The sequence below is a fragment of the Lissotriton vulgaris genome, chromosome 6 (assembly GCF_964263255.1).
Source record: "Lissotriton vulgaris chromosome 6, aLisVul1.2, whole genome shotgun sequence".
In the NCBI taxonomy this organism is placed as follows: Eukaryota; Metazoa; Chordata; class Amphibia; order Caudata; family Salamandridae; genus Lissotriton; species Lissotriton vulgaris.
The window spans coordinates 299,521,817-299,665,995 of NC_141694.1; positions in this window are offsets into that span (position 1 = coordinate 299,521,817).

Here is a 144,179-nt window from a genome sequence, read left to right on the forward strand (position 1 = left end):
GCGGCGACAACGGCAATCTACGCCCCAGAACCACGTCAAGTTTCAACCTCTGGAGAGGGGGAAGAAGATTGTGCTCATAGCGGGCAGCTGGATCTAGCGATATAAAAATCCCCAAATATTTGAAGCCGGATTGGGAAACCTGACTGGGAAATCTACTTGGCAAGGGCGGGAGGCCGCCCGAAATGACATAAACACAAGACTTAGACCAATTTTTGACCAGACCAGAATTCTTGCCGAACGAAGTGAGAACGTCAAACAAGACGTTAAGGGATTTACGACGGGAGGTAAGATACAAGAGAATATCGTCAGCATACAGCGAGATTCGGGCTCAAAAACGGGAGCCCACTGAATGCCCTTTATCGACGGCTCCCATCGGAGCCAGGCTGCAAGGGGCTCTAAAGCAAGAGCAAAGAGCAGGGGGGACAACGGGCACCCTTGCCTCGTACCCCTCCCAAGAGTGAAGGACTTGGACACTCGGCCGTTGACGACCACCGTAGCCAGCGGTTCCCTATATAAAAGCTTCACCCACCCGATAAATTCCGAACCGAAGCCAAATTTCGCGAGGGCGGCCCAGAGATAAGGCCATTCTATCGTATCAAAGGCCATCGTGGCGTCCAAAGAAGCCAAGATGGCCGGCTCCAGAAGAGACCCCGCCCTAGCGAGAACACCATGTAAGCGCTGCAAGTTGAAACCGGATGGATCAGGTCACAAATCACTGTAAGCAGACGATTGGCGAGAACTTTGGCTATGACTTTAGGCTCAGCGTTCAGCAGGGAGATGGGCCTATACAATGCGCAGCGATCCCGAGGCTTGCCCTCCTTGGGAATTACCAGGATGGTTGCCAAATGCTGATCACAAGGGAGGGTGCCAAGGTCACGTGACTCTATGAACATATCGCGAAGATATGGTGCGACTTTATCGGGGCGCAATTTGTACAGCTCAATAGGAAAGCCGTTCGGGCCCATAGCCTTGCCCGAACGGACAGAATGAATTGCGATCGCAATCTCATCTGCAGACAACGGAGCCTCCTCAAAAGTAAATATTGCTTTCTGTTGGAGAACAAGATTATCATTACTTGTCTTACTCCAATGTAAAATCACTAACAACACTGCAAAGGAGAGTGAAGTAATGCTTTTGGAAATAGGTTCATGAACCACTGCTATTGCAGACTTTTTCATAGGAAAGAAAGGATTATGTAAATCAAAATGATGTCTACAAAATAATCATATATACGTTTTGGTACCTGTCATAGACTGGACGGCAGGCCTATCCATAAGAACTGAGTCAACATCTGACAATATGGCTTTTAATGCATGGTTCATGGCTTGAGAGAAGAAGCCTTGTAATAGGATAAATACAATTATCCAGAACTACTAACAATGGCTAAAGCAAACATAATACCTCATATGAACTCCCAGACAGGAGCTCCATCAAGAACATTAATCATACTTTTCTAGAACTTTCTGCCCAAAGACAGAATATTGAATACGGCCAGCTCAAACCGGAAAACCACTGTTAGAACTGGGGGTCTCTAGTTGGCAGAGGTAAGTACCTTTGACCAAATAGGGAGCCCTACTTCTAGTCAGGGTAGAGAGATGCACACTGTAGATAACCCCTGATCACCCCTAGGTAGCTTGGCACGAGCAGACAGGTCTATCCCCAAGGCAATGTGTAAGGTAGTTGCACTTAACACACACAATTTTCAGTTTAAGAAATTTTTATTTTGTTAAAAGAAAGTACAAAGCAAAGAAAACATAATAATACAGTAGAACCAAGTGATACAATGTGATGCAAAGAAAAAGCTATAAAATAATGGTTCCTTTGTAAAAGGAAGAAAATGAAAAGATAGGGAGAGAGAAGAGAGAAAGTGAGAGAAGAAAAGAGAGAAAAGGAAAGGAGAAGGGAGAAAGAAAGAAGAAGGAGGAAAGAGAAATAGTGGATAAACAGGCCCAGCAATCAGAGAGAAGGGGGTGATGAAAGATAGTTGGAGAAGGGGAGCCAAAGAAGATCAGATTTAATTTTAGAGGAAACAGAAGAGGAGGAAGCAATAGAAATCCTATGTTCATCACATACAAAGTTCCACCAAGTATGAACAGATAATTTGGAATTATCCTTCCAACAAGATAAAATTACTTTAAACGCAATAGCAATAAAAAGATCCAGTAATCTAACACTAGAAGGAGCAATATCAATATCAACTGAAGCAGAACACACAATAACTTCAGAATACACCACAAACTGACACCACACAGGAACGTATATCAAAATATATAACTTTATCTTCAGTTTAGGCAAAGCAAACCAATGGTAAAAATACAGCTACAAGATCATTTGACTCTTCTTGAGGTTTGCGCTATTCCAGGAAGGTATTGGGGAATCACAGCCTCCCCCATGTCTTTAAAAAGCAAAGGAAAAGGGATGTAGAGGTTGTAATCTTTGAACGCAGCAAGAATGCTGTATCTCTAGCGCTGTTCTGCTGAAGCGCCGGCACCGTGTTTACACAAGGCAGCCTTCCTGGTGAGGAAGACCCTCTCGCAGTCCCTGCAGGCCCCGTTAGCTCTTAGCCCGCTCTCAACATTCAACGAGCGGCTGGAAGCCTGATTACCTCAAGGCGGGTGCGGCTGGTAACGAGTGATGCATGCGGCTCCCTCGGCAAAGACAGGGCGTTCTCCGCACTTGGACGCAGCTCCTCTTCCTGGTCAGATTACCTTCAGTTGTGAGGGAGGGGGAGCGCTACCTCGAGTCAGCTCCAGGCGCCTTCACACATTGATTCCTCACGGTGCCCAATCTGTGCGCGGCTCCACAGGCGAGCCCCTCGTGACGTCAAAGCGGCCCAATCACCACGCAGCTTTCCAGGACGAGCCTCCCGCAGCCCGCCAATGACAGCACGGCACCTCGGGAAAGCTTCTCTCCAGCAACCAATGAGAGCACGGCCCCTTTGATTCTTTGGCCACAGCTCCGTGTCGGGGACGGTGTTTCTCTGATAATTTCAAGCCTAAGCAGCGGCGGTGATTAGCGGCAAGGGCTGATTTGGGATGCAAGTGGTCGGCAGGTTACCCACGAGGCCACACGATCTTGGGGGCGATCTCTCACACAAGGCGGCACCACTATCCTCCGGTCACCCTCGAATATGTGCCGATGAGCACATCGATTTAGACACCCGGCCAGCAGTTAGAATCACGCACTGAGGGCAAAACACAGCACGATCTTCACAGCGTCTTAGAAATGCCTGGGAACCTTTTAACCCTGGGTTCCAGGACAGGAGGCCAGCTCTTCTCAGGCCCTTGGAGATTCTTGCAGACACAGCACACAGCAAAGTCTTGAGGTCAAGCAGGCAGGGGTCACAGCACACAGCAAAGTCCCCTTCTTCTCTCCTTCAGTTGAACAGCAAAACAGGTCAGCCCCAGAGCACACAGCAAGGCAAGGGCAGTCTTCCTTAGTTTCCACAGCAGTTCTTCTTCTGGCAGAGGTTCCTCTTGATTATAGAATCTGAAAATCTGTTGTCAGGGGTCCTTCTCTTATACCCCTAAAAGTCTTTGAAGTCTTTGTGCAAGTGGGCCCTGAGCCCGGTCTAAACCAGTTCTGGGTGTTGCTGGAGTACTTTGTTTTCCTGGCTTCTTCCTCCTTTTCAGAGTGAGGGGCAGAGGCATCAGCCGCCCAGCAGGAGGTGGAGCCAGCATTATGGCAGGCAGGCATACCCCTATTCAATCCCAGGTGCTATCCCCTCCCACCACTCTAGTTGCAGATGCAGTCATTCAGTCTAAGGCTGACTCAGACAACCTCCTGGGGGCTCCCCAGCTCCTGTCACCCTCAAACCAGACAGTCAATCCACAAGCAGGTCCAGGCACACAGAAAGGTCAGACAAGAGAACAGCCACTTTCTAAAAGTACTGTTCTCAAACACAGAATTTAAAAACAACCTTTCCTAAAAGATGTGTTATTAAATTCTGAGTTCAGGGATATCAATCACTTATGCCCTATCTTGTTCCTATGGGAAGATAGGCTGGTAGCCATTGGGACCAGCCTCCCCCATGTTAGTTGATGGAGAAAGATAACCTTGCAGCAGTGATCACACAAAATGGCTGCTGTTCACTACCAGAGCATGTTACCTGCACTAGTACATGCTCTACCTTTCATATACACTGCACCCTGCACAAGGGGGTACCTTGAGCCTTCCATAGGGGTGACCAATATGCACAAAAAGGGAAGGGTTAGGCCAAGCCAGTGGGGACACTGACAAGGCGGACATGGCAGTTCACTGACTGCACACAGGCTCTGCGGTGGCAGGCCTGAGACACCATTTTAGGGCTACTCATGTGGGTGGCACAATCAGCGCTGCAGGCCCACTAGTAGCATCTGTCATCACCAGCCCTGGCACACCCAGTGCACTTTACTAGGGACTTCGTGGTGATACAAATATGCCAATAAGGTACATCCAATCAATATGATAATTTCCATAGGGAGCACTTACACTCTGGCACTGATCAGCAGTGGCGGAGTGTCCAAAGCATCTAAACCAGCAAAAACAAAATCCAGCACAGCATCAAAAAATACAGGAGGCAGAGGCCAAAAGATGGGGAAAAACCACGCCAATGGTGTCAGGTCTAACAACCACTTACCGTTGCCTGCCAGGCTGGGACAGAAAGCCACTTGCCTGCTGCTTGCCACGCTGGAATGTCCAACTGCCACACATCTCGTGCTCTCCTGCCGCACATACCGCTGCGGAAGCTCAAAACCAGAAAAACACTAGCCTGTTGCCTGCTACGCTGGGACAGAAAGCCCCTTGCTACGCTTGGACGTCTAACTGCCACACTTCTCGTGCTCTCCTGCTGCACATGCCTTTGAGTGACGAGTGGAGGGGGACTCCAACTACCGGAAACCTTAGCTGTGTGCACACCCTGATGGTCCCCTGATGTGCCAGGAGGTGCTCAAAGCACTGTAAGGGCTCCCGCAGAGTGGGACGCACGCGGGCGTGCCAAGGGCCGTGCTCGGGCAAAGCCCAAAGGCTGGCCCGTCTGTGCCCGTCAGCGACCGGAAGAGGCTGGACTGGGCCACCCCTCTGAGATTCATCTTACTATCAGATCGTGCAGTTAACTTTACTGCCAGTGCCGCAGGACTATACATCATTTTTGAGAAGGCATGGAAGCCTTCGCCAAATGGATGAAAAACAGCTGCCTACACTTAAACACCAACAAAAAGGAAGTACTCGTTATGGACACAAACCCCGATGCTTGGAACAACACCTGGTGGCCCCCTGCCCGCGGAAGCCTGCCCACCCCCACGGACCACTCACGCAACCTGGGAATCATCCTGGACTCAGATCTCAAACTGGATCACCAGATCAACTCCATCTTGTCCTCCTGCTTCCACACCATCAGCCTCCTATGTAAGACCTTCAAATGGAGCCCCCTCGAGCACAGAAAGAACGTACCTCATGCCCTGGTCACCAACAGACTCGACTACGGCAATGCACTCTATGCCAGAATAAACAAAATCCTTACCTGCAAGCTACAGAACATCCAAAACGCCGCCGCAAGACTGGTCTTCAACCTGCCAAGACACTGCCACATCTCCTATCACCTGCTCACACTCCACTGGCTCCCCATCAAAGACAGAGTCACCTTCAAGATTCTCAACCACGTCACAAGACCCTCCACGACTCCGGACCAGGATACCTAAACAGCCGACTCATATTCCACGCACCCCAAAGGACCCCACGATCAGCCCAGCTCTCCTACACTGCAGTCCCCTGTATCAGAAAGACCAAATCGGGTGGCCGCTCCTTCTCCTTCCTCGCGGCCAGAGCCTGGAGTGACCTTCCGCTCCACCTCAGGCAGACAACATAGCTCCCCATCTTCACAAGAAGCCTCAAAACCTAGCTCTTCAACAGACTCCCTCCTTGATGGACTGGAACCTGCGAACTCCCCCAGTACCTTGAGACCCTTACGGATGAGTTGTCATGCTTAACAAACATAATTTATGGTGGCTGCTATGGAGTTACACGCCTGAAAATGTGGCCCCTCAGGCACACATGATGTGGCATCTACATCTTCCTCACTATCTTGGGAGTGTGTAGAATGCAAACATGACACTTTTACATTGGGCTGTCAATGAGCCTCCCATACCTGACATGGATATTTGTTAATTATATTTGCAGGGGGTGGCGTAGATGTTTTTTTCACTAGGCTTCAGCCCCTCCTACAGCAAGCATAATTTAGAGGAAGTCTTAGCCACTAAACACAGGTGAGTATCACAGCCCATGTTAGACAACAGGTTGTCCAGTCACAGGAGAGGCTCTGTTGAAAAGGGGAGAAACTTTCCAGGGTGCCCTGCTCAAAAATATTTCTTGCTTAGGGTTCAGGATGCGCCTGGATCCCTGAGCTGTAGTCCATCCGCTAAGCTACCTGGAGATTTGTCGTAGGGGCTAGCCCCAGAGCCATAGGGGATAATTGCTGCAGTGAACCTAAATGTTTTTTAAGTATTTTCCCTTGCTCATCTGATCAGCACACCAGGATAGGAAAAAGCTCACTAGAAGACAGGGCAGCCAGAGGAATATGCACTTCTCCATTTTCCTTCCTTCCTGCTCCTGGAAGCCTCACGCTACACCCTGTCACATATATTACCAGAAGAGGAACCATTTTCAGCATAGAGATTAGTACAGAAACTTAATTCTGCTTATTCATATTAAAATTGCATCTGTCATTTGTGTGTTGCAAGTTGAAGTATTATTTATTTTGCACTTTTTTCAATTAGGTTGTTGCAAACACGCATAGGGCCAGATTACGATCTTGGTTGGCTCACTGCCTGCCACTGCTTTATCAGTCGGAAAAATGTTGTGAAGCCGTCGGCATTCCAACTGCTGTATCACAAGTTCATCACGAGGTTGGTGGTGTGCTGGTAGCGGTCTTGTGACAGTGGCATGCTTTGGCTCAATGAGTGAGTCTGACGGCAATGCCACCACACTACAGTGCCATCATCATGTGGGGTGCACTGTTGCCATGCACAATGTTGTGCATGGCACACAGTGCGTGCACAAAAGTGCAGGTATAGGAGGGCACAACATGTGCACCCAGCCACTGGGCTGAATTACCCTGGGGCCCTGTTTGCGGCCCCTTACTATCCTTTCAGCCGACCTTTTCATGGCAGGGTCCGTGCCATGAAAAGTTTGGTGGAAAGCAAGGTTGTAATCCCCATGCTTGCCCTGCCTCCAAACACCGTCGCTTTAACACTGCAGAACCCAAGATCCTGGCGGTGGTGGTGGTCTGACGGCAGTCTCACCACTTGCATCCTAGTTTCAGCAGTCGGGCCATCAGGTATGCGGCAATTGAACTACCAGGTTGTGATTGCAGTCCCAGGACCACAAACGTCATAAACAGTGCCATAGCCTCTTACAGATAGACAATCTCCAGGCCATATGTCTAATAATGAAGGAGTGTTCTGTGGCTGCATCAAGCACTGACATAGCATCCAAGGGTGAGGAAGATGGCTGACATAATTTCGATGCATACAATATTGAAATACTAAAATATTGACTTCCTATACTTAACTGATAAAAACACAAATGTCAAGAACAAGTATTGTGTTGAAAATATCAATTTTCAATTATATTGAAAATAAAATTATCAGATGCAAAAATATTGTTACCTTCAAATAAAAAATATGATGTCAAAAATATTGAAGAACACAATATTTAAGACAATAATTTCACCAAAATAAATAAATAATCACTAATATATAAAAAGACACATTTAACATAAAATAATTACTTTTTGTTTTATACACAAATAATTAGAGCAGTACTACGCCCAAACAAATACAGGCATAAACTAGAAACCTTTAAACTACAAACTAAATGGGGCAATTCTAAGTTAAGGTGTGGGTGCCCCTGGGGGAACCCACTGCCCCGGAGACCGCCACTTTCCTGGGGCTTCATAATTTATGCCCAGGGGCATGCGGCCCATGCCGCCCCGGGGACTACCACCTCCCCGGGGCTTTAATTAAATAGGAGCAGGGGGGCCTCACAGTCCCCCAAGGCCTGGGACTGCCACCTCCCTGGGGCATTGTTAAAATTGGGTGGGGGGCCTTTTAGGCTCCACCATGCCCAGTAATAATTAGTGTAGGGGGCTTGAGTCCCCTGTACTGCTCCAAGGACCACCACCCCCCCGGGGCACAAAATATTCAAATGCAGGGGTCCGAGACGGCCCCCCGGCCGTGAGGACCACCACCTCTCAGGGGTTTTACAAATGATGGGAGGGGGCAGTGCGGCCCCCCTACAGGAGCCCTTAATTGCCCTGGGGACACCACCCTCAGAGCCGGATTCTACAATGTCCCGGGGGGCCCACCCCGGGACATTGTTGTTTGATATGGCAGGACAGGAGCATGGATCCTGCCCTGTCATAGCAAACTCTGATTTGGTGTTAGGGCACGAGAGCAGGAAACCTGCTTTCGCTTCCAAAAACCAAAGTAGATTGCTTTTGCGCAAGGGAAGCTGCATGTCAGCAGCTCCCATTGTGCAAATGCAATGCCAGCTCTCGGAGGAGGCTGGGAGCTGGCTGGGACCGTGCGGTCATTGGGGCTCCCCTCGCAATCCCTAACGGTGAGGCTAGGCCCTGGGGGATGGGGTCACTGGGGCCAGAAGAGTCCCGGGAGGGGGCCATGCGGTCCCCTCCCCCGTTAAAAAAAAATTGGAAGAAAAAAAACAGAAGGGCCGGCCCAGGGGGGTGGGGTGCCCGGGGCAAAAATTGGCCTGAGGAAGGGGCCACGTGGCATCCCACCCCTACAAATAATATAAAAAAGAAGACTGGCCAGACCCTGGGGCATGGAGTCCATGGGGCCTAATTGGCCTCTGGAGGGAAGCCACGCAGCCCCCTCCACAAAATTAAAAAAAAAACAACAAGGCTGCCAGGCCCTGGGGGATGGGGTCCCCGGGTCCAAAAACAGCCCAGGGAAGGGGGGGCCACACGGCCCCCCTCCCATAAAAAAATACAATTTTCAAAAAGAAAAAAGAAACTGGCAACTCGCCGTAGGCCCTGCCCCATCCCTGTATGACTCTGCTAACGCACCCCCTGGCGCATTCTGAGTTGGAGAATTAGGTCCCCCTTGAATACTGGGGGCCGGTACCTCCTGTAAGCTCCACACAGCTAGATTGCAGAGAGGTGGTCCAAGGCCGCACCCCTTTTACGCCACTCTGCAAATGCGCCTCTTGGCACACTGCTGGTGGGGCAATGAGGTCCTCTTGTGTCCTGAGGACCTCTCTGTAATCCAGTTGTGTGGTGCTACTGGAGGTACCTGGTGGGCTAGTTGTCCCCAGGAACCCTCAGTATTCAGGGGGACTTAATTCCCCAACTTAGAATGCACCAGGAGGCGCGTTTGCAGAGTGGTGGAGAAAGGGGGCATAACCTGTGTCTACCTCTCAGCAATCCCAATGTGTGGAGCTCACCAGAGGGACGTGGTAGGCTAGTTGGCCCCTAAGGACCCCCAGCAGTGAAGGGACATCAATCCCCATTGAAGAGCATGCCAGGGAGCATGTTTGCAGAGTTGTGGGCAAAGGGGTCATGGCCTGTTATGAGAACTTAGCAATCCTGCTGTGTGGTACTTACTGGAGGTGATAGGAGGAGTAGTTGGCCCCCAAGGATGTCCCTGGGGGGCCAAGTACCCCTTTTGTTACCTCCAGTAAGTCCCACACAGTAGGATTGATAAGACGTCTTCGGAAGCCACACCCCCTTTCTCCACCACTGTGGAAACGTGCCTCCTGGCAGACTACAGGATGGGGGATGAAGTCCACTTTACTCCAGAGGGACTTTGGGGGCCAAGAATCCCTTCTGGTACCTCCTGTAAATGTTATGCAGTGGAATTCCTGAGCTCTGATCGGAGGCCCAGCACCCTTTCTCCACCACTCTGCAAACATGACTACTAGTTAAAGAAGTGTTTGCAATGTAATAGGTTTTGCATTTGCAAGAGTTAGAACTATTGGTGTTGTAAATGGAAAAGTGTTTTACTAATGTTTTTTGGAGTGGAGTGGATGTACATTGTTTGTAGTGGAATTATGTGGTGTGTAGTGCAGTGAAATTATATGGATAGAAAGTATGTGGTATTTAGTGTATAGGAATTATGTAGAGTGGGATCATGTGTTATGGAGAGTAATTATGTGGTATGGTAGACTGTGTTGTGGAGTGTTAACCTCCGGTTTAGTCTTCCCCGTTTCCATAGAAGCTCAACTCTGAACTCAGTGGGGCAAAAAAAAAGGAATCACTGAAGAGCACTTGTGGACATAGTCAGAGGTATGAGCAGGGCCACTGGAATTATGCCACTGTTTGGCTGAACCGACATTCACACAATTATATATTTTCTGCATTGCTACATAATTCATCATCTGCTACCTAATCTGCAGATTACAACAAAAAAAGCCTTGTTTCTAGATCAAACGGCTCAAACGTTACCAAAAATGCAGCAACAAGTGTTACAGTGTGGTGGAAGGCCCCTTGCAAGCCTAAAATGGTCACCTGTTACTTATTACTAAATGTAGGTGTTCAATTGGTACTAATGGTGTGCAAGCCACTCTTGCTTCCTTCAGTGCCTCTCTTGCCTCTTTCTGCATATTTGTTGCTTTGTTCTGCGCACTTCTTTTTCTGTACTTCTCATGCCTCTTTCTGCAAATATCTTCTACTTTCTGCACCTCTCTTCCCTCTTTCTCATGTCTATTGCCTCTTTCTGCACCTCATTTGCTTCTTTCTGTACCCCTCTTGCCTCTTTCTGTACCCTTCTTTCTTCTTTCTGTACATCTCTTGCCTTTTTCTGTACCCCCTTATGTCTTTCTGCACCCTTTTAGCCTCTTTCTGCACCCATGTTACTTCTTTCTGCACCTCCCTTGCTTCTTTCTGCACCTCACTTGCCTCATTTAGCACCTCCGTTGTTTTTTTTTTGCAGATCTCTTGCCTCTTTCTGCACCTCAACTGCCTCTTTCAGCACCTTTGTTGGTTCTTTCTGCACTCCTCTTGCTTCTTCCTGCACCTCACTTGTCTCTTTCTGCACTTCTCTTGCTTCTTTCCACACCTCTGTTGCTTCTTCGTGCAATTTTCTTGCCTCTTGCTGTACTTTTCTTCCTTCTTTCTGCACCCCTCCTGCCTCTTTCTGTACCTCTCTTGCCTTTTTTTGCACCCCCAACGTTTTTCTGCACCCCTTTAGCCTCTTTTTACACCTCTGTTGTTTTTTTCTGCACTGCTCTTGCTTCTTTTCTGCACCTCACTTGCCTCTTTCTGCACTTCTCTTGCTTCTTTCTACACCTCTGTTGCTACTTGCAGCAATTTTCTTGCCTCTTTCTGCACTTCGTTCTTTTTGCACCCCTTCTACATCTTTCTGTACCTCTCTTACCATTTTTGTGCACCCCTCCTACCTTTTTCTGCACCCCTTTTGCCTCTTTTCCCCCTCTGATGGTTCTTTATGCAGTGCTCTTGTTTATTTCTGCTCCTCAATTGACACTTTCTGCACTTCTCTTGTTTCTTTTGTACACCTCTGTTGCTCCTTTCAGCAATTCTCTTGACTCTTTCTGTACCCCTCCTGCCTCTTTCTGTATACATCTTCACTCCTTGTGCACCTCTCCTACCTCTTTGTGCACCCCTCTTGCCTCTTTTTGCACCACTGTGGGTTTTTTCTGCACTGCTTTTGCTTCTTTCTGCACCTCACTTGCCTCTTTCTGCAATTCTCTTGTGTCTTTCTAAACCTTTGTTGCTTTTTTCAGCAATTCCTTTACCTCTTTCAGCACTTTTCTTGCTCAATTCCGCACCTATCCTGCGTCTTTCTGCACCTCTGTTGCCACTTTCTGCACTTCACTTGCTTCTTTCTGCACCTCTCTTGCCTTTTTCGGCACCTTTCATGCCTCTTTCTGTATCTTTGTTGCTTCTTTCTGCATTTCTCTTCCCTCTTTCTGCACACTTTGTGCCTCTTTCAGCACTTATTGTACTTCTTTCTGTAATTCTCTTCTTTCCGTCTGCACCCCTCATGCCTCCTTCTGCACCTCTCTTGCTTCTTTCTGCATCTCACATTCCTCTTTCACCACCTCTCTTGCTTTTTTCTACAGATTTCTTGTCTCTTTCTGTACCTCTCTTGCCTCTTTCTGTACCCCTGTTCCCTGTTTCTTTTCTGCCTGTTTCTGCACATCGCTTCCCTCTTTCTTTAGCTCTGTTACCTCTTTCTGCACTTCTCTTGCTCTTTCTGCACCCTTTGCACCTGTTTCAGTACCTCTGTTGGTCCTTTCTGCACTTCTATTGCTTCTTTTTACACCTCTTTTGCTTCTTTCAGCAATTCTCCTGCCTCTTTCTGCAATTCTCTTCTGTTTTTTGCACCCCTCCTGCCTCTTTCTGTACCCCTCTTGACTCTTTGTGCACCTCGCCTACCTCTTTGTGCACCCCTCTTGCCTTGTTTTGCACCTCTGTTGGTTCTTTCCGCACAGCTCTTGCTTTTTTTCTCTACTTCTTTCTGCACTTCTCTTGCTTCTTTCTAAACCTCTGTTGCTTCAGCAATTCTCTTGCCTTTTTCTGCACTTCTCTTGCTTCTTTCTGCACCTTTCATGCCTCTTTTAGCAACACTGTTGCTTCTGTCTGCCCCCTCTTGCCTCTTTCTGCACCCCTCTTCCATATTTGTGCAACTCTCTTGCATCTTTCTACACCTCTCTTCCCTCTTTCTGTACCACTCTTGCCTCTTTCTGTACATCTGTTGCTTCTTTCTGCACCCTTCGTCCCTATTTCAGCACCTCTGTTGGTTCTTTCTGCACTTCTCTTCCTTCTTTCTGCACCCCTCATGCCACATTATGCCCCTCTATTGCTTCTTTCTGCACTTCTTTTGGTTCTTTCTGTACTGCTCCTGCCTTTTTGAGCAACACATTTGCTTCTTTCTGCACTTCTCACCCCTCTTTCCACACCCCTCTTGCGTCTTTCTGCACCTCTGTTGCTTTTTGCTACACTTCTATTGCTTCTTTCTGCACCTCTCTTGCTTCTTTCTGTACCCCAATTGCCTCTTTCTGTACCTCACTTGCATCTTTACGCACCTCTGTTGCTTTTTAAGCAAATATCTTGCCCCTTTCTGCACCCCTCTTTTCTCTTTCTGCACCCCTGTTCCCTGTTTCTGCACCTTTCCTGCCTTTCCTGCACATCTTTTGCCTCTTTCTGTACATCTGTCACCTCTTTCTGCACTTCTTTCACTCTTTCTGTACCCTTCGCGCCTCTTTCAGCCCCTCTGTTGGTTCTTTCTGCACTGCTCTTGCTTCTTTCTGTACCCCACTAGTCTCTTTCTGCACTTCTCTTGCTTCTTTCTAAACCTCTGTTGCTTCTTTCAGCAATTCTCCTAGCTCCTTCTGTACTCCGCTTGCTTGTTTCTGCACCTATCTTGCTTCTTTCTGCACCTCTCATGCTTCTCTCGGCACCTCTTTTAATTCTTTCTGTACCCCTCCTGTCTCTTTCTGCATCCCTCTTCTCTATTTGTGTAACTCTCTTGCCACTTTCTACACTTCTCTTCCGTCTTTCTGTATCACTCTTGACTTTTTCTGTACCTCTGCAGCTTCTTCTGCACTTCTCTTGCCTCTTTATGTACCCATTGTGCCTTTTCAACACCTCTGTTGCTTCTCCCTGCACTCCTCATCCTTCTTTCTGCACCCCCTGTGCCTCCTTCAGCACTTCAGCTGCCTCTTTCAGCACCTCTGTTGGGTCTTTCAGTACTGCTCTTGCTTCTTTCTGTACCTCACTTGCCTCTTTCTGCACTTCTCTTGCTTCTTTCTAAACCTCTGTTGCTTCTGTCAGCAATTCTCATGCCTCTTTCTTCACCCCTCTTCCCTATTTGTCCAGCTCTCTGGCCTCTTTCTACAACTCTCTTCCCTCTTTCTGCACCACTCTTGCCACTTTCTGTACTTCTGTTGCTTCCTTCCGTATTTCTCTTGCCTCTTTCTACACATTTCGTGCCTCTTTCAGCACCTATGTTGCGTTCTTCTGTACTTCTCTTGCCTCTTTCTGCACCCTTTGTGCCTCTTTCCGTACTTCAGTTTCTTTTTTCTGCATTTCCCTTACTTCTTTCTGCACCTCATTTGCTTCTCTCAGCACCTCTATTGTTTTTTTCTGCAGATCTCATGCCTCCGTCTGCACCCCTCTTTTCTCTTTCTGTACCTCTCTTGCCTCTCTCTGAACCTCCTGTTCCCTATTTCTGCACCTTTCCTCCCTGTTTCTGTACCGATCTTGCCTCTTTCTTCATTCTCTTGCTCTTTCTGCATCCTTCAAACCTCTTTCAGCACTGGTTAGATCTATCTACACTGTTCTTACTTTTTACTGTACCTCACCTGCCTCTCTCTACATTTCTCTTGCTTCTTTCTACACTTCTGTTGCTTCTTTCAGCAATTTTCTTTTACACTTCTCTTCCTTCTTTCTGAACCCCTCCTGCCTCTTTCTATGCCTCTCTTACCTCTTTGTGTATCCCTCCTACCCTTTTCTGCACCACTTTTGCCTCTTTTTGTACCTCTATTGGTTCTTTCTGAACTGCGCTTACTTCTTTCTGCACTTCACGTGCTTCTTTCTGCACCCCTGTTCCCTGTTTCTGCACCTTTCCTACCTGTTTATGCACCTCTCTTGCCTCTTTCTGCACCTCTGAGTTAGAGGTAGATTTAATCCCCCTGCCCTATTATTTACAAGGGCCTTACAGGGGAGGTCATGCCAAGTACAGCGGTACTCCAACCCACAGTGTACTCTAGAGTGTGTGCAGGTGTTCCACTGTATTCTAAGTGTCTTTCAGCATAGCACTGGCTCCCAGCCTGGTTAGTCAGAGTCAGTTACTACCAGCACCAGTCAGTAAAATGTTGGGGGCACAGGATAACTTTGCAACAAGGCCTTTTTCTGCACCTCTGTTGGTTCTTTCTGCATATCTCTTGCTTCTTTCTGCACTTTTCTTTGTCTTTCTGGACTTCTTTTGCCTCTTTCTTCATTTCTCTTGCTTATTTCTGCGTCTTCTTCCTCTTTCTTCATATGTCCTACCTATGGAGGTATAGGCAGAAATTATCATTTAAAAAACCTTTGAAATTCACTGAAAAAGCCATAGGTTTCAGGGACGTTATAGTTAGAAATTATCATTGAAAAAACCTTTGAAATTCACTGAAAAAACTATAGGTTTCAGGGACGGTATAGTTAGTTGGACATTACGCTCGTACGGGTTGGTGAGTAGCTACATGAGTGTCTATATGGGTTATTAGTTGTTTTTTTGAGTATCAGTATGAGTGTCTGTATGGTTTGGTGGGGGGTATTACTTAGCGCATAGAAGCATGAATGAGTGACTCACTGTTTGTATGTGTTTTGAAGAAGGCATGTGTGCAGGACTGTATGGGTGGATGAGTGTGTGTATGGGTGTGTTAGTGAGTGAATTACTGTCGCAATAGTATCTTTGTGAGTACCTACATATGTTTTAAACTTGTATATGTGAGTATTGATGTATATAAGTGAGTATATGTGAGAGTGAGATATTGGAAGAGTTTCTGCATAAATAAGTATGTGTTTCTATAAGTGATTGTTTAAGAGAGTAAGTATGTGTATGTTTCTGTAGAAGTAAGTGTAGTGGTGTGTGTATAGCTGTATATGCAAGTAAATGGATGTTTGATAGTTTATTTGCCTGTTTGAGTACTTGTGTGACTAACTCTATGGATGACTGTTGGTGTGTAACAGGATGTATAGATGTATTAGTACATATGATGAGTGAGTACATGTATGAGTGACTATATAGAACTGTTGGTAATTGAGTGGATGTGTAAGTAGGTGTTGGAATGACTGAATACGTTGTTGTAACTGGTACTGGTTTCTCCATTTTTTTGAAAATGTTAGTTTCTATTTTTGAGTGTGTGTATCAAAGTTCATATTACGCTGGGGGAGGCCTGCCACTCTTTCACAAGGATGATGTCATCAGTGATGTCATTTGAGATGTCATCAGTGATAAGTCATATACACACTCATGTAGCTACACACCAAGCCATGCAGCCACTTATACACAAAGTGAGACAATGATACAGATATTTACATATTTAAACATTAATCGTTGATACATGTATTCACTAAGATACACTTAATATGTCAGTTATACAATCAATTTTTTTTTAAAACATTCATTTAGACACTTATTTACCCATTTATTCTTCCATCGACCTTTAGATATACATATATAAAAAATATGTATTTTTCAGTAAGACTTACATTCACTGGATGATGTCATCAGTGATGTCATCAGTGATGTAATTTGAGATGTCATCAGTGATGTCACTGACCATGTCATGAGTGATGTAATATGTGACATCATCAGCAGTGCATTGCGGGCCTGTGAGTTATAGTTAGCTGAACTAACTATAACTGGGGAATTTCAATGGTTTTGTATGAGTGAAATGTCCAGCTAACTGTAACATGTGTGAAACCTATGATTTTTTCAGTGAATTTCTAAGGTTTTTTAAATGCCAATTCCTAACTATAAAGTGGCTGAAACCTATGTTTTTTTCAGTGAATTTCAAAGGTTTTGTAAATGATAATTTTTAAATGTATTAATTGTTATATTTTTTTATTCTGAACTACTACATTGTTTTAAAGTATTTATTTTTACATATTTTACTTTTTTAAATTATTGTATATATTTTTAATATAAATTGAAAAAAAATGTTTTTAAAAATATTGAAATTGTAATTTTTTTATTTTATTTTATATTTTTTAAATTTATATATATTTTATATAGCAGGCAATGATATCCTATGGAAGGAAATTCAAGTTACTGGTAAGTACGGTTAAAATTACTTTTCAGGGACTGTAGTGAGCTGAAAGATGCAGCACTGATGTCTCTCCTCATAAGAGGTGAGTAAATAGGAATTTGTAGTTCCGCTGATTTTAAAGGAATTTTTTCAAGTTCCAAAACTCCACACTTAGAAGAATTTCCAAGTGAAACCAGTCAATGTTAGCCTATGGAAGGAAATTCAAGTTAATGTAACTACGATTACAATTACTTTTCAGGATCAGTAGTGGGCTGAAAGATGCAGCACTGAGGTCTCTCCCGATAACAGGTGAGTAAATCGGAATTCGTAGTTCAGCTGATTTTAGAGGAATATTTGTACGTTTGAAAAAAAAACACTTAGAAACTTTTCTGGTAAAAACCACACAATAGATTCCTATGGAATACAAGTTACTGGAAGTACGCTTAGATTTACTTTTCAGGGTCCGAACTGGGCTCAAAGATGCAGCACTGACGTCTCTTGTGATAACAGGTGAGTAAATTGGAATTCGTAGTTCCACTGATTTTAGAGGAATATTGTGCTCAATAGTGAAGGAAGGGGGCGCAGCCTGAGGTGACGTGTGCTGCAAACACGCCATGTGGCACGTTTTAGGTTGGGGAATTAATTCCTCTTCAATCCTGAGGTCCCCAGTGAGCCAACTAGCCCACCAGGTACCTCCAGTATGTGCCAGGTTGCTGCATTGCAGAGAGGTGTTCGGAGAGCACTCCCCCTTTTTACAACACTCTGCAACGCAGCTCCATGGCGCTTCCTGGAGGTACCTGTTGGACTAGTTGGCCCCTAGGTGACCTATGGATTGAAGAGGAATAAATTCCCCAACTTAAAACACGCCACATGTTTGCACACATATGACTTCAAGCCTCGCACCCTACCTTCACCACTGTGCAAACGTGCCCCGTAGCGCATTCTAAGTTAGGGGATTGAGTCCCCTCACATACTGGGGGTCCCTTGGGGCCAACTAGCCCACCAGCAACCTCCAATATGCACCAGGGGGCTGCATTGCAGAGAGATGTAATGAGGCCACGCCCCTTTGTAAACCTCTCTGCAACGCAGCCCCTGGCACGTTTGCAGAGGAAGAACTTATACCCCTTGCATACTGGGGGTCCCGGGGGGCCAACTAGTCCACCAGGAACATCCAGTATGCACCAGGGGGCTGTGTTGCAGAGAGGTGTAATGAGGCCTCGCCCCTTTTTACACCTCTCTGCAACGCAGCCCCCTGGCGCATTTGCAGAGGGGGAACTAATTCCCCTTGCATATTGGGGGTCCCTGGGGGCCAAGTAGCCCACCAGGAACCTCCATTATGCGCCAAGGGGCTGCATTGCAGAGAGGTGTAATGAGGCCATGCCCCTTTTTACAACACTCTGCAACGCAGCTTCGTGGCACTAACTGGAGGTACCTTGTGAGCTAGTTGGCCCCCAGGAACCCCCAGTATTCAAAGGGAATTACTTCCCCCATGCAAACGCACCAGGGGGTGCGTTTGCAAAGACGTGATTTAAAAAAAACATTTTGGGCCTTTGGGGTCCTTGTGGGACACCCTAAGCAGGCCTAGGGGGTCAGGGTGTTTCTACCCTGCCCCCTTTTCAAGTTTTTCGCATTTCTTTTTCTGTTTTCTTGTGCCTCGGTTCTACCAAGGCACAAGATGGCTGCCAACACTTCCCGGTTTGGAGTGTTTACAGACAGTTTTTAGCCAATTAGCATGCAGCTCATGTTCGTAATGGTACGCGTATTGTCCTCGGACTGTACACATACGGTATTTCGTCAATAGATATATCTATGACTTTACTTTCGATTTTCTCACTAACTACTCAACGGATTTACATCATTTAACAAAAAGCGTAATCTGCGAACCAAATTCTACCTTTTTGCCAAATTTGGTGTAATTCCGTTCAGCAGTTTGGGCTGTAGCCTCACTTAAAGAACCCTATGAAAAATTGCGTGGGAAAAACACATTTTGGACCCCCTTTTTACTCTGCCCCCACTTGACGAATCACCCTCAAACTTCCAGGGAAGGAGCGGAGCGGAGCAGGCCATTTTCTTGGAGAATTTTGCGTGTATTCGTCGACCGGCACCAAAGTTATTCCAAATAGAATGTTGTGGATTTCCAATGGAAACTAGGTCCTAACTATAACTACCTACTGGCGACCGCCAATAGGTAATATATATATTTTTATATATATATATATATATATATATAACGCACTCCTTCTTTTCAAAAGATTTGGGGAGCACACCTTACGTTTTCCACAGCAAAGTGATTTAATTCAGGATCATTTCATTATTACAGGATAAAAGCGAGGATCATTTCATTATTACAGGATAAAAGCGAGTGGTCTACGTGTTTCGGTGCCCCTGGCACCTTCATTACCCAGGGGCCCCGAAACGCGCAGATCACTTGCTTTTATCCTGTAATAATTAAATGATCCTGAATTAAAGCACTTTGCTGTGGAAAAGTTAAGGTGTGCACCCCAATTCTTTCGAAAAGAAGGAGTGTGTTTAACCCCTTCGATGCTGATGACGAGCTCAGCTCGTCATCACCCACGGGTGGCGTGTGCTGATGACGAGCTGAGCTCGTCATGTAACGCGGAAAAGTGAAAAAAGCCACGCAGCGCAAAAATCGCCGCAGCAGCGATGCGGTTAATATCAAAAACGGTGTGGTTCCGCCGTAGGGAGAGGCACCCAAGACGAGCGCTGCAATTCCCGGGAAGCCTGAACCGATGTGCTTGCATATATATATATATATATATATATGAACGGAGCTAATAAAAAATCAAACAAAAATGTTGAGAATGATGTTACTGACGTAATCACATTAATCAAGTGGCTCAAGAAAAACTGAAAATTAGAAATCATTAAATGGTGGGAACATTATTCGCTGACTAAATATTCTGATGCAGGTTGTATCCTTCGAGGTTTGCGTATTTTATTAGCACCCAGCTTTGACAAACCTAACCCCCTGATGCTGAAGTAGAGGGGGCAAAGTAACCCTGCTGCTTCTATGAACTTGGTGCATATACTTATGAAATATGCAGCCATAGATCAGGTAGAGGTGCTAAAAGAAATTGACAAACTCAACTTAGAGATTGATAAGTTTGAGAAAACAGATGTGATTAAGAAACTGAAAGAAAATATGGCTGTCAGGCTAAAAAAGCATAAAGAAAAGTTCACAAGTTCGCTAGAGACCAGGCAGACTATAACAATGGCAAATCTTCACATTTGCACTCAAGTATAACATTGCAAAGCGGCACCAATACAGTGACAAAGGCATCAATAAAGTCAACAAAACCACTGTATCAACAACAGCCTCAGCCAAAAGAATTCACGCAACCGACGATGACACGACCAGCGTAGAAACTGAATCACTCACTAGTGATTCAAGCTTTGATGTAGATATACAAACAGCGCCAATACTAAATCTGGAAGAAGAATTTGATTTTTTAGTAGAAGAGAGACTACAAACCCTGAGACCGAGACAAAGGAATGTCACAAGAAACGCAGGAATAAAAGAAGACGAGAGAGAAGATAAAAGCATAAAAAAGAAAAAACAACAGAAAAAGACAAAGAAACCGATGTGGCACAAGAAACAATAAAAGATGACCATTCCATTATCAATCTGTCAGATGTAACGTTGACACCAGCAGAAGAACAACTGTTATCTCTCGGATTGAATTATTGTCCCAAACAAACATTCAACTATGCATTAACGCGCATAGATGTTTTTTGCCTTATCCGAAAATTAAAATTGAAAAAATTCTTCACACTGCAAAATATGAAAAAATCTACAGATTCAGACTCTCTTCTCTCCGAGTCTAATTCGGTTCCGCCAAATCTTGTTTCCTCGGATGTCCCGACTCTTCTAGCTGCATATGATCTTGAAGCTGCTACGTATTCCCAACCCATGAAGCAGGATATGGATATCAACACCCAATCCAGATTAACCAAGATCAACATTCTACAGAAAGGTGCAGGCATAACACCCTTCCAGGCGAAATCCACCTTCATGCCGATGATGACAAAAGATGCTGTTGACACCTTCCATGATTGTGTAACCAATGACATAAAACAACTATACAAATGTTCTAGAGCAAAGAAAAAGAAAAACAGTCGCAAATTAATGGAACACAACAGACTTATGAAGAAACTGTATGATAATACCAATATTGTGATAAAGAACCCAGATAAAGGTGGCAATTTGGTGATCTGGCCCAAGAAAGAATATATTACGGAGGCAAAAATACAATTAGCTGATACAAAATGCTATGAAAGAACGTTTCATAAAGATTATGCTAAAGCAAAAGAGACCTTATTGAAGTTACTGTTTCATTGGCGTAGAGAAGGCCTAATTTCTTTTGAGGAATGCAAATTTATGAACAATGAATTCCCTGTTCTTCCAGTGCTTTATCTCATTCCTAAAGTTCACAAAGGCATAATTCCTACACCAGGAAGACCCATCATCTCGGCTATAAACAGTGCCAGTGGACAATTCAGTCAATATATTGACTTCTTTCTACAGGACATGGTCACAAGTTTACTAGCTATGTCAAGGATACAAGCGACTTTCTGCAAAAAATAAATGACCTTGAATGGAATGATGATATGCTGTTGATTACTTTAGATGTTGAATCTTTATATACTTGCATTAACCATAGCCAAGGCTTAGCATCTGTTGAACACTTTCTTGAGAAAAGAGCCATTGAGTTTCATCAACACAATAAGGTTTAAATCAGTTTCATCGAATGGTGTCTGCGTAATAATAATTATTTGTTTGGGAATGAGTTATTCAAACAACTCAGAGGGGTGGCGATGGGATCCTGCTTCTCCCACAGCTATGCGTGTTTACACGTTGGCTGGTGGGAGGAGCAGGTCCTAAATAAACAACATCAAGTGTGGGTCAATGAGAAGATAGTCAGATATCTTCGTTATATCGATGATATCTTTATCCTGTGGCAAGGTGATAAAAATGACGCTGCTAGGTTTCTAAAAGAAATTAATGACAACACCATGAATTTAAATTTCACGTCCCACGTTAATAAGCAAGAAATTGAATTTCTGGACATGAAAGTATATATCAGCAATGTCAGGCTAAAAACTACTCTCTTTAGGAAACCCACTGCGGGCAACACAACCCTACATGCCACTAGCCTACATCCCAAACGTATGATTAACAGCATTCCATATGGAGAAATTCCCAGACTAAAAAGAATATGCAGTATCACCAGCGATTTTGAAGCATGTGTCAAAGACATGAAGGCTAGATTAAAAATGAGAGGCTATTCGAACAAGGACATTACGATTGCTGTAATTCGAGCCATTGGGCCAGAGCAACCCCCAACGTTCTGGAGGCTCATGGGGCATTGTACCTAGGACAATAAGTTACTTGCATATTGGCATAACTTCATTTTAATTGTAGGAACATTATAATACTACAACTTCACTTTTTTGTATAATACACTTTTTTACTTTAAAAAAACGTGAGTAAGGTGGGGTGTGGTGCACCCTGTCCTGAAGAAGGAGTTGATCTCCGAAACATGTCGACGCACCTAAAGAGGTACTGTGCTTAATATCACATAATTACCTCATTCTGCACCCATTTTAATAGTGCCAGCCAGGGGGCTCATTAAATTAGTTCTGACCTACCCCACGAGCCAGGCACTTTTTAAACATTCACTAACTCACATTTCCTCACCACATACTCACACCCAACCCTCACATACACCACGCATTGTCTAATATCAGTGCTCCCGCGTAGTCATAGGTCACAGCACGCCGCATCCCGTAGATGGGTGCGAAGACCCCAATGATGAAGCATGACACCATGGGTCCTTTTGGTGTGTGAGGGGTATTTTGAAAACACTATGTGCTCCCCACCATTGTAGGGAACACATCACCCAATCTGGTGGATTCTTGTTGAATATTTATGTCTTGACATGCACCTGTGGCTTGAATTATATCGGGAGCACCAAGCTACTAGTGCATATAGGGATTCTCCAGCATCTTAGAGCTATTTTACACAATGATCAAGCCTATCCCGTAGCTCGTCATTTTAAAAGATTTCACAACAATAACTTGGCATGTCTGAAATATTACGTAGTAGCAGCTATTCCAAAGTTCCGTAGAGGTGGTAATCGAGAACACAGGTTAAGGCAAGTTGAAACCACCATGATACTGAAATTTGACAGCAAATGGCCGAACGGGTTGAACAACACAGAAGATATGTGCAATTTTTTATGATCGATTGTTCCACGTTTCTTCTATCGCCATTTTAGATCTGAACGATTGCCATTTTTATTGTCGATATCCATTTTTCTATGTTTGTATTCTATTTATATGTATTTTATATATAATTTTTAGGATGCATATATTAGAATACTGGAACAACAAGTCTTGACACATTGCCTGTATTCCTTTGATGCTCATTGGTCACTTTGATTTTCTAGAATATATTTGATTCTCTCGCCAGACAGTGAATTAAATTACTCTCCACCCCGTTATAGTTTGAAAATGTTTACATTTTATATATTTACAGAAAGATAGACTTTCCCCAATTTTCCTACTATAATTTTGGTCTCCATCCCCTCTTTTAATCACTTTTGGCACTTTTTTTAACTGTGTTCATGATCAAGTGTTATTTATTTACATGATTTTAATAATGAAATCAGGTGTTCACCTGCTTTTATTGTTATTAATGGCCATATTTAATATTTATAACACAGTTAGCACTTTAGAATCCTTTTGCACTAGTTCTTATTGCACAGTTTTGCACTTCAACCATACTTGCTGCTTGTCGTAATAGAGAAATTGTACTGTTTTGCCAAAATGAAATTTACGTCTATTTTACTATCTGTGAATGGTAATAAATTTAAATCATTCTGTTTGCTTTTTAAAGAGATTTTTAGGATGTATCCTCTGACTCGTTTAAATTATAAATGTATTTATACAGATATATGAGGTATTATCATGCATTTATGCTATTATCTAATTTTGAAATACCACTTTAGTGTGTATATGAATTAATAGAATGATGTTACACTCAACATTTACAAGATAGTATTTTTTCAGTGTCCATGGATCATATGATCGGCAATGCTGAGATGTGGAGGCAAGTTCTCTTTAAATACTACAAGATTGCTTGTGGTTGTTGTTCTCCGCTTGTGAATAAGAGCTTCCGAGCCCGAAAAGCGTCATTGCTTCCCACTTTGTAATATAAAAATTCCACTTTACCTGATCCTGTGGTCCGTTTCCCTCCTTTGCCGATCTGCGCGATTGAAAGTAGCCTCGAAGTTGCCCACCTCCCTCATCAGGATTCAGCAAGGCGGCGAGACGTAGGGCGGGCTGCATTGTGCACTCCTGCCTCCGCCTCATTTGTGTCCTGATTTGCGGGGTTGTAACGGTGTTTGGGGACTAGAGGAGGCACCTAGGACTTTAATCACAAGAAATTGGCTGCCATCCACCACAGTATGCCCGGAAAACCCGCGATTCCACAAGGACTGTAAATTCCCCCCTGCAGCACCTACCTGGACATTGGAGGCATTCTGGGACCTGTAGTTCCAACGAACCACAGGTTGGTGAGCAAGTACGAGGTGAGGGGGCGGAGCGGGTCTCTGCAAATCAGGAAGCAGCTGGACAACTTTAAAAAGTGGTGTTTGTAAGCCTCTTGTTATTTAGGCATCCGAAGAAGGCCATCCCAGGCCGAAATGCATCATGCCGTCATGTTCTATTAAAGGTGTTTCCACGAAGTCCCCTGAATGGCCTCTGCTCTTTTCCTGTGGAGAGAGGGTGTTTGGATTTTGTTCACGGCTGCCGGCGCCGTGATACAGAGGCCCCCGCTACTCAAGTTGGCCACGGCAGTGCTGGCAACTGCTGCTGCAGATTGGATTGGACTCCGAGGTATCGGGATGTCCGTGGCCCACCTCCCTCATCAGGATTCAGCAAGGCGGCGAGACGTAGGGCGGGCTGCATTGTGCACTCCTGCCTCCGCCTCATTTGTGTCCTGATTTGCGGGGTTGTAACGGTGTTTGGGGACTAGAGGAGGCACCTAGGACTTTAATCACAAGAAATTGGCTGCCATCCACCACAGTATGCCCGGAAAACCCGCGATTCCACAAGGACTGTAAATTCCCCCCTGCAGCACCTACCTGGACATTGGAGGCATTCTGGGACCTGTAGTTCCAACGAACCACAGGTTGGTGAGCAAGTACGAGGTGAGGGGGCGGAGCGGGTCTCTGCAAATCAGGAAGCAGCTGGACAACTTTAAAAAGTGGTGTTTGTAAGCCTCTTGTTATTTAGGCATCCGAAGAAGGCCATCCCAGGCCGAAATGCATCATGCCGTCATGTTCTATTAAAGGTGTTTCCACGAAGTCCCCTGAATGGCCTCTGCTCTTTTCCTGTGGAGAGAGGGTGTTTGGATATATATATATATATAGATATATATATATATATATATATATATATATATATATATATATATATATATATATATATATATATATATATATATATATATATATATATATATATATATATATATATATATATATAGATAGATAGATATATATATATATATATATTAAGATATATATATTAACTTATATTCAAAAGTAGCAAACTATATATTGCACAACAAAAATGACACCTACATTAGCATTTACCATAGAAGGACCAAACATATAAAACAATTCAAACTAAAACTAAATTAACCAATTAAATAAAACTATAAGCAACTTTAACTAATAAAATAAAACAATTAATTAAATCAACTAAATAAAAGGCACAATAATTTAAACAACTAAGGTTTTTATTAGGATGTCGGTCGGAAAGCCTCTGACCCCAGGGCCTCATAATCCCTAACGGACGGCATTTCTGCAGTCAGGATTATGATGGCACTTTCCGACAGCAGTTTCATGTCGGCTTTTCAGACATGGAACTGCTGTCAGAAAGTGCCTTAGTTGGCTCCTAGAAGGGACCCCTTCTCCCCCGGCCCTTCCGGTTGTGGCCCTGCACATCCCAATACTGTGTGGCAGGCACTGTGAGGTGCCTCCCACACGGTGCAGGGATGTACAAAAACATACATTTTTCAATGAAAGCTTCTGCTGCGGGCATTTTTAGCCCCCCACACAAGCTCCCATTAAAAAATGTAAGTTTGTGACCGCACCATGTGTGGTCGAATGCTAATTAGGTGTTCAGAACTACCGTCCTATTGTCGGGCGAAACGGTAGACATTGTAATGAGGGCTTATATACTTAACAAATGGCAAATGCAACATGAAGAGGAAACACTGCCGGATTCTCTCACCAGACCATTAGAAAAATATATATATATTTATATACATCTTAACAACTACCTAATTAAGTAAGTAAAACTTATATTTAAACTAAAACAGAACTGTTATCAAAATTGAAAGCATAGAAATGAAAATACCTTTAAAAACATATAATACATCAAAAATATTTATTCAAGCAATAGTGACTACAATATTATTACCAACATTATAAATAATAATAATTAAATAAGAAAAAAGCACTTTATACATAAAACAATTACTTCATATAGACCCAAAATATTTTGTTGACATATTAAAATAAATAAGACTATTTTACATCACCAAAATATTTAGTATTCACCCCAAAAAAATGATGTATCTAAAATATTAACCATACAAGCCCGCCAAAAACATTTTAACACCAAAGTAAATATTAATAAATATAGATATAAATACATTGATATCCAAAAATATCAAACTATATATCATGAATCAAATATGAAACCTAAATTACCATTTACCATAGAAGCACTCAACTGCTAACAAAAAATTCTAAGTAAACTAAACCAACCAATAAAATACACCTATGCATAACTTTAACCAATAAAACCAAATAAACAATAAAATCAACAACATAAAAGGCACACTAATATAAACAACTAACTACTTCAAAAATGACAGACGCTGCAGTATTAGGAAACTCTGCAGGATTTGCTCAGCAAACCATCACAAAAAGATACATACATATGAACAACTTCTTAACCAAGGAAATAAAATTTATATGTACAATAAATATAATTGTTATTAAACTTAAAATATTAAATAACAAATAAATATTAAAATACTTTCTAACTTCTGTCTTTTAAACAGACTCCTTAAAAGAAAAATTGCATGCCTGGAAGCAGAGATAAACTGCCTGAGAATAACAAATATCAAAAAGTAATGAAAATATAAACTAACGTATATGTACATATACGCATGCAAAAAGTATAAACTCACCCAAATCGAGAGCAAAAATAAACCTAGTGACCTCAATATGTAGAAACTAAAACAAATTAACATTTCAAATAAAACGTATGATTTTTTTTTATCTAACAGAAAACAAAGCACCAGCTTCACATAAAACCACCCACGTCCCCAGTCGAAAAACTGCAAAATCGTGAAAAATACATGTACACAACATTCATTTAAGTATACAAAATAGAAGCCATTGCATACTTTTAAATTTAAATAATAAATATACAATTGTTAAAATATTCTTTATATTCTGCGTGAAAACAGCGATACATCAGTTTTCATTGCGCCCTCCTTCTGACATGCTGGATGATTCATATTTACAGTATGACGCATCATGTTGCAAGGAGTTACAGATACGTCAGAATTTCTGACGTATTGCTGGAGTGTGTCACAAAAGAGATGCAACTCCAGCAATGGGTCATTTCACATGGGCAAGTACCATTTCAAATGTGCCTGCGTTAGTCTTATGCCTGCTGTGAAGCAGGTGTAAGATATTGACGCATTTGTGTCCTGGAAGTGACGCAGTTAAATCTCATAGATTTCACTGCTCCACTTCTACGGGGCTTACTTACGTCAGAACGCCCACCCTGCATACATTATACCTGGTGCAGGTATATTGTAGCGCAGGGGTTTACAAAGTGACGCATCTACCAGATGCGTCACTTTGTAAATATGACTCAACATGGTGCATTTTTTAAACTGCTGGTGTTTTCCAAAAAGTGACGCAACAGCGGCGCTAAAGTGTCACAGGGGCACATAAATAAGCCCCATACTTCCTAAAGTCCCAGAACACATAACAAGCTAACTGCCACCTATCCTCAATTTAAAACGTTTAATTTCACAAACTAAAAGAGCCACCAGCAATACCTTTCCTGCACTGAGAAGATACCAAGAGGCACACATACCTGAACTTTTAAGAATTACACATAATGAAGAACCTTTCCTTTTACAGGACAACGTAAACAATGAAAAATTAATCCTAACATTCTCTACATCAGATAACTTTTTTTTTTTATTGGTTTTTTTTCTGTATTTGCCCCCTAAACCGAGGGCAAGAAGCACAGCATAACATACAGCCAATTTACTTTGTACATACAAAAGTATATAATAAGTACATGAAGAGAAGAAAAAGAGAAAAAAAAGAAAAAGGTAATGCAATAAGAGACATAGGGATAAAAAAAAGAAAAAAAGCATTATAGATAAACAGCCTGACTCAACGAATAATGACATCATTAATCAATCCATCCCTATATACAGTCCTATTATCCTAAATCTCATCCTTCCATTTAGTTATTGGTTCCCATATTTTTAATCCCAGTTTCCTCCCTTTCTTCCCCTTTCTAGCGTAAATTGCTTTTTCCAAGTTATATACATTGAGAATCCTGGCCAACCATTGTTGATATGTCAGTGGTATTGGATCGAGCCAAGCTGAAGCGATACATAATCTTAATACCGCCATGGCCACAAAAATAAAATAACATTCTTCCCCCTGAGTACCATCCAGATTTACACCCAACAATATTAACGAGGGGGTTAAGTTAACTGGTATTCTCAATGCCCTTTGCATAAAAGTCTCTATTTCATTCAATATTGTAAGTAATTGTGGGCATGTTGCAAATACATGAACCATATCAGCGTGTAAACTTCCACATCTTGCGCAATTAATGCCTGTTGTCGCTACCCATTGTGCGATTTTTGCCGGAGTATAATATAGCCGGTACAGTGTCTTGTAATGTTGTGCCTGTAATGCTGCGGAGCACAAAATGTTCTGACCCAACTCTAGTGACAGATTAAAACAATCTGCTTCAACCTCTAATTTAGTTGCCCAAGTTTCCCCCCATTTCGCCATATCATCTTGTTTTGATTCTGTTAGTTCGTAATAAAGCCTTTTAATGTTGCAACTAACTCCTTCCTGCACCAGTATGGTATTTTTCCCAAATCCAGCAGGCCCCCCTCTTTTATTTGCCAAAAAGCTTTTTACTTGAAGGTATTTAGAAAAATGCCTTGTTTCTATCCCATACTTTGCCTGGATCTCTGAGAACTGCACCAAACCCTGGGACCCCATCAAATCACCAATTTTCATAATTCCTTTTTTTACCCAAATCGTGAATACTGCATCAGAAAAGATATCATTAGGAAAAGTTGAGTTATTCTTCATTCTTGTATATCTGTTGTTTTTGCCCAGGCCATATCTCTTCCAGAAATTGTATGCTGCCATCAGAGTCTTAAAACGAGTCCTCTTGAAATAAGCAGAGTCAAAATATCTAAGGAGCACATTATTCGCATCCCCACCGAACAAAAGACCATATATTGCCAGGGTTCCTAGATCGTCCTCCCCCTCCATCTGTGCTCCACCAATTAGACCCACCATATATTGTAAGGCAGCAGCATAGTAATAAAGTTTCAGATCAGGTAATGCCCACCCTCCTCGTTCTCTTGGGATTGCCATAAAACGTAGTGCTCTCCTAGTCTTTCCTTTAGACCAGATAAACCTATTTATCATGACTTCGTGCTTTTTAAACCAGGAGTTGTCAAACATCAATGGGATTGCCCTAAATATGTACAAGAACTTTGGAAACACTAGCATCTTGATAATATTTGTTCTACCAACTATTGAGAGGGTAAGGTTATGTAACCTATCTATATCCCTTTCAACCTTAGCTATAATAGGGGCTATATTCAATTCCACCACCTTATCCAATCCTGGGGTAATTGTAATACCAAGATATACGCCTGTCTGCACTACCCTTTGATCCTGACATACCACATTGTTATTCTTAATTATTTGCGTTTTGTTGGTATTCAGGGAGTAGTCTGCGACCCTTCCAAAACCTTTTGCCTCCAGTTCCACATATCGGATAGCCTCCGTGGGTGATGGTGTAAGAACTGCCACATCATCGGCGTACGCAAGTATCTTGCATTCCCCCCTGTGCGTAATCAATGGAGCTATGTCTTCATTACTTTCTATCCTCCGAATCAAAGGATCCGAATACATAGCAGACAGCAGAGGGGAGCACGGGCACCCCTGCCTTGTTCCCCTCTTAATTTGAATCTCCCTAGTTAATCTTAAATTTACCCTAACAGCTGCTACCGGATCCCTATAGAGTGTTTTTATTGCATTAACAAAACCCTCCCCAAATCCCACCCTTTTTAAAACACACCATAGATAGTCCCAGGAGACCCGATCAAAAGCCTTCTCGGCATCTAAAAACAGCGCCGCCATCGGGCCCCCGTGACTTCCATGGTGTCAAATAAGGTAATAAGCTTGATGGGTCGTTCCACGCCCTGGTATGAATCCATGCTGATTGGTGGTGACTAATGGTGTTATCACACTTGCAAATCTTACTGCTAATGCCTTTGAATAAACCTTTGTATCGGCATTCATAAGTGTGATAGGTCTATAAGATCCGGGGTCTTTTGGTGGTTTCCCTTTCTTTAATATAACCACAATTTCTGCGCCTGACCAAGAGCCTGGTACAGATATCTCTGTCTGTGCCTGTTGCATGGTTTTACCATGTCCTTTCCCAGTACTTTCTAGAATACCTTGAAAAACTCTATCGGTATTTGATCCGGTCCTGCTGCCTTTTCAGAAGGAAGACTCATAAGAGCTGCTTCGATCTCCTGAGAATCTAATGGAGTGTCTAATCTCTGTCGTTCTTCATCTTCTAACATCACTCTTGGAATGTTCTCTAGGTAAAGTGCAATTTCCCCAGGATCCTTTCCTTGCTGCTCTTCGTATAATTTCATATAAAACTGTCTAAAAACTTCTTTGATCTCCTGCGTATCTGTTACCTCAATCCCAGAGCTGTCTTTAATCGCCCTTATCTCTCCTATCACTGTTTTTTGCCTTGCTCGTACTGCTAACGTTCGTCCCACCCTTTCACTAGCTTCATAGCATTTCTCTCTATTTGCCACATATATTTTTGCTGCCTTGGTTGCTATATCTTCCTCTGCCTCCATCCTTATTTTTGCTAATTTAATAAGTGAAGCCTCCAGTGAATTGCCTGCTACTATACATTTGTTTAGCTCCTCCTCAGCTGAGAGCATTTCTGTTTTTAATACCTGGTTTCTCTGTTGCTCCTGTTTCCGTTTGTTCACACTATAGCTGAGAGTCTCCCCCCGTACACCCACCTTAAAGCTATCCCATACCATACCCTCTGATGCGCTGCCCCTATTTATTACCAAATATTCCTCAATCCATTGCATCATGTGTTGAATATATATCTCATCCTCCAAGAGCGCTCTCTCAAATAATCACCGTGTACCCCCCCCCTAGGGATCGATGTCACAGCGAAGTTTAAGATTAGAGGGTTGTGATTGGACAATAGGCGTGGCATCCTCTCAATCTGAAATTTAGATGAACAGTTACTCGAAACCAGAAAATAGTCTAATCTTACACTCACCCTGTGCGGAGCAGAACAGTATGTATATCCCTTCTCTTGCGGTTTTAGAGTGTCCCAGAGATCTATTAAGGCATTATTCCTAGTCATAGAGCAAATTGCTCGAAAAACTCTTCTCTCCTTCCTAGATACAGTATATGAGGTCCTACCCCTAATCCCAATCCCCCTGCACCATTAATGTTAAAGTCACCTCCAAGTATAATGCAAGGTGCCCATGTAGCCAACTCCACATCTAAAACTTCAAAAATTTCAGGGTCATCCCCTGTGGAACCATAGATAGAGCCTAAAGTTATCCATTCCTCCCCAACCATACATTGTACCAGAGCCCATCTCCCCCAAGCATCCTCCAGTTTCTTCCTAGTAGTGGTGCCCCTTCGCCTTGCTAGTATTGCCACCCCCCTATTCCTAGAGCCTTGTCTTGAGAAGGCCAGGACTACAAAGCACAATTGCTCCAAGAGATGTATTTCAGATGCCATGATATGCGTTTCTTGTAAAAGTAAGAAATCAACTCTCGTATTTTTTAACAAAAGAGAGACCTTCTGTCTCTTTTGCCTATCATTCAGGCCACATACATTCCATGACAATATTCGTACAGCCATTAAAAAACGTCAAATACCTGCCCAATCATTTAAACCATTTCAACTCAAATATTCCTTTCATCGGATATAGCCTCCACGATTGCATATTGTTTATTCTCTTTTGATTTCTTTGCATTTTTGTGTAGAATTTTTCCATGCTGTGCCCCTTACCTTCCGTATGTCCCCACCCCCTCCCCCGAGAGCCCCCCCGACAATCCCACCCCCCCTACTGGCAAATAGGTCTGTGAGACCTATATGTGGCAACTGTGACACCCCAGGAGTGCTGCGCTCTCTCAGCTCATCTCCCTACCCCTACAACTTTGAAAAAAAGAAAAGAAACCCACCCGAGGACACACCACTCTCCCTTATTTTCTCCGTTCCCCCCATCCCCCCCATACTCCCCAGCCCCCCTACACCAATCTTCTCCCTCTTCTTCTTCTTGTTTTTACCCTCAGATTGTTAGTTAGGTTAGTTTGTAAACCTGTTTTTGAGCTTGTTTATTAAGTCTTCCGACTTCCAAGAGAAATCAAAGCCACTGTGCCATGCTGAGCTCTATTTTCTTTCAACCATACCAGGTATTCTTGGGCCTTGATCTCAGAGTAGAAAACTTTGAATTGCCTGTTTCTGACTACCTTTAGCCTACTGGGAAACATCAAATATGCCTCACATCCTAGTTTTTGAAATGGAGTTATTAACTCCCTCATCCTCCATCTCCTCTCAACTGTTGTGTGGCAGAAGTCAGGCCTAGCAACAAATTCCACATCTTTATATCGACATTTAGCCTGGGGTTTTGCCTTTGCCATAATTTCTTCCCTTAATAAGTAATTTCCAACATATATGAGTATTTCTCTAGGTTTAGCAGACATGTTACCCTTACTCTGTACTAATGGGAACCTGTGCGCACGCAGTATTTCACTTTCCCAATTCCAACCTGTTATATCCCGCAATGCACCTCTGAGTAATTCAATTACATATGCCCTCACGTCCTGCCCCTCTTTCTCCTCTGCCACACCCAGTAGTCTTATGTTGTTTCTTTGTTGCCTATTCTCAAAATCCTCGAGTTTCCACAAAACATCTGATGTAGTTTTTTCTTGATCCTGTTTGAAGTCCTGCCATTTATTAACTTCATCCTCCAAATTACCAGTTCTTTCCTCCACTTCAGTGACTCTTCCCACTAGGTCTGTGTATAGTTTATTAACCTTCCTGAGGGAACCTTGTATCTTCTTACTTTCCTGTCTCGCTCTGCGACTCTCCACTCTAGCCTCCACTTGTATCTGCTTCAACATTGAATACATCATTTCAAATCCAAGCGAATCTTGACCTTGACCTGGAGTGTGTCTCTGTGACAGATCTTGGATTTGGACAGAACTCGCTGTCTCTTGATACAGTTGTGACGTCGCAGAGTAATCCCAATCCAATCTTTTTACACCCTGTACTTGTAAGGGACTTGCACCGCTTTTAGATCTACTCCGTCGCTTTCTCACAAGACTCTTTGATTTGCGACTGGAGGGGGGTTTATGGACTGTATCTTCCCTCACATCTGAGCTATCTGAAATATCAGAGTCTAATCCTGAAGGAAGTGATTCAGTTTCTATATCTGTATCTATTGAGGCATTAGTTGACTCTGAACCTGTTTCAGTCCCTCCCACAGCCCCTTCCTCCTCGTCACCACCCTCATTAAGCGAGTAAAAAAATTCATCGCTAGATGAACCGGAATTTAGGCCAGAGTGTAGAGTAGCACCCGTGGGGTTAGAATCAGAGTCTAATACAGTCTTATCAGTCTGCGACACCGTTAATATGGACATTATCTCCCCGCCTCCTTCTTGCTCCTCTATACCCACGGCATCTAATGTATAGATTATGTCCCCAGTATTCGCTTGTATTATTGCTCCTATTTCCTTAGTATGTTCTAGTATCAGTTCCACGTTACACTGGTCCTCCCCCTGCTCCTGCGTTACCTGCAATATTTGTTTTTGTGTTATCTCCGTGATCGCCGGAATCTGAGTGGCAGCAGGTACGCTATCAGAGCCTTGAATCTCTTTCCTCGTCACCGCACATACCCTCTCCGATCGCTCTGAATCGTTCCGCACAGCCTGCAGCGAAGCCTGTCCTGGCCTCTGCTCCAGCTGCTCTGTCTGCTGAATCTGCAGGGTCTGTCCTGGCTGATGCTCCGTCTCTGAACCCGCCCCCTGTGCGTCCGTAGTCTTCGTACCTGAGTGTTCCGTAGCTCCATTGGTGAGTGTCCCGTTCACCTCCTGCAAACTCGGTGAGGAATGAAGCCCAGGGGCCGATAGAAGCGGGGTCTGCATGATCTCTTTACCCGCCGATTCAACTTGTTTGGCGTTTACCGTAGCTGCCGCCGCCATAGAAGGAGAGAACGCCTCTAACACCGTAGTCTGTGTTAGTCCTGCCTGTTCAGACGTCTTAGTACCAGTGTTGTTTCTCCTGTTCGTGGTGTTCCCTCATGGGCTGGGCACAGATCAGGATGTCGTTGCTGACATGGATGACACCCAGGAACCCTGTGAGCATTTCTTGGATGGTATTTTGGGATACCTCAGCGGCGCTTGACATTCTGAAGTTGAGCAGTCTGTATCAGACGAGGCCCAAGTGAGTGGAAACCATGGATATATACCTTGAGTCAGTGTGTAGAAGCAGTTGGTGGAATCCCAAGCATAGATCGACTTTGGAAAACCATTTTGCCATATAGAGCTCCCCAGTGATGTCATCAGTGGGTGGAATAAGATGACGTCCTTGCTTGATTGCAACATTCGGCAGCCGAAGGTCTGCTCAGTTGCAGAACTCTCTGGGTTGCTTTTGTTTCTTTGCTACCACTATTGCGGATAACAATGTGTTGTGCTATTGATTTTCTCAATGATCCTGGAATGTTCCAGTTTGTCCGACTCTTTCTTCATCTTGAGCTTGAGGTGGAATGAGATTCACCGGTGATTTAGCACTACTGGTGGCATTGATTGATCAATGTGCAGCCATACAACTTTGTCTTTCAGGTAGCGATCCCTTGGAACATACTCTCAAACTCCACTAGTATGTTCAACAGGTCTTTGACTTGCTCATTGAATGCAAAGGAGATCGAATCCAAACCTTTGGAAGTGTGGTCACTTACGAGTATGCCATCACCTTCCTCCTCCACATAGATGGTGGTATCCTTGCTCTCTTGAAATGAAATGAAATGGCGATTTATAGAGCACGAAACAATCACCCTAGGGTGTCAAGGCGCTTACTCATTGAAACCAAATTGTGACTGAAGAGTTCACAGGCGCTTTAATGAATAAACAACCAGGCCTTTAATGCTTTTCTGAAGGCTAACAGATGTGTCTCCTATTTCAATTTTATAGGTAGAGAATTCCACAATTTAGTTTCACCTAACACAAAGCTTCTCCCCCCCACCCCTTCTTCATGGATACAGACAACTTGAAACTTCCCAGCATAGGCAGTGGTTGGGCTTGGCCGTGTGCAAATCCCTGACCCTGGCCTTCTCAAGTGTTGGCGGGTTTGGCTTGAGGTTGATGGAGGCTCTTGTGTCGATCGTCACACTGATGGTGTGTTGGCCCACCTGGAGTTGGCACTGCATTTGTGGGCAGCATGTGGTACAGGCAGGCCTCCCCAGAGAAAATATTGTGTGCCATGTACTCAGTGATGCCATCATCATGATCATCCTCATCCATGTCTTCTGGCCAACTAAATGTTTCTGCAATCATGTTAGTGGTTTCCTTTGAGAGAGCAGCTAGGAGACAACTAGGCTGGATAATAATAAATATCACAGTGAGGATATAACAATTTGCGTTTAGTTGATCGTCCGTCCTTGACAAAATGATTGTACCTGCCACAGGCTGTGCATGTTCAGACTTTGGAGGGACAGTCATTCACTTTGTGGGGTTGCCCCCCACGATATCCTCAAGTCCTGTTTGTCTCTAGGGACCTCTTTGGAGACTCGGTACTGCATTGCAGTTGGATTGTATTAACAGGTTGTGTTTTAATTGTCGAGTGGAGACAGCTTCCATATGCATCATGCAAGCTTTTGGGAGTACCTTCAATCTTCCTAGCATAAGGGTGTCTCAACCCGATTTTTCAGACTCCTGGAGTATGGCTTCTCTTAGCTTAGATAACCTAACCTCTTATTTCTTCTTATTCTTCATGGAAGTCACACGTGTGTGCTAGCTCTTTGAACCTGCCATGAAATGTGTCGCGCAAATCTTCTGGTTCTTGGCGGGCCTGTCTGAAGACGAACTTTCTGTAATCTCTGTATTGCATTGATCCAAAGTGCTCCTTTAGGGCTGAAACGAGCATTTGTATGTCTTATACGTCACCTCTATGATGGTTTTAGATATTTTATGAATGTCTTTGCCTCCCAAGTGCAATAGGAGGGCACAGCACTGTTTCACTGCTATGTCTGCACCTTTCAAATAGAACTGGAGGCATTCCACACAGTTTTTTCCCTTTGGGGGCCTGTACTGAGGGTGTGCCTTTGATGATGAACGGCTCAATGGTAGGGACCACAACCATGTTGTCACAGCTTTAGTACTCTGCGGCTGTGTGGGTGGCTTCCATTAGACTTGCCTTCAGAGTGGGTATACCTCTTTTGGCAGGACCATTTTGGGGATGTGACACAGTCACATGGCCGAGGGATTACATGCAGTCTGTGCACAGCAGCAGGCTTCCCCTTGATGCTGGGCTGATCTACTGCCTACCTGCTGCCTGGTAGTGGTGCTGCTGTTGCGGGTGCTGCAGGCTTCCCAACTGTACCTCAGTGCGGGTGTTTGCCTCTCCAACCATTGATGTTCTCTCCTAGTATATGCAGAACAGGTTTTTGCTGTGACCCCAGAGAAGGGGAGCAGATTGGGCTTGCAGAGTCCTTTGGCCTGTATGCAGGTAAATGGAGCTGGGGGCAAGGCAACAGATCGGTGGCAGCTTCACCAAGGAGAGGGCCAGGCCATGCATGTATGTTGAGAGTTTGGCCTGTTGGGCCGTATTAAGCCATGCAGCATGATCATAGCAGCCGTGAGGGAGAGAGCGGGTGGCCATAGCAGCCGTGAGGGAGAGAGCGGGTGGCCATAGCAGCAGTGAGGGAGAGAGCGGGTGGCCACACTGTTGCAGAAGACATGGGCTATCTGCGCCGGCGATGGTGTGAGCTGAGCTCCGGCCTCTTCGCCAATGTGGTGCTAGGCATGTAGGCTAGCCAGCACGTGGCGCGCAGAACAGAGGCACACAGAGACAAGGTGTGTACTTTATTTCATATGGCGTGAGACTGCCAGGAAGCTGCCTCACATGCCTTTTATTGCAATTGCAATGTAGTGCAAGACTAAACTATTGGCAGAACATCGGAGCGGATTCCAAGGATCATCCCTGTACTGACATGCCAATGAACAATTTTACAGCAATGTACCAAACACATGAATATTAAAAGAGTTCATCCCATGTCTAGACACATCCTATTAGCGCAGCAATCACATGCATGTCACAGATGACCTCAATAATTCATTTTGAATGCTATTGGATGTGATCTCCCTACTGTGCTGTCAGACCACGGGTTTTAAACAAAACAAGGGAACCCAATAAGGTATACAAGGACCTTGGGTAGCGATAATTTTGAGAACAGTGATCATTGATGAAGGATAAGTAAAGGAAACAATATAAAGAGAATGGAATCAATACTATATTGCTACTGTCCAGCCGGACAGTCAAGTTTAATAATTGACAATTTTAAGGATCAAGAGATATACAAATGAAGTGGGACACAGTCCTGCATCCAAAACATAGAAGTGAACAAAAATAATAGAAGTGAACAAAAATAATAACGAAGAAAACAAAACAATCAGGCAGGGCACAAGGCTTGTTCGCAAATGTGAAGAGTTAAACAAGTGAGATTAAGAACACAAACGTTCCACGTTACATAAAAATAAATGTGTTTGCACAGTGTCAAACGAGTCAACGACGTTTCGATCCCTTTCAAAAGGATAATGGGATCATCATTAGGACAGAAATAGATAGGTGTCTGAAAGACATACAACCTGTACATCATTAAATGAAATCCAGAAAAAATGGGGAAGGAAGAACAAGGAAAATAATTGAAAGTGCAGTAATCCAAAGGGAAGCCTTCCTCAGTAGCAAGATACAGATGGCGCAGTGAAAATTGCTTATATAATTGGGCCTAATAAGTGAAGGAGGTGAACGTGAAGGCATTGGACTAATAAGAGCGTTAAAGTCACCAAGGGGTTTGCAAATGGGTCTGTGCGCCCTGTCGCGGTAGGAATTCTAAGAGCGTAGCCAAGGGAGCAGGAAGAATGAGTCACTCAACACTGGTACTGTGGCAGGAAATCACTCCTATTATGGGGTCAGCAAGGTGGAAGAGAACACAATGGCCTGGAAGGTATACGAGAAGAGGGGGTCTTTAGATGGGTCGATCTGATGAACCCAGTTAAGGCCCTAGTACTATGCAAAGACGCGGGGTGGGGCAGCTGTTTACCTCCATGTTCAGATGGCGGAGTATTCCATCTTGTTCCGGTGGTAGACTTCAAAGGACGAAGAAAGATGCTCCTGGGAAGAAGGGCAAAGCTGGTACGGGACCGTGGAGGGACTTGAATGGGTCGGGTGGAGGCGAGCCTGCGGGGAAAGGAATGAGTGGGGCATATTATCAAGAACGGCGTTAAAATTATCGCCTCTTCAGCGGCAGGAAACTGCCGCTAAAGCGGGGATAATGGTCTTGATAATATGCCCTTGTGAATTCCCATAGAAGCCCATCACACCAGAACATGGGCATCTATGGGAATTCACTATATATAATATCAAGCTCATTATCGCCGCGTTTTCTGCAGTTTCCTGCCGCTAAAGCAGCAATAATTTCAATGCCGTTCTTGATAATATGCCCTGATTGTGAGTACGGAGTAAGGTTGGGGCCACAGAGGACACAGATTGAGTTGCTCTTACCTGTACGGAAACAGGAAAAACAATGATGCACGGTGGCTTCAAGGGCAATTGTTGGAGGTAGCACACTGCATTTGAGCTTGAAGAAACCAAGGGGTATATTAACAACAACGAGCAAAACAATATCGCTAAATGCGTCTATCGCGTTTCGCATTATCGCCGTATATCGCAGGATCATATCGCCATGTTAGCGGCGTATTTTCAACGATTTGCCAATAGGCGAGGTGAAATCCGGCGACATACGGCGACTTCCATCTATATCACATGGAAACCAGCGATTGGAGAACTGCGCTCTAGAATATGTTGTAAATAGGGAGAAGTGGATGTAATCTTATAACCCACATCCTATTATGTACATGGCTAATTCGAGAATTGTAAATTGTCGGCGATATCCGTGGTTAGCAGGAGTTTTTATATTGCTCCCCAAGTCCAGGGCCCCATTGTAAATACAGCGCTGTTGTGGTGGTGCCCTCTTCCAAGTTGTATATTCATGGGAACGCCTACTTTGCGTCTAAGAATGCCTACTTTGCATCTCAATGGAGAAATCCGGAATCCGGCTGCTAACATGCCCTAGGGCGATGTAATTTTCGCCGCTTTTCTGGATTTTAAAGCCAAAAAAGCTGCAAAATGGCCTGTGATAATATGCCCCCAAATTGTGGCCACAAACATCTAAAGTCTTCTTTCTCTACTGACAATCATGCTTCTCGTGTTTGGTACCAGAATATCATTGTTAGAATATCTACCGACATGAATAGTGTGTCCTAAATATCGTCTTCAAAAATATCATCCAATTGAAATTAATAACAGCAAATCTACCCAAAATTAAAATTTCATTACAGATTCAAAAATTAGGAAACTGTTTTTGAAAAATAATATCTCTTTTGACATGCAGCTGCAGCTAAGGTTCTTAAAATACTGTTCATCACTGTTACCCATTCACCATCATAAATTTGTTTACAGTTAGAAGTGTTCATGTACTTGCATGATCCACTTCAATTGCCCTTTACCGCCTTGTGAACAAAAGACACAAAAAACCGAAAGAGATAAAGAGAGGCTAAGTAAGGTTGTCCCTTTATTTTCAATTTAAGTGTATTTAATTATTCAGTGTATTTAAATGTCCAGTTTCACCCAAACAGTCACTGATTTTGTCCTTGAGTCGTTTTAAAAGCTCACAGTAATAGATAGGCAAAAATGTCAGCTGTCGCTGTAGCCGAAGAGATGTGCAGCATGGTTTTCAGTGTCAGACTTATTTCGAGACCAATGGGGAGACATGTAACGAGACAGAGTGGTCTTCAGTAATACAGTTAACTTGGCAAATGATGGCTATTATTGTATAAATCCTCTGTCTTGCATCCTGATTCGATGTCAAACCTTTTGCACACTGTCAGGGGCTTTACAGAAAGTCAGGAGAAATGCAATTTACACAGAACACGCAGTGGATGAGATTATGAGCTGCACCCGCTGAGCCAATTTCCTACAGGCTACTGTAAAGAAAACAACAATGAATCTGAATTCACTTTCCTGCAAATCAACTCGTATCATTAGCAAACATTTTTAAGTAGTGAGGAAACTTCTTAGTTGCTACCCCTTTCGATCCTCACTTGTATTTCAAAGTAAATAAGTATGTTCATTTATGGAAAACAAACTGTTAAATAGGATTTCTCCCTCTTTAGCAGCATTCCACCCGCTCCTTTCATAAGCTCTAACATTAACACTCATTATGAACTCCACATGGCTCACTGGCATTGCTTACCTCCTTAGCATATATAAAACCTTGCTGAGATATTTTGTAACCTCTGCAATCGTTTTGCTCAGTTGAGGTGTGGTTGAAACTATGCTAGCAACGCTGCTTTTTAAATAGCCTATTTCTGTCTAGTTTCTTTCTTTGGCCGCTCTATTGTGTGTGTAATTATCGCTACCAGTGTTTTTAAAATATTGTTACCAGCACTATATGCCACTGCATCTTGCTGTATTTACCTGACACTTTGATCATCTCCAAGTGCCCCAGTCCACCGCGGCCTTTCAGGCTGATTGTTATGGAGGGCGACTTGAATTGGACCGCTGGAAACCCTCACTTCCAGTTTCACCTTACTAGACGCCATCTTGGCTGGCAGTCTAGTTGTTGGGTGCTCCCTGTAGCTCCGGTATTTACCTGGGGTTGGGTGAGCTTCTTCAATTGTTTGCTCAGTTGAGGTGTGGTTGGAACTACGCTAGCAACGCTGTTTTCAAATATCTATTTATGTCTAGTTTCTTTCATTTGCCGCTCTGTGGTGTGTGTAATTATCGCTACCAGTTTTTTAAAAATATTGTTATCAGCACTATATGCCACTGCATCTTGTTGTATTTACCTGTGATGGAGTGAGATGTTGTTCAAAATTCGCAAAGTTAAACTTCTATAATGTAACCGTATTAATAGCATGTGTTAAAATAATTAATCAATCTAGATTAAAATTGCACACACTACACGCGGGACTAATGGGCTTTCATGTTGCACTTGCAAGTTTGTGAAAAATAATAAACTAACCTTGTCTATCGTTATTGTCAGTATTAAATGCGGCTGTTTAATTAATAGCATGTGCTATATTTCTGTGCATATGTTTTGTCGTGTCTTTTCTGTGGCAAAAGCTTGTGGAGAATCCTGATGGCCTGAAAGAAGAAGGTTTTTATACAAGCTGATAATATGTGCCTTGCTAGGTAACATAATTAACCGGGTTAATATTTAGCAAAGGGGAGGGAAACAGAATGGGTCTCAATTCTCTAATTAATTACTGTCTTGTGTTTCTTTAAATACTAGTTTTCGAGTGGGCCTAAGAAAATGGCTGACTGGCAGTGCTGGAAAATGCAAAACTTGATGAGAGTGAAGCCTTCACTCCTATGCAGAAAAAGAGTTTTCTTTCCAAACAATGGAATAATAAACGGAACAGTTTTGGTCGAGTTGTATGCGTTCTTAGAGAAGAGCACCAAGGATAAAAAGCCTGAATCGCCTGCCAAGATTAGGAAGTAAAAAGTTTTTGTGTTCGGTGAAATGTTTCTTTTCCGAGGAAGCTAGAAGGATGGAATCTAAGAACAATAGGGCTTATGATATGCCCGGGACTTGGTCAGGAAAGTATGACATGAGGATGGTCAGACATCTGTCAACCAATGGGATCCCTGATGGCAAGGAAAAGTGTGCTTTTTGAGAAGATTAGCTAGTAAGAAAGGTATAAAAACTGGCCCTACAGGCAGGAGGGGGATCTTGCTTCCCGATTCCTGAATGACGTGCTGACAGACTCTTGGTGCACGCAAGGATAGCAGTCTTTATCATTTTATTAGGTGAAGAGAGTTTTAGACAGGGAAATAGAATTTAGGGAATGGAAACTTTATTTTGCTTTAAATCATGCTAAATGATTTACTTTGAAATGTCAGACTAATAAGCCCATCCTTGAATGATGCTTTCAATTTGCTAATAAAATAATGAATTCTGAATAAAGAATACTCTTTCCTTGATTTAAAATAAAGTTAATAAAATAGATTTTGAAATGACAAGCTGGTCTTGTTTATTCATGGTCTAGTTATCATTATTAGATCCATTGCCTATGTGACTTAATTAATGTTGTGTGATCAAAACCATGATTAAATACAATAAACTGCAGTTGTATATAATTTTGTAAATAGTTTTTGAACAGAGTGTTTTAATTAGATCACATGATTCAGTCGCTCAAAAATTGCCCCCTTAGTTTATGGGCCTAGGTAGTGATTTGTGGTTAATGGTGAGTATTGTGGTGATGAGTAGCGTTTGTGAGACAGTTTTTCATTAGGAGCGCTGGATCAATTATCTGGTAGCAGAGTTATGGTTACTATGGTAACTGACATGCTACATGTAAATACATAGGATACATGTCTAAAACATGTTAAGCTTGTTCAGTTGTTATATGTAGTCGAAAGGTCTTTTCCAACAGTGAGAAAATTCCTAGTGTGCCGGCAAGAGTAGTGTGACAAGTGAGGTTACACAGTTCATTTGTTCTGTTACAAAATAGTGGTATTGTCATATATCACTAGTGTTGTGGACGTACAGCACAAGTTTAGGGACCTGAGGTGTGATAGGTTGGATGTATAGTGAGGATTGTCTATGAAATCGCAGCTTTCGAGTATAGGGGCAACTGTCCTGTTTTAAAACTCACTGTGAAAAGAGTAGTAGCATTTATCCAAGCTTGAGTGAAGGGTAAGGAAGCAATGTTTCTTACTGGCAGGTAAGGATTTTTATTGGTGGGTTAAAGTCGTACCATAAATTTCATGTATGAATGGTTAGGGATTCTTTCTGAATGACTGCATGTGTTAGAATGAATTTAAATAGTATGTGAAAATAGCGTCGTCTATTTCACGCGAAAGGATACTTGAATGATTGAAAAAGCTATCTCTTTATTTTAGCAAAACAAACAAATGGTTTGTTTATGTGTAGTTACTAACTGAATTTTATTGAAAGATTTGTAAAAATATGCCGCTGTGAAAATATTTTGTAAAGGAGGGGTTAGTTCAAAGAGTGAATCGGAGACAGTGAAGCTGCAGCGGCAGCATACGTCACAAGGTTCGCGCTGTCATTGGCTAGCATATGTCACAGAATTCGCGCACTGATTGGCTCATGTGACTTTGCAGGCTTGTATCTGATTGGCTCATTCTGAAATACCGTAATCCTATTGGCCGAACAGAATAGTGACGTGGCTTAACTTGATTGGCTTGTTGGTGAGTTACACCGACGGATTGGCTAGAGTAGCCGAACAGCAAGAAAATATTTACGATCTTTTTGAACTAAACGGATTTGTTTAAAAACATGAGTTATTATTACATGTATGATGAAAAGAAGCCTTCATGGTTTCAGAAATTAAAAAATATTTTCAAAAGTGACAAGAAAATTGAAACGCGAGGTGGAAAATTACTTCATAAGTATAAAACACCTGCAGCCTATATGGAAGGTGAATTTGGTTATCATACTTGTCTTTGGATGGAGAATTGGATGGAATATACCAAAGATGATGGTGTATTGGCATGGCCAGAAGATGGGTCATTTAACATGAAGGTCATGAAAAACTTGAGAGGAAAAATGATGTCTCTTGTACCGAAACACAGACCTACACAATTTGAGGCTTTAGCTGAATGGGAAGATGAGATGTTTGATTTAGAACGGGAAAACAGAGGTGTAACAAGAGGTACTAGAATGAATATTAACAGAGAAACTCACGAAGATAGAATACGTCGTTGGAGACAGGCAGACATGTGTAATGGTTTATACCCAGCAAGATTTAGTGAAGAATCTGGTCAAAAGAGTGCTGCTAAGAAAAATAATATTGGTGAAGATAGTGAATTAGAAGATCCAGTTTTAGAAGAGATTTACATTATGAAATCAAAACAACCGCCCCCTTATCAACCAGTTTGTTCATGGTCTACCCCGAGAATTCCTCAAGGAACTTCTCCAAGTGCTCCTCCTAGAGAAATTTCTGGTGAAACTCCATTTAGATTAAATCAGAATAATGCAAAATTTCCTGAGAGAGTAGAAACAAGAACTAATTCTAGTACATCTGGAGAAAGTAGAAATTATCCTGAAACTCCAGTTCAGAGAAAAGAGATCCCAAGAAACGTTATAAGAGCAGAAAGACTTGAGGACACTCAAAATATTTCAGAATATCTTTGATCAAAAGAAGAATTAATACAGCAGTTAAAGGCGTGGAAGCAGTAACGGTACCAGTAACAATTGGACCTGTTGTTCCAGTTTTTGATCAAAAAGAAATTAGACATTCAGCTCTAACTGTCCCTTTAAATGCTGAAATTCAGAAAGTGGCTGAAATTTTTTATTCAGATTTATCAGAAATTCACCGAGAGAAAAAGATGCCAGACTTAACTTTTAATCAAAGTTTTTCAAATGGTCAATCTCCAATTGTTGCAGAATCTGATTCTGGAACTCCAGAAAGAGAAAGAAGTATGAATAGGTCCTCAGAATCTAAATTACTTGATGTCACAAAATTGAAGTTAGATTTGGAGGAATTAATTATTGGCACAATTGGTCCTGACAGTTTAAAGTTATATCAAGATGATGAATTGCTGTTTCTTTGCAAGAGTATGCAATGGAAAACGAAAAATAAATATGATTTGTTAGAAGAAATAGCTGCTGAGTTAGATATAGATTTAATTAGACAGAAGAATTTGCAGAAACATTATAGAGTAGATTTATCTGAAAAAGATATTGAAAATATGAACACCACAGGAAGGATAACTCATATAAAAGAATTGATAGTGTTTCTAAAAAGAATAGGTGAATTAAGCAAACGGAGAGTGAAATGGACAAAGAAAAGAGAGGAAGAAAAAAAAGAAAGAGGGGAAGTTGCAACTGAGTTTCCTATGAGAGAAATACCTGGTGGAGGGTTTGTTCATGTTCCTTGGTCAAGACAGGACATTTTACTGTTCACAAATGATTTTCCCAAATTGAGAGAAAAACCTGTGGAATGGTATCGACAGGTAGAGAGATTTGTTAAGGTCTCAAAAGTTCTGTGGATTGATCTTGACGGATCGTTGTTCCTGCAGATCTTTGGACAGAATGTAAAATTTCTATAGAAGTCACAGGTGCACCTTCATCAGATGTATAAAGCTATATGATAAAGTAATTGTGTGGCTGAAAAACAAGATTCCCCCAAAAGAAGTGGATTGGGTTAAAATTGACAGAACAAATCAATAGCCAAAAGAGTCAGTACATTCCTTCTATGAAAGATTACTCCTGGTATTTAAACAATACAGTGGTTATGAGAAGTTGAGTGAGAAGGATATGAGCCATTTTATTTGCAGATTTGTATATGGCTTGAGACCTGAAATTGGTGAAATGATCAGATCAGGAATAGTTGGTTGGCAATCACTCACAGTTGATGACATCCTAAGAAAAGCAAAACACTGCAGTGATGAGATAGACGCTAAGCAGAAAAAGCTGAAAGAAAAAGCAATGTGGGCACAGGTGAAAGCAGCTGAACAACAAATTGCAGCTTTAGAAAACAAAAATGTTCAACAGAATCAAGGAAAATTTAAGGGAAATTTTAATAATCCAAAAATAAATGGGTAATATTAAAGAATTAAAGCAGAAACTCCCAATTGCGGCGACACTACATTACCTGACACTTTGATCAGATCCAAGCGCCCCGGTCCACCACAGCCTTTCAGGCTGATTGTTATGGAGGGCGACTTGAATTGGACCGCTGGAAACACTCACTTCCGGTTTCACCTTCCTAGACGCCATCTTGGCTGGCAGTCTAGTTGTTGGGTGCTCCCTATAGCTCCGGTATTTACCTGGGGTTGGGTGGGCTTTTTCAATTGTTTGCTCAGTTGAGGTGTGGTTGGAACTACGCTAGCAACGCTGTTTTTAAATATCTATTTCTGTCTAGTTTCTTTCTTTTGCCACTCTGTGGTGTGTGTAATTATCGCTACCAGTTTTTTAAAAATATTGTTATCAGCACTATATGCCACTGCATCTTGTTGTATTTACCTGTGATGGAGCGAGATGTTGTTCAAAACTCGCAAAGTTAAACTTCTATAATGTAACCAAAAATAATAGCATGTGTTAAAATAATTAATCAATCTAGATTAAAATTGCAAACACTACACGCGGGACTAATGTGCTTTCATGTTGCACTTGCAAGTTTGTGAAAAATAATAAACTAACCTTCTCTATCGTTATCGTCAGTATTAAATGCGGCTGTTTAATTAATAGCATGTGCTATATTTCTGTGCATATGTTTTATTGTGTCTTTTCTGTGGCAAAAGCTCGTGGAGAATCCTGGTGGCCTAAAAGAAGAAGGTTTTTATACAAGCTGCTTATATGTGCCTTGCTGGTTACATAATTAACTGGGTTAACATTTAGCAAAGGGGTGTCAGAAGCAGTACCTGAATTATCCTGATTTCCGTGGGAGCGAGTGACCAAGGCTGCAATGATGATTATTTCCACATTCCCAATCACCCCTGCACCCGGATTGCTCCAAGCCCAGGAATGGAAGGGAAAGGGGAAGTGGATAACTAACAACAAAGAGAGACTTCCACACTGGTGTCTTCGTCACTACCTCTGGGATTGAGTAGCTGGTGAACACCTGAAACAGTTAACAGATCATTACTAACGTTTAAACATATTTGGAAATCTATTCTCTCTCTCTCTCTCTCTCTCACTCTCTCAGCTCGCTTCTCAATACCTGATACAGTGTGGATTTTGCAGAGCCCGCAAAGAAGTTCTTTATTGGTAGATTAGAGGACTCTTGTTGATGTTAGTGTTTATTAGGCTGTTGAATTTAGTAGAGGTGGTAGACAGCAGTATTACCATATGCATATAATATATACTCTCATTTACTTGTAGAATTTCGTAGAAGCTGGACTGTAGAAGAATAACTATACTTGACTTCCACGGCTCTTTGTTACTCAAGAAAGGCTGAATCGCAGAAGAGTCTTTACTGTATCACTAATACAAACTGTCTTTAATATTCTGTTCAAACTTAGACATTGCCGACAGAGTTTGTAAGAGCTGAACTACTCTCTCCCTGACTACGAAGTCTCTGACTCAGGAATTTGTTCAATATTGTGCTGGACTGAATATGCACAACAAAAAGTCTTAATGAGGAAAAAATATTCTTACCGCTAGGGTGCTGAGGAGATTCGGAAGAATTACTTGCCAACTGGAATTGTCCACTGAAGAATGCTGCTTTCATGAATAGAGCCGACTCCACAGAACCCTGGAATTGAGGAGCTGCGGCTGAATACTGAATGCAGGAAACGGACTGGAACTGAGACAAACCTTGCTCCCTAAGCCCAGAAATAAAGTCTCAAGAGTTTCTGACTGGAAATGGGCAAAAAACTTGGAATTACTCAGTGACTTGACGGGAGCCAAAATCAGGGCGTCGAACTGCCGGAAACGAACAGTTGAAGTGCGCCACATAGAGCGCGCGGGAGAAGGAAATGGCGGACTGAACTGGAAAGACTAGAACGCTAACCCTACACCTCAGTGGCACAATCAGGAAGCGTTAACAAACTCTCACTCTGACTGCGGACATGAACTAGTTTCTGGATGGAGCCCCAGATTGGAAATTGCTGCAATGCGTTAAATCTTTTTTTGACATTAGGGACTGAAAGAGGCCTCTTGATGGAGCCTGGCATGGACCTGACAGTACCCCCCACCAAAGCCCCCTCCCTGGGCTTCAGAGGATGAGTCTTATGGAACTCCGTGACCAATCGGTGAGCATGAACATTGCTGCTGGGTTCCCAACGCCTTTCCTCAGGACCATAACCCTTCCAATCCACTAAATAAAAGATTTTCCCTCTTTTCAACTTTGAGTCTAAAATTCTTTTGACCTCAAATTCTTCTGAACTCTGCATTTGGATTGGAGCTGGTGGTAGGACACGTCTGAAATTTGGAGGTTTTTTTTTAATCAACGAGACATGAAAAGTTGGGTGGATCTTCAGGGACTTTGGGAGCGCTACTTTAACACTCACTGGATTCACCATCCGAACCACAGGGTAAGGACCCACAAACCTCGGTTGGAACTTCCGATTCCCCCTCAATCGCATGTGTCGAGTGGAAATCCAATTCAAACAATACCAAGGAGCTCAGAGGGAATACGGAAAGGGTCGCCCTCCACTCACAATCTATAATTCAAATCAGGACCCAATCCAATGGTGTGCACATATATCAGTGACTCACAGGGGGGGCCCAAATGTCCTGCTCCCCACTACACTCTTATACACATTATAAGGAGGTAATGCACTGTACTCCGCCCACGTTAAAAGACCTGTTCTCCCGGACAACACCACAGAACACCCACTTAAAGTGAGCCAACCCGAAATTGGTCACACAAGTCCACATCAAACATTGGACACTACTCTTAATAGAGGAAAAAATGTCCGAGAAGCAAATGACCCCTCACGGAAACACCACCATCGGGGTAACTGGTATGCAATTTCCAGACAGGCCCCTGTCTCATCACTGGTGGTCACTTGCTTCTCAAAGAAAAGTGAGAGGAAACAAAAGACGTGTCCAAAACAAACAACACATAAAGTGACAAATAGTGAAGTGCAGAAAAATCTGCTGGTGACAAACAAACACAAGTATAACTGAGTGCCTAAAAACACACACAGCACACCAGTCCCTTAACCAATTTTATTCATAGGGCGGTGATCGTGTGCTGCTGAATATTAAAAAGGCTGGTAGCTAATCATGCATACCATTACCTACTGCCAGTGCCGACATGTTTCACTGCTATGTTTCGTTAAGCAGTTTCATCAAGGCTGCACTCAAATGCCGCCACTTCACTTTTTTTGGACACTAGTTCTGTAACACGCTGCCAGGAGAGAACAGGTGAAAAGACATATTTAAAAACATGTGAACCCTAGGGTGGCAAAAAACACACATAGGGATAGTAAGTATGGTAATGTGTGGAATATTACCAGGAGACAGCCAAGCTACTCATACCCGCCGCTCCGGTATCAACAAGGTCACCGGGTACTTCTAACGTAAGTATGTCCCTTGATCCTTGGAGAAACTTTTTATCTGCAGGGAGAGAAGACGTGCAGGGGCTTGTATAATGTATTGTCCAGGGCGCTATTCTGCTGTCTTTCAATGTGCCCATTCATAACTCATGTTGGATGCATATCATAAGTGCCCTTTATAGAGCAAACAGCAACCAGCTCCCTCATTGCTACATTCGTATAGAGCTGTACGGGAGAACTACCCCCTCAAAAGGTCAATGACCGTTGCGCTGTTGCTCGTACCACCGATTTAAACAACCTAACCAATGTGCAAGCCAGTTGCTTGCTAGTGAGTAAAGGTAACAGACTATTACATTTAAAACAGTCACACTGCGCTTCAAATACGCCCACGGCATCGAACAAACTCCACGTCTCACATGGAACCAGGTGCCCCCTTGGTACTTTCCTGCCGGGTGACTCCCGAACCACCTCCTCACCGTAACGAGCCTGGAAGACGCCTTTCCTCAGCCGTGCCGGTGGCCTGTCTGTGAGGCATACAAATACGGAAAGTCGGCGGGGCCACGCCCCTCACGTTGCAACACGTGATCGCGACCTCGGGCGCGGCGGCCATCTTAGCCTAGTCAACGGACAGTGTAGAGAGGCATATCCAGGGGCGTTATGTTGTGGTTGTGCCCCAAAGAGGTCCCAAGGTGCCGCAATATTCAGAGTCTCCTAACCTAACAAAAAGTGAATTATGGATGATATATAAAAAAATGTAAATAGCGGGAAAAAGGCACAGAGATGTGAGTTACGAGTATGAAACTGGCAGGAGAATGGACCACGTAACCCATGTGTGCCCATAGGGCAGAAGATGTTATGCCATATCTGAACACAGAAGGAAGGGGGCATATACTATTACCTCCAAAAGAGCAGAATACATGTGTTGCCCTCCCTGTCACATGGCTGTAGCTAAACATGTCACAACCCTCACATGACCATAGGTGATAATGGCCACTGTGGCTACATAGCGGCTGGTTCAAAAATTAAAAAGTACCCCTTGGGTACTGGGAGTGTGAAACCCACCCCACTCCACCTACACCTGGGGGAGGCAAATTGTACCAGTTATGCAGATATGCCATGTCGGAGCACCGAAGCAAGGGGACATATACTATTACCTCCGAAGGGGCAAAATACATGTGTAGCCCTCCCTGTTACATAGCATTGGCTAAACAAGTAACAACCCTCATAGGATCATGGTGATATTGGCCACTGTGGCTACATAGTGGCTGGTTCAGGAGTTTAGAAGGAACCCCTTGGGGACTGGGAATGTGTAACCCACCCTACCCCACCTACACCAGAGGGAGGCAAATTGTACAAGTGTTGCCGATAGAGGGACTCTAGTGAAGCAGTATGACCATCACAGTTTAATCCTGTTCCATTTTATGATCTCGTTGAGCCCCGTCCTGTCTGTTTTCTCATTGTAAATCCAACGTGCTTCTTTGGCTAAAAGGATACCATCAATGTTCTGAGGGGAACCCTTGATCTTCTCAAGCACTGTCCACTGGAAAGTATGTTTCTCAGTAAAACAGTGTTGGACCAGTTTAGTTGTTAATTTGCCCACTCTGATGGTGCTCAGATGTTCCTGTATACGTACTTTGATCTTACGAGAAGTGAGTCCTATATAGTGTAGACCACACTGGCACGTTAACCTGTATGCCACTTGTGTAGAGTTGCAATTGCTAAACTGATTGTGGAACCACTCCCTACCCGATGAGAGTGTCACACTTTTGCTCTTCTTAGTGAGCGGACATACAGAGCATGTGCCGCATGGAAAATGGCCATTGGGTATGGTGGAGTTGCGATCAGTTTGTGCTAAGGGGGCCTTGGAATGTACAAGTCTATCTTTCAAGTTAGTCGCTCTCTTAAAAGCAAATTTCGGAGGTGGCATACGGAAATCGCTGTTGGACAGAATTGACCAGTGCTTGCGGATCGACTGACGAATTTTGGTGGCCATAGGGTCGTACGTCATGACAACAGGTACACAATCGTCCCTCTGTTTGACTACCTTTTCTAAGAGGGCGCTCCTAGGTGTGTTAAGCGCTCTCTTTTTTGCTTGTTTCACTATCTTGTTAGGGTAGTTCCTATTGGTCAACTTCGACGCCAGTTCTTCAGATTGTTCTAGGAAGGTATTGGTGGTGGAACAATTGCATCTGTACCTCAGAAATTGCCCCACGGGCAGGTTGTCCCTCAATGCCCTGGGGTGAAAGGAATCGTAAGAAAGTAAGGAATTCCTATCTGTAGGCTTTTGATGTACACAGGTGTTAATGGTGCCCATGCTGTACTCAATGTCCAGATCAAGGTACACTGCCTTGTGTCTATCATAAGTCCAAGTGAACTTGAGGTTCCCATCTTGTACATTCAACAAGTTTAGAAATTCCAGGAGAAGTTCCTCTGTTCCTGACCAGATGCAGAGCACGTCATCTATATATCTCTTCCAGAGCCGGAGCTGGCTCTGGAAAGGATTGCTGTTATGATAGATGACGTGCTCCTCGAACTGTCCAACATAGATACAAGCTGTCCTGGGTGCCATTGTAGCCCCCATAGATGTACCAGACACCTGGAGATAAAGCTGATCTTTATAGCCAAAGTAGTTCCTTGTAAGGGCTAGCTCAATACACTGCAGTACGAATGTCTGGGTTGTATCATAGAACCATTCCTGATTGCCCAGGGGGCAGGCTGCTGCCACCAGCGCCGCGTCCTGGGGTATACAGGTGTACAAAGATTCGATGTCGATAGTGACAAAGAATTCATTTGCAGGGTCATACTGGATGTCCTCCAGTACATTCAAGATGTCGGTCATGTCCTTGACGAATGATTTTTGATTAACCACAGATTCTCTTAAAAAGTAATCCGCGTACTGGGATAGCAGTTCAAGTATAGATTGAATACCTGCAACAATTGGGCGTCCAGGAGGTGGACGCGTGGGTTTATGGATTGTTGGTAAAATATAAAAAGACGGAGTCCTGGGGTTGGTATTTACAAGGAACTCCGCCTCTTTAACAGAAATCCATTTCCTTTCCTTGGCTTCTCCGACCATCTCCCGAATGATTTTCGACAGTTCTTCCACAGGGTCTTTATTGAGTGGTAAATAGTTAGTTCTACCACTCAGGAGGTGAAGTACTTCGGCCTCATTATCGGTTGTGTTGAGAAGGACGATTGCCCCGCCCTTATCAGCCGATCTTATAGTCAGCGTATGGTTGTTTTGGAGGCTTTTGACTGCTTCCCAGTCTTCCTTCATCATATTTTTGTGGTTGAACTGGCTCCGGGTCTGTTCTATTTTTTCTATGTCCTGTAGGACAAGAGATTCAAAAACCACTACTTCTGGGCCAACCGCTGAGGTGGGTGGGCAGAATGTGGAAGGTTTCCTCAGGTTGGTAGTGTAGGTAATGTTCTCTGATTGTTGATTGTCCTTAAAATACTTCTTCAACTTGATTTTCCTCATTGTCTCGTGGAATTCAAGCCTACATTTAAATGCATCACGAGTAGGGGTAGGAATGAACCCCAAACCTTTATTGAGTACTCTTCTCTCGTTATCTGTCAGGACATGATCAGAGAGATTAACTACTGTGTTCCTCATCACTTCTGGCTCCTGCCTCTGCTGCGAGTCATCCAGAGTGAGAACATCTGCCATTGCTGGCGCTGCTGGTTCGGCTGGTTGGTTTGGTTTCCTCTGCCTCTTCCACCGCCTTGACCTCCCCCTCGATTGGTAGTTCGCTGGCCTTCGGCTAAAAAAGACCTGAGAAGGGCACCCAGATCCTCACTATTCTGATTCTGTTGCTGGAATCTCACCCGGTTGCCTTGAGGTGTATCCTCGTCTTCCTCACTGGAAGTATTGTCGAAGGTCCACTGATTGGGGGTCCGTCTTGATTGTTGTCTGCCCCCTCGACCCCTCTGTCTTCCTCCAAAAGCCTGTGGTTCCTGTGGCGTTGTATATTACTCGTCCTTCACGTAGGGAAACACCCATTCATGTGAGTATCTCTCCAAGTTGCGGGTGAGGCCCTTCAGTTTTTGGGTGACCATATAATTTCTGTATTCAGAGAGGTCGTCCTGGATTCTTTGGAGTTGTTCCTTAGTATCCAATAAGGTGGTGTCTCTCTGTATGGATTCTTCCAATTCCAGGATCTCTTTTAATAGTTCCTCACTGAGCCGCTTGGCCGTGCTGATGATCAAAATCAGCCAATCTCTAGTACACTTATTAGCGATAAAACTCCAGTCTCGCCTAAATCTACTGTTGTCAAGGAAGATGCGGGGTTCTATTCTTACAAGTAGACTGGCTGGGACTGCGCCTGCGTTATAGTATTCAGTCATAAGCGCCCCATGAAGCGCAATCCTGACCTGCCTCTTTTTAAGAGTACTGAGCTTCTCCCATTCTTCCCTGGCTGTGGTGGTACTAAGCAGAGGTTTATCAGGTAGCAGTGAAGGGCCTGCTAGGATAGCAGCTATCTGTTCCTCTGTGAAATCTAGACAATTCTTATCCATTGATAAATGGGAGCACACGCTATTTGGAACAAAAGGTGGAACCTAAGACTCGAGTCACTATTGGTCAAAAGTCCCCACACAATCCCCAAACAATTGCCCCAATAGTGCAGCACCTTGCCAACCACCGGGTGAACATGTAAAGAAAGTTTTAAAATACTGATCCTCCCGATCGGGGGATACTAAGCTCTCACGGCTGAGCCGTCGTACAAAACATTCAAACAATACCAAGGAGCTCAGAGGAAATACGGAAAGGGTCGCCCTCCACTCACAATCTATAATTCAAATCAGGACCCAATCCAATGGCGTGCACATATATCAGTGACTCACAGGGGGGGTCCAAATGTCCTGCTCCCCACTACACTCTTATATACATTATAAGGAGGTAATGCACTGTACTCCACCCACGTTAAAAGACCTGTTCTCCCGGACAACACCACAGAACACCCACTCAAAGTGAGCCAACCCGAAATTGGTCACACAAGTCCACATCAAACATTGGACACTACTCTTAATAGAGGAAAAAATGTGCGAGAAGCAAATGACCCCTCACGGAAACACCACCATCGGGGTAACTGGTATGCAATTTCCAGACAGGCCCCTGTCTCATCATCGGTGGTCACTTGTTTCGCAAAGAAAAGTGAGAGGAAAGGAAAGACGTGTCCAAAACAAACAACACATAAAGTGACAAATAGTGAAGTGCAGAAAAATCTGCTGGTGAAACACAAACACAAGTATAACTGAGTGCCTAAAAACACACACGATACAGAAAAGGGGGTGGTGATGAACAGAGTGTCTGAATTAAGCAGACCACTCTTACCCAGTCCAAAGATCAGGGCTTGATCCATCACTGTTATTTATCTCACTGCCCCATCCCAGCTCAGAACCTGGCTATATGCAAATTGGTCTGTCCCTGGCCCAGTGCATCATGGGAACAGGGCAGACCAAACTACCAAGCCAATTCTTCACCAGAAAGGAGACAAGCTACCGGGGACCGGTTTCTGGCATTTCAGCCTCTTCGGCCCGGCTTGCTTGAATCCTGATGGAGCAGTGAGAAAAGGACTCATGTCTGAGTATACCCTGCCACACCTATAGTGGCCAAAAACGATACAGAAAAGGGGGTGGTGATGAACAGAGTGTCTGAATTAAGCAGACCACTCTTACCCAGTCCAAAGATCAGGGCTTGATCCATCACCGTTATTTATCTCACTGCCCCATCCCAGCTCAGAACCTGGCTATATGCAAATTAGTCTGTCCCTGGCCCAGTGCATCATGGGAACAGGGCAGACCAAACTACCAAGCCAATTCTTCACCAGAAAGGAGACAAGCTACCGGGGACCGGTTTCTGGCATTTCAGCCTCTTCGGCCCGGCTTGCTTGAATCCTGATGGAGCAGTGAGAAAGGGACTCATGTCTGAGTATACCCTGCCCCACCTATAGTGGCCAAAAACGATACAGAAAAGGGGGTGGTATACTCAGATGTGAGTCCCTTGCTCATTGCACCATCAGGATTCAAGCAAGCCGGGCCGAAGAGGCTGAAATGCCAGAAACCGGTCCCCGGTAGCTTGTTTCCTTCCCAGTGTAAGAATTGGCTTTTGTAGTTTGGTTTGCCCTGTTCCCATCATGCACTGGGACAGGAAAAGACTAATTTGCATACAGCCAGGTTCTGAAACTGGGATGGTGCAGTGAGCTAAAAAACGGTGTTGGATCTAGCCCTGATCTCTTGACTGGGTGAGAGTATTCTGTTTAATTCAGAGACTCTGTCCCTCACCACCCCTTGTTGTAAATATTTTTGTCCACCCTATGCGTGGAAGGGTATACTCAGATGTGAGTCCATTGCTCATTGCACCATCAGGATTCAAGCAAGCCGGGCCGAAGAGGCTGAAATGCCAGAAACCGGTCCCCGGTAGCTTGTTTCCTTCCCAGTGTAAGAATTGGCTTTTGTAGTTTGGTTTGCCCTGTTCCCATCATGCACTGGGACAGGAAAAGACTAATTTGCATACAGCCAGGTTCTGAAACTGGGATGGTGCAGTGAGCTAAAAAACGGTGTTGGATCTAGCCCTGATCTCTTGACTGGGTGAGAGTATTCTGTTTAATTCAGAGACTCTGTCCCTCACCACCCCTTGTTGTAAATATTTTTGTCCACCCTAAGCGTGGAAGGGTATACTCAGATGTGAGTCCCTTGCTCATTGCACCATCAGGATTCAAGCAAGCCGGGCCGAAGAGGCTGAAATGCCAGAAACCGGTCCCCGGTAGCTTGTTTCCTTCCCAGTGTAAGAATTGGCTTTTGTAGTTTGGTTTGCCCTGTTCCCATCATGCACTGGGACAGGAAAAGACTAATTTGCATACAGCCAGGTTCTGAAACTGGGATGGTGCAGTGAGCTAAAAAACGGTGTTGGATCTAGCCCTGATCTCTTGACTGGGTGAGAGTATTCTGTTTAATTCAGAGACTCTGTCCCTCACCACCCCTTGTTGTAAATATTTTTGTCCACCCTAAGCGTGGAAGGGTATACTCAGATGTGAGTCCCTTGCACATTGCACCATCAGGATTCAAGCAAGCCGGGCCGAAGAGGCTGAAATGCCAGAAACCGGTCCCCGGTAGCTTGTTTCCTTCCCAGTGTAAGAATTGGCTTTTGTAGTTTGGTTTGCCCTGTTCCCATCATGCACTGGGACAGGAAAAGACTAATTTGCATACAGCCAGGTTCTGAAACTGGGATGGTGCAGTGAGCTAAAAAACGGTGTTGGATCTAGCCCTGATCTCTTGACTGGGTGAGAGTATTCTGTTTAATTCAGAGACTCTGTCCCTCACCACCCCTTGTTGTAAATATTTTTGTCCACCCTAAGCGTGGAAGGGTATACTCAGATGTGAGTCCCTTGCTCATTGCACCATCAGGATTCAAGCAAGCCGGGCCGAAGAGGCTGAAATGCCAGAAACCGGTCCCCGGTAGCTTGTTTCCTTCCCAGTGTAAGAATTGGCTTTTGTAGTTTGGTTTGCCCTGTTCCCATCATGCACTGGGACAGGAAAAGACTAATTTGCATACAGCCAGGTTCTGAAACTGGGATGGTGCAGTGAGCTAAAAAACGGTGTTGGATCTAGCCCTGATCTCTTGACTGGGTGAGAGTATTCTGTTTAATTCAGAGACTCTGTCCCTCACCACCCCTTGTTGTAAATAAAAACACACACAGCACACCAGTTCCTTAACCAATTTTATTCATAGGGCGGTGATCGTGTGCTGCTGAATTTTAAAAAGGCTGGTAGCTAATCATGCAAACCATTACATACTGCCAGTGCCGACATGTTTCACTGCTATGCTTCGTTAAGAAGTTTCATCAGGGCTGCACTCAAATGCTGCCACTCACTTTTTTTGGACAATACCTTCCTAGAACAATCTGAAGAACTGGCGTTGAAGTTGACCAATAGGAACTACCCTAACAAGATAGTGAAACAAGCAAAAAAGAGAGCGCCTAACACACCTAGGAGCCCCCTCTTAGAAAAGGTAGTCAAACAGAGGGACGATTGTGTACCTGTTGTCATGACGTACAACCCTATGGCCACCAAAATTTGTCAGTCGATCCGCAAGCACTGGTCAATTCTGTCCAACAGCGATTTCCGTATGCCACCTCCGAGATTTGCTTTTAAGAGGGCGACTAACTTGAAAGATAGACTTGTACATTCCAAGGCCCCCTTAGCACAAACTGATCGCAACTCCACCATACCCAATGGCCATTTTCCATGCGGCACATGCTCTGTATGTCCGCTCACTAAGAAGAGCAAAAGTGTGACACTCTCATCGGGTAGGGAGTGGTTCCACAATCAGTTTAGCAATTGCAACTCAACACTGAGTGCCGTTTGTGCGTAGGGTCGAACTGCAGAGCGCCATTCTCCGCCTTCTTTCCACCACTTCCGCCCTGCCTTACCCAGCGCTGGTTAGCGGTCTAGTGGTTCACTTCAGATTTCCATAAAATGACGATATGGCGGAAGCGCAGTGGACAAGCGCAGCGGGAGCGCCGACTTCGCGCCGAAGTCGCGCCTAAGTCCAGCCCATCTGCGCCCGTCCGCGGCCGGGAGCGACCAGCGGCCACATACCCTGCCCAAACTCTCACTTACTCGTCTGCCGATTTACTCACTTTACGACAGGCAGTTCCTCTACCGCCTTGTGCCATCAGGATGGCCCAGGAGTGCGGTATCTTGACTATTCCAATCTCAGGGACCCCCAATCCGCCTTGCCCCACTCCTACTTCCGTACCCCCGCTCTCGACCTCCCTAGAGCCAGAGACGCGTCCCCTAACCATTCTTTACCTAAACACCCACTCTATGGTGAAACACCAGCTGGAAATCCATCGCCTGCTCGAAGATAGCGCCGTGGATATTCTTCTCCTCTCCGAGACCTGGCTTACAGATGATTCTGTACCCGATATTCTGGCCGCCATTCCCAAGGGTTACTATATTATGCAAGCTAACCGCCCAGGGGGACAAGCTGGTGGTGGAGTTGCAGCCATCATTCGCAAAGAGCATATCTTTTCCACCTTAGATTGCACTCCCATCCCCAATACTCAATACCCTTGTCATTAAACTTCGCTCAACCAGGTCCTCCCTTACTTGCGTTCTTATGTATAGACCCCCTACTTACATGCCCTCTTTCCCACAACAAGTTGGGGACCTTGTCTCTCAACTTCTTATTAATCATGCTAAAGTCATCATCATAGGTGACTTTAATTACTGGCCTTCTGACCCTCGGGAAAGTCGACTGTCTGAGCAGTTCTCAGAAATCCTAATTAGCATGAATTGTCGACAATTGATTTCTACGCCTACTCACTGCAAGGGCCACATATTAGATCAGGTCTGGACGGCAAATTTAGACATCCTGCCCCCACTGGTAACCCCCTGCTCATGGTCAGACCACTATTTTATTTCCTTTTCAGTAGACCTTTCTATCCCCCACCGCCCCCCTCTCCCTATCAACATCTCAGCCCGTAATTGGAAGAAAGCCAATTTAATTGAATTACACTCTCTTTTGGCAGCCTCAGTCCCTCCGCCTTCTGGCTCAGTCTCCCATCAAGCCTCTACCCTTGAACAATGGCTGACGGCGGCCTCTAATTCAGTAGCACCTCTAAAAACTATAAAAGCTATGCGCCCCCATGACGCCTAGCGATGGTTCACTGACCAGTTAAAACTGGATAAACTGGCCCTCCGCCAAGCCGAACGCCGATGGCGCCACAACTATGATCCCCTGCTCAAAATCGAATTCACGACCCTCTTGAAAAAATATAAATCCTCTATCCTAGAGGCAAAAACTTCCTACTTCTCTCGCAAAATCTTGGAGTCGGCCTCCAAAGCAAAAGACATCTTCTCGATTGTCAATGAGCTCTCCCTTCCCGATCGTGTCACTCTTCCCCCCATGCCTACTCAGGCTCTGAGTGACGAGCTTAATGCCTTCTTCCAGGATAAAATCTCCACTATCAAAAACAATATTCCTTCACCCTCCTCGTCCCATTCATTTTTACCACCCCCCAAAAACTCCCAGCAATTCGACGTATTCCCTCCTATTTCCATTACCGAGTTCAACAGCCTCCTGCACAAAGTCAGTTCCGGGTCTCCCAACGACTGCTGCCCCCCTCACATCCTTAAAGAAATTTTTCTGACCTGCCCTGAACCTGCTTTGGCTCTTCTTAACACCTCTTTAGCCACTGGAGTAGTCCCAGATTCCTTCAAGCAGGCTGTAGTGCTACCAATTCTAAAAAAAGCCAACACAGACCCCTTAGTCCTGAGTAACTATAGACCTATTTCTCTTCTTCCCTACCTGGGAAAGATCTTAGAGACTTATGTGACTCGGTGTCTGAGTACCTTCATCGAGAGCTCATCCTTTTTGGACCCACAACAGGCTGGCTTCTGCCCCCTCCATTCCATCGAGGCGGTCATTGCGGCGGTCATGGACACTTTAAGAACAGGAGCGGACAATAACATCCCTCAAGCCCTCGTCCTGTTAGACCTGTCGGCGGCTTTTGACACGGTCGATCACTCTATATTGATCGACCGTGTCACTAATGCCGGCATTCAGGGCATTGCCCTTGACTGGGTCCGATCTTTCCTTGACGGCCGCTCTCAAGCAGTTCACCTCTCCACCTTTTCTGCTCCCCTTTCCTCTCTCTCCTGCGGTGTCCCTCAGGGTTCGGCTCTATCCCCCCTCCTTTTTAATTTATATATGAAACCCCTTATGGTTTCTCTCCGTCACTCCCCTGCTACTATCTATAATCATGCAGACAATCTGCAGCTGATCTTTCCTCTGGATACCTCTCCCTCTTCTCGCACCAATTTTCAAACCACCATGCTATACATCTCTGATTGGATGGCCCACAGCCAGCTCAAGTTAAATCCATCCAAGACGGAACTTGTCCTGGTGGGTGGACCGGCCAATCCATGGAATGACAACTACTGGCCCCCTCTCTTGGTGCCCCCCCTGCCCTGTCAGCTCTGTGAAAAGCCTTGGAGTAGTCATCTCTGGTGATTTATCTATGAAATCGCAGATCTCGGCAGTAACATCATCCTGCTTCTTCCATCTGCGCAGGATCCGCAAGATCTGTCGATTCCTCACCAGAGAGGCACTCATTTTAGTAATCTTGGCTCTAGTCATCTACAGGGTTGACTTTGCAAACATCTTATATGTGAGGATTCCTGCTTACCAGCTCCAGAGGCTCCAACTGATACAGAATCAGGCCGCCCGCTTGGTGTTCCACCAGCCCAAACACCAGCACGTCTACCCACTGCTGAGGAGCCTCCACTGGCTTCCAGTGGCCAAACGGTGCACCTTTAAACTCGGATGCACTATTTTTAAAGCTCTTTACAATCTGGCGCCCGCTTTTATTTCCTCCAAGTTAAAGCGGTATTTACCAACTCGTAACTTACGCTCCTCCACCGACAATCTCTTGTGCATCCCCCTCATCCACCGCAAGAAACATGGTGGTCTACGCTTCTCCTTTTTAGGCCCTTCCTTTTGGAACTCCCTCCCCCCCTCCTTTCGTCACTGCCCTTCCTATGAGCTCTTCCGCAAGACATTAAAAACGTTCCTTTTTAAAGCTGCCTTCGAGTAACCATTGACCCTTGTCTGCTGTATTTGTTATGAGCGCCAAGAAACCACTTCGGTGAACGTGCGCGGTATAAGAATTTTAACATAACATAACATAACATAACATAACATCACATACACAAGTGGTATACAGGTTAACGTGCCAGTGTGGTCTACACTATATAGGACTCACTTCTCGTAAGATAAAAGTACGTATACAGGAACATCTGAGCACCATCAGAGCGGGCAAATTAACAACTAAACTGGCCCAACACTGTTTTACTGAGAAACATACTTTCCAGTGGACAGTGCTTGAGAAGATCAAGGGTTCCCCTCAGAACATTGATGGTATCCTTTTAGCCAAAGAAGCACGTTGGATTTACAATGAGAAAACAGACAGGACGGGGCTCAACGAGATCATAGAATGGAACAGGATTAAATTGTGATGGTCATACTGCTCCACTAGAGTCCCTCTATCTGCAACACTTGTACAATTTGCCTCCCTCTGGTGTAGGTGGGGTAGGGTGGGTTACACATTCCCAGTCCCCAAGGGGTTCCTTCTAAACTCCTGAACCAGCCACTATGTAGCCACAGTGGCCAATATCACCATGATCCTGTGAGGGTTGTTACTTGTTTAGCCAATGCTATATAACAGGGAGGGCTACACATGTATTTTGCCCCTTCAGAGGTAATAGTATATGTCCCCTTGCTTCGGTGCTCTGACATGGCATATCTGCATAACTGGTACAATTTGCCTACCCCCAGGTGTAGGTGGGGTGGGGTGGGTTTCACACTCCTAGTCCCCAAGGGGTACTTTTTAATTTTTGAACAAGCCGCTATGTAGCCACAGTGGCCATTATCACCTATGGTCATGTGAGGGTTGTGACATGTTTAGCTACAGCCATGTTACAGGGAGGGCAACACATGTATTCTGCTCTTTTGGAGGTAATAGTATATGCCCCCTTCCTTCTGTGTTCAGATATGGCATAACATCTTCTGCCCTATGGGAACACATGGGTTACGTGGTCCATTCTCCTGCCAGTTTCATACTCGTAAGTCACATCTCTGTGCCTTTTTCCCGATATTTAATTTTTTTTATATATCATCCATAATTCACTCTTTGTTAGGTTAGGAGACTCTGAATATTGCGAAACCTTGGGACCTCTTTGTGGCACAACCACAACATAACGCCCCTGGATATGCCTCTCTACACTGTCCGTTGACTAGGCTAAGATGGCCCCCGCGCCCGAGGTCGCGATCACGTGTTGCAACGTGAGAGGCGTGGCCCCGCCGACTCTCCGTATTTGTATACCTCACAGACAGGCCACCGGCACGGTTGAGGAAAGGCGTCTTCCAGGCTCGTTACGGTGAGGAGGTGGTTCGGGAGTCACCCGGCAGGAAAGTACCAAGGGGGCACCTGGTTCCATGTGAGATGTGGAGTGTGTTCGACGCCGTGGGCGTATTTGAAGCGCAGTGTGACTGTTTTAAATGTAATAGTCTGTTACCTTTATTCACTAGCAAGCAACTGGCGGGCACATTGGTTAGGTTGTTTAAATTGATGGTACGAGCAACAGCGCAACGGTCATTGACCTTTTGAGGGGGTAGTTCTCCCGTACATCTCTATACGAATGTAGCAATGAGGGAGCTGGTTGCTGTTTGCTCTATAAAGGGCACTTATGATATGTATCCAACATGAGTTATGAATGGGCACATTGAAAGACAGCAGAATAGCGCCCTGGACAATACATTATACAAGCCCCTGCCCATCTTCTCTCCCTGCAGATAAAAAGTTTCTCCAAGGATCAAGGGACATACTTACGTTAGAAGTACCCGGTGACCTTGTTGATACCGGAGCGGCGGGTATGAGTAGCTTGGCTGTCTCCTGGTAATATTCCACACATTACCATACTTACTATCCCCATGTGTGTTTTTTGCCACCCTAGGGTTCACATGTTTTTAAATATGTCTTTTCACCTGTTCTCTCCTGGCAGCGCGTTACAGAACTAGTGTCCAAAAAAAGTGAAGTGGCAGCATTTGAGTGTAGCCCTGATGAAACTGCTTAACGAAACATAGCAGTGAAACATGTCGGCACTGGCAGTAGGTAATGGTATGCATGATTAGCTACCAGCCTTTTTAATATTCAGCAGCATACGATCACCGCCCTATGAATAAAATTGGTTAAGGGACTGGTGTGCTGTGTGTGTTTTTAGGCACTCACTTATACTTGTGTTTGTTTGTCACCAGCAGATTTTTCTGCACTTCACTATTTGTCACTTTATGTGTTGTTTGTTTTGGACACGTCTTTCCTTTCCTCTCACTTTTCTTTGAGAAGCAAGTGACCACCGATGATGAGACAGGGGCCTGTCTGGAAATTGCATACCAGTTACCCCGATGGTGGTGTTTCCGTGAGGGGTCATTTGCTTCTCGCACATTTTTTCCTCTATTAAGAGTAGTGTCCAATGTTTGATGTGGACTTGTGTGACCAAATTCGGGTTGGCTCACTTTGAGTGGGTGTTCTGTGGTGTTGTCCGGGAGAACAGGTCTTTTAACGTGGGCGGAGTACAGTGCATTACCTCCTTATAATGTATATAAGAGTGTAGTGGGGAGCAGGGCATTTGGACCCCCCCCCTGTGAGTCACTGATATATGTGCACGCCATTGGATTGGGTCCTGATTTGAATTATAGATTGTGAGTGGAGGGCAACCCTTTCCGTATTCCCTCTGAGCTTCTTGGTATTGTTTGAATGTTTTGTACGGCGGCTCAGCCGTGAGAGCTTAGTATCCCCCGATCGGGAGGATCAGTATTTTAAAACTTTCTTTACATGTTGACCCGGTGGTTGGCAAGGTGCTGCACTATTGGGGCAATTGTTTGGGGATTGTGTGGGGACTTTTGACCAATAGTGACTCGAGACTTAGGTTCCATCTTTTATTCCAAATAGCGTGTGCTCCCATTTATCAATGGATAAGAATTGTCTAGCTTTCACAGAGGAACAGATAGCTGCTATCCTAGCAGGCCCTTCACTGCTACCTGATAAACCTCTGCTTAGTACCACCACAGCCAGGAAAGAATGGGAGAAGCTCAGTACTCTTAAAAAGAGGCAGGTCAGGATTGCGCTTCATGGGGCGCTTATGACTGAATACTATAACTCAGGCGCAGCCCCAGCCAGTCTACTTGTAAGAATAGAACCCCGCATCTTCCTTGACGACAGTAGATTTAGGCGAGACTGGAGTTTTATCGCTAATAAGTGTACTAGAGATTGGCTGATTTTGATCATCAGCACGGCCAAGCGGCTCAGTGAGGCACTATTAAAAGAGATCCTGGAATTGGAAGAATCCATACAGAGAGACACCACCTTATTGGATACTAAGGAACAACTCCAAAGAATCCAGGACGACCTCTCTGAATACAGAAATTATATGGTCACCCAAAAACTGAAGGGCCTCACCCGCAACTTGGAGAGATACTCACATGAATGGGCGTTTCCCTACGTGAAGGGCGAGTATTATACAACGCCACAGGAACCACAGTCTTTTGGAGGAAGATAGAGGGGTCGAGGGGGCAGACAACAATCAAGACGGACCCCCAATCAGTGGACCTTCGACAATACTTCCAGTGAGGAAGACGAGGATACACCTCAAGGCAACCGGGTGAGATTCCAGCAACAGAATCAGAATAGTGAGGATCTGGGTGCCCTTCTCAGGTCTTTTTTAGCCCAAGGCCAGCGAACTACCAATCTAGGGGGAGGTCAAGGTGGTGGAAGAGGCAGAGGAAACCAAACCAACCAGCCGAACCAGCAGCGCCAGCAATGGCAGATGTTCTCACCCAGGATGACTCGCAGCAGAGGCAGGAGCCAGAAGTGATGAGGAACACAGTAGTTAATCTCTCTGATCATGTCCTGACAGATAACGAGAGAAGAGTACTCAATAAAGGTTTGGGGTTCATTCCTACCCCTACTCATGACGCATTTAAATGTAGGCTTGAATTCCACGAGACAATGAGGAAAATCAAGTTGAAGAAGTTTTTTAAGGACAATCAACAATCAGAGAACATTACCTACACTTCCAACCTGAGGAAACCTTCCACATTCTGCCTACCCACCTCAGCGGTTGGCCCAGAAGTAGTGGTTTTTGAATCTCTTGTCCTACAGGACATAGAAAAAATTAGAACAGACCCAGAGACAGTTCAACCACAAAAATATGACGAAGGAAGACTGGGAATCAGTCAAAAGCCTCCAAAACAACCATACGCTGACTACAAAATTGGCTGATTGGGCGGGGCAATCGTCCTTCTCAACACAACCGATTATGAGGCCGAAGTACTTCGCCTCCTGAGTGTTAGAACTAACTATTTACCACTCAATAAAGACCCTGTGGAAGAACTGTCGAAAATCATTCGCGAGATGGTCGGAGAAGCCAAGGAAAGGAAATGGATTTCGGTTAAAGAGGCGGAGTTCCTTGTAAATACCAACCCCAGGACTCCGTCTTTTTATATTTTACCAAAAATCCTTAAACCCACGCATCCACCTCCTGCACGCCCGATTGTTGCGGGTATTCAATCTATACTTGAACCGCTATCCCAGTACGCTGATTACTTTTTAAGAGAATCTGTGGTTAATCAAAAATCATTCATCAAGGACACGACCAACATCTTGAATGTACTTGAGGACATCCAGTATGACCCTGCAAATGAATTCTTTGTCACTATCGACATCGAATCTTTGTACACCTGTATACCCCAGGACGCGGCGCTGGTGGCAGCAGCCCGCGCCCTGGGAAATTAGGAATGGTTCTATGATACAACCCAGACATTCGTACTGCAGTGTATTGAGCTAGCCCTTACAAGGAACTACTTTGGCTATAAAGATCAGCTTTATCTCCAGGTGTCTGGTACATCTATGGGGACTACAATGGCACCCAGCATAGCTTGTATCTATGTTGGACAGTTCAAGGAGCACGTCATCTATCATAACAGCAATCCTTTCCAGAGCCAGCTCCGGCTCTGGAAGAGATATATAGATGACGTGCTCTGCATCTGGTCAGGAACAGAGGAACTTCTCCTGGAATTTCTTAACTGGCTAAATGTACAAGATGGGAACCTCAAGTTCACTTGGACTTATGATAGACACAAGGCAGTGTACCTTGATCTGGACATTGAGTACAGCATGGGCACCATTAACACCTGTGTACATCAAAAGCCTACAGATAGGAATTCCTTACTTTCTTACGATTCCTTTCACCCCAGGGCATTGAGGGACAACCTGCCTGTGGGGCAATTTCTGAGGTACAGACGCAATTGTTCCACCACCAATACCTTCCTAGAACAATCTGAAGAACTGGCGTCGAAGTTGACCAATAGGAACTACCCTAACAAGATAGTGAAATAAGCAAAAAAGAAAGCGCTTAACACACCTAGGAGCGCCCTCTTAGAAAAGGTAGTCAAACAGAGGGACGATTGTGTACCTGTTGTCATGACGTACGACCCTATGGCCACCAAAATTCGTCAGTCGATCCGCAAGCACTGGTCAATTCTGTCCAACAGCGATTTCCGTATGCCACCTCCGAGATTTGCTTTTAGGAGGGCGACTAACTTGAAAGATAGACTTGTACATTCCAAGGCCCCCTTTGCACAAACTGATCGCAACTCCACCATACCCAATGGCCATTTTCCATGCGGCACATGCTCTGTATGTCCGCTCACTAAGAAGAGCAAAAGTGTGACGCTCTCATCGGGTAGGGAGTGGTTCCACAATCAGTTTAGCAATTGCAACTCTACACAAGTGGTATACAGGTTAACGTGCCAGTGTGGTCTACACTATATAGGACTCACTTCTCGTAAGATCAAAGTACGTATACAGGAACATCTGAGCACCATCAGAGCGGGCAAATTAACAACTAAACTGGTCCAACACTGTTTTACTGAGAAACATAATTTCCAGTGGACAGTGCTTGAGAAGATCAAGGGTACCCCTCAGAACATTGATGGTATCCTTTTAGCCAAAGAAGCACGTTGGATTTACAATGAGAAAACAGACAGGACGGGGCTCAACGAGATCATAGAATGGAACAGGATTAAACTTTGATGGTCATACTGCTCCACTAGAGTCCCTCTATCTGTAACACTTGTACAATTTGCCTCCCTCTGGTGTAGGTGGGGTAGGATGGGTTAAACATTCCCAGTCCCCAAGGGGTTCCTTCTAAACTCCTGAACCAGCCACTATGTAGCCACGGTGGCCAATATCACCATGATCCTGTGAGGGTTGTTACTTGTTTAGCCAATGCTATGTAACAGGGAGGGCTACACATGTATTTTGCCCCTTCAGAGGTAATAGTATATGTCCCCTTGCTTCGGTGCTACGACATGGCATTTCTGCATAACTGGTACAATTTGCCTCCCCCAGGTGTAGGTGGGCTGGGGTGGGTTTCACACTCCCAGTCCCCAAGGGGTACTTTTTAATTTTTGAACTAGCCGCTATGTAGCCACAGTGGCCATTATCACCTATGTTTACAACAAGGGGTGGTGAGGGACAGAGTCTCTGAATTAAACAGAAAGCTCTCACCCAGTCAAGAGATCAGGGCTAGATCCAACACCATTTTTTAGCTCACTGCACCATCCCAGTTTCAGAACCTGGCTGTATTCAAATTAGTCTGTTCCTGTCCTAGTGCATGATGGGAACAGGGCAAACCAAACTACAAAAGCCAATTCTTACACTGGGAAGGAAACAAGCTCCCGGGGACCGGTTTCTGGCATTACAGCCGTCTTCGGCCCGGTTTGCTTGAATCCTGATGGTGCAATGAGCAAGGGTCTCACATCTGAGAATACCCTTCCACGCTTAGGGTGGACAAAAATATTTACAACAAGGGGTGGTGAGGGACAGAGTCTCTGAATTAAACAGAAAGCTCTCACCCAGTCAAGAGATCAGGGCTAGATCCAACACCGTTTTTTAGCTCACTGCACCATCCCAGTTTCAGAACCTGGCTGTATGCAAATTAGTCTGTTCCTGTCCCAGTGCATGATGGGAACAGGGCAAACCAAACTACAAAAGCCAATTCTTACACTGGGAAGGAAACAAGCTCCCGGGGACCGGTTTCTGGCATTACAGCCGTCTTCGGCCCGGTTTGCTTGAATCCTGATGGTGCAATGAGCAAGGGTCTCACATCTGAGAATACCCTTCCACGCTTAGGGTGGACAAAAATATTTACAACAAGGGGTGGTGAGGGACAGAGTCTCTGAATTAAACAGAAAGCTCTCACCCAGTCAAGAGATCAGGGCTAGATCCAACACCGTTTTTTAGCTCACTGCACCATCCCAGTTTCAGAACCTGGCTGTATGCAAATTAGTCTGTTCCTGTCCCAGTGCATGATGGGAACAGGGCAAACCAAACTACAAAAGCCAATTCTTACACTGGGAAGGAAACAAGCTCCCGGGGACCGGTTTCTGGCATTACAGCCGTCTTCGGCCCGGTTTGCTTGAATCCTGATGGTGCAATGAGCAAGGGTCTCACATCTGAGAATACCCTTCCACGCTTAGGGTGGACAAAAATATTTACAACAAGGGGTGGTGAGGGACAGAGTCTCTGAATTAAACAGAAAGCTCTCACCCAGTCAAGAGATCAGGGCTAGATCCAACACCGTTTTTTAGCTCACTGCACCATCCCAGTTTCAGAACCTGGCTGTATGCAAATTAGTCTGTTCCTGTCCCAGTGCATGATGGGAACAGGGCAAACCAAACTACAAAAGCCAATTCTTACACTGGGAAGGAAACAAGCTCCCGGGGACCGGTTTCTGGCATTACAGCCGTCTTCGGCCCGGTTTGCTTGAATCCTGATGGTGCAATGAGCAAGGGTCTCACATCTGAGAATACCCTTCCACGCTTAGGGTGGACAAAAATATTTACAACAAGGGGTGGTGAGGGACAGAGTCTCTGAATTAAACAGAAAGCTCTCACCCAGTCAAGAGATCAGGGCTAGATCCAACACCGTTTTTTAGCTCACTGCACCATCCCAGTTTCAGAACCTGGCTGTATGCAAATTAGTCTGTTCCTGTCCCAGTGCATGATGGGAACAGGGCAAACCAAACTACAAAAGCCAATTCTTACACTGGGAAGGAAACAAGCTCCCGGGGACCGGTTTCTGGCATTACAGCCGTCTTCGGCCCGGTTTGCTTGAATCCTGATGGTGCAATGAGCAAGGGTCTCACATCTGAGAATACCCTTCCACGCTTAGGGTGGACAAAAATATTTACAACAAGGGGTGGTGAGGGACAGAGTCTCTGAATTAAACAGAAAGCTCTCACCCAGTCAAGAGATCAGGGCTAGATCCAACACCGTTTTTTAGCTCACTGCACCATCCCAGTTTCAGAACCTGGCTGTATGCAAATTAGTCTGTTCCTGTCCCAGTGCATGATGGGAACAGGGCAAACCAAACTACAAAAGCCAATTCTTACACTGGGAAGGAAACAAGCTCCCGGGGATCGGTTTCTGGCATTACAGCCGTCTTCGGCCCGGTTTGCTTGAATCCTGATGGTGCAATGAGCAAGGGTCTCACATCTGAGAATACCCTTCCACGCTTAGGGTGGACAAAAATATTTACAACAAGGGGTGGTGAGGGACAGAGTCTCTGAATTAAACAGAAAGCTCTCACCCAGTCAAGAGATCAGGGCTAGATCCAACACCGTTTTTTAGCTCACTGCACCATCCCAGTTTCAGAACCTGGCTGTATGCAAATTAGTCTGTTCCTGTCCCAGTGCATGATGGGAACAGGGCAAACCAAACTACAAAAGCCAATTCTTACACTGGGAAGGAAACAAGCTCCCGGGGACCGGTTTCTGGCATTACAGCCGTCTTCGGCCCGGTTTGCTTGAATCCTGATGGTGCAATGAGCAAGGGTCTCACATCTGAGAATACCCTTCCACGCTTAGGGTGGACAAAAATATTTACAACAAGGGGTGGTGAGGGACAGAGTCTCTGAATTAAACAGAAAGCTCTCACCCAGTCAAGAGATCAGGGCTAGATCCAACACCGTTTTTTAGCTCACTGCACCATCCCAGTTTCAGAACCTGGCTGTATGCAAATTAGTCTGTTCCTGTCCCAGTGCATGATGGGAACAGGGCAAACCAAACTACAAAAGCCAATTCTTACACTGGGAAGGAAACAAGCTCCCGGTAGCTTGTCTCCTTCCTGGTGAAGAATTGGCTTGGTAGTTTAGTCTGCCCTGTTCCCATGATGCACTGGGCCAGGGACAGACTGATTTGCATATAGCCAGGTTCTGAGCTGGGATGGGGCAGTGAGATAAATAACGGTGATGGATCAAGCCCTGATCTTTGGACTGGGTAAGAGTGGTCTGTTTAACTCAGACACTCTGTTCATCACCACCCCCTTTTGTAAATCGTTTTTGGCCACTATAGGTGTGGCAGGGTATGCTCAGACATGAGTCCCTTTCTCACTGCTCCATCAGGATTCAAGCAAGCCGGGCCGAAGAAGGCTGAAATGCCAGAAACCGGTCCCCGGTAGCTTGTCTCCTTTCTGGTGAAGAATTGGCTTGGTAGTTTAGTCTGCCCTGTTCCCATGATGCACTGGGCCAGGGACAGACTGATTTGCATATAGCCAGGTTCTGAGCTGGGATGGGGCAGTGAGATAAATAACGGTGATGGATCAAGCCCTGATCTTTGGACTGGGTAAGAGTGGTCTGTTTAACTCAGACACTCTGTTCATCACCACCCCCTTTTGTAAATCGTTTTTGGCCACTATAGGTGTGGCAGGGTATGCTCAGACATGAGTCCCTTTCTCACTGCTCCATCAGGATTCAAGCAAGCCGGGCCGAAGAAGGCTGAAATGCCAGAAACCGGTCCCCGGTAGCTTGTCTCCTTTCTGGTGAAGAATTGGCTTGGTAGTTTAGTCTGCCCTGTTCCCATGATGTACTGGGCCAGGGACAGACTGATTTGCATATAGCCAGGTTCTGAGCTGGGATGGGGCAGTGAGATAAATAACGGTGATGGATCAAGCCCTGATCTTTGGACTGGGTAAGAGTGGTCTGTTTAACTCAGACACTCTGTTCATCACCACCCCCTTTTGTAAATCGTTTTTGGCCACTATAGGTGTGGCAGGGTATGCTCAGACATGAGTCCCTTTCTCACTGCTCCATCAGGATTCAAGCAAGCCGGGCCGAAGAAGGCTGAAATGCCAGAAACCGGTCCCCGGTAGCTTGTCTCCTTTCTGGTGAAGAATTGGCTTGGTAGTTTAGTCTGCCCTGTTCCCATGATGCACTGGGCCAGGGACAGACTGATTTGCATATAGCCAGGTTCTGAGCTGGGATGGGGCAGTGAGATAAATAACGGTGATGGATCAAGCCCTGATCTTTGGACTGGGTAAGAGTGGTCTGTTTAACTCAGACACTCTGTTCATCACCATCCCCTTTTGTAAATCATTATCACCTATGGTCATGGGAGGGTTGTGACATGTTTAGCTACAGCCATGTGACAGGGAGGGCAACACATGTATTCTGCTCTTTTGGAGGTAATAGTATATGCCCCCTTCCTTCTGTGTTCAGATATGGCATAACATCTTCTGCCATATGGGCACACATGGGTTACGTGGTCCATTCTCCTGCCAGTTTTATACTCGTAACTTACATCTCTGTGCCTTTTTCCCGATATTTACATTTTTTTATATATCATCCATATTTCACTCTTTGTTAGGTTAGGAGACTCTGAATATTGCGGCACCTTGGGACCTCTTTGGGGCACAACCACAACATAACGCCCCTGGATATGCCTCTCTACACTGTCCGTTGACTAGGCTAAGATGGCCGCCGCGCCCGAGGTCGCGATCACGTGTTGCAACGCGAGGGGCGTGGCCCCGCAGACTCTCCGTATTTGTATGCCTCACAGACAGGCCACCGGCACGGCTGAGGAAAGGCGTCTTCCAGGCTCGTTACGGTGAGGAGGTGGTTCGGGAGTCACCCGGCAGGAAAGTACCAAGGGGGCACCTGGTTCCATGTGAGATGTGGAGTGTGTTCGACGCCGTGGGCGTATTTGAAGCGCAGTGTGACTGTTTTAAATGTAATAGTCTGTTACCTATACTCACTAGCAAGCAACTGGCGGGCACATTGGTTAGGTTGTTTAAATCGGTGGTACGAGCAACAGCGCATTGGTCATCGACCTTTTGAGGGGGTAGTTCTCCCGTACATCTCTATACGAATGTAGCAATGAGGGGGCTGGTTGCTGTTTGCTCTATAAAGGGCACTTATGATATGTATCCAACATGAGTTATGAATGGGCACATTGAAAGACAGCAGAATAGCGCCCTGGACAATACATTATACAAGCCCCTGCACGTCTTCTCTCCCTGCAGATAAAAAGTTTCTCCAAGGATCAAGGGACATACTTACGTTAGAAGTACCCGGTGACCTTGTTGATACCGGAGCGGCGGGTATGAGTAGCTTGGCTGTCTCCTGGTAATATTCCACACATTACCATACTTACTATCCCCATGTGTGTTTTTTGCCACCCTAGGGTTCACATGTTTTTAAATATGTCTTTTCACCTGTTCTCTCCTGGCAGCACGTTACAGAACTAGTGTCCAAAAAAAGTGAAGTGGCAGCATTTGAGTGCAGCGCTGATGAAATTGCTTAACGAAACATAGCAGTGAAACATGTCGGCACTGGCAGTAGGTAATGGTATGCATGATTAGCTACCAGCCTTTTAATATTCAGCAGCACACGATCACCGCCCTATGAAAAAAATTGGTTAAGGGACTGGTGTGCTTTGTGTGTTTTTAGGCACTCAGTTATACTTGTGTTTGTTTGTCACCAGCAGATGTTTCTGCACTTCACTATTTGTCACTTTATGTGTTGTTTGTTTTGGACACGTCTTTTCTTTCCTCTCACTTTTCTTTGAGAAGCAAGTGACCACCGATGATGAGACAGGGGCCTGTCTGGAAATTGCATACCAGTTACCCCGATGGTGGTGTTTCCGTGAGGGGTCATTTGCTTCTCGCACATTTTTTCCTCTATTAAGAGTAGTGTCCAATGTTTGATGTGGACTTGTGTGACCAATTTCGGGTTGGCTCACTTTGAGTGGGTGTTCTGTGGTGTTGTCCGGGAGAACAGGTCTTTTAATGTGGGCGGAGTACAGTACATTACCTCCTTATAATGGATATAAGATATTAGTGCGGAGCAGGACATTTGGACCCTCCCTGTGAGTCACTGATACATGTGCACGCCATTGGATTGGGTCTTGATTTGAATTATAGAGTGGAAATCCAAACCTTTTCCCCTGACTCATAAATGGGACTTACTCTTCGCTTTTTGTCTGCCTGCACCTTGTATGCCCCATTTGCCTTCTTGAGATTTGAAGAGGCTATCTGATAGGATCTTTGTAACTCTTGTATCACCTCCTCTGCTGCAGGAACCTCAACATCCACCCGCCCCACCAACATATTGGGATGACGACCGGAGTTCAAAAAGAATGGGGAAAAACCTGTAGCGGACTGGACTGAATTATTGTAAGCAAACTCTGCAGTGCTCAACAAAGAAGGCCATTCCCCTTCCTGATCCATCAAATACATCCGGAGATATTGTTCTAAATCCTGATTCACTCTTTCCGTCTGTCCATCCGTTTCTGGGTGGAAACTGGTGGACAAACGAGAGTCAACTCCTAAACCATTAAGGAAGGAATTCCAAAACCGGGAAACAAATTGGGTCCACGATCTGAAATAACCACCTTAGGGACCCCATGCAGTTTGACAATGTTTTCAATGAATAGTGTGGCTAACTGAGATACAGTGGGGAGAGCCTTCAGAGGGATGAAATGGCTCATTTTTGTAAACTGATCCACCACCACCCAGATCACTGAATACCCCTGACTAGTGGGCAGATCTACAATGAAATCCATGGATATGGTGTGCCAGGGGGATGGGGCAACAGGTAAAGGCATTAAGAGACCCTGCGGGGATTGTCTCAAACTCTTGCCCTTAACACATGGTTCACAAGTGGCGATGTACTGCCTCACCTGAGCGTCCATGCCTGGCCAGAGGAAGATTCTCTTGATCAATTCCAAAGTCTTCTTGGCTCCTCTATGGCCTGCTAAATGATAATCATGGAATTGCTGAATGACTTCATTTCGTAACTTATCTCTGGGAACAAACATCTTTCCTTGCAAGAATGGTTTCCCATCCCTTAAAATTCGATCCGGACCTTCCAATTCCCAATTAGAAAATTCTGTTTTAGCGAATTCTTCTCTAATCCGATTCTCAAATTTATCCTCGACAGCAATAGCTACGATCTTTTCTTCGGGAATGATAAATCCCTCCACCTTGGCTTCAACTTCTTCTCCCATACTCAAACGTGAAAGAGCGTCAGCTTTTCCATTAGTTGAACCTGGCTTATAGGTCAAGACAAAATCATAGTCTGCAAAAAAGAGTGACCAACGCAGCTACCTAGGAGTTAATGTGCAAGCTGATTTTAAGAATGATCTGTAAAGACAGTGATCACATGTTTCGCTCCCAACAAGTAGTGTCTCCACACTTTGAAGGCCTCTTTTACAGCCAAGAGTTCTTTATCTGCAATGGAGTAGTTGATCTCAGCTGGGGATAATTTACGAGAATGATAGGCCACTGGATGAAGTTGACCTGTGTCTTTCTGACTTAGGGACAGAATTCCACCTATAGCCAAATTGGATGCGTCAGCTTCAATGAAGAATGGTTCTTTCAAATTGGGATGTTGCAGAACAGGAGCCGTAACAAAAGCTTCCTTTAACTGTTGAAAAGCCGCCTCCGATTCACGTTCCCAAATGAATCGTACATTCTTTTTGAGAAGACGGGTAATTGGATTCACTTTTTCAGAAAAATTCTGATTGAAACGCTGATAAAAATTGGCGAATCCCAAAAAGCTCTGTATTTCCTTCACAGACCTTGGCGCAGGCCAAGACTTGATTGCCTGTAACTTGGAATCATCCATGGATACTCCTTCCGGAGATAAAATGAAGCCCAAAAACTCCACACTGGAAGAATGAAAAACACACTTTTCCAACTTGACGAACAGATGATTCTCCAGCAGCCGTTCCAGAATAGCACGTACATGGCCAACATGTTCCTCCAAACTGTTTGAATAGATGAGGATATCATCAATGTAAACCACCGCAAAGCGGTCCAAGAACTCCCGAAGCACGTCGTTCACAAAATGCTGAAAAGCTGCTGGGGCGTTACATAGCCCAAAGGGCATCACTTGGTATTCGAACAACCCAAGTCTTGTTCGGAATGCAGTTTTCCACTCCTCACCCTCAGCCATGCGCACCAAATGATATGCCCCACGTAAACCCAACTTGGTATACACGCAAGCATCCTTGACCTGATCGAGAAGTTCAGAAATGAGGGGTAGTGGATAACGATTCTTTTTAGTAGCTAAGTTCAAAGCTCGATAATCGATGCAGGTTCTCAAAGTTCCATCCTTCTTTGGGATGAAGAATAGGGGCGAAGAAACAGGAGATTGTGAAGGTCGGATGAAACCGTTGGCTAAATTTTGTTCTATGTAGTCCTTCAAATTGATGTTCTCTGGCTCAGATAAGGCGTAGATTCGACTGCATGGCAGAGAATCCCCCAGCTCCAATTCAATCCGACAATCATACTCTCAATGAGGTGGTAATTTTCGAGCTTCTTTCTCATTAAAAACTTCCTTCAGATCTTGATATTCTTCTGGAATCACTGGAGCCTCCAAAGCACAAATCATCTGAATTTGATTGGCCAAATTAAATGACATGGTGGAACTAGTAATCTCAGGTATTGACTGAAAACAATGCTCACGACAAAAATCTGAACTCATTTCTACTGTACGTAGAGACCAATCAATCCGTGGATTATGCTCGGTAAGCCATGGCAAACCCAGTATGAGCTGAATCTGGGGAGCATCTATGAGATTAAATCGAATGTAACTCCGATGTTCTCCTGGACCCACTACGGTTATCAATTCAGTATCATAGGCTATTGGCCCCGAAGACAAATTTGTGCAGTCAATAGCTCAAACTGGTTCTGGTCCTAACTTCTTTTCAAATTGAATTCCTAAAGATTTGGCAAATTGGATGTTACAGAAATTCCCTGTAGCCCCCGAATCAACCATCATGGAAACTTCCTCCATATGAGTTTTTCCAAACACAATTCTACTAGGCAAGATCAAATGCGGGGCTGCTGACTGCAGGGTATTTGCTAAAAACTGTGGCTTTGGAGTTGTCTCTTCACTCGCTCCCACCAGTGCAACTCCGTCTACTGGTGGAGCCGGTCTTTTACCCATGTGCTGGTCTTGGGTTTCTTCGGACATTCCTTGACAAAATGGCCCGACTGACCACAATACATGCACAGCTTGCCTTGACGCCTATTTTCTCTTTCCTCCTTGGTAAGAGGGCCTCGAATTGTTCCCACCTGCATGGGTTCTTCATTAGAATGACTTTGGCCTTCTGGGTTTTTTACCAACTCAGACCTGGCCCGATCAAATCGTGGCGGGAGAGTACGAACCTCCCTCCGACGTTCACTTCGTCTTTCCGCCTGCCGCTGATCATTCTGCAACACTAAATCAATAAGTTCAGATACATCGGTTGGTCTTTTTGGAATCTGGGCCAATCCATCCTTCAATTCATCTTTTAAACCTCTGTAAAAAATGGCCGCCCTCTTAGATTCGGGCCAACTGGTATCAACAATTAATTTGTTAAATTGTGCTAAATATGCCACCAAGTCTCGATTTCCTTGCTTCAACTCCAAAAGTTCATTGTCTGTGGTCTGTGAAACGTTTCTTCGATCAAAGATTCGTAAGAATTCGGCCTTGAATTCTTCAAATTTATACTACACTGGATCATTACAAGCCACCAGGGGCAATGACCACGCTGCTGCATCACCGCTTAGGTAGGACAGCACAAACGCCACTTTAGACTGATCCTCCTTAAACAAAATGGGCTTGCGAAGGAAATGTAACGAACACTGTGTAAGGAAAATTTGGGCCTTATGGGGATCTCCTTGAAATCTCTCGGGGGGCCAATGGGATGGTAGGGGACATAGCGTGCACAACCTGTGTAGTTAACTCTGTAAAGGAAGAGGAAGAGGGAGAGGAACCAAAAGCTGATGACCTAATACTCCCAAAATTTGGACGTGGACTCTCAGAAAGCTCTTCAATTCTCTGACGCAAATAACTAGTCTCCTGATTGGATTTCCTAACTTCCTCCCTAGTTTCGCTCAACTGTTTTTGTAATCCCTCTAACACCGAGGCCAAGGCTTTGACATCCAACCCTTCTGCCATCTCGCCCAGACGGAAGGTAATTTAAGGCACTTCAATCTGTCAGAAGCAGTACCTGAATTATCCTTGGAATTACTCAGTGACTTGATGGGAGCCAAAATCAGGGCGTCGAACTGCCGGAAACGAACAGTTGAAGTGCGCCACAGAGAACGCGCGGGAGAAGGAAATGGCGGACTGAACTGGAAAGACTAGAACGCTAACCCTACACCTCAGTGGCACAATCAGGAAGCATTAACAAACCCTCACTCTGACTGCGGACATGAACTAGTTTCTGGATGGAGCCCCAGATTGGAAATTGCTGCAATGCTTTAAATCTTTTTTTGACAATAGGAACTGAAAGAGGCCTCTTGACGGAACCTGGCTTGGACCTGACAAGGGGAGGGAAACAGAATGGGTCTCAATTCTCTAATTAATTACTGTCTTGTGTTTCTTTAAATACTAGTTTTCGAGTGGGCCTAGGAAAATGGCTGACTGGCAGTGCTGGAAAATGCAAAACTTGACCAGAGTGAAGCCTTCACTCATATGCAGAAAAAGAGTTTTCTTTCCAAACAAAGGAATAATTAGCGGAACTGTTTTGGTTGAGTTGTATGTGTTCTTGGAGAAGAGCATCAAGGACAAAAAGCCTGAATCGCCTGCTAAGATTAGGAAGTAAAATGTTTTTGTGTTCGGTGAAATGTTTCTTTTCCGAGGAAGCTAGAAGGATGGAATCTAAGAACAATAAGGGCTTATGATATGCCCCGGACTTGGTCAGGAAAGTATGACATGAGGATGGTCAGACATTTGTCAACCAATGGGATCCCTGATGGCAAGGAAAAGTGTGCTTTTTGAGAAGATTAGCTAGTAAGAAAGGTATAAAAACTGTCCCTACAGGCAGGAGGGGGATCTTGCTTCCTGATTCCTGAATGACGTGCTGACAGACTCTTGGTGCACATAAGGATAGCAGTCTTTATCATTTTATTAGGTGAAGAGAGTTTTAGACAGGGAAATAGAATTTAGGGAATGGAAACTTTATTTTGCTTTAATTCATGCCAAATGATTTACTTTGAAATGTCAGACTAATAAGCCCATCCTTGAATGATGCTTTCAATTTGCTAATAAAATAATGAATTCTGAATAAAGAATACTCTTTCCTTGATTTAAAATAAAGTTAATAAAATAGATTTTGAAATGACAAGCTGGTCTTGATTATTCATGGTCTAGTTATCATTATTAGATCCATTGCCTATGTGACTTAATTAATGTTGTGTGATCAAAACCATGGTTAAATATAATAAACTGCAGTTGTATTAAAGTTTGTAAATAGTTTTTGAACAGAGTTTTTTAATTAGGTCACATGATTCAGTCTCTCAAAAATTGTCTCCTTAGTTTATGGGCCTAGTTGGTGATTTGTGGTTAATGGTGAGTATTGTGGAGATGAGTAGCGTTTGTGAGACAGTTTTTCATTAGGAGCGCTGGATCACCTGACACTTTGATCAGCTCCAAATGCCCCGGTCCAACGCAGCCTTTCGGGCTGATTGTGGGGGAGGGTGACTTGAATTGGACCGCCGGAAACCCTCACTTCCAGTTTCACCTTCCTAGACGCCATCTTGGCAGGCGGTCTAGTTGTTGGGTGCTCCCTGTAGCTCCGGTATTTTCCTGGGGTTGGGCGCACTTCTTTAGTTGTTTGCTCAGTTGAGGTGTGGTTGGAACTACTCTAGCAACGCTGCTTATTAAATATCTATTTCTGTCTAGTTTCTTTCCTTTGCAGCTCTGAGGTGTGTGTAATTATTGCTACCAGTGTGTTTAAAATATTGTTACCAGCTCTATATGCCACTGCATCTTTTTGTATTCACCTGACACTTTGATCAGCTCCAAGCGCCCCAGTCCAACACAGCCTTTCGAGCTGATTGTTGTGGAGGGCGACTTGAATTGGACCACCGGAAACCCTCACTTCCGGTTTCACCTTCCTAGACGCCATCTTGACTGGCGGTCTAGATATTGGGTGCTCCCTGTAGCCGGCGGCGCGCCAAAGGCAAGCCCGTCTGCGCCCGTCCGCGCTTATACTTTGCCTCTCGCCAGGACCCCTGGTCGGAGCCTGTCTGGATCATATTCCTACTGCCAGGAAGAATTATTGGCTATTAATTCTATAGCTATAATGTGTAAGGCACATCCACTGAATCTTGGGGCAGGACCATGTGGTTACTCTCGCTGTAGCTATGTTATCCCTACCCCCGCCCCCCCCCCCCCATTACCCTTATCCATCATTCAACCTCAGGGCCGGCTGAAAATTGTTCAGCTCAATGTGAGGTCGCTGGCTAAACATTATTTAGAAATTCATGACCTAATTATACGGAAAGCCCTGGATTTGTTTTTCCTGAGTGAGACTTGGCTGAATGAGGACATGGTGGCTTAACCTAATTTAGCACTACCCTCTGGCTATTCTATATGCACGATCAATAGAGAGTCTAGAGGGGGTGTCATTACAGTGATTTTTAAATCCTGCTATTCCTGTCTCTTCATTAAGGAAGAAATTGAAGTTGTGAGTGCTCTCTTTTTAGCATCTCTGTGAGTCCCAATATGCCCCTAACAGGGCTCCTAATGTATCCGCCACCAGGGCCGCCTGCTAAGTTCAAAGATGCCCTTTTGGAGGAAGTTGGCATGCTTGCTATGGGTACTGCTAACTTCAGTATTTTTAGTGATTTTAACATGCACTTTGATCTAATACATGACAACGCGATTTGTAGCTTGCTTACAGACTTGGCTGCATATCAGCTAAACCAGCTGGTCTCTGTCTCTACGCACGTAGCTGGGCATCTGCTGGACCCCATATTTTGTAGCATTCAGTCTACAAGTGTGGAGATGTCTAAATCCATGGGTTGGACTGACCACTTGCTGGTAGAAATATCCGTCCCGATCACAGAGCCTCTTAACATAGCCATTCAATGGCCTGTCTTTAAATGCCCTTGGCATAAACTGAGGTTAGAGAATTTTCATGCTTTCCTCGCCGCCAATGCTCTGGGACCGCTGCATAACTTTGAGTCAGATTATGGCTTATTTTGTGATTGGATTACCCAAGGGTTAGATTCCCTTATTCCAGCGAAATGGTTTAAGAGACGAGCCTCTATCACGAGTCCTTGGTACAACAACTCTTTGACCATCTTAAGGAAGGCTTGTAAAAAAGCAGAACGCAAGTGGAGAAACCATTATGGTCCCAAGAAAGAAGTATGCTACCTCGCCGAGATTAAACATCTGAACTATCTGCAAAGTTCGTGCAGCTTACTATGCTTATGAAATCAAGATTAGTCCTAATCCAGCCAAATGTATTTTTAAGATCCTTAAAGATCTTAAGACTTGGAAAACCACTGTGCCTGTTATTTCATCCGCAGAGCAGTGTGAGGATCTAGCCACCTGTTTTGTGGAGAAAGTCTGTGCTATTTATAAGTCTTTTACCACTACGTCTCTTAGAGTCGGGCCACGGCCGACTTCGGCAGCCATTCCTTGCATTTCACAGGATTAGCTCACTCGGCTGAGTGGAAAAATTAAATCTGACTTTCCATCTGATCCTTAGAAGCCGGCGCAGTTTACGGAGTCACTCCCTCTTTTCTTGGCCTCACTAAGCCAGATAGTCAACTCCTCCTTCCCCACAGCAACTGTTCCAGCGCTGTGGAAACAGGCATGGGTATCTCCCATCTTCAAGAAACCATCGCTTGACCCGGCCAAGCTTGAAAACTTCAGACCTATATCTCTTCTCCCCTGGGTGGCCAAGATAGCAGAGGTACATTTCAATAATGCACTTACACTGTTTTTAAACTCCAATAACATCTTGGATCCATCGCAAAATGGTTTCCGCCCAGGCCACAGTACTGAGACGTCTCTTCTTGCCACGACTGAATATATGCGGACCATCCTCAATTCTCGTCAGACGGCGGCACTGATCCTGTTGGATCTTAGTGCCGTCTTTGACGCGGTTTTGCATAGTATTCTGCTACAGCCGCTGGAGGAGGCAGGGGTGAATGATTTGGCTCTGGAATGGTTCAGATCATTTCTGAAAGAAAGATCTTTCTGAGTGTCTGCCCCCATTTCTTTCTCAGGCCCATGCGATCGACCAGGGGGTGCCACTGGGCTCAGCATTTAGTCCCTCGTTATTTAATCTGTACGTTCAGCCTCTGGCAGCGGTCGCTAGGCAGTGGGACCTTACTATGGTCTCCTATGCGGACAACATGCAGCTTGTGGTGACCTTGACTGAAGGTTCCTCTCCGAATGCCTCCAGGTTTAGAGATGAGCTGACGGCCATGGCTAAATGGATGGCTACTAACTGCCAACAAAACTGAGGTTTTGTTGGTCAGGAAGAACGCGAGCTGGTGGAGCGAGCGCTGGTGGCCGAGTGCACTGGGTAAGACTCCTAATTCAAAGGAAGCGGTAGAAAATCTGGAGGTATGGATGTACTCCTCTCTTAGATTTTAGGTCCTTACCAGAAGAGTTGCTGGTACGTGTTTCGGCCTTCTGCGGGGTCTTAAGCAAATAGGGCTGAAATAGTTCGGCTGCAGCGAGTTAAAAATGCGTTTCTGACCTGTTGCTGGTGTCATTCGGAGACTTCACTGGCTTCCTATGGAGAAGCGCATCCAATTTAAGAGGTTGTGTCTTTCTTTTAAGATTCTGAAGCTTGCTAGGCCTAGCCTGTGGGGTAATTTGCTTATCCCCTATGTTTCCCCCCGCCAGTTGCTCTCCGTGGGGCAGCACTTGGTCAGTGTTCCCCCCAGTGAAGCACTGTTGCGCGGGGGCGTTCCTTTCGCTGCCTGGTGCCTAAGTTATGGAACTGCTTGCCCGTGCAGATACGCAGTGTGGAGTGTTTGCTGGTCTTCAGGAAAGCCATCAAAACCCTTCTCTTTCCATTAACTTAGACTCTGTGGTCTTCTATTTGTGTTGTTCTTTTATGGTGTATGGCCGCTTTACTGATGATGGAAGCGCCAGGACACCCCTTTGATGGGGCAGCTGTGCGCTATACAAGACCTGGTAACTTTAACCTCAACATCTATTCACTAACATTTGCCTCTCTGAGTTATTGTCATTCTGACCTTAAAGTTGGCCAAGAATGCCCACTCCTCAATAATTATCTAGGACACCTTTGGCTAACTACAGGACTTTCTTGTTGGGAAAACGTAATAATCTTGGACTTGCCCTCCGACCTACCTCATACCTATTTTTCCTCGAAACATTTTCTGTCAATACAAATATATTTTCCATGCCATAGCACTTGAGTTAGAGAATGGCAATATCTGTGTTCTTATTCTCCTGAGTTTTTCAACACTTTACAGTATACCAGACAATCGGGATGAATTAGAGTTAGGCAGATAGTCCTTTAACGGGCGGAGAGAGTGCTCTCCATCAAATAAAGGTCTGCCGGACCGCTGTACATACAGGCAAACCGTAAGTATGTCAACCACAGAGACTAATCTGTCTCCATTGCTGACATACTCCTCCAGCGGCCAGATGGCGTAAGACCCATCGGAGCTTTGGCCATTTGAACACCAGCTCAATTTAAAGTGGGCAATCTAATGGCCAGTTTTTACTCGCCCTTATCGCTAGGAAAAACGTGATGGTAAGGGACAGGAAAAACATTGTGATGACTCCAGTAATGGGACAAAACTCCTATGGTGTGGTGCCATAATTTTTATTTTTTGAAAATAAAATCTGGCTTTGGGATTTTGTATTGAAAAAACAAAAGCTTGTTAAAAGTTTGATGGAAGGTACAGTGATTTTGACTGTAATGCCCGTCAACCTTTTAATACATTGACAGGAATCGGCATGCCAGTGGTTCCTGCTAATGTTTAGAGTTGTCCGCACAAACAAACTGTAATTCAGCCTGGTAGGAAATTGACATATTGTGGATAATGGGTACCCACTTCAAGTAATAACCACATGTGTTAAGTGGATATACCGATCCTCAATAATCACCAGTATAAATGTATTACCATTTATTTTGTGATTTCTGTAGGTCGGTTGTGCTGTTTACAATGTCTTATTTTGGACCCTCATTCAACATGCATTTGGTTGACTGAGTATAGGTTTTGATAGTTCTTTCCTTAAGTTTTGTATATATGAAAATGAAAACGTTGTTACAGTTCATTTTTGGTGCACCCTATTATATTATTATATGTTTGTCTTATTTGTTAGATCCATACCAAGACGCAAGTTAAATATGGCCGCAAGGGAGCGCAGATTGGCTACAGTAACCTGGTTCAATCCAGTCGGAAGTTTTACCATAAGACTTTGTTTCTGAAATGAAAGTAAAAAAACCTCAGTGGGACTAAGTAGAAAACTGTGGCTGATGAGGGCTTTAAAAGATAGGATAGCAGGATAAATTAGAATTTCACTCCCAAGAACGGTCCTTCACCATCCAAGTGCTTTTGGGGCTTTTCCAGAGTGAAGATATCTATTTTCCGGCCCTGTCGCTTTTTGGAGCTTGGATACTTCCAGAGGGGCAAGGCAGTAGCCGAAGAGAGCTCAACAAAGCTGGATACCTTCTCCATGGGGCCTCATTAAATCAGTTTTACTGCTGCAGAAAATTTCTGAGGGGGTACAACCTGAATCTTTGGTACAAAGGTAATGTATCTTCATCAGATCAACTTTGCAGGTTGGTCTAGGTTCTCCAGAGATTTATGTAGATCGAAAAAGTTCCAGGTTTCAGGAGCATTAGGAGGAGTACACTGTGACATTAGCCAGTGGTCCATGGGTAATAAGTCTAAATATCAATTTTTTCATATCGACAGGCAAAAATATTGAGTCAATAATTTTGGATGGACAGAATATCGACATCAAGAATATCGACGACCAGAATATCGACCTGATGGTAAAAATATTGTTTTTGTTACTATCGAAGTTAGTAATCTAATTATAGTAAACTAATAAAATATTTTTTCGGAGTTATTAAATATGTTTTATTAAATTTTGTGTTTTAGTTCTGTCGCGGGTTTTGGGTTTATAGGGGAATGGGATGGGAATTCATTTAATTGTAATTAAGTAAATATGTATGTAGTAATCACACTTAAATTGTTGATAGTAGATCTTGTTTATCCAGATTTACAAGATACAGCTTATCAGTAACCTCCAGCTTACAACAGCTCTTCTTTAACATTCCCCGTGATGTCACCATTATCAGCAAAATTCCATCTTAAAGAAGACATTACCACATCTCCCCTTCATACAATAATACAATTGATAAAACAAAAGAACACAGTTTCATTACAAGTATAGCAAATGATACAACTCTAAAATATATATAAAAATGCAACGAAAATGTAATAATATACATCATAAAAATAACATGAACATCAATAGCAGACAATAACTTCTAATCTGAAAAATTAGGATTTATCTTGCATAAGTTACCCACAGTCCAAACATTCCCATTATCTAACTTCACAACAGAGCCCATCACCTTGACCACTCTCCGTGGCTGAGAATATTTGCTCTCTCCTTTTCTGACAAACCCTGCTTTTCTCACAATAACCCAATCACCACTTTCCATTTCCACAACTCTTACTCCTTTCCTTTTGTCATAATTTTCTTTGTTATGTTCGTGAGAAACCTTGATTCTTTCAGCAATACACTCACGATCCACCCAAACTTGATCCTTCTTTCTCAACCATTTGGGAGATTCTTTAGTGGCAGGCTCCCTTCCTTTCAAAGCAATGAAAGAAGAAATTCCGGTGACAGAATGGGAAGTCACTCGATGCGTCCACATCATTTTGTTCAACTCCTCTCTCCAAACCAATCCATTTGTCAAGGGCAACTGTATATTGTCCATTATTATACGATTCACTCTTTCCACCAAACCGTTAGCCTGTGGTCAAAACAATGCTACCATAACAAATTCAATTACTAAATCCTCAAGACATTTCTTCATCACAGTAGACACTAATTGTGCCCCATTATCAGTAACCAATGTTCTAGGAATTCCTTCCTCCAGAAATACTTCTTTAAGAAACTCAATCACCTTCACAGACGTGATATTCTCAACTGGCTTGATGGTAAACCATTTACTATGATAATCTATGAGAACTATCAAAAATTTGCCTCTGATTCCAAGTCTTTCCACTAGACCTAAGAAATCCAATGCTTATTTCACCCACGGATGATCAGGAACTTCCACACACCCCAAAGGCGGCTCACAAATCCCCTTGCATTTGTCACTATTCCTACAAGCATAACAATCCCTGATGACTTCCTCCAATCTTTGTCCATTTCAGGCCACCAGAAACTCTGTCTCAACCTTCTCTTACTCATGCTCCTTCCTAGGTGTCCCTCATGTACCAATCTAATCAATTTTCCCATTAGGGACTATTTGATTACACCTCAAAACTCTTTCAGATAAAATACTCAACTGATCCTTCACCTTGACATACTGCTTCAATTCATCACTCATGATCGAAATATCCTTCCAACCATTAGTTATAGCAGACTTCAATGCCTCATACAATACATCTCCCTCCAAAGCTTCATTCCAATCTTCATATCTCAAAGCCAATTCTCCTTCATTGGAACTAGACATCGCATCCACTTCAACAGAAAAGGAAACTCTCTCCTCTTCATCAATCGGCATCCGGGATAAACAGTTCGCCACAACATTTTTCTTTCCCCTCACAAAGTCAATCGTGAAATTCACATGACAGACAAAACCACCTAGAGATTCGACGAGTTACATTTCCCTCTAGTCCCTTACCACCTTTAAAAACATACAGAAGTGGCTTATGATCCGTTCTAAGCCTGAATGGTAATCCCCAAAGATAAAACTTAAAGTGATGCAACAGACACGATCGCTACCCCCACCTCCTCTCCTCCGGTATCGTGCTTATTGAGATTGTGCCACATTACTGCTTTGCACTTATTTGTATTGTACTTTGTATTTGCATTGCTTCGAAGCGCTCGCCACTGCTGGGCATTAATTTTGCATTGTTGTTGTCGCATTTCATTGTGTGTATTCATCTGCTTCCTGCCGCCGAGCGCGTAGCGCTTTCACACTGCTGCCTTTTGAATTCTGGTAACTTAGCGCTTTATTAGCAAAATAGCTCCTTGACCCTCGCAGTATCTGTTTGTTTTTGCCAGTGCCATTTTGTTTAGCTTCTTGTCCCAGACCCTCCCTCCACCTCGCTCCCGCCTCCCAGCTGACCCTCCCACCCACAGAGACTAGGAGCTGCCCTCGTGCAAGCTGTGACTGTCCTGTCCTCAACAGACACGGTCCCTCCCCCCACCTCCTCTCCTCCGGTATCGTGCTTATTGAGATTGTGCCACATTACTGCTTTGCACTTATTTGTATTGTACTTTGTATTTGCATTGTTTCGAAGCGCTCGCCACTGCTGGGCATTAATTTTGCATTGTTGTTGTCGCTTTTCATTGTGTGTATTCATCTTCTTCCTGCCACCGAGCGCGTAGCGCTTTCACACTGCTGCCTTTTGAATCCTGGTAACTTAGCGCTTTATTAGCAAAATAGCTCCTTGACCCTCCCAGCATCTGTTTGTTTTTGCCAGTGCCATTTTGTTTAGCTTCATGTCCCAGACCCTCCCTCCACCTCACTCCCGCCTCCCAGCTGACCCTCCCACCCACAGAGACTAGGAGCTGCCCTCGCCCTCGTGCAAGCTGTGACCGTCCTGTCCTCAACAGACACGGTCGCTCCCCCCACCTCCTCTCCTCCGGTATCGTGCTTATTGAGATTGTGCAACATTACTGCTTCGCACTTATTTGTATTGTACTTTGTATTTGCATTGCTTCGAAGCGCTCGCCACTGCTGGGCATTCATTTTGCATTGTTGTTGTCGCTTTTCATTGTGTGTATTCATCTGCTTCCTGCCGCCGAGCGCGTAGCACTTTCACACTGCTGCCTTTTGAATCCTGGTAACTTAGCGCTTTATTAGCAAAATAGCTCCTTGACCCTCGCAGCATCTGTTTGTTTTTGCCAGTGCCATTTTGTTTAGGTTCTTGTCCCAGGCCCTCCCTCCACCTCGCTCCCGCCTCCCAGCTGACCCTCCCACCCACAGAGACTAGGAGCTGCCCTCGCCCTCGTGCAAGCTGTGACCGTCCTGTCCTGAACAGACACGGTCGCTCCCCCCACCTCCTCTCCTCCGGTATCGTGCTTATTGAGATTGTGCCACATTACTGCTTTGCACTTATTTGTATTGTACTTTGTATTTGCATTGCTTCGAAGCGCTCGCCACTGCTGGGCATTAATTTGCATTGTTGTTGTCGCTTTTCATTGTGTGTATTCATCTGCTTCCTGCCGCCGAGCGCGTAGCGCTTTCACACTGCTGCCTTTTGAATACTGGTAACTTAGCGCTTTATAAGCAAAATAGCTCCTTGACCCTCGCAGCATCTGTTTGTTTTTGCCAGTGCCATTTTGTTTAGCTTCTTGTCCCAGACCCTCCCTCCACCTCGCTCCCGCCTCCCAGCTGACCCTCCCACGCTCCGCCCCCTCCACTATCCATTTAAGACAGATGTCCCAACGCGCAGTGTCCACACTCAGCGGCCGTGCCGAAGGTGCGCCAAAGGTAAGCCCGTCTACGCCCGTCCGCGCCTGGACCACGCCCAGCGCCAGACCCCCTGGCCCTCGCAAACCCATCGCCTCCTGCATCACATACGACGCCTCCACCCTCCTAGCACTTAACCCCGGCCGACTCCCTAACTGCGCCCAAGCAGCACCAGGACACACCCATGGACCCTTCACCTGCCACTCCTGCAAATTCACCTTCATCAAGACCCACACCAAATCCACAAACACCAAACAGAGATCCGACACCAACCACCTCAAATGCATCCTTCTCAACACCCGCTCGGTTCACAAACACGCCATCGACCTTTGGATTCTACTCGACACCATTTCTCCGGACATCGCCTTCCTAACAGAAACCTGGATGAATGCCTCATCAGCTCCAGACATCACCATAGCCATCCCGGACGGCTACAAGATCATCCGTCAGGACCGCACCAACCAAACAGGAGGAGGCATCGCCATCGTCCACAAGAACACCATCCACGTCTCAACCAGCTTTGAAGACAACCTCGCTATCGCCGAACACCTTCACTTCCAGATCCACACCGACCCCAAGACCACACTCAGAGGCACCCTACTCTACAGGCCACCAGGACCCCGTACTAAATTCAGCGAAGACATCACTGACTTCATCACCCCACACACCCTCCCCTCGGAAGAATACATTCTACTGGGAGACCTCAATTTCCATCTGGAAAAGAGCAACGACATTAACACTACCACCCTTCTGGACAATCTCGCCAATCTCGGTCTCAAACAACTTGTTAACACCCCCACACACTACGCAGGACACACACACGACCCTATCTTCACCTCCAGCAAGCATATCTCCTTCACTCACACCACACCCCTCCACTGGACGGACCACAGTTGCATCCACTTCATTTACAATAAGACCACAATCCACAACCACCCTCAACCAACTCTGCGAAGAAATTGGAACAAAATCACCATCAACCAGATCTCCACATCGCTTCTTCAAAAACCCCCTGCCTATTCAACGAACCCTAACCAAGCCGCCATCAACCTCACACAATGGTTAACCCAAACCGCCGACAAACTAGCACCCTTGAAAAAACATCAAATCAAGCAAGGAAGCAAGAACGCCCCCTGGTTCAAAGATGACCTTAAGAAATCCAAGAAGCTCTGTCGTTCCCTTGAGAAAACTTGGAAAAAAGACCCAAACACTATCACCCAAGCCGCCTTCAAAAACGCCACCCGCAAACACCACCAACTAATCCGAACAGCCAAGAAATTAGCACTCAAAGACCGACTAGACAACAATTCCCACAACAGCAAGGAACTTTTCAACATCATCAAAGAATTCACCAACCCCACCGCCAGCTCCAATGACGTCACCCCCTCTCAAGTCCTCTGTGACTCCCTCGCCTCATTCTTCCACGGCAAAATCGCCGACATTCATAACAGCTTTGACAACCAACCCGTAAACCAGTCCACCCCACTCACCTCCGAACCTGTACCTCCTCCGAATAACCTTCTCGACTGGAACCCAATCTCCACAGAAGACACTAATCGCCTGATGAACTCCATCCACTCTGGATCCCCTACAGACCCATGCCCCCATCACATCTTCAACAAAGGAGACTCCATTATCACACCCCATCTCCGAGACGTCATCAACTGCTCCCTCAACTCCGCCACATTCCCAGAAAGCTGGAAACACGCCGGACTCAGTGCCCTTCTGAAGAAACCCACAGCTGACCCCACCGAACTCAAAAACTACTGCCCCATCTCGCTCCTCCCATTCCCGGCCAAAGTCCTCGAGAAAGCCGTCAACAATCAGCTCGCCGCCTTCCTCGAAACCAACAAATCCCTCGACTCCTCACAGTCCGGCTTCCGAGCCAAACACAGCACCGAAACCGCCCTCATCGCAGCAACAGACGTCATTCAAACACTTCTGGACAACGGAGACACAGTCGCCCTCATCCTCCTTGACCTCTCTGCAGCCTTAGACACAGTCTGTCATAGCACCCTGATACAACGCCTCAGAAACATCGGAATTCAAGGAAAAGCATTGGAATGGATCCTCTCGTTCCTCGCAGGAAGAACTCAGAGAGTCCGCCTCCCCCCTTTTAAGTCAGAGGCCACCGAAGTTATCTGCGGCGTCCCGCAAGGATCATCACTCAGCCCCACCCTCTTCAACATCTACATGAGCCCTCTCGCAGCCATCGCACGTCAACACAACCTCAACATCATCTCCTACGCTGATGACACTCAGCTGATCCTCTCACTCCCCAAAGACCCAATCACCGCCAAAACCAACCTACATGAAGGGATGAAAGAAGTTGCCGAGTGGATGAAGCACAGCCGTCTGAAACTGAACTCGGACAAAATGGAAGTCCTCATCTTGGGTGCATCTCCTTCCGCCTGGGACGACTCTTGGTGACCAACGGCCCTAGGAATAGCTCCCATACCGACGGACCACGCACAGAACCTGGGCATCATCCTGGACTCCTCACACTCGATGACCAGACAAGTCAACGCCGTCTCTTCATCATGCTTCAACATCCTACTCATGCTCAAAAAAACATTTCGCTGGATCCCCAACAAAACAAGAAAAACGGTCACCCATGCACTGGTTACAAGCTGTCTGGACTACGGAAACATCCTTTACGCCGGTACCACCGCATAACTGCAGAAAAAACTCCAACGCATTCAAAATGCTTCAGCCAGACTCATACTAGACATCCCCCGCACAGACCACATTTCCGTTCACCTGAAAGACCTTCACTGGCTCCCCGTCAACAAGAGGATAACGTTCCGCCTCCTCACCAACGCACACAAAGCCCTATACGAACTTGGACCTGATTGTCTCAACACGCGCCTTTCCTTTAACACCCCCACCCGCCAGCTGCGTTCGTCCAACCAAGCCCTCGCCGCTGTTCCGCGCATCCACAAAGCCACCATGGGGGGAAGATCCTTCTCCTACTTAGCGGCCAAAACCTGGAATTCCCTTCCCATCCACCTCCGCCTTACTCAAAACCACCTAGCCTTCAGAAAACAGCTTAAACCCTGGATATTCGATAAGTAAACCTCCCCCCCCCCTTCCTCAAGCGCCTTGAGACCCTCTGGGTATGCAGTGCGCTATATAAATTCTGACTTGACTTGACTTGACAACAAGCTAAGACCTTATTTTCTATAGCTTAATCGGATTTTTCAGCACCTTGTTGACAACGCAACGCATAACCTATGATTTTCTCGTCACCATGAAAATTGTTGTAATCACACTTAAATTGTTGATAGTAGATCTTGTTTATTCAGTATTTACAAGATGCAGCTTATCAGTAACCTCCAGCTTACAACAACTCTTCCCCGCAATGTCACCGCCAACATCATCAACATTCCATTTTAAAGAAGACATTACCACAATGTAATTTTCATTTCTTTGTATTGATAAATATTGTTAGGTTAATTATTATAAATTGGTAATTAATTTTTATTAATTGGTAAATAACGTTTGTTAATTGATGAATTGGTAATTATATTAAGCTTATTAATTTATTAATGAAGTGTGTTGTGAGGTTGCAGGGTAATAGGGTGGGAAGTAATTTAATTGTATTAAAGTAAAAAAAGTTAATGTTAAGTATTGATAATTAAATTATTGTTAATCAATTTTTAATTGGTAATGCAGGTTTAATAATTATTTTATTTTTTAATGAATTGGTTATTAATTATTAATTGGTAATGAAATTAGTTTTTTTATGTATTTGTGTTAATCAATAAATTATTGGGAAATAATGATTAATTGCTAAATGTTTTTTAATAATTATTTTTTTGCTATTGATTTTTTTGATATTTATTTTATTTTTATATGTCAAGATATTTTAATTAATTATTTAATTATATTTTTTTTAATTCTTAATTATTAATAATTGGTATTTTTGGAAATTATTTCTTGGTATTGTTAAATAATTTGTTGTAAATGAATACAAAAAAAATATTATTTTAATTCTTAGTAAGTTTTTTTCCCCCTATACTATCCAACACTTTTCCTACTGTTGCACCCTTTGGAGTTGGAATAATAATTTTAACCTCTACACTATCCAACACTTTCCCTACTGTTACACCCTCTGGAGTTGGAATAGTAATTTAAACCCCTAAGCTATCCATCACGTTCTCTACTGTTGCATCCTCTGGGAGTTGGAATAGTCATTTTAAACCCTATGCTATCCAACATTTTCCCTACTGTTGCACCCTCTGGAGTTGTAATTGTAATTGTAATTTTTACCCCTACCCTATACAATCTTTATTGTTTTATTTCATGTAGTGTCTAAATTATTTAAAATTATTTTTAAACTTTGTTATATATAGTTTTGATATTTTTATTTATATTATTGTATGCATATGTATGTATTTATAAATTATAAAATGTTTTTTAACAAAGGATAAGTTATTAGAGTAATTAATTGTAAATATTGTTAAGTAAGTATATATAATATATTATATATATATATGTTTATTTATTTTTTATATTATATGTATTACTTATAATGTGAAATATATTTTTAAGTATGTTTATTTTAATTATATGTATTATTTATTTAATTGTATATTATTTTTAAACATTAAAAAAACTATATTCTTTACAACAATATTTTTTACAATATGTTTTTTTCCATATTTTTGCACTTACCTTAATGTAGATAGGACTTCAATATTTTTGACGTTGATATTCCACCTCCGATATTTTTGACGCCGATATTCTGTCAGTGGTTCGGTCCAGGACCTTAGGGACAGCATTGATGGTCAAGACTCACTCCATCAGAGGCCAGCAACAAGGTCCAGGTCAAGTTCAGTGGAACTGGGCAGCTAGGCAGTTGCAGAAAAGGCCTCTTTTTGCTTGTCGTATCCCTGTCGCATGAATAGACGGTCAAAGCTATGTATCAAGTGTCACTGATCACTTGTAACCTGGCTGCGCAGCAACACAATTTATAAAAACTATTTATTAATAAATTGAACTCTAATGAAAACACCAATTTCTCATGATCATTACAATCAATACTTTTCCTAGTTCATCGATTTTTCATTGTTCAAATAGCAAAATAACCCATTCTATGCTCATGATGGAGCTGTTCCGTCATGAGCCACGGTGGGCGTGTGCTATTGATGGAACTGCTCCATCATGGCACCCACCCATGGGGTAGTGCTGGGCAGCCCATCTAGCCTCCACAAACAGGGATGGTAGTGGAAGAGTTTCTGCTGCCACCCCTTGTAATCCCATGACATCACCACACACAGTGCGCGCTGACATCATCAGGAAGCCCAGGACGTCCTGGAAGCCATTTGCTTTCAGGCGTCTGTAGGACTTGGCCTTTTTGGCTAAAGTTCCCTGAACTTTTTGCTTTCCCCCTAGACCATTTTCCTGACATAGAGTTGCCAATTGCGATTATCCTATTAACATGACCAGAGAATCTGGATTTCATTAAAGACACGGAGGCTGACATTATGCATTATACTTTAATAAGCAACTCACACAGCTGCACTACATCATAAAGGATAAGTTCTAAAGTTAACAGTGAACAAAGGATGTATCCAGGATATGATCTGCCTCTTTTAAAAGAATCGCAGGAGGAAAGAACTTCATAAACGGAGAGATCAAAGAAGAGCTTGAAAAACATCGTGGAACGAACTTCAGTATCTCAATGGAAAGCTTCACAATGGACAGCCGGTTAAACAGAATTTAGAGAAAGAATGGAGGCAGCACCAAGCGTGAAGTAAAACAGGACTACGTTGTATCAAAAAATATATTTTCTTTTATTTTTTCATTTTTAGGACAGCCAACGCGTTTCGCTCCCCAACCATGGGAGCTTCGTCAGGGCTGAAAACAACACAAAAATGATACACCATTATTAATAACACATACTCACATTAAAATTACGACAAAGAGACAGACAAAGTTAAAAATACGTTTAAGAGACGAGATGGCAACACTTGAGAGGACCACAATATCAATCCTATGTTTTAAGGGACATTTTGCCTTTAAATCTGAATATGCAAACACAAAAATAATGCAACAAGGTGACTTTAGAAAAACACATTGATATACGGAGCCGAATACAGCCAAATATAAAGTGCTTAGGGTAAAACAAATGAATAGAATTGATAAAAAACAGGGGAGGGATGTAAAGTAAAACCAAAGTCAGGAGTGAGGGAAAGGAGAGAGGGCGTGGTGGCCCTTAGATAGACCTATACAGAATGGTTACCCCCAATTACCGAACTGGCATGTGCACTGGAAGCGTGTAGCACAGAATTACAGGAGGTTTCCTTCCGATATAACTTACTTTGGACCCGACCGTTCTGTACATAGAACGTGATGTCCAAGAAGTTGATACTGCTCCTGCTGTGTGCCATGGTAAACTTCACATTGTAGGGGTTGTCATTAAGATACACAAGATAGTTGGTAAGTTCCTCATCAGTCCCAGACCACAGACATATCACATCATCGATGTACCTCCCCCAGAACACGATGTAGTTGGTCTAGGGGGAGGCACATCGGGCCCAGGCATGCTCCCTCTCGTACCACCCCATAAAGAGGCAGGCATACGAAGGAGCAAACCTGGAACCCATCGCGGTACCACTGGTCTGCTGGTACCAGCGATCATCAAAGAGGAAGTAGTTGTTAAGCAGAATAAGATCTATCATCTGCAAAATCATTTCGTTCTGAGAATAGAGCTGGGCATCTTCTCTGTCTAAAAATGATTGAACTGCCATTTTCCCATACACTCTATCAATACACGTGTAGAGACTAGTGACATCAAATGTCACAGAACTAAGGTCATCCGACCACTCAAAGTCATTGAGTTTGATCAGGACGTCCTTACTGTCCTGAACATAGGAGGTAAGACTCAGCACATATTTCTGCAACTTAAGGTCCACATAATGGGAGAGGCCTTCGGTGGGCGAGCCCACCCCCGAGATGATAGGTCTACCAGGTGGAAACCCCTCCCCTCCCTTATGAATTTTAGGGAGGATGTATATACAAGGGTAGGAGGGGTTGGATACGTGTAGAAATCTAAATTCATCCCCCGTCAGTAGACATGAATCCTTCCATTCACACAGTCTCTCATTGATGGCATTTACAACGAGTGGTATCGGATTGCTTTTTATCTCCCTATAGTTCTTACCATCTGCTAGTTGCCGTTTAATTTCACCAAAATAGTCTACCCGATTCATGATTACCACACTTCCGCCCTTATCAGCCTCTCGTATGACAATAGTAGGGTCATCTTTGAGGTTTTTAAGGGCTTTTCTTTCAGAGTCAGTTATATTAGACCTGATTCCAGTATATCGCTGATTGGAAGTTTCAAGTTTGTACAAGTCTTCAGTGACTTTTTTGTAAAAAGCGTCTGTATTAGAATGGTAACCAAATGTAGGAATAAATTTAGATCTGGGATGGAGACCACTATCATCGGTGATTTCTTGATCGATACCTAATTCTGTCATTAAAGCTGGTATGTTAATCTGTTCCTCCTCGTCTAAAGTCATGAGGCAATGGACAGCACGGATGGAGGCAACAGTGTGTTCACTCTCATTCATCCGGTTTGTTGGAACAGCACTGCACACAGCTCTATTGGAAAAGAAATCCTTCAGTTTAAGAAGCCTGGTGAATTTAAACAAGTCAACGTGTACATCAGCAAGGTCACCCATTTGCGTCGGACAAAAATTCAATCCTTTACTCAGAACTTGCATATCAGTAGCATCAAGAGTTTTATTCGATAGATTTACAACTTTCAAATCTTGTATACCATCAGTAACATTTGACAAATCAGCAGTATTGACTATTTCTTTGTTTTTACAGATTTGTCGGTTTTTCCTACTTCCTTTCCACCTCCTACCGCCCCTCCTGGTTTTGGCTGTTCCCTTTTTTGTTGGAGGCGGCTTGACATTCTCAACTTTGCCAGTTCCTTCTGGAACGACGAGGCGCCCTCGCCTAAAGGGACCTCAGGTGTAGTGATGGAAGAAGCAACACTGCTGGTTGATGAAATAGAGATGTTACTGACTGACTGATTATCCTCACCATCATCCCTGTCTTCCCTAGATCTTTTTTTGTCCTCAGCCACTGGGAGATTGTCAAATTTTTTAGCAAAAGTGTAGATTCGACCGTCCCTGTAATCACGGTCATCCCTCTTGATTTTACGTAGTTTTTTATCCTTAAGGTAGATTTGGTGATTAATCATTACTTTTTTCAAAATGGCAATTTTTTTTTCAATTAGATCCTTCTCTCCCAACTCACCAATTTCTTTCTCTATTTGCTCAATCTCGGCCTGTAATTTTTCACCCTTTTCTAACGAGTGCTTGACCAAGATTTTCATCATGATAGATGATGCTCCCTCTAAATTACTCTCCCATTCCTTGAGTAGATTTTCGCTTAAGTCCTCAAAGGTAGGAAAAATAAGTATCCTAAGTCCTCTAGGGACCTTCCCATTCTCAAGATATTGTGTCAGGGTTACACCATCCCACCATCTACTTAACTCTAATTTACGTAGTCTCTCTAGTTTTAAAAAAAGGCTCTTTAGACTTTTTTTGCCAGGTTGTTCCGGAGCAGGTGTAGTGGTAGGATTGATGGGTCCAAACAAATTAAGTGCCATCTCTTCACGTCCATCATTGTATCTAGACATGATATAATATCCACAAATATCACGGGCGGAAAGAGTGCTATACGATCCAATTTAAATCCAAAAAAAATGTTCCACAGAGGATCAAGCAACCAGCACCTCTGTATTCCAACGTCCCTCAAAATGTTCAGTTTTTGTTGTGCTGACAACCTCCAGGACCTGCTGCGGTTTGGTCCCACTGGAAATCCAGATGAAGACTTTAGAGAAAGAATGGAGGCAGCACCAAGCGTGAAGTAAAACAGGACCACGTTGTATCAAAAAATATATTTTCTTTTATTTTTTCATTTTTAGGACAGCCAACGCGTTTCGCTCCCCAACCATGGGAGCTTCGTCAGGGCTGAAAACAACACAAAAATGATACACCAATATTAATAACACATACTCACATTAAAATTACGACAAAGAGACAGACAAAGTTAAAATACGTTGAGTTAAGCTTTTAAGAGACGAGATGGCAACACTTGAGAGGACCACAATATAAATCCTATGTTTTAAGGGACATTTTGCTTTAAATCTGAATATGCAAACACAAAAATGATGCAACAAGGTGACTTTAGAAAAACACATTGATATACGGAGCCGAATACAACCAAATATAAAGTGCTTAGGGTAAAACAAATGAATAGAATTGATAAAAAACAGGGGAGGGATGTAAAGTAAAACCAAAGTCAGGAGTGAGGGAAAGGAGAGAGGGCGTGGTGGCCCTTAGATAGACCTATACAGAATGGTTACCCCCAATTACCGAACTGGCATGTGCACTGGAAGCGTGTAGCACAGAATTACAGGAGGTTTCCTTCCGATATAACTTACTTTGGACCCGACCGTTCTGTACATAGAACGTGATGTCCAAGAAGTTGATACTGCTCCTGCTGTGTGCCATGGTAAACTTCACATTGTAGGGGTTGTCATTAAGATACACAAGATAGTTGGTAAGTTCCTCATCAGTCCCAGACCACAGACATATCACATCATCGATGTACCTCCCCCAGAACACGATGTAGTTGGTCTAGGGGGAGGCACATCGGGCCCAGGCATGCTCCCTCTCGTACCACCCCATAAAGAGGCAGGCATACGAAGGAGCAAACCTGGAACCCATCGCGGTACCACTGGTCTGCTGGTACCAGCGATCATCAAAGAGGAAGTAGTTGTTAAGCAGAATAAGATCTATCATCTGCAAAATCATTTCGTTCTGAGAATAGAGCTGGGCATCTTCTCTGTCTAAAAATGATTGAACTGCCATTTTCCCATACACTCTATCAATACACGTGTAGAGACTAGTGACATCAAATGTCACAGAACTAAGGTCATCCGACCACTCAAAGTCATTGAGTTTGATCAGGACGTCCTTACTGTCCTGAACATAGGAGGTAAGACTCAGCACATATTTCTGCAACTTAAGGTCCACATAATGGGAGAGGCCTTCGGTGGGCGAGCCCACCCCCGAGATGATAGGTCTACCAGGTGGAAACCCCTCCCCTCCCTTATGAATTTTAGGGAGGATGTATATACAAGGGTAGGAGGGGTTGGATACGTGTAGAAATCTAAATTCATCCCCCGTCAGTAGACATGAATCCTTCCATTCACACAGTCTCTCATTGATGGCATTTACAACGAGTGGTATCGGATTGCTTTTTATCTCCCTATAGTTCTTACCATCTGCTAGTTGCCGTTTAATTTCACCAAAATAGTCTACCCGATTCATGATTACCACACTTCCGCCCTTATCAGCCTCTCGTATGACAATAGTAGGGTCATCTTTGAGGTTTTTAAGGGCTTTTCTTTCAGAGTCAGTTATATTAGACCTGATTCCAGTATATCGCTGATTGGAAGTTTCAAGTTTGTACAAGTCTTCAGTGACTTTTTTGTAAAAAGCGTCTGTATTAGAATGGTAACCAAATGTAGGAATAAATTTAGATCTGGGATGGAGACCACTATCATCGGTGATTTCTTGATCGATACCTAATTCTGTCATTAAAGCTGGTATGTTAATCTGTTCCTCCTCGTCTAAAGTCATGAGGCAATGGACAGCACGGATGGAGGCAACAGTGTGTTCACTCTCATTCATCCGGTTTGTTGGAACAGCACTGCACACAGCTCTATTGGAAAAGAAATCCTTCAGTTTAAGAAGCCTGGTGAATTTAAACAAGTCAACGTGTACATCAGCAAGGTCACCCATTTGCGTCGGACAAAAATTCAATCCTTTACTCAGAACTTGCATATCAGTAGCATCAAGAGTTTTATTCGATAGATTTACAACTTTCAAATCTTGTATACCATCAGTAACATTTGACAAATCAGCAGTATTGACTATTTCTTTGTTTTTACAGATTTGTCGGTTTTTCCTACTTCCTTTCCACCTCCTACCGCCCCTCCTGGTTTTGGCTGTTCCCTTTTTTGTTGGAGGCGGCTTGACATTCTCAACTTTGCCAGTTCCTTCTGGAACGACGAGGCGCCCTCGCCTAAAGGGACCTCAGGTGTAGTGATGGAAGAAGCAACACTGCTGGTTGATGAAATAGAGATGTTACTGACTGACTGATTATCCTCACCATCATCCCTGTCTTCCCTAGATCTTTTTTTGTCCTCAGCCACTGGGAGATTGTCAAATTTTTTAGCAAAAGTGTAGATTCGACCGTCCCTGTAATCACGGTCATCCCTCTTGATTTTACGTAGTTTTTTATCCTTAAGGTAGATTTGGTGATTAATCATTACTTTTTTCAAAATGGCAATTTTTTTTTCAATTAGATCCTTCTCTCCCAACTCACCAATTTCTTTCTCTATTTGCTCAATCTCGGCCTGTAATTTTTCACCCTTTTCTAACGAGTGCTTGACCAAGATTTTCATCATGATAGATGATGCTCCCTCTAAATTACTCTCCCATTCCTTGAGTAGATTTTCGCTTAAGTCCTCAAAGGTAGGAAAAATAAGTATCCTAAGTCCTCTAGGGACCTTCCCATTCTCAAGATATTGTGTCAGGGTTACACCATCCCACCATCTACTTAACTCTAATTTACGTAGTCTCTCTAGTTTTAAAAAAAGGCTCTTTAGACTTTTTTTGCCAGGTTGTTCCGGAGCAGGTGTAGTGGTAGGATTGATGGGTCCAAACAAATTAAGTGCCATCTCTTCACGTCCATCATTGTATCTAGACATGATATAATATCCACAAATATCACGGGCGGAAAGAGTGCTATACGATCCAATTTAAATCCAAAAAAAATGTTCCACAGCGGATCAAGCAACCAGCACCTCTGTATTCCAACGTCCCTCAAAATGTTCAGTTTTTGTTGTGCTGACAACCTCCAGGACCTGCTGCGGTTTGGTCCCACTGGAAATCCAGATGAAGACTTTAGAGAAAGAATGGAGGCAGCACCAAGCGTGAAGTAAAACAGGACCACGTTGTATCAAAAAATATATTTTCTTTTATTTTTTCATTTTTAGGACAGCCAACGCGTTTCGCTCCCCAACCATGGGAGCTTCGTCAGGGCTGAAAACAACACAAAAATGATACACCAATATTAATAACACATACTCACATTAAAATTACGACAAAGAGACAGACAAAGTTAAAATACGTTGAGTTAAGCTTTTAAGAGACGAGATGGCAACACTTGAGAGGACCACAATATAAATCCTATGTTTTAAGGGACATTTTGCTTTAAATCTGAATATGCAAACACAAAAATGATGCAACAAGGTGACTTTAGAAAAACACATTGATATACGGAGCCGAATACAACCAAATATAAAGTGCTTAGGGTAAAACAAATGAATAGAATTGATAAAAAACAGGGGAGGGATGTAAAGTAAAACCAAAGTCAGGAGTGAGGGAAAGGAGAGAGGGCGTGGTGGGCCTTAGATAGACCTATACAGAATGGTTACCCCTAATTACCGAACTGGCATGCAAAAGAGATGCAATGTCTTGTAAAGAAAGTTGCTGAGTCATGTCCGTAACGTCTGGGCAAAACCTTTTTTCGTGGGCTTTGCCTTCTGTCACTAAGTACAATCACGTAGTCTCTTACCTTATCTTCATTGAAATTACGTGATTGTTGTTTTGCAGAGATGTAAGGGACCAACTTCCCAATTAACTATTCTATAAACTGTAACTCTAAGTAGTATATTCTATAAGCTATTAAATAGAAAATTGGGAGGCGGGCCGGTTACTGGACGTTGATGTTGATCTTGCTGTCGACCTGCGAGGCAACAAGGAAACTCTCTGTAATCTACTTTCTAAATAAGTCTTCTACTATAACAGCACTATCAGGATTCTTTAAAGGATTTATTAAAGTATCAAAAAGCCTACCTGCTAGCAGGAGTTGTTTTGCCTAACGTCTCAGTATGTCTTGTTGGGATGTCGAGATGAGTTGAAATGTGGAAACGCAAAGTTCGTAGTTATTTTGCTCTTGGATGCTCCAGGTAGCAAGGTGATAACAGAAACTGAAAACAAAGTATCCTTGTTAAAATTCACCCTTTCATAGACATCTCTAATTTTTGTTATATTCAACTTCCCAAGTAATAACTAACTAATTAACATCGTTTTATAAAGCTCTCTGTTCTTCTTCACAAAGCCCTCCATGCTAATAATCAAATGTCTAGTTCAAATAACAGACTTTAGTTCAAGCAACTGTTCTCTCTCCAGCTTCAACTTTTACTTATATTTGTTAATCTCTTCTTTACAGGTCCTGCAGGGTTGGAACAAGAAGGGATTAAGAGGTCAAGCTGTGAATCAGAATCATCGTCCTCCAGATAGCCGCTCCATCCGCTGTCAAGTAGATGCCAGGATTCATCACGATTTCTCATTCCGAAGCGTGCTGAAGGCAAAGCGCGTTCCAGAAACACGGGTGTGGCTTTTATAGCGAGCCACACCCGAAATGGCGCTAACGTTAGCTCACGTCTTAGCGTGCGTGCACTCCAACGGCAATCAGACTCGAGCATTGTCAATAGCTGGCTCGGCACCTTTCTTTTAAATACACGGAGCGGCGCACTTCTCAGAAACCAAGCCTATGTACAAAATCCACCCAATACTTCAAAAGCAGTGTGTTGTGAAAGCATTTCTAACAACACCTCCCTTAGGCAACGAGCACCAAAAGTACACACCATGATATTCTGAATGTCAATATTCAAGCTTGCAAACACACTTATCACACTGCTTTCTTATAAACCTGTAATAGTTTTATGGCAGTGCTGGTGCACGGGATAGGGGTGGGCTTTCTTAATTTATTGTCAGGTGTTGCTAAAGGTATTGCGTACCTCATATCATTCATGAAATCACGCTAGGCACGGAATCATGACAGTTTACTCTGGATTATATCATTGATTGCAACAGATCTCTCGCACAGTAATCTGCCCTTTGGTTTTGTTACAGGTATAGCACTAGTAATTGAGTAACCATTGTGTGTATTGCAATGGTGGATTACCTGGTTTATGATTAGTTTTTCTTTGTTGTTCCAGGTCTCCTTCCTTTCTGTCCCCTTCCCTTCCTTTCCTCACTTGATCCTGCCACTGACCTGTGCCATCATGTCTAGTAGGCTTGGTTAGATCAAGAGGTGATCAAATTCTGGCATCAAACCGATCCCGAGGACTGGTGAAGTAGCAGAAAATCGGACCCACGATATAGGGTCCTCCCTGTCGGGTTGCGTACAGAACGGCCACTCTTGATGATGTTCTGGCTGCGCTTGCCACAGTACAGGTAGAGTTAGCAGCATCCAGGCAGGAAACAGCTGATTTACGGGCTAGGTTGGAATGATTCCAAAGAAACCCTTTTAGCGCTGGGGATTCAGTCGCAACCCATCCCATTGCAGTTGTGGTGGAGATGCCGGTTTCCACACCTTTGGCCACCCCTGAAAGGTGTAACAACAAAAAAGGGTATTGTATGGTCCGAGTGAATTGTGATTTATAGACCAACGAAGAGAAGTTTCCCCCTTATAACAATATAAATAACAACATATCTCATCTGGTCTTTAAAAAGTACTAGGAGCCTGAAAGGGATCAAAACATAAGGACGTTTTCTATAAATATTAATAAACTCTCATTTCCCACAACATATCTTCATGGTTTGGTTTAATCCTAATGGGAATTCATCCCTAAAGGACTAGAATCCTCACTCACCCTTGGGTAAAATTCTTCATCCTTTGGGTTCCTCCTTACCACCAAGAAAACCTAGTCTTGCTGGGAGCTACGACTTCTCAAGTATTTATGAAGGAACTCAGAGATGTTTTTCATGGTGTTTTTTTTAGGGGAGGATACTAACACATAGATTCATCAAAGTGCCATTCTACGAATTTCTAATTGCGAAAAATAGTGATTCGCAATTTGAAAATCGCAGAATGGCATTCATGAAGAAATGCGATTGAAAAATGCGAATCGCAATCGGCCGCAATTTCCGATTGCGATTTTGCCACAATCGCCTAAATTTCACAGGATCGCCGGTTTTCCATGTTGAAATTGCGATCTCGCAATTAGCGAAATCTAACTGCGAGATCGCAAAAACGGGAAGTCGCATTTCGAGCCCATTGATGACATTACAACCAAGAAGTAGGCTTTTCCCTCCCACAAACAGATCACTGAGCCAGACAGTGGAAGCAGCATAGTGAAGAGCTCCACAACAGTGATTTTGCAGCACCCCAGCAGGACACATACCACCAACATGTCCCAGGAAGCAGCAGGGAGTAGTGGCCAATGAAGGAAGAGAAAAATGTTCTCTGAACAAGAACTTGAGTACCTCATTGAGGGGGTCTGTAAGGACCATGGACGCCTCTTCGGCAAGGACTCCCAGAGGGTGCCTGAGGCAGACATGCGCCGGATCTGGCTGCACATCCGCGCAAAAGTAAATTCAGTCGGGGTGACCCAACGGTCAATCGACGACTTGAAGAAGCGTTGGTATGACCTGAGAGGTCGTGCAAAGGAGCGCATTGCGGAGAGGCTTGGGGAGCGACTTTCCACCGGTGGAGGGGATCCAATTGCCACAACCAACACTCCATTTGAGGACCTTGTCAAGGACACCCTCACACCAGAAGCCTGCGTGGGTGTTACTCAGCTGAACTCGTCCCGACCCAGCCAACAATCACAAGGTAAGTGCCATGCGACTGCGACTCCATCCCCTAACAATGCCCATGACTCCTGAGCTAGCAATATGACATCCCCAGTAATGCAGGCCATGCACACCTGAAATGCCCCAATGCATTGTGGTAGTTGTAGTGTAATCATAATTCCCCAGATAGCCCAACACAGCCAGTCCTGTCAAATGAAAGTAATTCCAAAAGCCAGTCAGGGAAAGCAAGCCTGCATGCATGTAGCAACATCTCATGTGCAAGATACATATCATTAATCATGCACCCTTTTACATCACAGGTGCTGCCGACCAACCCAGCACTGACAGCGAGGCCCTATATATTGAGGAGTTACCGGAGGACACCGAGGGTGAGGGCCAATCTGACCAACAACCAGGTCCATCCCAGGCACCTGCAGTGATTCCACCACCACCACCCCGTGTGGACTGGGCCACCCCTGCAGCCATAGGTGTCCAGTTACCACCCCAAAAGACACCCACTGCAGTTGTACAGGCCACACCACCAGCGGCTAGGAGGCAGACGAGGCGCACAGCTGGAGCAAGATCCCAGTCCAGCAAACTGAGGCACCAGCAGCGAAAGCCTCAACAGGCACGGGCAGGGCACTCCATCTACCTGCTCCTGCCCTGGCCATTGAACGCCGCATGCTGGCGGTACACCAAACACAGGCACGTCACCTGGCAGTGATACATCTTCAGCTGCAGATTACTGCCCAAAATGTCAGACAGATGACCGCAGCTGTCCGTGAAAATAGCCAGCTGCTGGTAGCCAGCAGGACATGACCCGCCGCCGCTACCGCCAACTACTGGCCCCCCTGTCGGCCTACACCAGGTCCAACCACATAGTAGGCAATGCTACATCGCAACTTTCATGCAGATTACCTGCCATGCAGGGGCAAATGGTACAGTGTTGCCAGGATGTGGCCACGTCACTTGAACAGCTGACAGCAACAGTGCTCAGCATGCAGCGCACTGCCCATGCTGAACCAGGGGGTGGTGACGATGTCAGCGAGGTCGCGTCGACCAACAGCAGCATGTCCTTGTCACCGGTGCCTGAACGCCGCTGCAGCAGCAGGCCCACAGCAGGATCACGGGCCAACACCGTCCCTCAGGACCTTGAGAGACAACTCGGTGCGTCTGGACATAGGCGCCAGTGACACCTTGAACAATGTCTGTAGGGCCATGCTGGACACCTAAGCAAGCCCTCTACCCCTGCATGGGGAGGTATGAAGCAATACTGTCCTCATGTGACACCAAGGAAAACAAAGGCCACATTATTGTGAATTAACAATAAAAATGTATGGTCTCACTTAACTCCAACTCATGTCATTATTACATTTGTCATGCATGAGTGCAGTGTTGTGTGAGGGGAATAGGTGCACTAGAAACAGTTAATAGTAATGTGGTTGCAGCGCCTGTGTCCTTCTGCAGGATTTTCCCCACGTGCATGACGCACATGTGGAGGTGGGCGGTTGTACCCTCCTGACTCACTGCCAGATATCTCCACTGGTATCCTGCGCTTGGTAGCAATGTTGTGGAGTATTACACACACGGCCACGATGTGGCAGCAGACCTCAGGCATGTATTTGATGGCCCCACCAGTCTTGTGAAGTATGCGGGAATGGCTCTTCAAAAGCCCAAATGTCCTCTCAATGCAATTTCTTGTGCGTATGTGTGCAGAATTGTAACGCCGTTGCTGTGGTGTCGTAACCAAAACTGGGTCTGGGCTCACGGGCAATAAGGACAAGCCTCACTAATAACTAAAAAACCAAAACGAGCACCAATATTGCCACTTACTTCTTGCTGGGGCTACAATTGACCACTCGACCTACCCAACTAAACAGTAAATCTCAGGACGCTTTTTTTCAGTCCAGAATAAATCAATTATTTTTAATCTCAAATTTCAACAGAACATATTTAGAAAAGATTTCACAAAATTAGAAAGCATTGCCTACTTCACTCCAAAATCTCTCATACAAAAACACAATCATTCAATCAACCATACAATCTATATAAGACATGAAAAAAGCTTTACATCAGTTGGTACAAAGGTTATTTACAACTCAAATTAATACAACGCAGCATAGGAACAAGTTTAAATGTTTACAATATTTTGTTTTTATGTACAACAATCCTAATGCTGTATGAAGAAGGTCTACGCGTTTCGATAACCCTTGATTTAAGGGAGATCTCATCCGGACCACGTAGCTGTGAATGGAAAAGACAGGCGTAAGTCAATCTGCTAGAAGACCCACCCTCTGTTACTTCTAACATGGACCTTGAAGAGTCACACAAATTGTAACAGTGACATATTAATATATCTCATCACATGTCCGTGTTCCTTGCGCTACATAGGGATGACGACTAGAAAAATAAAAACACGCATAAATGAGCATAAAAGCACCATCCGGTGCAATAAACAAGCAACCAGGCTCACCAATCACTTTCTCCAAATGAAGCACACTCCAGAAGAGATGAGCTGGACAGTCTTGGAGAAACCATTTGTGCCATCCCACATAAGAGACGTGTCAAGGTTTCTTTTTCTAAAAGAGCAAAAATGGATATTCTGCCTCAAGAGTGACATGGAAGGACTGAACAATGATATTCCATGGGTGTCCATCTAACCTCCCAATGTTTTTCAGTACTGTCATTATCTTCAGCTGCTGCTCTTTAAAAACTTACTTCTAACTAATATAGAGGGATGTATTCTGTTGAAAAGCTTTTCTGAAGGACAGTTGCCCTTTTGTGGTTGTATAATGTGGTTGTACCCGGTGATGTAGGCCTGATATATGTCCTGTACTTTGGAGTATACACCGCCATGACCAAACCTATGCTAAGGATAATATCTTAGATGCTGTCTTTAGGATTTGAGACATCTTCAATATAAAATGACCAACAGGGATCATTACATTATGTTATTGTTAAAAGTGCGTTTGCGATAATAACGAAACTGTGTTTGCGATGAAAACCAAATTACAACAAATACTCGATGGAACCCATGCTTGCACACATGTCAGATGTTGTGCTGTTGCTCAAGCACCATCATACCCAGCTATTATCTTTTCTGGCCGGTGGAGTATATTGATTATGAGATCTCCGAGCCCGTACGTTTGCACGTAATAAAATAACAAAAATTGTATGAGGTGAATAATTCACGTCCTGAACGACCGATATACGTAATATCTGCACAATTTCGCTGCCAGAAATAATTTAAAGAATCTACATAAGAGCGTCCAAAGAGGCGATTTTGGAGAAGTGTACTGATATGGGCAACGATTGGCCACATATTAGACCAATCAGATGCTCTGATTTAGGAAACAAACCAATCTGTGACTTATGAGTGGGTGAGTAGTCGTCTGAGTTTACTGCAAGGTGACGCGATATTCCCCAGATTTCAAAATAGGCTCATAAGGTACGACAAGATGATACAGTAGAGGCAAAACATAGCTTTCTTATGCACGATAACTTAATATAGTAGAGGAACAATATTAAACACGCTTTTGATATCTTCCTTTACTGCGTGCACAAATGCGAGCTATTAGTGGCTAGATGTGGGCCAATCAGGATTCTGATTTTGGATTCTTAACCAATCCGGAGTCCTATAGAAAAGGAACACCGGCTTGTTTAGAAACTTCCTAGTCTGGGAGAAACTGACTGACGGGTTCTGTCTTTCTGAAAAGAGATGAGTTTGGTAGAATTGAAGGACACGCGATGGTCCTTGATGTATAAGATAAGTTTATGTTGTGTGAAAAATACACAACATCAGAGGTGGAATATTGATTGCGTCTTGAATCATACTCCGTATATAGCACTTAAACGCGAGATATTATTGGCTCAATGTGAGCGAATCAGGAGCACCATATCGGGACTCTAACCAATCCCTGGTTCTTAATGAATGTGGAACCTCAGCTGACTCTGAATCATCCGGTTTGGGCTAGAAGTCGAGTGATGGGTCCGGTTTCTAAACGCGAAAAATTCTTGCATAACACTCCTCTAATAAAAAAAACTAACAAGATAAAAGCGGTCGCTAGGAACACACGAGTGCACTTAGCGGAAATAGCAGCTTTGAGACATCACTTGTGATTGAGAATTTGATTGGCCATGAGAAGGCCAATGACAAGTGTCAACTCATGAGTCTCCTCCCATTTACAGGTGTTTGATTAGCTACAGCGGTTCCCAAATGGGTCCGCGGGCCATATGATCCAGGATGGCCTGACGATTGGTTGAGCATGGACTTATTAACAACTAAGCTTTGTCCTGTGGGTACCTCCCCCGAGCCTCAGGACGAGGCCAGAGGTACCGACGGACAGGTAAGGAATAGCAGTGCGTTGCGCTGCTTTGTTCTTCCTTTAGCTTTTGTTCATGCTTTTCTTACTCCCTAAACAATTACAAGGTAATGAAGGAACCACTCTATCTAGCCCCTGAGATGAAGCTAAATCAATCGGGCTATGAGAGGAGGGTCTAAATGATGTACCTCAAATATAGCAAGAAACGTTTCTGAATAAAAACACTGCTTTTTTAACAAAGAGTGTTGAAATGTACACATTAGGTGTGCCTGACATTAGCCTTTTAATCTGCCAGACATCTCCAAATCTCTAAGTGACTTAAATACCAATGTTCTTCAAGTGCTTCCATATGGCAGCACATGCAGTGGATAAATTACCTGATGGGTCTCACTTTTTAGGATAACCCACAGATATGTAAATGTATTTTCCACTAAATACAGCCTGCACCCCCAAGTAGACTAGTAACAAAAAACAAAAACTGTTTGTGGTCTGTACTGAAGACTGAGCCAATGGAATAGAAGCAAGCACATTTGTGTTAGACAACTAATGTGTGTGAATGAAAGGAAATGGATCTCTCCAAATGTGTCAAACATGTTGAGCTTGTAATTTTAAATCACCTTTAACAGTAAAGTCGTTTTTTAACTATCATTTTAGAAACAACAATTTAAGAAAATTGGTATTTTCTTTTCCTAACCATTTTTTTCTGCTGCCATGACTCTGCTGTTGGGGGTTGTGAATTCCTTCTGGACAGTGACTCAGAGTGAGCTTAGGTGTAGACGGATTGGGCCATTCTACAGGATGAGTTGGCGGGGCTGCACCTAGTCCCATCTCCAATTTAAAGGACTCTGCATCACTCTCACAAAGAATTCAGACCTGCCCTGTCTTTTGTTGTCCCAGACTTCTTGGATCCTTTACAGGGGAAGACAGGAACTTTCCAGAACTAAATGTGGGGGTAGAATAGGAAATCTGCCCAGTTCAAAGGCTGGAGCCAGGTATAAATATTGGACCTCTAGAGTCACTCTTTTGTAAACTCCTGGACTTGTGGAGATTACAGAAGAAGGACTGCCTTGCACCCAGAGGATGCCCCGCTGCTAGTAGAGGGCCATCATGCTCTCTGTTCAGGAAGACTGTACCTTCTCCCTTTATCCCATGCTATCCTGAGTGACTCCAAATGTACGCTGGCTGACCTCATGTCCGAGCTACAGGGACAAAAAAATCTTGTGAGGTCTCCCTGCAACTACCTAGCTGATCTGCTGCACTGGACCTGCCTGGGCCCTGCTTGCCTTTGCTGGAGTGAGTTCCTTATCCCCAAGAGGTGCATCCTCAGGTTGTGAACCCTTGGTTGGCATCATCCGAGTTCTTCCTGTGAAGGAAGGTGAAATCTTGAGATTCTTGGGACTGCGAACGGGCCCATTCATGCCAAGACTCTGCTGATCGCAATAACCACCAGCAAGAACTTCTGATGAACCCAAGTCATAGCACTACAGAGACCTCCAGTGAGATTGGCAACACCAGATCTGCTTTTCACACTACAGCAAACAACAGCCAATGATGACTACCAATGCAAAACTCCAGAAATGACCACCCACAACCTAGCCAGCCCTTTGCGCTACAGCGATGACCATTTGTGATGCTGTCCATCCTAATCGGGGTCCCCTCCACTTTGAATTATTATCTTTGCTCTGGAATTTGGGAAGGTTGCGTTTTCAATTTACTACTTTTTGTGTGCTGCATAAATACTTTACAAATTGCCTAATTTAAGCCTTGCTACCTTGTGGCAAGCTACCAGAGGGTTAAGCACAGGTAAATTTAGGACTTTTTGTAGTTCGCACTGACAAGGAATGTCGTTGTTTCCTACCAGAGGCTTTCAACCCTCCCTAACCAATAACTCAATTTCTTACAACTTTCAATTTAATGGCTTGGAAGAGAAATGCAATTAGTGTTAGTGTACTGGCTCATGGTGGCTTCACTATTTATCATCTGCTTAACCCAGGACAGTTTCTCATCAAATCTGATCCCCAGTAAAATAGTAGTTAACTTTACATAAGGCCCTATTATAGATTTTTATTGTTTTCTTCAAGTTACACAATGAATTTAGGATCATACACATGGCTTTTTGAGTATTGCTTGTAAGGTTCTTCAAATCTTCTGAGTAACTTATGCATTGATAGATTGGTCTAGGCCAATATTACAGAATCATCTGCGGACAGATGAATGGGTGTTTTATCCCCTATATTTGATGGAACATAAAGGTTCAGGACTAGAAGGCGTTTGTAAGCATCATGAATGAAACGGTTAAATAATGCTAGTGCATGGATACAATTACTGCTTTAGGTTGGGCATAGATTCCACTTTAGGTCCATATCTTGCTGAGGCTCTGTTTTGGTGTAGAAGTTGGTTGAAAGTGGACAGAAGATTAAGCAGACTTTGCCACAAAATTGTTCTGTTGACCGAGTTGACAGATGCTTTTAGGTCAATGAAGGTCAAAAACAAAATAGAGTTGTTGATACATTCATATTTCAAGCTTATGTTGTACAACCTCATGGCCTGCTCAATTGTGCACTAGGCTTTATAAAGCCACCTTGTAATGGCAACAAGATCCCATTGTCTTTGACCCAGGCTTGTAGATGAGTAATTAATCATTTGCAAGGGTGGGGGAGCTTGCCTGAGCTCACGAAGGCTGCCTAATCTGTGAACTCAGCTGAGCCATCCACACATCCGTCAAGAATCCTGCTTTGGGGCGCAATCAGCTGCCTTCACATCAAGTGCCGTGCATCGGAAGAGGTGCTGTACACTTCTGTGAAGGCTTTGACCGTTGAGGTGGCTCCCAGACATCGCAAATCAGCAAAGATGCTGAGGCTCGGTACTGCGACACGAGGCCCAGAGCAGCGGTGATTGTTTTGCAATGTTTGGAGAAATGAGAGGGGAGCTGGCAGGCTCGGCCCGGCAGAAGAGACCGACGTGGAGCTCTGACGGCACCGGAGACCCCAAGGTCCTCATTTATGAAAAGTGACGCATCGCTGCGTGAAAACAGCGATGCGTCACTTTTGACTGCGCACTCCTTGCGACATTCCTGATGCATCATATTTAATGTATGACGCATCATGTCGCAAGGAGTTACAGATACGTCAGTAATTCTGACGTATCTGTAAGAGCAAAAGTGACGCATTGCTGGAGTGTGTCACAAAAGTGACGCAACTCCAGCAATGCGTCCTTTCACATGGGGAAAGCCCCATGTGAAAGGGCCTGCGTCAGTCTTACGCCTGCTGTGAGGGAGGCGCAAGATTTTGACGCAACAGCGTCCTAAAAGTGACGCAGTGAAATCTCATAGATTTCACTGCGTCACTATTACGAGGCTTTTTGCGGGGGAACGCCCCCCCTGCATACATTATACCTGACGCAGGTATTATGTGGCGCAGGGGTTTAAAAAGTGACACATCTACCTAGATGCGTCACTTTTTAAATATGGCGCAACAAGGCGTATTTTTTACACCGCTGGTGCGTCCCAATAATTGATGCACCAGCGGCGCAAAACTGACGTAAGGCCTTCATAAATAAGGCCCACGAGTGTGAGAGCATCCAGCCAAAAAGCAACCGCCAGTAAGGCTGCGGTCTGTCCCAGCACCCCGGACCCGGTCAGGCTGAGATTGTCACTTGATTACTTGTGCGCTGGAGCCCAGTGGGGTGTGATCTCGAGGCAGACACCCCCCGGGAGTGAGAGACCTGCACTCTTGCTGAGGGGGATAAGGAACTCCAAAAAGAAGCGATCCCACAGAGCGTGCAAGTAATGTGCAGCTACCAGACAGGCCAGAAATGCCCAGAGACGCTGTAACGAGGCTGAGAAGCTCTCGAAGAGCGAGACAGTGACCGAAGTGGGGCATCCTGCTCCTTCTTAGTCCCCGGCAAGAAGTCACATAACCAGAGCAGTCCCCATACCACTGAAGCTGCGTAGGGTCGGGAAACACTGCGAGCTGCCTGCATTGCCTATGAGAGACACGTGAGGCTGGGGATTGCGATGCCAAGACGCTGAAACTTACTGCAGCGTGCGGCACTGGTCTAACCAAACATACTGCAGAAAGCAACGCATGAGCGTGGGGAACCATAACTGGAGGGACAGAGGAGAGTTAGTAGTGTTTTAGGGTTTAGGTTAGTGTAGGGGTGGGAGTAGTGTGGGTAGCGTAGTAGTGTTTTAGGGTTTAGGGTAGTGTAGGGGTGGGAGTAGTGTGGGTAGCGTAGTAGTGTTTTAGGGTTTAGGGTAGTGTAGAGGTGGGAGTAGTGTGGGTAGGGTAGTGATGTTTTAGGGTTCTCGGTAGTGTAGGGGTGGGATAGTGTGGGTAGCGTAGTAGTGTTTTAGGGTTTTCGGTATTGTAGGGGTGGGAGTAGTGTGGGTAGCGTAGTAGTGTTTTAGGGTTTACGGTAGTGTAAGGGTGGGAGTAGTGTGGGTAGTGTTGTAGTGTAGTAGTGTTTTAGGGTTTAGGGTAGTGTAAGGGTGGGACTAGTGTGGGTAGCGTAGTAGTGTTTTAGGGTTTAGGGTAGTGTAAGGGTGGGAGTAGTGTGGGTAGCGTAGTAGTGTTTTAGGGTTTATGGTAGTGTAAGTGTAGGAGTAGTGTGGGTAGCGTAGTAGTGTTTTAGGGTTTAGGTTAGTGTAGGGGTGGGAGTAGTGTGGGTAGCGTTGTAGTGTTTTAATGTTTAAGGTAGTGTAAGGGTGGGACTAGTGTGGGTAGCGTAGTAGTGTTTTAGGGTTTAGGGTAGTGTAAGGGTGGGAGTAGTGTGGGTAGCGTAGTAGTGTTTTAGGGTACTAGACATGATGTACAAGCAGTGGCAGTATTCCTGGACATGGAAAAAACGTTCATGAAGCAGGTCATGATCAGAATGGGTCTAGGCAAAATTTTCCTTCAAATGATAGGTGTCCTTTATAACTGAGTTTTATGTTTTATGTTCGATAATCTGTTGCAACAACAATTGCAAAGACAAGCGGCAGGGCAGAGTTGTTCTGTTTTTTCAGCTAATGACCACAATCACCGCAGAGTACCCCGGGCAAGAAATTGATTCAGAAGAGAAGCAATTGAAGGACAATGGTGGCATTGGGAAAGATACAGGTAGGAATACAAAATAGACAGTGTTTATTCAGTATTCCAGGAAAAGGCACTTGAGCATGCACATAGTTGTGAATTTTCATTAAGCAATCTTCGACAATCAACAAACCATATCTGTGCCCAAATGATGAAAATACCTTACTTCCTGGCAGATATGTTGCGTGCTGTTACAAGCAACTACGCACACACAAGTTCAACTCCAAGGGGCAGATTTATGAGGCCACTGCGCCTCTTTGCGCCGCAATTGCGTCACTTTATTTGACGCAACTGCGGTGCAAACAATGCGCCCTATTTACAACGTGACGCATCTAGGAGATGCGTCACGTTGTAAAGCACTGCGCCATAAGGAGGCGTTCCTGCGCAGGGGGGGGGGCGTTCCTGCGCAGGAACGCCTCCTGAAAGTGGCTGAGTGAAGTCTATGAGATTTCACTCAGTCACTTTCAGGGCAATGCTGCGTCAAAACCCTGCGCCTGCTTGAAGCAGGCGTTGGTCTTGACGCAGCCTTGTGCATATGGTGTACCCCCGAGCCTTGCTGGAGCTGCGTCGCGCTTGCGTCGCAACTCCAGCAATGCGCCACATTTCCGGCACAGATGCGTCACGCATCTGTGCCGTTTTTGCACCATGGTGCGCCGAATTATAAATGCGGCGCACCATGGGTGGCGGAGCTGTGGCGCGCTGTGGCGCATGTTAACTGGTGCATCCCTGGGGATGCGCCAGTTAACATAAATCTGCCCCCAAGTGTGAAGTGAAGTCCACGACGAGCAGCAGGCACAGGTAGCAGACTGTCCGTGTCAGGACTCCAGACAGACTAGGCGGGAGTGAGCTGCGAGCAGCCAGGCAGACAGCGTGCGTCCCGAAATGGCCAATCACTGCATGGCTTCACATGAAGTCACACAGTGATTGGCCATACAAGTGCGGATGCGGCAGTGTGGGGCACCACCCACGCACGGCACCCAATAAGAGATTGCTGCACGGTGGACTATTGGGACCAACCCATCCTGGCGCTGCATGCATCTCCAGGATTGGCTAGGGGAGCACAGATATCATACGGACCTTTTAAACCTGGGGGCACCCATTGGGTCCCTCGCTAAGGGGGAAGAAGTAAGCTCATGTGTGGGTTGAAGAAAACCCAAAAATACACATGCGCAGTTTGCGCACTACTGCTGCAGCTGAGTGTGAACTGTCACTCAAGCTGCAGCAGCTCAGCCCACTCCGATATTAGGCATGAGGTGAGAACAGCAATGTCCTGTTACTGACTGACTGACTGACTGCAGTCTGTGCTGCTTTTCAGGTGTGGTGCGTGCACACCACAAGGCTTAGTGGGGGTACGCCCCTACGCCCCAATGGACACACCGCACCTGATAATTTGCCATAAATCTTTTCCTACACCATTGAGTACGAAAATTGAACAATAGCTCGCTGGGTCATTGCAGGCACCTTTTTGTGTGGAGGAAAACAATGATTGCTGTTTTCCAAGATGTAGGAACCGCCTTATAATTCCAGACTGCATTAAATACCGTTGTTAGGGCAGGTACCCAAGTTGGCAAGCCATATCTACAGTCATTAGTTGGTACTTTGTCCGAACCAGGGGGCATATTACCAAGCAATAGCGATAAATATCGCTATTGCTTGGTTAGCGGGAAAAAAATATCGCCGAGCACCGAGGATTTTTACCGCTGAGATACCTTGATATTATCAAGGTTTATCTCAAAAGCGGTAAAAATCCTGCGAAATGCATTAATATCGCTGAAAAATCAGCGATATTCATGCATTATCGTGACAATGCTCTTAGCCATGTTATCCACCTTCCATTGGATAACATGGCTAAGAACTGCTTTTAGCAGACGTTAGCTTTTGGAGATATTCGCGCTTAGCGCGAATATTTCCAAAAGTTGTTAATAGGAGTTAGAGATGTTAGCGACTGTTTTCAGTCGCTAACATCTTGGCACGCCCACTTTGCATCTCATAAGCGATAATTATAGCTGACATGCAAGGTGGGCCCCTAAATGCCCGCTATTGCCTACAAGCTGTCGCTAACTGGTGTTAGCGACAGCTTGGTAATAGGGCGATGAAATTATCGCCGCATTAGCGGGAAAAAGTCCCGCTAATGCGGAGATAATGCCCTTGGTAATATGCCCCTAGGTGCTTTCTTCTGTTTTTGACAGGGAATGGCTGCACAGTTTTCCCCTTAAGTGAACTTGAAGCAACATTTGCTGGCTTTTTTCCAAGGTGAGAACCATGGTAGTTAACTTAGAGGGCTCATCTTCTTCTCTAGATTTCTGATTGTGAGCCCTCAGAGCAATATAGCTAGCTGGGAATGTTGTTTTAAATCTCTGAATAGAACTATGATTTGTGAGCCTACCTTTTCCCTGAAAGCCAGCACATGCTCTGGGGGTTAGTTTCAGGCAATGTTTATACATTTCTATAGTACATTTAGAAAAATTATAAATTCATTAGAATTTTCAGATGCTAAATAGATATTAAATATATCTAGTGCCAACGAGTCATAGCTGATCCATAGATGTTGGATATTATTATTGACTTTATTATTTTACGTTACAGATTAATAATGTCTGATTGCGATCCAAATGGTTAGGCTTCCTTTCAGTCTGCCTTTTCGTCCTTTTTATTGCTCTAATAGTTTGTGAATTAAATCCATCCAACCCAGTCTCAACGAGTAACCAAGGGGCATATTATCAAGAACAGGCGATACATTATCGCCTCTTTTATCGGCAGGAAACTGCTGATAAAGCGGCGATAATGGCCTTGATAATATGCTCTATGAATTCCAATGGAAGCCCATGTTAGATGTGTTCACAACTAACATGGGCTTCGATTGGAATTCCATAGAGCATATTATCAAGGCCATTATTGCCGCTTTATCAGCAGTTTCCTGCCGATAAAAGCGGCGATAATGTATCGCCTCTCCTTCATAATATGCCCCCAAGTCTCTTGGACGTAGGAGTTGGGACATGGTTTGATAAGGGAGACACATTCTTTGTCCTAATTTTTTTATTTAAAACCAGCGATGTTCTAACTCATTTCACGTTCATGCTCACTGTCTTAGTAAGTGAGGTTTGATTCCTTTGGGAGGTAATTAAGGTGCCTTTGAGGGTGCCCCTGTAGAGTTGATGATAGCCCTAGCCAGTTGTTTACAGTGTTTGTGGAGGGTATGTAGTTTTCATGCGGCGTCCTATGGGTGATTTTGTTCGACAAGAAGTGGCTCCTGGTCTCAATTAGATGGATTTTTATTCTTAGATTTCTCAAATGTTTTCAAAGGTGGCTTTTGGTATGGTCCAATGCTGATCTAAACAGAGTTTAGGTTCTTGGAATGATTATAGCCTGACAGGTAATTAGAAGATGCTTGGATACAGTTTGGATCTTTTTTCTGATGCAAGTATTCACCAGTTCGCCAACAAGCCTCCTATGGACAAGATTGCTTCAGCGAGATTATAAAGTTACAGTAGTGCCTCTTTTATTATTTGTTGTAAGATAAATATAACCTTATCTAATTCAGGTGAAGATTGTATTACTTTTAGTAGATTTCCTCTGGTCAGGATTTGGACGTCTGGAGTGGTTGGTTGGGATGAAGAGAATAATGTTATTATTGGTCGGCTACCAGTTGTGGCCTATACCTCAGGGCACTGTGGATGTTAACTAGCCTGCATAATTGTACATTAGTGTTTGACATTCTTTCGCTAGATGTTGCTGCAGGGATTCAGTGATATTACTGTCTGGAAATGTCAAACCATGTGTATTTGAGTGGTTGAGTTGTGGCCGATACTCAGTTTACAGAGAAGCAATTATAGGATTAGGGTTAGCATCAACATTTTCAGTTAGTGGATATGATACTTCATCGTCTTGCGGTGCCGCTTTCATGTCACTATAGTTGAGGTTTCTCCAACATGATCAATGAGATTCAGGGTATATTATGGTTGGTTCTGTCTTGATAAGGCTCTAAAGCATTCTTAGAGTGTATCGCAATTTGAAAATATGCTGGTGTGTCAAAGTCATAATCTATGGCTACATTAGTAGCTTCCTTGGTTTAACTTTGGGTAGGCAGTCCTAGTCCATCTGGATGAACTGGATGTGGGGATTATTTAGAATGATTTCTGGAAACTGGAATGATCTTTGAAGAAGTATGGGGCATATTATCAAGGGGGTTTATCTCCGCTTTTTTAGCTTTAAAAGCCAAGAAAGCGGAGATAAAATTATCTCCCTATTACCTAGCTGCCGCTAACACCAGTTAGCGACAGCTAGTAGGAGATAGCGACCATCTTGGGCCCCACTTTGCATGTCAGTGATATTTATCACTAATGAGATGCAAAGTGGGCGTGCCAAGATGTTAGAGACTGAAAACAGTCGCTAACATCGCTATCTCCTATTACCAACTTTTGGAGATATTCGCGCTAAGCGGGAATATCTCCAAAAGCTAACACCTGCCCTGAGCAGTTCTTAGCCATGTTATCCAATGGGAGGTGGATAACATGGCTAAGAGCATTAGCTCGCTAATGCATGAATATCGCTGACTTTTCAGCGATATTTATGCGTTGCGGCCGATTTTTACCGCATTTGCGTTAAACCTTGGTAATACCAAGGTTTATTTGCGGTAAAAATCGCCGCAGCGCTGCGGTAAATTTTTGTCTCTAACCAAGCAATAGCGATAATTATCGCTATTGCTTGGTAATATGCCCCTGAATTGCTTGCAAGGAGGAGAAAGAGTTGATGTTGAGATTCTGTGGATATGAGTGTGCTTCTGCCATGATAAGCCCCACTTCTATCCCTGGTTTGTGTTTGCAATTAATTGATTGGCAAGGTCAGTAGATGAGCTCATCTGCATAGTTTATTTTTGTTGAGTTAATTCTGTGTTTCCGTCAAGCAGATATTTTCCTGGCATGCTTATGGCACTTGTCATTGCCAATCATTTTTGTTTTGTGTTTATATTTATAAATGCATTACTTAATACCTGGCTTCTTTTTAGGAGTTTGTTCTGTACGCAATTCAAGTGTATTTGGTTTCTTGCCACCTGTTATACTAGTTGTATTGAGAATAACCAATTTATAACCAATTTAAAGAGTGAGAACTGCTTGGATGTGGAAGAGACTGGACTGGTCCCAATCAAACTTGCAGCTTATGATAGTGGCATCCCTTTAACAAAAACAACCAGATGCGATGCACCCCTTGTTTTTTTAGCTTCTTTTACAATTAACTAAGATTGAGTGAATTACTTCAGAAACGTCCCAAATTTTAGTCAAAATCGCGGAAGAACTGTAAAGCTCTCTTGATTTGTTCTTTACTGAACCTGTTACTGCTTCCTCCATGCTCACATTCTCCTATTGATTCGTTCAATCTTTGAAGATATTTCATGCATGACGGTGATTAGGTTATCTGTTTTTGGGTTTAGAGAAGTCAGGGCAAAAGCTAATATGTCTAGGGTTCAGCATATTATTCGCATGAAAGAAGAAATCAGTTGCACTGTGAGAGTTTCTGGTATATCTTGATTTTGTTTGCACTTGCATCTGGGTTTGGCTGTAGTGAACCTGTGCAAACGGTGTTCTTCGAAGTACTATTTAAGAGAGCATTTAGATAATAGAAAACATTAGGCGGTGAGTGGTAAGCGTCCACAAGCCCAAGTACTATGTCCAATTCGAATAAGTCATATTCATCCCTCCTATTTGTGCTACTTCTGGAGTTTGGAGGAGATCACTTCCAGGTGAAAAGTTGAGCATTTATGCAACAGGTGCATAATGAGCGCTACTGTTCATTAAGACAGCAGGCAGAATTTGGTCCTTGGGCTCTGGCTTGTTGTGCATTACGGTGATTCCAATGATATTACTAGCCAAGGTAAACAGAGTAGGAGATTTGACAATATATTGGGTGCTAGAACTGAATATTCATTTGCAATGATCACATGTCGTCTGGCGAGTGCAATTCCTATGAACCATTCTTGGGGTTATTTTCACTTCTGGTGACACTACTGTCACCTTGACGGCTGGTTCAACTCTCAGGCCTTTTTAGGCTCAATGAGTAGTTTCTCTAGGACAATAGACTCCGACAAAGTGTGTCGCTTGACTGGGTTTCATGATTGCCGCTTTTAACATAGTAGTTTGTGATTGTGTTCATCGATGTTGAGGGAGGGTAACCCTATTCTGGATCGTGAAAAGGGCACTCAGGCTCTTGTGACCACTGATAATACAACAGTTCATCTTTCAAAACAACAGTTTAAACACATGTCGACTCAATGGGCTGCAAAAGGTGTCTTTGCGGTCTGATTCCCATGAGATATTTTCTTAAATTCTATCATTTTCTTCTCTTTCAGTATATCTTTCCCGTCTTTTGTAAGATTGTAAGTATAAACTTGCTGAATACATTGCAGATTGTAGTTGTTTGCTGGCTATTGTTCTATTTCAAGGTCTAGAGGGACGTCCAGCTTGCTTGCGGCAGTTGCTTGTTTGGCTTGAGTTCATAATTTCACCTGAGTGGCTCTCGTTGTTGCAATAGATTTGTAGGTCCCTAGCTCCTCTATCCAGACCTTGTTTGAATATAGGTGGGGATATGAAAATGTTGGGATGGCTGAGGTGATGAAAAAAGAAGCTTTCAGAGTTACTGTGCATTTCTGTTGTAGTGTACTGTTGGCTGTTACCCGTATGTAACAACTATTAGTCACTCTCATTTGACATCAGACTTGACTGCCTGCATCAGATTCAATGTGGTTGGGACGGTGGGCACACTGGAGGGGAGGCGGCCAACTTAAAAAGAATCAGTGCAAACCTCGCTGGAAGCCACACTGGGCTGCCTACACCAGGGTCCTTGCTGACCACAAACTTTGTTACATAGCCACAACTACTACCTTCTCCCAAGGTCTCCAAGTACTGACTTTCCTGATTCTGTGAAGGAGGGATAAATCGGGGAGATGTAGACACACAAAGAACTATAACCAGCAGCTAACCTCCTTGGGGCACATACTCACCTCGTTGCTTGTGCAGCAATTTTTGTGTACAAACCTGGAAGTCAGCTTGCCTCGCCTCACCAGCCTAGGGACCTTATCAGCTCTCTATTGCCATGGCTCATGGGCTCTCAGGACCATTACACATAACACAGGACACAGGACGTTCTTCAAGAGCCCACTTTCCTTTTCTTTTCTGTTCTTTTCTTTTCTTTTCTTTTCTTTTCTTTTCTTTTTCTTTTCTTTTCAGCTACTGGCATCAACTGTAAGAAGTTATGAAGGAGATGGCACTGCGGCCCAATCTAACTTGGTATCACAACCTCAATATGACTTTCGTTCTCTGCATGGCTCTCAGAGAAAGTTTTCAAAGTGTGTTTTTACTACATCAGCTTTCTCTTATTGATGCTTTCCTTTTGCAGTTACTTTATTGTGACTTTGTTTTGTCTTACTTTGGCATTTTACTTTGATTTCTAAATGCCTAGAATAATCCAAATTATGTTCCCACTCTGTTCCACTGCGCTCCCATGCTCCACCCCCACCCCCGTCCCCGGCAGCAATCAGGCCTCCTTGCCGAGTTTTACTGTGTTGTGCAGGAGCAGGCATAGGACAAGGTACACTTTTGAAGCCTCTTCTGTTTGTTTGTTCTCTGCTGATTGCTGGTTGCTTGGCATGTATAGTGCATAGTGGGCACTCTTTATTACTTGAGGCAGCACTTATCTGTCATAGACACTAGCATAACCACTGTGACCCCCTAGGAGACAAGCGGGCCAGGCCGGTTATGATGTTGGGTGGTGACCGCCAGTGTCAGCAGGAGCATTTACTGTGGCCACAAAGCTGAAATTCAATATGAGGAGCACAGTCACATAGTGTAGTGTGAAGTGACATAAAGGATGAGTCCCATGAATTACTTGACCAGCATTATTACAAATTAAACTTCACTAGTTAATTGGGCTTGTTATATATATATTTCAGAAAGCCCCAAAAAAATATTTCATAGATTTTTCCTAACCTAAAATAACATTACTAAAATTAATGTTTCATTCCAGTGCTTTCCTATGAAACAGCCAACCCTGCTACAGGGAAAATAGCTTTCGGAACATTTTCACTGTAAGGGGATGTTTAACATTAAAAATTACATTTCCTATTTTTAAATACCATGCACCCTACCTTATGGTAAATAGGACCTACTCAGGAGTGACTGATATTTAGTGGGCATGTCAAAAGAGGATATTTTTGCAGGTTGAATTTACAGCTTAAACCTGCACAGTCAGCCTACTGAGTGTAGGCCAACAGTCATTTTTATACTGTCAATGTAGTGGTGGCACAATGGGTGCTGCAGTCCAGTTGTGACATTCAACATACGGCCCTAGGTACACTTGGTGCCATATATTAGGTACATATAGGTAAGTTGAATATGCCAATAAGTAGTATGCCAATACAATCATATGGTGAAAGTGAGGTTGAAGACTCTATTAACACAACTGAAGACATGGGTACAAATTAAGCGTAAAGTGGGACTGGCGTATTACTCTATCCATGCACCAATTTGGGATTCTCCCGGGCTCCCATCATGCTTGCAGGACTCTTTGGCAACCCCCCTAAGAACAGCTGGACTTTCTAGATGGGGCGACCTACTCTGCGGAGGTATCTTGATACTGTGGGAAGTCCTTAGGGATAAAGTGGGCCCGACTCTGTCAAGATTTAAATACATACAAATTAGTAGTTGGGTCAGAGAATTATTCAGGAAAGTCCCTAATTCTGGAAGTATTAACCCTCTAGAACAACAGCTAGTTGAAAAACAAATTGGAGGTAAAGAGGTGGCCTGTTGGTACTGGTCTATACTTGAGGAGGTCGACGGGGATTTTCTCCTCCCAAAACAGCTATGGGGTAGGGAAATTGAGGTTATGGATGAGGATTGTTGGTCAGAATCCTTTACCCTTTTGTATAAATTGGTAAAACCCGTTTGGCTCAGACAAAACCATCTATTTACTTTACATCGGGCATATCTCACTCCTTTGTGTCTATCCAAATTTCAAGAGGGGAAATGCTGTAACAAATGCCAACTGCCCTCAGCTTCTGACACTCATATGTTCTGGGATTGCCCCCATTTAGCTACCTACTGGACAGAGATCAAAGCTACTTTGGACTCAATAACCAAAATTGACATCTCAATATCTCTATCATTTGTCATTCTCGGTTTAGACCAGAACATAACTGGGGTAGCACGATCCTTTCTGTTTTATGCCATTTTACTGGCAAGACGGCAGATTTGCATGCATTGGGTGGACAAGACCCCTCCCACTCACTCAGCATGGCTAAACTCATTATATGAAACCTCAAAGGTAGATCTGAGAAGATCATGCAGAGCCCAAAATCTCACTTTTTGGAAGCTTTTGACAGAATGGAAGTGAGTTCTCCTTGGGGTTTTTTTTTTTTTTTTTTTTTTTTTCCCCAAGATCCAATGATTAAGCCCACCCACTCAACAGTTCAGTATTGTGGTCTGGCCAGAATTCGACGTCTATATACTGAATATTTTGGCAAGAAGTTGCCTTGAGACATCGTCACAAGATGTATGGTTGTTCCTATCACCTCACAAAATCCTCTGCTGAGTTGTGAAGCGGCTCAATTCTCAGGGCCTTGCTCCAAAAAAAGCAGTGAGATGGTTGGTTGGTTGGTTTCTTCCGCATCTAAGGGACGTGTGTCGGGCAGATGAGGATAAAAAAAAAAAAAAAAAAAAAAAAAAAAATCCTATGGCACTTTACTACTGGCCAGCAGGGGCTACAGCCAGCACAAATAGTCAAGTCGAAAATCTGGGGGAGCAACACTCAAAAGATGGTCATTTCCAAAAAGACCCTGGGTGACTTTACCTTCTTAAGTGGTTGAAATTTCTTTCTAGATACACCGGGATCATCTCTTTGAGATCCATCTATTTTGCTTTAGTTTAGTTTCAAATATTAATATTTATTAAAGTATTGAAGATCATACAGACAGTTCAAAATACAAAAGATAATGGAGATGTTGTTTTATAGGAATATAGGCAAATGAAGAAAATATGGCATGGATTTCTTCTTATCTACTTCATAATCTGAGTAAATATTTAAATATACAGTGATATAAAAATAATTTCTAGTTTCATTCTCTGTGGTAACCAGATTCTCAAGTATTTTAGTCAGGAATATTAAAAAAAACCTTCCTAGAGACCTTTGTTATAGTGAAGTCTGTGTCACGAATGTCTGGGGCTTGAAGCATTGTCCTTCTATTGATTCATGTAATTACCTCTGTACCCATCTTCAAATGAGAACATAAAGGCTTTCTTAACATAACAGCCCATCTCTCTCCTTCTCTTCGCAGCCAAAGTCACAGAGAAATGTGTCAATGCACAACTGACCACCTTTATTGAAGAGAACGCCATCCTCAGCTCCTCTCAATCCGGATTCTGCAGCAACCACAGCAGAGAGACTGACCTCCTCGCTGCCACTGATGACATCCGCGTGTTACTCGACCAGGGATACACCCTGGCTCCACCTCTCCGCAGCCTTCGAAACCTTCTCCCACTGCACCCTTGCAGTCAGACTCTACGACACTGGCATATGGGAATCCCCCCTTAGGTGGATCCGCTCCTTTCTCGCTGGCAGAACCCACAGGATCAAAATCCCACCCTTCCTCTCCGAACCCAAGGATCATCACTCAGCCCCACACTCTTCAACATCTATATGGCCCCCTTGCCGCCATTGTCAGACAGCATGGGCTCCTACGCCGACGACACCCTGCTCATCCTCTCCTACTCGAAGAACCCCGGAGACACCAGACTCAGCTTCCAGGAAGGAATGAACAACATTGCAGCCTGGATGAGCAACAGCTGCCTAAAATTGAACTTGCAGAAGACAGAGGTCCTCGTACTTGGACCCTCCCCTAATGCTTGGGACAGCTCTTGGTGGTTCTTCCCCCTCGGAAATTCACCCACCCTGACGGACCACACCCAGAACCTCAGCATCAGTCTAGACTCCTCCCTCACAATGACTTGCCAGATCAACTCTGTCACCTCCAGATGATTCAACTCCATCCGCGTCCTCCACAAGTCTTTCAAGTGGATCCCTCCTGAAGCCGGAAAGACCATCACCCTCACACTCATTACTAGCAGACTGGTCTACGGAAACACCCTCTACACCGGAATCAACAAATCCCTGCCACACAAACTCCAGGCCATCCAGAACTCTGCAGCCAGAATCGTCCTTGGCACCCAACGACAAGAGCACATGACCCAACACCTGCACAACCTCCACTGGCTCCCCGTCAAGAAGAGAGTAACTTTAAAGCTAGTCACCCATGCCTACAAATCCCTCCATGACATCGGACCCAAATACCTCAATGAACGACTCTCTTTCCAAGCACCCAAAAGAAACCTCTGCTCTGCTGACCTTGCCCGAGCAGTGACCCCTCGCATCCATAGAACCAGAGCTGGGGGACGAGCCTTCTCCAACGTCACAGCCAAACCCTGGACAGAGCTCTCAGTCAGCATCAGACGCTCCTTTACCCTGCACACCTTCAGGAAGAACTTCCAGGCCTGGCTTTTTGGCTGACCTGGAGCTGCAGACCCTCACCCCCAGCGCCTTGAGACCATCAAGGGAGAGTAGCTAACTTTAAAAGCCCCTTGATTGATTGATTGATGCCTCCCTTGGTCTTCTGACTTGGCAGTTTTTTTTGCCCACACAAAGACTACTTGTGATCCATTTGTTTTACCCACACCAAGGCTATGTGCGATAGTTCACTTTTTCTTTCAGGTTCTGTACTGTATCTTTACTATGGACCTCAAACACACCAATTAGGTCGGAAGATAAAATATCCAAGAGATCTGAGTAAAAAGACGACACAATTTCATTAACAAAAACATTATTTTGCAGTTTGCTGGTTAATCTTGTGTAATTTCATTAAAACTTATATTAATCTGAACCAACTTCCAAAGGCCAATCAATCATATTAGTAGAGGTTATTTCCAAGGTGGTGCATGGAAATGCAGGATCACTATATAAAGGATAATATATATTTAGTTCTAACACAAGTTCCAACATGCTACATGTTGTGATCACATATTCAATTAAGAAAGATCGAGAAGAGACAAATCTAGATATAATTGCCAGAATAACAGGGCCAATTCTACCATTTAGGATCACTCCACTCATAGACTTTATCTCTTTAAATAAAATTATTCCACGCTTATTGGCTCTGATATTTTTCAAAACCACAGATTCATAAATGTTTCAACTTTCCTCAAGATCAGAACTTAAAAAGGCCTCCAACACTGAGTTAAAGATTTTAGCATTGACTACTCATGTTAAAATACCTTTATCTCTTGTTCCCTCTCCATTATATCACCAATAATTTTAAGTAAACAGAAAACTAAAAGTTCTCTCCTGGCGGGATATAAATATGGATGTATGTCGTTACAACGCATACTTTTACTCCGCGTACCATTACAACGCGGTATTTACAACGCATACCGCTACAACGCATAGCGCTTTGGGGTGCTGGATAGTGGTAAGTATAATTTACTATTCTAACTCCAGTCCCCGTGGACCCTAGGGAAGGTGTTGGATAGTAAATTAAACTTACCTCTTATCCTAGAGCGCCCCCCAGCGCAATGCGTTGTAACGGTATGCGTTGTAATGCCTGTGTTGTAGTGGTAGTGCGGAGTAAAAAATGCGTTGTAACAGGTGAATACCTATAAATATTAAAAAGTAGAAACAAATTATCTGATCATCTTTATTTTTTGAAAAATATATGTTTAAACACTGTGCTCTATTTCTAGAAAGAGAAATATAATCAACACTCCAATCATAGTCAGTTGATGGCTGGATAGGAATGCCTCTCTTTGTGTGCCCGCCTGATGAGCAAATTGCCTGGCAAAACAATACATAAAAAGGATCTTTTGTAAAATCCTTAGTTGCCCATGTTTCCCTGAACACACAAAACAGTGGCTTTTAACCTCACCAAATACCTAATTTTCCCTTTGCCAAGCCCTGCAATATTCCATGAACAAAAAATAATTTTCCTGCTAAAGCGGCCACTACCTCTGTTTTTCAGGGATCTTCCTATTTAAAGTACTTGCCAACCATGACCCTGAATGGTCCAAATTGTGATTTTCATTAGTGAGAGTTAGAACTTTAGTTTTTATCTGTTTGCCCTCTAAACTGATTTGAACCATCACTGAATTAGATTTAAGTGGGAGGGAAGGATTACTAACATTTTTCAAATGTAGTGATCCGATATATTTTGGTTTAAATGGGTATATCTCAGGATACACAAATTGATAGCCTGAAGATAAGCTCAATAAGAATCAACAGAAAATAAATACATCAAAACCTTTTTTTACTGAATAAACCTTCCCTACTGACAATTATACCCAGTACTAGATAGGACCAAAATTCTACTCGACCTTTGAATAGGTAACTTTTATCATAAAACGCCACCCTTTCTAATTCAGTAGACGTTAAAGATTCTAGTGGGGGAAATATATGCATCAAATCTAATAGTTTTGATTTGTTTAATGGAACACAGTTGGGAAAAAGCTCTCTAAATATGGGTATGCATGAAATGTGAGGAGAGATGTGTTCTTGGATCAAAAGCTCTTTATGCTGGCAAGGAATATTCATAGAGGCATTTTTACTGATATTAAATATGTTCTTATTTGTTTTGAAGGAAGCTTTTAATTTTATTTTATTCAAATTTTACCACAAGAGAGTCAGCCTGATACACTTTGGGGTGGAGAATTTAAAGATAAACCTTGTAGACTGATCATGAACTGTTAGAACTACAGTATATTTTGTTTCTCCATTTTGGAGACCTACTGGTTCTGGCTCTATTTTATGCTCTGTTTTTAGAACCTGATTTGTCTCCCCCTTTTCTGTGTTATTCTATGTGTTTTTGCCTTCATCCTTTTCTATTTCTCTTCCTTGGAGCCCGTTTTGTCAACTTTGTGGGGCTCCTTCCAGATCATATAACAACTTCAAAGTAGCATCAAATGGTGATCCGCGCTCTCATTCTTTCGCGTTTAGACTACGCCAATGCTCTTTATATCAGTCTTCCTGTATACCAGATGAAAAAGCTACAGATCGTTCAGAACGCGACTGCTAGAGCACTACTGGGTATCCCTGGTAGGTCTAGCTCTAAGCAGATGCTACAGGATTTGCACTGGCTCCCAGTACATAAGCGTGTTTTGTTCAAGGCTCTTACACTTGCCCACAGTGCTCTTAACAAAGCAGGGCCTTTGTATTTCAGGAGATGTTTTGATTTCTATGTACCTCCTAGGCATCTCCGCTCCACGGGACAATGCCTCACTGTTATACCCAGGTACCGCCGTGTCAGAATGGGAGGTAGCTCCCTCTCTGTCAAAGCAACCAAGGCCTGAAATGTCCTGCGCTTTAAACTTCGGAACACTGGCGACCTCAGGCTGTTCAAAAAGCAGCTAAAAACCCTGCTTTTTGAGTAACCACCTAGCTCCGGCCTGCGCCCCTCTGTCACCTCTATTTGGCTTTCAAACCGGGACACTTCCGAGTATCCTTGCATATTATAAATGGAGCTTAACATAAAATAACATAATATCAAACATGAGAGGATGTTAACTCTGTAAAAGGCAGCTTTCTAAAAGAAAGGAGTCTAAAGGGAGGTGTCCAATTTGGTGTTTTGCAACTTTAACTCAAACTAGTGGCTTTCACTTCAATGATCATTCTCCAAATTTGCCTCAGAATGAAATATTTAAAGCAGTGTTTAATATTTCACAACCCAAATCCTACCATCTCTATTAGAATATGCAGCTGTGTTAGTGAAAGTAAACTTCTACCTTCACACAGCAAGTTGGATAATGTTTTTATCAAAAATTAAGAAATGCGTTGGAGAGGGCTTTAATTCAGTGGTGTTCAACACAGTCTCTAACCGCACCCTAATACACATACTCCACTACACATGGATTAAAGACAAGGCCCTCAACTGGATCCGCTCCTTCCTCTCTGGCCGAACTCAGCTGGTCAGACTCTTCCCTTTCCTCTCGGACCCTACACCAACCACCTGAAGAGTCCCCCATGTGTCAACCCTCAGCCCTACACTCTTCAACGTCTACATGGCTTCCGCTCACACCCATCGTCTGAACCTACAGACTCAACATTGTGTCATACGCAGACAACACCCAACTCATCCTCTCCCTATCCAATGAACCCAACACATTCAGACACAATTTTTGAGACGGCAAAGGAGCTATTGCCAAATGGATGAAAAACAGCTGCCTTCAACTAAACACCAATAAAACAAAAGTACTCATCATGGGCCCTTACCCGGACTCCTTGAATGACACTTGGTGGCCCCCTGCCCTCTGAAGTCCGCTCAACCCCACAGACCACGCATGCAACCTGGGAATCATCCTGGACTCTGAACTCAAAATGGACCGCCCGATCAATTCAGTCTCATTCTCCTGCTTCCACACCCTAATCCTCCAACACCAGACCTTCAAATGGATCTCCCTCGAACACAGAAAGACTGTCACTCACGCCCTGGTCACCAACAGACTCGACTACGGCAACGCACTCTATGCCGGGAATGAACAAAAACCCCACATGCAAGCTACAGAACATCCAGAATGCCTCCGCAAGACTGGTTCCTCAAACTGCCAAGACACTGCCATATCCCCCAGCATCTACGTACACTCCACTGGCTCCCCATTGAAGCTAGAGTCACCTTCAAGATGCTCACCCATGCTCACAAGGCCCTCCACGGCACTGGACCAGCATACCTGAACAGCCGAATCAAATTCCACACGTCCAATAGGACCCTATGATCAGTCCAGCTTTCCCACGCCGTGGTCCCCCTCACCAGAAAGACCAGATCAGGTGGCTGCTCCTTCTCCTTTCTCACAGCCAGAACCTGGAACACTCTCCTTCTCCACCTCAGACAGACTTCATCTCTCCCCATCTTCACAGGAAACGTCTTTCACAGACCCCACTCCCCCAGCGCCTTGAGACCCTCAGGGATGAGTAATAGCGCTTAACAAACGTGTGATTGATTATTTGAGTATCTGCATAATCTTCCATAGTTATATAATTTTTACAAGGTTTATCTATGTTCATAGTTCAGAATAATTATTATCTAGCTCCTTATCCCCTTTTCATTTTATGTATTAAGACATACAAGTTCACAGCTACTGTTTTGTATTTCTCTCTCACTATATTAATCCAAATATGGAAAACTTACTCTGGTTCGTCTGTAAGGCCACCTATTATTGTTTAGTCCATTCTTGTCACCCGAAATTATTATTTAGTTTATTCTTGCTACCTGAAAAGTACAGGTTAGTGGTTACACTCCAAATCATTTTCTTCTGATGTGCAGCATGTACAATTAAAATTGCTTTCTGTTAGCCTTTCAAGAAATCCCATACCTCATTCGGATCTTGTGGACTGGATTTTTGGGCAATATGAAATCTTTGATTTCAGTTTTCAGTTACTTACCAATGAGTTCATATTTAGAAGTCATTTATTGAGCTCTGTAAAGGTAGGTTATTCCCTTCCTTTTTGGCACTATGTGCTTCATTTTGGGGTTGCCTTAAGTGCAATTGTGTCTCTGCGGCTTTCAACAACTACATGGAACCACTAGACAACCATTGGAAGCAGAAGGTGTATTACTCGTATATCATTCATATGACACCCATCTCTACTTTAAAGAGTCTGAGTTAAGTAGCATCTTTGCCTAAAAAACGTATCTGCTAGGACTGAGGACTTGATATGGTAATCTCCCAAAATGTACTGCTCAAAAAATACATTTCTGATCTTATTTTTCCTTGTCCTCACACTGCCATTAAATTTCTCTCTTTTCTAATAACCCTCCTCTGTACTCACCTACAGGTGATATATTTCTAGGCATCACTCTGGGTGCCTCTTTCTATTTTAAAGCTCACATTGGCAGCACCTTAAAACCTGGGGCCAGACTTATCAAGCCTTTGAACCAGTGCAGCGCAACAAAATTGATGCAACCTGGCCCAAGGGTTTAGATTGGGATTACTATCCAGTGCTAATGAGAATGTGCACTTAAAAGTAGCCCTAAATTCGAGCAGAATAGTACTTTGCACTACTTTGTGTGAAGAAGAGCATCATATAGAGCCTACGTGAAAATACCCCGTAAACCACTCAAGGTTTTGGATGCAAAGGCATATCCAATACAAAAAGGAAACAGCTTTCCCCCAACAATTGGATCCATCTTCATACTTGCATCTTCTTCAGGAGCAACTGCATCACCTATAAAACCATCCTAAAAAATACCTTGACATACATTACTAAGAAACTAAGGGGCATATTTACAATAGTATTGCGGAGCGCGAGGATAAGCCAGAATTGCTACGGCTGCGCTCCACCATTCAGAAAGCGTAGGGATGTGCCATATTTACAAGGATATATGATGTTAGTACGCATACTTTTAGCACGCATACCATTACCACGCATTTTTTACAACGCAGGACCTTTTACAATGAATACCTTTACAACGCATTACACTACAACGCAGATACTATTACAACGCATACCATTACAACGTAAGTATAGGTAAGTATATAATATTTTTAAATATTGTAATTATTAATTATTTAAATCTTTGTATTAATTATTAAATATTGTATTATTAAATATTTAAATTAATTATATTAATTTTTATTTAATAATTTGTAAATATATATGTTAAAATACCCATGTACCCCAAAACACAAACCCAACCCTGAACCCTAAAAATACCCCTGTACCCCAAAACCCAAACCCAGCCCAGAACTCTAAAAATACCCCTGTACCCCAAAACCCAAACCCAGCCCTGAACCCTAAAAATACCCCTGTACTCCTAAACCCAAACCCAACCCTGAAACCTAAAAATACCCCTGTACCCCAAAACCCAAACCAAGCCCTGAAACCTAAAAATACCCCTGTACCCCAAAACCCAAACCCAGCCCTGAAACCTAAAAATACCCCTGCACCCCAAAACCCAAACCCAACCCTGAAACCTAAAAATACCCCTGTACCCCAAAACCCAAACCCAGCCCTGAAACCTAAAAATACCCCTGCACCCCAAAACCTAAACCCAGCCCTGAAACCTAAAAATACCCCTGTACCCCAAAACCCAAACCCAACCCTGAAACCTAAAAATACCCCTGTACTCCTAAACCCAAACCCAACCCTGAAACCTAAAAATACCCCTGTACCCCAAAACCCAAACCAAGCCCTGAAACCTAAAAATACCCCTGTACCCCAAAACCCAAACCCAGCCCTGAAACCTAAAAATACCCCTGCACCCCAAAACCCAAACCCAACCCTGAAACCTAAAAATACCCCTGTACCCCAAAACCCAAACCCAGCCCTGAAACCTAAAAATACCCCTGTACCCCAAAACCCAAACCCAGCCCTGAAACCTAAAAATACCCCTGTACCCCAAATCCCAAACCCAGCCCTGAAACCTAAAAATACCCCTGTACCCCAAAACCCAAACCCAGCCCTGAAACCTAAAAATACCCCAGCACCCCAAAACCTAAACCCAGCCCTGAAACCTAAAATTACCCCTGTACCCCAAAACCCAAACCCAACCCTGAAACCTAAAAATACCCCTGTACCCCAAAACCCAAACCCAGCCCTGAAACCTAAAAATACCCCTGTACCCCAAAACCCAAACCCAACCCTGAAACCTAAAAATACCCCTGTACCCCAAAACCCAAACCCAGCCCTGAAACCTAAAAATACCCCTGCACCCCAAAACCTAAACCCAGCCCTGAAACCTAAAAATACCCCTGTATCCCAAAACCCAAACCCAACCCTGAAACCTAAAAATACCCCAGTACTCCTAAACCCAAACCCAACCCTGAAACCTAAAAATACCCCTGTACCCCAAAACCCAAACCCAACCCTGAAACTTAAAAATACCCCTGTACCCCAAACCCCAAACCCAGCCCTGAAACCTAAAAATACCCCTGAACCCCAAAACCCAAACCCAACCCTGAAACCTAAAAATACCCCTGTACCCCAAAACCCAAACCCAGCCCTGAAACCTAAAAATACCCCTGTACTCCAAAACCCAAACCCAGCCCTGAAACCTAAAAATACCCCTGTACCCCAAAACCCAAACCCAGCCCTGAAACATAAAAATACCCCTGTACCCCAAAACGCAAACCCAGCCCTGAAACCTAAAAATACCCCTGCACCCCAAAACCTAAACCCAGCCCTGAAACCTAAAAATACCCCTGTACCCCAAAACCCAAACCCAACCCTGAAACCTAAAAATACCCCTGTACCCCCAAACCCAAACCCAGCCCTGAAACCTAAAAATACCCCTGTACCCCAAAACCCAAACCCAACCCTGAAACCTAAAAATACCCCTGTACCCCAAAACCCAAACCCAACCCTGAAACTTAAAAATACCCCTAAAACCCAAACCCAACCCTGAAACTTAAAAATACCCCTGTACCCCAAAACCCAAACCCAGCCCTGAAACCTAAAAATACCCCTGCACCCCAAAACCCAAACCCAGCCCTGAAACCTAAAAATACCCCTGTACCCCAAAACCCAAACCCAGCCCTGAAACCTAAAAATACCCCTGTACCCCAAAACCCAAACCCAGCCCTGAAACCTAAAAATACCCCTGTACCCCAAAACCCAAACCCAGCCCTGAAACCTAAAAATACCCCTGCACCCCAAAACCCAAACCCAGCCCTGAAACCTAAAAATACCCCTGTACCCCAAAACCCAAACCCAACCCTGAAACCTAAAAATACCCCTGTACCCCAAAACCCAAACCCAGCCCTGAAACCTAAAAATACCCCTGTACCCCAAAACCCAAACCCAACCCTGAAACATAAAAATACCCCTGTACCCCAAAACCCAAACCCAGCCCTGAAACCTAAAAATACCCCTGTACCCCAAAACCCAAACCCAGCCCTGAAACCTAAAAATACCCCTGTACCCCAAAACCCAAACCCAGCCCTGAAACCTAAAAATACCCCTGTACCCCAAAACCCAAACCCAGCCCTGAAACCTAAAAATACCCCTTTACCCCAAAACCCAAACCCAACCCTGAAACCTAAAAATACCCCTGTACCCCAAAACCCAAACCCAACCCTGAAACCTAAAAATACCCCTGTACCCCAAAACCCAAACCCAGCCCTGAAACCTAAAAATACGCCTGTACCCCAAAACCTAAACCCAACCCTGAACCCTAAAAATACCCCTGTACCCCAAAACCCAAACCCAACCCTGAAACCTAAAAATACCCCTGTACCCCAAAACCCAAACCCAACCCTGAAACCTAAAAATACCCCTGTACCCCAAAACCCAAACCCAGCCCTGAAACCTAAAAATACGCCTGTACCCCAAAACCTAAACCCAACCCTGAACCCTAAAAATACCCCTGTACCCCAAAACCCAAACCCAACCCTGAAACCTAAAAATACCCCTGTACCCCAAAACCCAACCCTGAAACCTAAAAATACCCCGGTACCCCAAAACCCAAACCCAATACCCCTAATAAATGTTTTAAAAAAAAGATACACTTACCTATACTTACGTTGTAATGGTATGTGTTGTAAAAGTATCTGCGTTGTAGTGTAATGCGTTGTAAAGGTATTCGTTGTAAAGGGTGCTGCGTGGTAATAGTTTCGTTGTAACTGTATTTCATGCTAAAAGATGCGTGGTAACAGTTACATACCTATTTACAATGATACAGTGCACCTGTATGTTTTCCCTAGTACTGGCACTAAATTCAGCTGCCTAACACCAACGCAGGCAGGCACACCTACACCATAGTGCAAGGGTGACTGCATTGAGGGAATGATTGTATATGTGCAGGGAGGTGTCCCTTCCTGCACAGAAACAAGCCCTAATTGTGATTTGTAACTCCTGTGTGTGCTGTATTGTACAGAACACATAGAAGTTGCAATACGTCATTTTTTAATAATTGTTTATATGCAGGAAGGTGTTTCTTCCTGCACATAAACAGTCATTCATGGTGATTTGCAGTCAATATAAGCTGCATAATGCAGCACACATAGAAACAGCAAAAATGAGGAGGAAATAATTTCTCCTCATTTTGCCATGTTAAGACTAGGCTTATTTTGGTCTTAATTTTAGTGCTGCCTCATATTTACACCACCTTTGTAAATAGGGGTCAGCATGAAAAAGCAACTTGTGTTGCGGTGGAAGTAGCCAGTGAAACTCTCTGAGGGGTGGGGTGTCGTGGATGCAATAAAGGATGCCTAGGATGAGTTTAGAAGGGGCGTTCTGGATGGTCTGGAGTTGGTGGAGGAAGGTATTTAGAAAATATGGAATAGAATGCGTTTCAGTAGTCTAGTCTGCTTGTGATGAGTACTCGAGTGACATGTGCCTGGTGTTCCTGAGAATCTATCTGAAGATTCTTCAAAGCATGCAGAGTATGTGGAAGCACGAGCAGCTGACCGCCATGCTGAGTTTGGTGTTTACAATTATTCTGAATTTGTTGTTTAAAATGATTTCCAAGTTTATTGCGTGGTTGTTAGGAGTTGGTGTGGGGCCAAGTTCTGCTGTTCATCAGCTGGAGTCCCAGGAGAAGTTTCTGTTGCTAAAGATTAGCACAACCGTTTTGAGGGAGTTTAGCTTCAGGGAGTGCAGATTGGAGACACAGTAAGGTTAAAAAATAGAATCACAAATGGGAATCGGATTGAGTGAATGTTGGAGCATAGTGAAATACACAAGAAGTGAGGAGAGGGGCGATGTACAGGGAAGGGTGCAGTCAATCATGACCATAGGAAAGAATAGGGGCAAGTGCAGAAATACAGTCACAAAGGGGCCACATCCAAATGTATGTGAGATGCAAGAAAGAGCGATAAGGTGGAAAATGGGAAACATTTGGAAATGGAGAGGGTTCAAGAAAGAGTAGAAATAAAAGGGGATTGTGGAAGAGTGGAAGATGGAAAGTAGAGTGAAAAAGAGTATAAGTAAGAGAGGCATGGGTTGGGGATATTCAGGGAATGATGCAGGAATAATGGGAGAAAACGGTATAGCTATCCTTAGTGCAGCAAATGCAGGTTCACTGGGGTCTTGGCAAATGAGGTATGAATAATTAACAGTTTATCCATAAAAAGCAGGCACCAGATGAGGGTGACCTTGTATACCAGGTATACCAGGGCCCACCACCTGCAGCTCTCCTTCTTAGACCAGCCCAAGATCAAAGGCCAATCCAAAAAGCAGAGACACCAGACTAGGGGAGACCCATGTCCAAATATCCACATAAACCTTGAAAAAGTCTGCTCATTGACCAGCTAATGCATACTATATATTTAAATGAACATACTGAATACTGGAAGAGGAAATGTTATGCTGTCTCTTGCTATTCTCAACAATTTAGCAGTAAACCATATAGTCTCATTTACACCATGATGAGTGCCAGCCTTAAACAAGGCATAGTGACCATCACTTGGAACTGGCGGTAATCAGATCAGATGTATCCAACAGTGAAGCCAGCTGAGGCTCTGCCAATTGAAACTATAAGTTCCTTTGGCAGATTTATGAGGAAGTGCCGCAGCATGGAAATGCAACCCCGTTAGCTGTGCCACGCTGCAGCACTTTCAAAGCACCGGAATGCGACATATTTACGAAAAAAAATTTGCATTTATGTGCTCTCCCCGGCGCTAGCGCACAAACACCTGCCAGGCGCCAGTACAGGCACCCTTGCACCATGGTGCAAGGATGCCTGCGTCATGGGGAGATTGTTTTTGTGCAGGAAGGGGCACCTTCCTGCACAAAACCAATCATTACAGGCATTTTCCTCTTTCAATGCGTGCTGTCGAATGCAGCACGCACTAAAAGAGGAAAAAACTAGGAAAAATTAAAACATTTCTCCTCGTTGTGCCTCCCTGCGCCTCCCCTGGGGAGGCGTAAAATTCATATGAATTTCCAGATTTATGAGAAATCGTAAATCTAGAAATGTGTCTTGTTCCACGGGTGTTGAGTGGGAACACCCACAGCAACACCCATGGAGCACCCCTTTCACGCAAAGTGCTGCATGTAAAGGGGTCATATTTACAAGGACAGGAAAAGCCACCCTGCGTGGCTTTTCCTGTCCTTGTAAATATGGGGCAGAGAAATACAGTACCAGTACGTCACAAAAAGTGACGTATTGGTGGCGCAGGGTCCTTGTAAATCTGCCCCCTTATTTCTAAACAGAGTGGATAAACTGGTAGGGGCTTATTAACAACCTCTTGTGCCGCTTTTGCGTTTTTTTTTAACATGGGTAAAGTGAGGTACAGATGGCGCAAGGGCCTTGTAAATAAAACCCGTAGTTTGGAGCAACTTTAATGTCTGCTACATTGTTCCGCCAAACTCTCAATAAGCCAATACATGACCCAGAAGAGGCCCATGTGCCAAACATCAACACCCTGAGGCGCAAACATAAATAATGCATGCTCCTTCAAATATGATTAGTCTGTTACTCGGATGTTTATATGGATGTAATAAATGTGCAAAAAACAATAACATGAAATCAAAAAATTGTTTAGTCTGTTTCCAATCTGGAAATAGGAGGATTAGGTGAGACACAAATATGATGTGTGGTTATGTGCTTTTAAGGCACCAGAGAAGCACTAAACGCTTTCACTGTTAATATTTTCTTTGAGCAAACCTCGGAGGAAAGGAACGTGGATCTCTCCTAAAAAGAAAAATCACGAATCTATGTAGCTACAAAGCCAATCAGTTGTGGATTGCAGGAGCAGGACTACGGAGGCGGTGAAATAGGCAATCTCTCTGAAGTAAGCAGGTAAGTAGGAGACGGGATATGTGTCAGTGAAGAGGCTTCACAGTGGTTGCCTCGATCCCGACTGCTTTTGTAAACTAATCGCTTCAATATGCATACCAAAGGAGGGAACATTTTACAGTGGCTGTTCTGCTCAGTCTGCAATAGCATTTTTCATTTGGGAATCTCTAGAGACAGGTTGAACACTCAGCGTTTTCCTTATTCAATACCCATTTGAAGGAGGCTCCTATCGATGGCAGTATTGAATAAATGTTTCCCTTCTGGGAAATTGCCTCCTGGTGGAATGGGACAATAATAATTAGGCAGTAGAACATCTGTCTCCCATCCCAAGGAGTTTTTCACACATGCCTCCTTCTTTTAGCTGCTACAAACCTTAGAAGAAACCTTTTTTCCCAAATGCTTGTTTAACTTAAATTCTTCTTTTTTATTTTTCTTACTATGGCATTTGCACTTTCTCTGCATACATGCAGCATGTAAATGTCTGAGGGCGCAATTACACTCTGTATAGCCTACACCCAGTGTCAGAAGTGTCATATAACCTACATATAAGTAAAACAGTGCTTTGACTTAGCATCTAATGAAGGAAAGTCAGCCAAACATTCAGGGGCATATTATCAAGGGGGTTTATCTCCGCTTTTTTGGCTTTAAAAGCCAAGAAAGCGGAGATAAAATTATCTCCCTATTACCTAGCTGCCGCTAACACCAGTTAGCGACAGCTAGTAGGAGATAGCGACTATCTTGGGCCCCACTTTGCATGTCAGTGATATTTATCACTAATGAGATGCAAAGTGGGCGTGCCAAGATGTTAGAGACTGAAAACAGTCGCTAACATCGCTATCTCCTATTACCAACTTTTGGAGATATTCGCGCTAAGCGGGAATACCTCCAAAAGCTAACACCTGCCCTGAGCAGTTCTTAGCCATGTTATCCAATGGGAGGTGGATAACATGGCTAAGAGCATTAGCTCGCTAATGCATGAATATCGCTGACTTTTCTGCGATATTCATGCTTTGCGACGATTTTTACCGCATTTGCGTTAAACCTTGATAATACCAAGGTTTATTTGCGGTAAAAATCGCCGCAGCGCTGCGGTAAATTTTTGTCTCTAACCAAGCAATAGCGATAATTATCGCTATTGCTTGGTAATATGCCCCCATATTACATAAAGTGAGTTCCATGAGAGCTAAGTTTACACTCAATCTCTGCCACAGTTTTGGGCTGATTGTCGTCATATGTATTTGAAGAACAAGACCAGGACTACTATTTTGCCAATGTTAAGTGAAAAATGGTTTAAAGTAATATGCTGCTTTTGGCTGGAAACATAACAGCATGTGTGGACATTTCTAATGCAAGCAGCATAACATAAATGAATAGTATATGAAAGTAACATAACAACACAAATAAAACTGACAGGGCACATCTCACCAAAACAGTTAAAACAGAACAAAACACAACAATCGCAGAAAAACACAACACATCGCATTGCAAAAATGGAACACAAAAAAGCAGCAGAAAATATCACTACCACAATAAATGCTACACAACAAGGCCCAGATTTAGGTAGATGTCAAGTAACCCAGTGTTGGATGTGTGCTGTACACTGCAGCACACTTGCAAAGTGGAAAATACAAAGAGAAATTAGAATATTTCTCCTCTTTATGCTTAACTCGACGAGGCGCACAATTTTGGCACACATCTCTACCCACAATTATTTGTAGATAGGACTTTGTGACAAAACTCATGGGTACTTACTTACCTGGGAACAACCATGGAGCACTCATGTAACACCCCTTTGGCTCACAGCACCACGAGGAAACTCATTACACAGCTTTGCATTACTCTGGATTACAAGCCAATGCAAATATTGATTTGTGTTGGATTGCAAATCCCACCACAGCACTTTGTGTTGGGTTTGCGTTGAAAAAATTATTGCAAACCTGCCACAAAATATTTGTAAAAATTTACATATACAAACATTCTTTGCACAAGATTATGATATAGTGCTAGTGAATAATGTTTTGAGATCTGCCCTCTAAACTGTTAAATGCTGCCTAATGCAAGCACCTCTTATAGTGCATACGTGTTTTGTTCTGTAAGAAAGTTTCTGTGCTCACAATCAATATGCTAGATAATGTACCTGGGAGAATCGTTGAGTCTTTCCATTTCTTAAAGAAGTCGATGTTTGCCTATTCTGTTGCCTCACATTTAGAATATTAAACAGTGTTTTGCAAGACTCTTAACATTTCTTAAAGTCGTCAGTGTTTTCTGATTCTATCACAGCTTTCATTTAGAATATTAAACAGTGTATTGCAAGACTTTATAGCTCATGGGAATATTTAATGGAAGACTAATTCTGTCAGTTGAGAAAAAATTGTTAAGCTGCAAGCAGATGGCAAAATAATGCAATTCTTCATTGATATGAAGCAGCTGAGTTTACTACACTTAGTTAAAATGCATTAAATAAACCGTCTGATTGGGTAGCTGTTGGGTAAATTCGAAAGCCAAGATAATTATATTAATTACAAATACTTTCAAGTGCAATATCCGTGTTTCATCCTCATTTATGACTACATCGGAAACGTTTGTAGATATTTTCTGCTAAAATTCGGCAAATATACTGTTTTTGGAGAGGTTTATTTTTATTTATTGAACTGTAGAAGCCTAGTAGATTGTTTGTAAACGTTAATACACTCATCTATCGTAAGGTTCTCCAAAAGAAGTAGTTGCTATATTGTGTCCCGTTTTGCTGTATTGTGCTATGTTATGTTTTTGCTGTGTTGATATTGAAAGGGCTGGGCCCATAAGTTCTATACACTTCTAAAGTCACACTCCAATCGTTCTTTTTTCCAGAATGAATGTGTAAAGGGGAGAAAAGCATCTAGGAACACAATCAATTAGCCAATAATTATTTTGGTTACATAACAACCCACAGACAACTACTTAAGGTTAGTTTGTTTATTACAAAGCCAAAAAAACTGAACTTAGTGACACCTCAGCACAAGGGTATACAAATACAAAGGAATTAGCATGAAGCCAAATATGGGTATCCAGTTTAAATGGTGCAGCATATGTAACATACTTAATTCAAGAAGTAGAATACAGAAAATCAGGAAGCATGAGTCCAAATTTCCCTGCGTCGAGGGTTGATGAGTAAAAGCATTAAATCTATCCCTACTCTAATGCTGAGGTGACATCCCTCAATAAGCTTTTTCAGAAGGAAGGATAAATGGTGTCAGCACAGGCAGTCTCCCTAAGAAGTCCCTCCATGACCAATGGGTCAGGTAGCATAAAGACAGAGTTCTTTCTAGGATGCTCTGTCTCTGAAGGCAAGGAAGAAGTGGCATGCTAACCCTAATTTCAACAACCAAATATCCACAGGTAGCACTCCCAAAGGTACATGTTGTATCATGCCATTCACTCTGCGTCTAGTCCTGAAGGTATTTTCCACGATGTCGAAGGTGTACTTTCCATGCTACAATTTGTCCTTGGTTCTCAGGCCTTCTCCTGTGAGAAGCACAACAGCCTTCCTTTATCGAATGAAGCCACACAATTGTAACTTCTTCTCTTCTTGCCTGACTAGTAAAACAAAGACATTATTCTGTCTAAGAGAGCACCTCTTCACCTTCAACACAAAACATGAGCAAGAACAGATTCCACACATCACATGAAATTAAAACTGTTGATTCTAAAGTGAGAGTTTTCAGGGACTTGCAGTTCAGGCCTACGAATTTCAGCCAACATAAGAGAACATCATATAAGCTTTACAAATTCGCATAACATTAATGAAAATTCCCACTAATAGATTTAGCTATATGTGAAATAACATAATTAATAAACACATTTAATATACGAAGAAGTGTCCGTTGCACAACACAAGTTCTTTATGTCAATGTTTTCTGCTAGTTACATTCACTTTCTACTTCAATTCTCCATGCTACTCCTCAATTGACTAAAATACACCACCTATTCATGTTCATACATTTCAAAATTCGAACACTTCATGTTAATACAACAAGTGATTATATGCGTGTGCGCTCTACACATGATTACGATGAATCTCTACAAATAGAATGAACTTTCCATTTCATAAATATTTTAGTTTGTGTTATTGCTGCAAAGTCATCCTGTTCCTTAGGCACCCCTATTTTGTGCTGACTAGTACCGGTGTTAACTGACTCTGACTCTAACTGTCCCTGGGCTCTGCCTAACCAGTCCCAGAGCCAGTGCTATGCTAAAAACACACTTAGAAACAGTGAAAACACCTACACACTAGGTAACACTATGGGTTGGGGTACCCCTATGGATTGCATGCCCTCCCCTACCTTTAAGCCCCTAGTATATAACCGGGCATGTCGTTTAGAGGCCAGCAGCCCTTTCTACACTTGCATGTGTGCACTGTTAAAGCCTGAGGTCAGTTTAAAAGCACCCCAGTATTGCAGGACTGCTTTTAAAATGTAAATTGTGCCCAAACAGTACTGTGGTGTTTGGGACACTTACAAATTAATAAACTACTAGGTCAGTTTAAAAGCACCCCAGTATTGCAGGACTGCTTTTAAAATGTAAATTGTGCCCAAACAGTACTGTGGTGTTTGGGACACTTACAAATTAATAAACTACTATATTGTTGCATATCAGGTACCCCCAACGGCCTCCACTAGGTGTTCCAGAAGTGGAGGGTTAGGTACTTATAAAGAAGACCCCCATAAAATAGTTTATATATGCCCTATGGATAGTGAAATTGCACATTAAATTTCCCTAACTGTAGTAAAGAGCTTCCCCAAATCGACTTTTGAAAAAACTTTTGTGTTAGGAGCACTGTAGAGGTAGGATTCTCAATATTTGTACTTATTCAGAACCCCTAAAGTCCCCCCTAGGTGTGCTAGTGGTGGTGGGGGGGGGGGGGGGGGGTCCTGTAGATATAGGCAGCGCTCCCTAAAAAGATGTTCAATAAGCCCTGGTGCTGGAGAGATTACACTGTTCACTTTTCCCATTGCACAACCACATAGGTTAACATGGCAATCAGTTGCAATTTAATAACCAATGCTAGGCTTTAGAGAAAAAATATGATTCAAGGACTTAGAAGAATGGTATGGATAAATTCAACAACATGCTGTTGTTGAATGTATCCTGATATGTACAGAAAATAAGTTATACACCATAATTCTGCCTTCCAGTGATCTGTCCTGATTTTTCAGACTTGAGTGGATTAGCCAGGCTACTTTGATGAAGTGACAAGTGGCACCTGTTGTAAAGAGACATTATGGTAGGAGAGGGTTCTGCTGCAGAGGAATGCCGGAGCAAAAGGGAGGGTCGTAAACTATGAGCTTCAAAGTAAGGATGGTACAGGTAGTGGAAGCCAGGCCCACCTACACCACTACCCTTTGAACCCAGCCAGATGTAAGGCTTAAGGAAGGAATGTGCAGATGTCATTGCGGAAGAAGAATATGGAGATGAGCCATCCTGGAGGATGGTTTAATCAGCTATTGCCCCTCTGCTGAGCCATATTGAATTTTAGAGGAATAGTACTTTCTGGGAGACCACTGTTCCACACTTTGGAGGAAATGGGCAATGCACTTGGGTGTTGCCCTGCACCTCATTGGACAGGGATGCACTCCTGTTCGATCCCAGAGAACACTGAATAAGTATCTAAGAGGTGCAGTGCCTATCAGATCTGCTGCTTGAAACAACAGAAGATAAAAGGTCTATGCTGGAAGTTTGATTTGTACCAACCAGGCCCTCCATTCTCACTGACTGCACCTTCTGCACAATCTGGAACTACAGCCCTGTTGGCCTAACTTGCTTCAAAAGGAATATCGCTTCTTGCTTGCCACATTTGTCTATCTCCACACTTAACTGCTGCCATTTTCTGCCCAGGGGGGCTGCTGACATCTGCCTCCACTTGTCATGAACGATACAGGGGGACCCAAACCTCCACCTTGCTGTGCGTGGCACACAGACCACCACATCATCGTAGAAGCACCAGGAGGTGCTTCAAAAGCGGCTGCGGGCTCCCGCGATGCGGGTCCCACTTCTTGCTTGCCGCATTTGTCTATCGCCACACTTACCTGCTGCTGCTGCCATTTTCTGCCCAGGGGGGCTGCTGACAGCCGCCTCCACTTGGCACTTGTCACAAACAGTACAGGGGGACCACGAGCTCCAGCTTGCTGTGAGTGGCACACAGACACCACGTCATTGTAGAAGCGCCAGGAGGTACTTCAAAAGCAGCTGCAGGCTCCCATGGTGCAGGACGCGCGCAGGCGTATCCGGGCCATGCCCGGGCAAAGCCTGGGCTGAGGGTGGGCCTGTCTGTGCCATCAGCGTCTGGAAGAGGCCGGGCTGGGCCAGGGTATTTTCATCTGGTACACTGGACATGCACAGACTTGTACTTGGTTCTAGGCCCTGGAGAAAGCGATCTAGGAACTGAGGTACGCAGCCAAGACATTATATTGCTGTGCTGTGTAATCTTGTTAAGAGGATAAATGGCGCAGAAACTAGCAGCAAAAAGGAAGTCTTTAACAGGCCATGGTGTGGTGGGGACATTGGATGCTTTTCTTTTAAGGGCAGAGTCTGCCCTTATCCACAAAATCACTCTCACCGAGCATAGATTGTCATTAGAACCACAACCCCTTGCAAGACAACCTATATTGCATGACCCCCCAGACCATTTTTATTCCGGCTCTAGTGTTTCCCCCATTAATGCATTGTCTATCCAGGCTCCTCTATCAAATAGTGCCTTGCAAACACTGGATTCAGGTACCAGACCCAAAGTACTTACCAGAAGCCAAAGATGCAGAACTATTCAGGGGGTAGTCCCTTGCGCCAGTCCAAAAAAGGAAAGGGCAGAGCTCTAACAAGCAATTATATCCTACATCAAAAAGAGGGCGTAGAGGCATGGTAAGGGAGGTCGAGGATGAAGGGAACAACTTAGTGTTGACACCTTAACTATTGTCAAAGAGTCTCCCCCAGTATCTCAACCCCCATGCAGATTGACAACAGCTGAGAATTTTGGGTAAAAACGAATTAAGTCATATCAAGCTTATTGAGCCCTCTGATGCAAAAACTATCCAGGCTGGAAGAGAGCATAGAAAAACTAGAAAAGCTTGTAAGCATTGTACACTCAACCCAGGAGGGTCGGAGGACCTAGCATTGTCACACGAGTATCCAGCCTCCCCAGCAGCTCCAGGCTATTCTGTGTCAGTGTAGCACTTAGAACGCCCAGCCCAACTGGCTTAGTAGTAGTTGTCCAAATGATCTCCCCAGTATTGCCGATTCTGGCTTAGTGTTGGCACCCCATACTGCTGCATTGGACTCCTATTCCGATAACAGCAATGGGGTAGCAAAGGGGAGGCCAAATGATACGTTATATACACAAACTACCATCCAAGAACGGTTGTTGAATATCCAAAAAGCACCACCCTCAAATAGGCCTATTAATACACATAGGGCGGAAACACAGAGGGCCCGATTCACAGAATGAACTTAAGACTCAATCCTAAACTTACTACTATTTTGGTATTCACAGAATGAACTTACTACTTTTGGTA